A 144,179-nucleotide genomic window follows, 5' to 3' on the forward strand; every position below is an offset into this window, starting at 1 on the left:
GAATAGTTTTTGAGATACGGACCAAAATCGATCCAAATATTGCGATATCTCAAAAACTCTGCATACCAATCATTAAATTAACCTGATTTTTATACTTTTTGGATCAAAATTACCCCATCCACCGAGTTTCATCAAATTCCGAAACAAAATTTTTTTTGCGTTTTTCTCAAAGGGGTGCCAAAAAATTTCATCCGCTTTTTCAACACCTTGACCTAATTTTCAAAAATCCTGAAAGGCGCTATATAAATTTTAATCAATTAATATAATTTGATGTACCTAAAAATACATGATATAGTAAAAATATATGCTAAATTAACTTACCTGTGACTCTACGGCTTATAGGTATTAAACGTATTTAAGATTTTTCCCGAGATAAAAAGCAAGCTGTTATGAGATTCTCTTGTAATTGTCCCTGTGCCAAAAATGACAATTAATTTCTTTGCTTCTTGCCATGGGTCACATTTCTGAGACACCTTGTATAAATACGCACTTTGTGTTGTGTTTTATACATGTCAATTCTAGGAAAATTCTACACACACACATAATATATTTTTCGTGAATAAATATTACAACAACGAAAAACTATTTAATTATTTATTTATTTTACTGAAAATTTTTGTAAAATGTTTTTCCTAATTTATAACACACAAAAATATATATATATATTTAAAAAAAATAACATAATGATTTTATGAAAATGTCTTGTAATTATAGGGTTGTTTAATATTGTCTTTTTTAGTTTGGTTTTATTTTAATTTACTATTTTTAGTTGGTAATACGAGGAAGATGGAAAATATATTTATGAAAAAACGATTTTTTTCTACAATATTGAAATTGTAAAGCTATTAATTATACTTAATTTTTAATATAGCACAAAAAAAAGAAGTTGTTATTTCTTTATTACCACAGAACCTACAATACTACCCTTGTGGAAATAGCACCCTCAAATGCGAATTTTCAGAAAATGTTGATGGAATTCGTTTATCTATCATTAGTCCATCCAAAATTTTATTTTCATCCTAACTTTATATTAACGGGTAGACAAACAAAAACATTGGTGGACAAAATTTAAAATTTATGGATAGTTGAACAAAAATTTTGAGTAGCAAACGTGGACAAATAATTTTCAAACGAATGACATCTGTAATTTATGAAAATTTGCATGTGGAGTTTCACGGGACTTACAATACTGGTCGTATTCTGATAGGCAATTGGGTAGATTTCTGATTTTGAATTTGCCATATTGCGGATCAAATTTTAAAACTAGACTTATTACTATTAACTTGAAAAAAATTGATTAAAAAAATGAAAAATTTATAAGCATTCAAAAATTGCTGTCGGATTTTCTTGCAAAACGGAGTTGAATATGAAAATGCTATGGCAATTCATAGGCAAAGCGAAATTTTATAAGAAAGATATTATTGTATGTATTGAAGAATACTGAACTATTTTTCAGAAACCACAAGATGTATTTATTTGGCAGTCATACAGCTACCACTGAGCAAAGTTACAAACACTTACAAGGTCCAAACATGCATATAATAGTATCTTTCTTATACATATTGCTTAATGTATATGTACTATCTCATATAGATATAGCATGCGAAATAATTTATCCGACGAATTGTATATGTATTTAAAACTGGCTTAAAACATTCAATATTTTTTTCATCCACTTATAATCTTTCAATTGAACTGTTGTATCTAATTTTTAACATGCTTTAATTCTTAAAAACATCCACCATACTTATATAAAGTTAATTGCTTGTGGCTTTTCTGTTGTGAAAAAATAAATAAATAAACGTTAAAGCAAATCCTAATCATTTTATAAAAAAAACAATGAGAAAAGATATCGTTCGAAGCTTTTTGTTTACTTTAAAAATGAATGCTCACGCGTACAACGGAAATAAGCATTCAATACAAATAATATCCATTTATGATGGTGCTCATAAAACCAGAAATATATGTTTATAAAAAAAAGTCCATTCAAATTTCAATAAATTTAAATTTATATAAAATTGGTGTATTATATAAAATACATATACATATAAATATAATAAATATAAATAAAACACGCAAATTAGAATGTATTTTTTGGGTGGTTTTCAAATGCTACTGTTTTTGTTATTGTTTTGTTGTTTTTTGTGCGTGTTGTTGCTGTTATATGGCTACTACTTACGAAAACAAGGAAAAATATCACATGACTTCCTTGTATACATATAAATAAATCATAAACGATTCAAGAAAATAAATAAGTCTATTAAATTCGAAAATCAAAAATTGTCAAAATCCCTTCAGAGTTTTACAACAAGATATTTAAGTTCTAAATGCAATAGCCTTGCAATACGAAATGCAATACGAAGAGGGAAGTCCACAACTAAATTTTATAATAGTCCTAAATTTCAACATTCCACAACTGAAGTTTGTAACTAGATGCAAAATATCGAAAATTTTCAAATACAAAGAACGAGAGGGTCACAAATTCATGTTTTAATAACTGTTTGAAATCCAAACATTACGTAAGTTCAGAATTAGACCGAATAAGAGTAATTTTTCACAACTTACAATATTACGCATGCGTTTCCACGAAAATATAGTATATTATACTACAAGGGTGGAAAGTTTAAGTTTCCTGTACCACGCGATACAATGGTGCACAGTTAATCGATATAGTCAACTATTAATCGATAGATGAACACTTTAAATTAGAAAGTTGTTATTGATTAATAGAGTAACATTTTTGTTCGAAACATTGTTCCGCAAACCATACAGATTAGGAAAAACGGACAAAAAGATGTTTGCTATCAATTACTGTCTAAACTATTCGGTTTACAAAAAAATGATTGCGTATTTATAAAGAACAACTTCCTTAATTAAAGCGTTCATCTAATGTGTATCAGTTATGAATCAGAGTGAGGCTTTAATTGAACTTGGAAACTTAGATCGAATTCGATGCCGGTGCAAGGTGTGTGCCTTTGAAACTAACATTTTTTGTTTGAAGCACTAAGTATTCAATTTTTGAGCTGAAAAAAAAGTAGATATATTTCCATTATAAACAGAATATCGAATTTTTCACACTGACAATACTTCCTTAGTTTTTGGTACAAGGAAGTAAAAAGGAGTGATTGTATGATGGGGAAAAATATAATATGTGTTATAAGATTTTCAAATATAATACGTAAAGATAGTAAAATAGCACTGCTATAATATGTTTGTATATTATTGGAATTGACTTTTTTTTGGACACGGTAATGTGTTATTTTTTTAACCCTAAAAAATATATACATTAAATTGCACAAATACAAGTTGATCTATTTAAAATTTTATACATTCACAATAATAAACAAGTGAAATTTACAAAATTTAAAAAAACCCCCGACAAATGCGATTTATTCTTAGGATATCAGAAGCTTAAGGTGGAAGCGCAAATAAATGCATAGTATATAGTAAGCTATAATATAACGCATAATTTATATGCGTTTCCACCATTTATTTTAGTGGACCGAATTGTGAATCCGATACCACTGAGAAACACACAGACGCACAAATAAACACTTTAAACTTATAACCCTCTTTCTGAAATCAATATCAAAGTGATGGTTAAGGGCATCAGATGAGATGAAAAGGATACTTAGAGAGCTATCATTTTTTGGGACAAAGTTTTGGAAATATTTTAATTGAAATTGAAATATTTGAGTTGACTTTGTTCTTTTGAATTATTATTTTGAATTACTTAATTATTTTACCATTTCATTTTTCGAAATGAATGGAGCCAGGTTTATTTTACCATTTATTTCCAGAGTAATTATTTATATGTTAAAATTGTATGTCATGCCTTTTCCAAACTGAATCGATTTTGAAGATCATCGCCAATTTTTTAGTTTTTGCGAGTATGGAAACCTAAGCTCGTAATTGAACCATAGCTAAGAACACTCTTCGTTAAATTACGTTTAAAATTAAAATCGGTTCATCCGTTTAGAACTACGATGCCACAGACAGACACACACACACATAGCGGTCAACTTTTTAACACCCTTTTTTTTTTTTTAGTTCGGCGGTTAAAGACGTATATTTTTCATATAGACGCTCAAAATTTTAACATACTATTTTTCAAAGAAATATAGATATATCTCTGTTTATATTTCTTCTTATTTCTCATTTCTTCTGTGTCTATTTTAATCAAAATTATGATTTAATAAAATCACCCGGTACTTATAAAAATGCGTGTGTGCATAATAGATGAATATTGATGGTTTATTACACTCTCTGCGTGTGCGTTTTCTTTCCTGATATTATTATGCAAAGAATATAAGCATACTTGTATTTATTATTATTATGGTCAAATTGTATTTCCATTCACTTGAATTAAGGGTAGTTCATACTTTTTGAGTGAACGTGTGGACTTAAATGGTTACTATTATATCATAATCAAAAAATATCTGTATTAGATTGTAATGCCAAATAAATGCATCTTTGTAGATATTAAATTACAAAATTACCTTATATACTGAGTTTTATCGAAATTGGAGATTAAAAAATGTATCGATTTTTTGCAATTTTTTTAAGGGGTGTACCCCTTTGAAAAAATCGAGAAAAATGCAAAAAAATAATTTTTTGTGATTTGATGTTTGCTTTTGAAAATGGTCTGTATAATGTTTCACTTTATAGGGAACTTTTTCAGGACTTTCTATGGCGATCAATGATTTGCATCAATTTAACCGAGACTATTTTCCCATATAAAGTGTGCGAAGACTAAAATGTAATTTTCCATTGGAAGATATTGGAAAAAATAATAAAATATTCAGACAGTTCATTGAAAATACAATTAAATAAAAAACCACTTTGGAAACATATAATAAAAATCATTATTTGTATATTAATAAAATATAAATTGAGTATGGCGTTTTGTTGTTGTTGTTGTTGTTTGTGGGTAAAGAAGTTTGTTGTTTATTCGTTAATAATAATAAAAATACACCAAAACAAGTTTGACTGACTGAACGAAACTCAATTGACTTTGAACGAACGAAAAAAATAAAAAAAATTTTTAGAAGTTATTTTTATATAAGAGTGTATCTGATATAGAAGTACTTCAAAAATATAAAATATAATTCGAATGCAGCTTGCTTATTATTTTGTCTAATGTTTTTTTTTTCTTTTCTAAGTATACTTTTTAATAATGCAAGTGAACACGCAGCTGCAATAATTATATATTAAATTGTGTTCAAGAATTATATACAATTTTGATATGCGTAGATTGTAGTGTGTAGTTTTTAAACTTTTTAACAATATATCTAATTAAAAGTTTTTTTTTATGTTTTAGTATTATTATTATTATTTTAAGTATTTTTAAGAAACATTGTTCAAGTATAAATAATTATTTTCCAATATATAGAGGCCTTGTCTTTAAACGTGTTCCAAAAAATATCCATCCATTTAATGTTAAAAAACAGTTCTTTGATTGTAACCAAATCAAACTTACTACTACTATTAAGTTTGCGTTATAATCAGATAATCACACAGGACAACAATAAAAATTGTATTCCCTATATTACACAATAATGTTAAAGTAATATTATTGTTTCAGGGATACTGAGTGAATAATTATTTGTAATATTGCATACATGAAATTTTATAATATAACTAGCAGATACCCACCCACTTGGTTATCAAGTGATTGTAGTGTCCGACAAATTCCCGGTTCCGTTTTTTCAGACCGATAGCTTAAATATTACGTCTCAATTGAGAACGAAGCGCTTTCGAAAAAAGTCGTAGACATTTCAAGTATGTATTAATTATTTTACGAAGCACTCTTGCTGTCCCACGATCTAATACATTTAAGAAGCTCATGATGCGTGTATCAATGAAGAATCAGGCCTTTGAAAATCAATTCTTTTTTTCATTTTCTTTTTTGACTCTAGCAGACTATTTCTTTAATCTGTTAAAAAGTGTATACAATTTAAACGTTGAGTATATTTTAATTTTGAGACTACATTGAATAATATCATCATAATTATCAAACCTAATTACATTCATTTTTAAAAATGTATAAAAAAAAGAAAATATTAATCCCCAAAAAATGAATTAGACAGATTATCACAAATATTATATTTAATTTATAGAAAAAAACATGATTTTATTAAGAGGTAAAAAAACATATCAATGATTACTTTTATTATAAAATGTAGTACTATCAACAGAGTGATTGGAAATAGTTCATAAATACTATTGAACAATTAAATTTAAACTACTTTTAAAAAATTAAAACTCGACCCAAATCGACAAATTTTAACAAAATAAGCAACAATAATGGTTACAAACTCAATAAGCCTATAAACCTATATAAACCATTCTTTGCAAATATGTCCATTTTATGATTAGACACCGCTTCAGATTGGCCGACATCATTCCGGAAGCAAACCACAATTTTCTACTTATCCATCCATTATAATATATAATACAAATTAGGGCACTGGAATTTACAAGTCTGTTACCCTTAGATTACGTTGGGACGTTGTACGATCCAGGATATTTTCATTTTGTTTAATTTTCGGAAAAAAGACAGCAAACTAATAAAAAATCATGTAAAAATCACTTTCCATCTCTAATCGTTGCCAAATATAATGAATAATATTAATAATCATTATAAATGAATATATCAGAAATATGAAACATAACATCTGTGTTCATCATTTTTAAATCCTATCTTGGAAAAGGAACCATAGAGAATGAACCCAGAATTACTATTTATTATCTAATATAATTCAGTCTCTTTATTAAATCACACAGTATTTTATTAAATTCAGGACAATGTACTAATAATAAACGACATAATAATATTTTTATACACAAATAAAAATTCATCGACATCGTCGTAATAATGTTTTTGTGGTTTCGTTATATTCTATCGTTTGGTCAAGGCTAACAACTTTAGATTAAACACTAACTAACTAACAAAAAAAAAACTAACTCTAAAACATCAGCATCCAACGCAACGAAAAAAAAAAAAAAACATTCTAAAGAACGCAACATTCAACTTGATCGCGTCATCTTAAATAATCATGTATTAAAACGCATACAAAACTTATACGTATTATTTTATACACAACACATGCATTCATGCATTCGTATAAAAAAAACTTTGTTCTTTTTAATGGGAAATTCTTCCGCATTTAGACATATCACGTAAATACCATTCTTAAAACCTATTGGGATTAATTTTTATACCATGTATATGAAATATACGAAGGTATACTTTAGTCCCAAGTTTGTAACGCTTAAAAATATTAATGAACAAAATTTTGGTATAGGTGTTCATAAAATCACCTAATTAGTCCATTTCCGGTTGTTTGTCCGTCCGTCGTCTGTCCGTCTGTCATCACGATTACTCAAAAACGAAAAGAGATATCAAGCTAAAATTTTTATAGCGTGCTTAGGACGTAAAAAGTGAGGTCGAGTTCGTAAATGAGCAACATAGGTCAATTGAGTCTTGAGTCCGTAGGACTCATCTTGTAAACCGTTAGAGATAAAACAAAAGTTAAAATGTAAAAACTGTTCCTTATAAAAAAATAAACAACGTTTGTTTAGAACATTTTTTCGTAATCACTACTGTTTACCCGTGAGAGCGCAACTTATGCGCAAATTGTAGTATTATATGGGTTTATCAGTTACATGTGTGTGACATGTATGTATGAGTAATGTGACAACTCAATTAATTCAACAATTAACTCATTCAATTGTTTGTTTTCCCTTGTTTTTTGTTGGGTTTTTCCAATTTTGTATTATGACGTTTTATGACGCAAGTAAAATTTGAAAATGATTTCCTCTGTTTTATCTTGAACAAAATTCCGTACCAAAGTGTTTATTCTTCAAAACGTTTCAAATCTTCCTCTTCTCTAAAACTAATTTACTTCACCCAAAGAGTATGAATTTGTCCTTCTTTATATGTGAGCGGCAAACCCCTGAAAAAGTGCGTAAAAATGAAAATGACTGATCAATCACTGAAAATGTGAATAGGTACGACTAAACATGTTTGTACTTTTCGTAAACCTTACACCAAAAATGAGTCAATTGGTAAAAAAAACAAATTTTTGCGAATGGGCTATTAATTGTTTTAAACAAATTAAATTTTTAACTAATATACAGTTGTTTTTTTTATTATAAGTGTGTGTCTGCCTGTCTGTCTTTCTGTCTGTGGCATCATAGCGCCTAAACGGATGAACCAATTTTGATCTTTTTTGTTTCGTTTGAAAGGTAATCTAATGAATAGTGTTCTTAGCTATGTTTCAAGTGCAAGTTTAGGGTTTTGTACTCAGAAAAACTAAAAAATAGCCCATGATTCTCAAAATTGGTTCAGTTTGGAGAAGACTCTAAGGAAAAATGTAATTTAATGGAGAGTGTTCTTAGATATGTTTCAAGTGCGAGTTTATGGTTCCGTACCAGAAAAAAAATGTCGGGGGTTTTTTAAATTTTATAAATTTCACTTGTTTATATGGAACTTATATCTGAATACAACTGATATATAGATTATCACATTAATCTAACTTAAAACACGAAAAGAACGTTCTTAATTTTAACATGGAAATAAAAAATAGTCCTAAATTTAAATGTTAAAAAAAAAAATTCGAATATAAAAATCTAGAAACGCATTTTTTAACACAACGCATTATACTAAAATATATATTTTGTTTTTATTTTTATTTTTTTGGGTAAAATTATTATAAATTCATTTGAAAGTTTTTGTAGTTGTTGTGATGCACAAAACTTAAATACGTTACTTTACACACAACAGGTATTTGGAGACTTCATTTTATTAATTTTTTTAATGCATTTTTTCATGGCACCTAAATATAATAAAAATTTACATAAAACGAGTTTTATTTTTATTTATTTAAAAATCTAAAATTATTTTGATATAGTTTTTATGTTTACGAAGCAAAATATATTAAGATACTCACCTTACGACATATAATTAAAAAAATTTTTATAATTTTTGTTATCGATTAATGGACTAACTAAGAGAAAAGATATTTTTTTAGAAAATGTCTGGCATTAGAAAATCGACGTTTTAAAAATATAGAATAACGTTTTGTAAATTTGGTATAAGATATTCAGTGTACAGATTTCGCAAACCCCGTTATTCTCAGCTAGTGCGACCCGGAATGAACCAACGAAAAAGCATATGTAACTCTATAGCCATTCGAAGTTATTTCGCTAGCAATTTATCAAGACTTTGCTGTCGATCAGGTCATCATGCACCCTTCAAAGAAACACAAGACATCGAACACAATGGAATACCTCTAGCACATCGAGCTTCCCGACATGGAATGCAACATATGTCGATAATTTTTACCCCTTTTCTAAATTCATCAAACTAACAAACCAGGAAAAAGTGTAGGTTATTACGCTAGACATATCTCATCATGTTTAACACTCAAGAAACTTTAATGGTAATATCGGTCCTATTTTGTTTAATTGAAACCTTTACGCTGCTGTTTTGACCGTGACAATTTACATTAATGAGAGATTGAATATGAGATTAGCAAAAAATTGTATTAAACTAAACATTATCGTGCGACAATCCCTGTGTGTGTAAATTTGAAATATATCGTGACACATTTTTACTTTTCTAATCGCAAAATTGAAATAATTTTTCATTCGAATTCCTCTGGTAAATAGTTCAATAATTGATAATGTACACAGAAAATTATAAATTTCACAACTTTTTATGTATATGTGAAATATATCAAAGTATGCTAAGGTTAGAACCAAGTTTGTTAACGCTTAAAAATATTGATACTATGAACAAAATTTTGGGATAAGTGTTCATGAAATCACCTAATTAGCCCATTTCTGGACTAGAAGCCTAGAATCTCAAAATCTTATCGTTAAAAGTTATCTTTATAGTTTGGAAGAGACAGAAAAAATTGATTTCGAAAAATAATGAGCTTTGCTAAAGCCATGGAAATACTTCAAAAAGAAGGTTTAAGAGTGGAGTTCAATGAGTCTTTGATTATGGGCGGCAACCCAATATTGTTTTTTAATTTGGGAAATGAAAACTTCCATCCAATCTCTGTGCAAGTTCCTTCACTAGCTTCTTTTGGCATTAAATAACATAAATCATCACTAAAAGTCTACTAGACAGAAAGCATTGGATACATAACGGTAGTAAAATGGAATATTTTACACATATTAAATTGTTTTTAGAATTTTTTATTAATTTAGAGACATAATAAAATAGAGTGATTTAAAATATAGATAAAGAAAAAAATGTCCAACACAGACATTAATTGTGGTAAATGGGTTCCGTTCATTTGCTACCATCTATAATTGTTGAAACAATAATGTTCGATTTAACTGCTTTTCAATTTGGCAAATGTTCTCTGTACGGTCCTGTACTATTTATCAAACGTAGCTTTTATTTACAAGTTTCTTATTTTACAAAGTGGTAAGATTGTTATTTTACTTTTAGGTATCTGAACACGCTGAAGTTTTCTTTACTCAACCATGGTTTTGATCACTGTCACATTCTACATACATATACATGTCGCACATACAAAACTGATATTCTCATATAATACATACTATCATGGGTAAAAAGTGATGTTTACGAAAAAATGTTTCAAACAAAAGTTGTTTATTTTTTTATAAGGAACATTTTTTACATTTAACTTTTGTTATATCTCTAACGTCTAACAAGGTGGGTCCTACAGACCCAAGACCTTAACCTATGTTGCTTATTTACGAGCTTGACCTCACTTTTTACATCCTTAGCACGCTGTAAAAAGCTTGATATCATTTTCGTTTTTGTCATCGTTTTGTCAGACGGACAGGCAGACTACCGAAAATTGGACTAATTTGGTGATTTTAGGACCAATAAGTTTTTTCGTAGCATCAATATTTTTAAGCGTTACAAACTTGGAACTAAACTTAGTATACCTTGATATATATTTCATATATACATGGTATAAACATGCTTTTGATTCATGATCTCTCATTAAAAATATTAATTAATAACCAATATTAGAACATTCTATGAGTTTTTCGACTTTCTAATAGTAATTATTGGACGGAATCCTAAAAATTTGCTTACACTAAAATAATAGTTTTGCTGAATAACAATAACAATAGCACCTACATATTTAAATAATATATATTAGGTATAGATATCGTACATAAAACATAATAATTTATTATTCATAAAATCATCAGTTGTTGTACTAGTAATGGTTAAAATATAAGATAATAGCGTGCAAAAGTTTTGCTAGTATCATTATTTTCACTATATAAAATTTTATATACTAACAACAATAATACGTTTTTGTAAACGATATACATTATATAGTTCATACCATTTAAAATATTAATATTTGTAAACTTTTAGAAACTGATATGAAGTATGCCTTGGTTTGCCAGCCCTGCCTGGCAAAGGGTAATACATAAAGTTTCGATTTGCCAGTATTTGTCCAAGCCCTTGCCAAGGGTAATAAATCTAGAATAGGTTTGAGAATATTTACCCAACCCTCTACCAAGGTTAAAAAATCAAGTCATGATATTTCAGCCGTTATCTAAGCCTTGGTCAAGGACAAAAAATCGAGCACACTCCTTTTTCTATACCTTAGCTGAGGTAATACATTAAGGCTCGATTTTTCAGTATTTGACCTTGCCAAGTTTAATAAATCTAGACTAGGTTTGAGAATGTTTGCCCAATCCTCTACCAAGGTTAAAAAATCAAGTCATGATGTTTCAGTCGTTATCTAAGACTTTTTCAAGGGCAATAAATCGAGCACGCTCCTTTTCCTATACTTGGTTTAATATAATAAACCAAGTTTTAGTTTGCCAATGTTTGCCTATGCCCTGACTATCACTACTAATATGCTGGGTTAATTTCCCAGCCTTGAGAAAACGGTGTTAAACGAAAGCTGGATTTCATATTTTGATCAAGTCAATAATAAACAAAGTCTATTGTATAGAAGCTAGAGAACAAAAAACATAACATGCTTGGCATGAATCGAAGAGGTTCGGGTTCGAGCCCTGGTGCGAGTGTATTATTTTAAATTCTCTTTAAAAACCCTTTAATTAAGTCTTGGCCAATAAAAGTCCTTGACCATGGCTAATAAAAGGATGGTTTGATTTCCCAGACTTCAGCAAAAGGAGCTTAACGAAGACTGTATTTCATATTTTTGACCAAATCTTGAACAAGCGCTGACAAATCATGGCTTAGTAACGTAATACTCGGCTTTGTTCAAAGCTTTGTTCAAAGCTATTAATCCAAGTTTGTTGTAAATAATTCATATTTTTTTGATATTATGATAGTAAAGAAAGTGGCCGAGCATGTATACGAGTAATTTACTCGTATACATGTAAATTACTAGTAAAAATGTATACGAGTTCAGACCCAAGTTGAGGCAAACCCATTTTTTTTGAATAAGGATATTATCTAATAGATACATAAACAAAAACAGTTTATCAAAAGGTTAAATCAAAGTAAAATACTTGCTTCGGGTTTGTAGCTATATCTGACGCCGAAGGTTGAACTATAATTGAAAGCTTTGCCAGGCACGTTTATGAAAACGTCATTATATTCCGCTCATAGGAATATCAGTTCGGCAATTGGCTCATCCCCATTCAGATTGAAGTATAATGCTGTCATTGTATCTATGGTTCCATATCCCTTTAAGGAATGCTGGAGGTTAGTTTAGCCCGTATTTTTCGCGGCACTCTGCATATTTATTATAATAACATTCCAATCCAAACTTTCAAATTATTCATTCATCTAATTTTTTTCCTTCCAACTGCTCTTTTCTGGAAATTTACCAAATAAAGCTACTTTAAATTTTTTTAGCCAGCTTGTCTCTGAGCTTTTATTCCGTTACCAATTTCGAGAGTTTTGGTTATCGCACATTTGAATAAAAATTGATTTTCTTGTTTTGTTTAAATTTAAATCGGTTACGATAAACCAAAAACGTCAAACATTTTAAGCGGGTATAAACTGTAAAAAATAAGGGTATCCATATAAAAAATGGTTTATTTGTATATTGATCTTTATTAGTTGTTTTAATCATAGATATAACAAACACATATTTTATGGTCATTTTATATAGTGCCAACTACCATTAAATATTGTATGATTTCAAACGATTATAATTATTGATAATAATAATATGTACGGCAAATTTATTAAAAAGTAATACTTATATTTTGTGTACAAATAAAGTAAATAAAATATAAATTTTAAAGTTATTAACTATTATTTTATATTTCTTTATTTGTAAAATTTAAGGTCTGTAATCTAGCATTTAATAAATAATATTTTAAAAAAACTAACTAATAGGCTTTTTTAAGTAGCTGAACTAAAAGGTGGGGAACTCTTTTGAAAATGAAGTTTCGCTCATGATACTCGCTGACATTGTAACTTTCTATATAGGTCCAAACATTAAATTAACCTGATTTTTATACTTTTTGGATCAAAAATACCCCATCCACTGAGTTTCATCAAATTCCAAAGCAAATTTTTTTTCCGATTTTCTCTATTTTTTTCAAAGGGGCACCCCTTAAAAAAAATTGCAAAAATAAGGTAGTATATAAGGTATATATAAAATAAGGTAGTGCATTTGATTACTGGTCGAATAGTTTTTGAGATACGGACTAAAATCGATCCAAATATTGCGATATCTCAGAAACTCTGCATCCAATCATCAAATTAACCCGATTTTTATACTTTTTGGACCAAAATAAGCCCCTCTACTGATTTTCATCAAATTCCAAAACAAAATTTTTTTTCCGATTTTCTCGATTTTTTCAAAGGAGTACCCCTTAAAAAAAATTGCAAAAAATCGAAAAATTTTTTTTGTCTTCAATTTCGATAAAACTTAGTATATAAGGTAATTTTGACCCAAAAAGTTCAAAAATCGGGTGCATTTGATTACTGGTCGAATAGTTTTTGAGATACGGATTAAAATCGATCCAAATATTGCGATATCTCAGAAACTCTGCATCCAATCATCAAATTAACCCGATTTTTATACTTTTTGGACCAAAATAAGCCCCTCTACTGATTTTCATCAAATTCCAAAACAAAATTTTTTTTCCGATTTTCTCGATTTTTTCAAAGGGGTACCCTTAAAAAAATTCCAAAAAATCGAAAATTTCTTTTATCTGCAATTTCGATAAAACTCAGTATATAAGGTAATTTTGATCCAAAAATTACAAAAATTGGGTGCATTTGATGACTGGTCGAATAGTTTTTGAGATATGGACTAAAATCGATCTAAATATTGCGATATCTCTGAAACTCTGCATTGTAACGTATTATAGGTGAAAAAAATCAAGCTTCCTCAATGCGTGAATCATTGCTCTGAAAGGAATATATCCAATCATTTTTTTGCTACTTTTTTGTCATTTGATTGTGAAACATCCTGTATTTTTGTGAATCAAATCCCATTAAATACATTAACTGCAATAAAAAAAGGTTAGACCAAAAGCTAAAGTACATTTTCCATTTTAAGTTTTGACTGACTGGCGGAAAACCGGTAATGGAATAATTAGGTGGAATAATTTTATGAACACCAAAATTTTGTTCGGTTCATCAATATTTTTAAGCGTTAAAAACTTGGGACTAAAATTAGTATACTTTGATGTAGGTATCTCATATATAGAAAAATAGGTACATGTATACAAATATTTCTCGAATTTTCATGGTTTTTATAAAATCCCCTCCATATAATTAAACGGATCTGAATTTTTAAGCCCATTCGAACCATAGAAGTATTTTTATACCATGTATATCAAATATACCAAGGTATACTAAGTTTAGTCCCAAGTTTGTAACGCTTAAAAATATTGATACTATCAACAAAATTTTGGTATAGGTGTTCATAAAATCACCTAATTAGTTCATTTTCGGTTGTCTGTCTGTCTGCCTGTCGTCTGTCTGTCCGTCTGTCATCACGATTACTCAAAAACTAAAAGATATATCAAGCTGAAATAAAATCTTCTTGTAAACCGTTAGAGATAGAACAAAAGTTTAAATATAAAAAATGTGACAGAGTAATCCACACAGTCTATACATGGTATTACAATAATTAACTCAGTCAATTGTTTGTCTTCATTTGTTATTGATATATATAAAAATTATAGCTCTTGGTCTATTTTCCTTCAGTATTTATTTACGTGACATTTTCATTGCAAAATCCTTGCAATATATACATTTGTACACATGCATTATACATACAGGATAATGATTACTTGTCTATATGTATAACATATTCTGCCAAATGAAATAAATTTTATATTGACAATGTTATTAGACTTTATTTCACAAATATATCAATTTAATTCACATTAGCCATTTTATTTTTGCTAAATACAGTAGAATCTCGATAAGTTAAAGTCCAAGGGAAACACAAAATATTTTAAGTTAAAGAGGTTTTAAGTTATCAAGTGTCTATGTTAGGTAAAGGTTAATATAGAGGTATGTACATGTTTCTATGTACGCTAGTTAATATAGAGGTATGTACATGTTTCTATGTAGTTACTGAGGGCCTATACAGAGATTATTTATTTAAGTTATAGAGGTTGCGTATTTTAAGTTATAGAGGTTTTGGGCTCTGATGGGAAGGGAACATAGTATTTTTTGAAGTAACAGAGGTTTTTATGTTACCGAGGTTTAAGTTATCGAGATTCTACTGTAATATATTACCTATCCAAATTATTTGTTGTATTTAGTATACAACTAGTATTTATGTTGAACATATTGCTGTTCCATCGTAAAATTGTTCCTTCAGGTAAGTGATATTGATTCATTTTATTCCAAATATTTTACACCGAATTTGTGTAGTTTAAGCGACTTAATAGATATGAACCGTTCACAAAATCCTTCTCAATCTGATATTATATTATCATCGTGAAAATTTGGATGGATGGATGGATGTTTGTTACTCAACCACGTCAGAATGGCTAAACGGTCTGGATGAAATTTGGCACAGAGATAGATTATAGTCTGGAATAGCAAAGAGGCCACTTTTAGACATGATTTTTTGCACAGGTAGTGGTAGTTAAGGGTAAGCGGGTGGTTATCTGGATTAATACATGGCATATTTTTTATCCCGATTATATTTTTCCATGGGACTTTATAATAGAAGCTAAAAATTATTTCACCTATAGAAAATTACATTATCAGGGAGTACCATGGCCTAAATTTTATTTTCAAAAAATTAGAATTCAATAACACGATAGTCTTTGTTAGAGTTGAAATTGTCCAGCAAAGTGGACAGGTATCTTCTAGTTCTACATAAAGTCCACCATGAAAGCTTATCTACAAGGTAGCAAAATAACCTTTTTAATGTAAATTCACAAATATGTTTCACCCTAACAGGCTTTATCTTTAATTTTTATATTGTGAACGAAATTGAATTGGGGCCTATCAGTTTTAATTGTTTAACAGGCAGAACTTTATATGTAAGTTTTACTGCGAATAATGTTAGGATAGATTTTCTTAGGTTTAACATCTCGATCCGTTAACCGCTGTCTTTTCAATCGGAGATCAATTTTGCATTTTGCTAACCTGACTTTAAAAAATCCATAACCTGTATCAAAATCCCTGGTCATAACAAAGCAGCACATGTTCAATTGTCTGCTCTTCCTTGCTGCATTTCTTGCAATTATCTTCGTCTGTAATTTTCCATTTTTGAAATCTCAATTGCACATATTTCTAAAAATACCTAATCCAATGGGAATGCTTTTTTACAATGTCTGAATAATTCTGTAGTTTTGTCAGTAATTATCGTGGGTAACTATGCTCCGATTTCATGCCGCAATTCTTACGTTTCTGTGTACCACCACCATAGTTCGCAATTTTTTTTTAAAAGCCAATTAAATCAAGTCGATTCGTTGACCTGCTACATATAGTCTGTACAAAAATACTACTTTGATAGCACTAATAATAAATTCTTATTAATTTAAAATCAATATATAAATATTATGCGTAGAGTAATTACATTTTAATTTTTTCCGGAAGTAACGTGATTTCTATATCATAAACTTCGAATTAAATAAAGAAATTTGCATGGTTTTATGTACTACTGAACCTGGTATAGAAACAGTAATGCCAAATTATTTAAAAAAAATATAATTTTTTCCTATAAATAAACCAATAATTATGGGTGTGTCACGAAGAATTAAATTAATCTAAAAAGGCATTTTGAAATAATTAATCAGTGCTGAATTTTATATTGTGGTGGTAATTTTACAGGAAGTTTAATTTCGCAATATAAAAATGCTATTATCGCATCGGATTTTCTTTGCGGTTTTTATTTTTATGGAAAATATATGTAGGAGTTTTTAACTTTTCTAAAATTTATTAAAAGTAATGCAAATACTGTGACTGCGGCTATCTAAGAGTGACAATCTTTTTTTTTACTTGACGTAAAAAAACAAAAGATTCCGTTATCACCACTGTCTATACATGGTATTTCAACAATAAACTCAGTCAATTGTTTGTTTTCATTTCAAACATTTTAAACTTTATTATAAATCATGTATATGAAATATACGAAGGTATACTAAGTTTAGTCCCAAGTTTGTAACGCTTAAAAATATTGATACTATGAACAAAATTTTGGTATAAGTGTTCATCAAATCACTTAATTAGTCGATTTCCGGTTGTCTGTCTGTCTGTCTGTCTGTCTGTCGTCTATCTGTCGTGTGTCTATCGCCTGTCTTTCGTCTGTCTGTCGTCTGTCGTCTGTCGTCTGTCATCACGATATCTCAAAAATCAAAAGAGATATCAAGCTGAAATTTTTATAAGGCGCTTAAGTATAAAATGAGGTCAAGTTCGTAAATGAGCAACATAGGTAGGTCAATTGGGACCGTAGGACCCATCTTGTAAATCATTAGAGATAGAACAAAATTTTAAATGTAAAAAATATAAATAATTCCTTATAAAAAAATAAACAACTTCTGTTTGGAACATTCTTTGTAAACATCACTGTTAACCCACCAGGGAGCAAATTAGGTGCAAATTTTAGAGTATGTATAATTTGGAAATATCAGTTATGAATGTGAGGCTGTCAACGAGTGGATATAATTTCTTTACTTACGTGACTTTACTTATGTATATTTCTATGCAACCACAATGTCCCCCAGCGAAGCGTGGTAAGGTACAGCTAAGGCCTTTGCCCTAAAATTAATAATAAAATCGACGAAATTGTGAAAAAAGTAGGATAAGTGAAGGCATATGAAGTGAAGGTTATAACCCAATAATCTTTCTGTTTAAAATTGAGGTTGGCCAGCGAAGCGGGTAGTTCACAGCTAGTTCGAATATAGATTTAAATAAACAAAAAATTGGTTGTTAAGATATGGTCCAATATGTAACACTGATAGTCCAATATTACATTGATGGTCTAATGTTACGCAGAATGACTGCACTTTTGAAATAAACTACCCACTCTTTAACTCGAAAGCTCTAATTCTGATGGGCTAATTAAATAGTCGAAATTACAAGCAAACAATTTCACCTCTCGACATTTTCAAACAACATTTTTTTAGCAAATCATGAAATAAATAAAAATACCGATAAAAAAATTTTAAAAACTCATAAAATATTTTATTTCCTCCCCAATTCAAACCAATCCATTAGCACCCTTTTTTCAAACCAATTAATTCTAAATTCCATAAATACTATTATCCTTCAATAAAACAAAAAAAAAATATTTACAATATTTGCAATTTCTTTAAAAAAATAAATTCCATGACCGCAATAAAATATTCACCAACCCTTTTACCTTCGTAATAAAAAAAAAATCAATTTCTCAAAAAAAATTTAAAAAAACATAATACATATATATATTTCGCGCGGTACTTCTAATAAAAAACTTACCCCCTTCTTTAATAAAAAAAATAAGGAACCAAAGGGTGAAAAAAGGTATTTTTTTTATAATAGCAAAAAAAAAACTATAATTAACAAAGCTAGAGAATCTAAGACCAACTAACCAGAGTGAGATGTGTGATAAAAAAGTTGACATTTAAAAAAACTACCCTTTCCTATAATTCACTCCCCCACTACCATTAGTTTGGTTTTTTCTGATAATAACTTGTTCCCTAAAAAAAAACATTATACATGTGCGTTTTTATAGACAAAGTGAAGTTAGCGGGTCGGTCGAAACAGTTTTTTTTGGTATATTTGTGCCATCACATTACAACCATACTAACTTAAAAACACTATTTTTTTTTTGATAGTTTTGTTGTGCGTGCGTGAAAAAAGTGCGCATAGTGCGTCGCCCGCGTATTAAAATGCGTATATGCAAGAATCTACCAAAATCTAATATATACAACAATCAAATCAGTTTAAATGCAACAGCCATCAAATACTAATCGTACACGATAATTTTTAGGAAATTTTTTTAATTCAAAATTTTTTTTCGTTTTTAATTTCCTTTTTGGCATATTATAATTTCCAGTGGTGTTTTTTTTTTTAAATAAAAGTTTATTTTTGGATGGGAAAACATTTATTATAAATTTCGTGAAAATTTAAAATTAAACTGTGCAAAATTTATTTTAATTTTATTTAGTACCGTTTTGGAAAAATTTTCGCTAATGAACAAAAAATTGTGTTTTTATTTTATATTCTGGACTTTTATATTTTAGTGTTTATTTTTTTATAATTTTTTTGGCTTAAATTTTTTTTCGACAGGTGAGTTGTCTTATATTTTAAAATTAATATAATTTGATTTGATTTGATTTTCATAAAGAATTGATGAAAACTAAATTTGTGCAACAATGTTATGTAAACTTTCGTGGGTAGTTAAAGAGAAATTTAAAAAAATTTTCATGTATGCCACCCACTTATTCAATGATTTTCCCCTAAGACAAGAATGACTCATTCTTAAACATGCCAATAAATATGAAATTTTGTGTCTCACAAAAAAATTAAGCTGTAGTCTACAACACAGGTTGTAGACTGAAGCTTATAAATTAAATAAACAGGTTTTTTACATATAGACTTTCTTTCAATTAAAAACAACTTTTATTAGAAACTTTTTAATAACAATCAAAATAGTTTTATCAATACCAATGAAAATTAAACTATAATTTCAATCAATTATTTTGCTTTTTCACGTAGTAACATTTTATTATATTGTATAATGTATATACAATATATGACATGTTTCGGATAGTAAATCCATTATCAAACGTCAGGACGTTAATAATATCATTTAAAACACAAAGTTCCGTGGAAGATGATGCGTTGGTTTGAGGATATCTTTTGGTCTCCTATACTGCATATCGCCTAACTTTAATTACTCATTAGGAAGTGCAGTTTTTCATAACTAAAAATAATTGAGCGTAAATATCGACGGTTTTTATCGATGTATCGCAAACATCGATGAATGATTTTTTTTTATAATTTACATAAAACACTAAAAAAATTTTTTTATTCTGCCAACATACGATTAATAGCAGACCGAAGAAATATATTAAAACTTTCCAAAAACGTTACCTCGCAAGTGGTAGACATTTTCTGCTTCGTAAAATCAACAGCAAACTTGAAGACCAATTGAAAAGTAATTGAGAACTTTATAATATGTGCTATGGTACCAAAAAGGTTTCCAACAGTTCTTTAATTTCGAAAATTTGAAACTCGATAAGAGTCCAATACACAAATTTAATAATCGACAGTAAACAGCATTAGTATTTCGCCAACCTGTATATTTTCAATATTTCGTATAATCATATTTATTGTCTCAACGTGTTGCGAACTGGGAACTGTCCAAGTTCTTGAACTCCTGATTTTTTAACTACTTGTATTCAGCACTAAAACTTATTATATACGAGTAAATTTGCTATTTTTTTATCCGGATAAACTAAATTTCGAAATATTGGTCGTACTTTACATGAACACAATATTTAACTGTATATGGATACAATTTTTTCAGGATAAAATATTTTTCACGCATACAATTTAAGGAGATCTTGTTGGATCTTGGTCTATAGAACGAGAATCCTTCCTTATCCCACCTAACAAATGTTTTGCTAGATATAAACTTTTGAAGGCATCTATTTTTGCAGCTCCAGATACACTTATGGATATTTAACCCAGTAATCAAAATTTATTAAAATGCAATTCCGAACATTTTATAAGTATAGGCGTAGTATTTGGCAGTCATGTTTTGGTAGGGCTGTTGTCATGTCAAGAACTTCCCTTTCAAGACAAACAAATGCTGCACTTGACGCTAGACCGACAGGAATTCTATCAAGTCTACGTGACTTCTTTCTACATATATCATTAAATGTGACATTTTCGTTTAAGAATAAATCAAACATTTTTTTATTTACGATTAAAAATATTATTTTGATTTCCTTAATTTTTTTATTTCAATAACAATAAAGTTTTAAATAATATTTTTTTTTATATATATTTCTATAGCAGGTGCATTTTTATTGTTATTAAAATATTTTTAATATCAAAAAAAAAAAAATTTTGTCCCTTCATAAAAAAAAAGTGTGACATTATTATAAATCCCAACCCACCACTGTGTATACTTGTATAGTTATGATGTACTTCACAATAAAAGATTCACCCTATATCACTGTGTCATTGTATAACAAGGTGTAAGTTGCATTGTTACACACTGTCTATTTAGTCAAACTGTGTATACCTGAACTTTTTTGAATTTTTAATATTCCATCCTTTCTTTACACATATTTGTGAAAAAGATTATTTGTTTGATTTTATTTTTTATTAAATTAATAATTTATTAATTAACAAGTGAAAAAACTAACATAGTTATTTGTTTAAAAACTCTGTATATAATGAATATATGAGCAGTGCTGCAAAGTAGCGTATACGACGTATCCCTGTGGTTATTAATTTGAAAAGGAATAAATGATTTGAAAGCGTCTTTGCTGATATGTCAAAGACTAATTGTAAAGTTTCAACAACAAAATTTTAATGAAAAAATATTTTGGGACAAGCTTTTATTGTACTTAAAAGTAGGAAATAATTTCATATACGACTAATTGTATAAGCTGGAGGCGCTCAATTTTCACGGTCTTATTTTTTACAAATTGATCACTCTATTTCGGTCGCCAAAGGAGTTCCTCACTTAGGTTCAATGGCTTTCCAAGATTTGTTTTACTTGTTCATGTCCTGATTTTGAAATCCATTGCCTAAAAGTTGGCTACAAATTCTTGAAATAAACAATCGATTAGATACTTCGACGCAAGTCGTTTAGATACTTCGTCCCGTTCGGAATTCTGTAGCGCGAAACCCGTAGATAAAAAATAATAAAAGGGCTAGAGAAATAATATATAAGTGATACAAAATATAAGCAGTAATTACCTTTCTTTTTATTGTGTATGCAATTTTATTACAGATATGATATACAAATTACATACTATCAAAATTATATCTGGAAAATGGCTCTTCTTTCTTCTGCAGATATCTGCATGATTCTTGATTGGCAAATTAAAACCAACTCAATTTTCACATTCTTAGTAAATATTTATTAAATAATGATTAATTATTTCTAAATTCAAATGACAAAATCCTTTGTTTTTACGGAAATCTAAAATTATTTCCAGCAATAATATCAATATAGAAAAACCATCTGTCGGCAAAAATTTCATAAATTATAATTGAAAAAAAACGTGCATTTTATGAGGGTGGAGTAATAAAATAGAGACTCATATATATTTTTACCATCAGCAAAAAGTTTTTTTTTTGGATATTTTGTTGCGGGTATTACACAAAATAAAGATAGTTATTGCATATTAAAATATCATTTTTTAAGTTCCGGATGCGTAGCTTTTAACATAATTTTTTTTTATTCCGATAGAATTAAAGGGGGATATTGTTATATACAACACTTTTATGAATAATAATGTTTAGATTAGAGTCTTTTGGGTTATGAGAAACAGGATGATTGTTCGTTTATTTTATGTTTGATGGGTTTCTATTTTTTTAAATATAGTTCTGTTTCATTAAAGGAACGTTTAAGGGGTAGTAGGATAGGGGTTTTTGTATGTGTGTTTACATAATTTGAAATAAATTAGCAATATTTTTGGTTAAAAAACTAATGTTGTTTTAAGTGGAAATAATTAGTTTTTTTACATTTTTAATACTTTTTGAAAAATAACTGTAACAGATAGAGTTTTTTTAGGGAATTGGGGTCCAACATAACAGTATCGATACCCGGATACCTGTACTTTAGTTTTAACTTCCCATAACATTCATTTAGAAATTCAAACTTAAACATTTAATCTTTTAGTCGCTCTTATAATGTAGTAAGGGGCTCTCATTAATTACGTAAGGTTGATTTTGGCGATTTTTTACCCTTCTCCTACCCCTTCTCCTATCCTATGTAAGGGTACATAGGATTTCTCGACCCCTCCCCCCTCTACTTAAGCTTCTATCTTGTTTTTCAGAATAATAAAGTTTTGTTCGAAGAGGATCAGTTAGACTAAAACTCACAGTTTGACGTAAATCAAAGATAATTAAGTTAAAATTTAATTCGAAATGTGCATTGTAGAATGAAGATTCTGTAATATATACTTCGAAGCTTTCTATTATTAAATTTCGAGTCACAAAACATTACGTAAGAATATTTTGGTCTATCAACGTTTCTAGCAAAAGTTTGGTTTTCTATTGATTTATATCAATAAGTTTTCAAATTGGAAAATCCATAATACCAAGTGACGTAAAGTTATGGTTTCAATTCTTGATAACTATTATATTCCCCACATATTTAATGCATATGATAAGGGTATATTAAATTTAGTCTTATGTTTGTGACGCTGTCTGGCAACACGATAACGATAAATTATAAGAATTTTTGTGTTTGTGATCGAACAATGATTGGATAGGAGAAAACTCATCTTTTAAACCGTAAGAGATAGAACAAAATTTTAACTGCAAATTAAAACTTTGACTCGCCACGAATTGGGTTCAAAATTAGTAAAAACTTAGACACTATATAGGTATATCATGCTTTGTATAATTTAACAACCTTAATAATTATAAACAATTCAAACATTGATAACAAAGAATATACAGAATATATAAATAATTAAATCTGTTCGTTGTTAACTTTACTTGTTCATAATAAATTTGAGAATTTTTTGTTTAATTATGGATGAAATAAAATTTTGAGGGTCATTTTCTTTTACGCAAAGGTTAACGTGTTTGTGTACCTGTGTGCCTGTCTGTGTCATCGTAGCTTGTAAACAGATGAACCGATTTTGATTATTTTTTAGTTTGAAAGATAATTCTAACGACTGACTGAGCCGTTTACTAAGCCGGTTGAGTAGATTTTCTTGAAATATAGCTTAGAACACTCTCGATCTATTTAAGAGATATGAATTTAATAGATATTATTAGTTGTATTATAGTTCTAGTATTTTATGCTGTTTCTATACAGGGTGTCCCGTGACTCGATGTCTGATTCTCCATGGTATAGTTTAAGAGCGTATTCTTTTGACAATTTTAAATCAATAGTGCTATATATACTTTTGTTCTGCTATATATACTTTTGTTCAAGCTCAATAGCTAAGGGGTTATGTATATCATTAAATTTACGAGACAACCCAGATACCTTTCAGAAAGCTACGCCTTGAATTATTAGAAGAGCAATAATTAGTATAGTTAAAAATGTTACAAATAAAGAAAAATGAAAGAAACCGCTCGAATTTTACCAAAACCTCATGTAATGTGTTTTTTAAACGTCAAATATCATTAGTAACGCATGAGTTAGTTTCGCAAACGTCTCTATTTGTTAATAAACAATAAATTGTTAATTCAAAGGAACGGCTACTGTTAACATTGACTTACAAAATTAATAAATAGGCAACTTAAATTACGTATACGGTATACATGTGTAATAGTTTTCGATTATTTGACAAACACTTAACATTTACGTCATACAAGTTGCCTAATTACTAATTTTTAAGTGAGCTTTAACATTGATCGTTTCATTTAATTAAAAATCTATTATTTATTAATAAATAGAAACAGTTGCGTCACTAACTCATTCGTTTTTATGATATTTGACACCTAAGAAACACATTCCATGAGGTTTTAGCAAAATTCGAACGGTTTCTTTCATTGTCTTTTATTAGCCGATTTTTGTAACATGATTTACTGTACTGTTATGAGGCAGTATGGAGATATTTTGAATCAAAACTTTAATTTAATTTCCGTTAGCAATGCAAAAATTAGTTAATCAAACAATAAACTACTGAACAATGTTCTTCCTCTATTGGTTTTATTAGTACACATAACTCCCTATTAACTATTGGGATTTGGACAAGGTACTTTCGACTTAAAATTGCCAAAAGAAAACGCTCTTAAATTATGACCATCGAGTCACGGCACACCATGTGTATCTAGTGCGCAATGCGAGTGTAATGTATACATCATACACATATCTTATACTTAAAAAAAAAAAATTAATTTGAATAATTTGATAGTATATTCTCGAATGGGGTATATGTATTTTACTACGCATACAATTTCAAAAAGATGACTACTCTTCTTCTAAATCTTTTCAGTAATAATTTACATATTATATATGACAATAAATCCGGTCCCGGGACCCTATAATTTGGTTTTTTTTTTTTTTATAAAAACCGTTTGAATTTTTAGTCATTTAATAAAAGAAACCTGTTCGAATTAATAAAAATAATGTTGATATTGTGTATAATGTATTTTTTTTTTTTAAATCCTTAAAATTGTATGACAACAAGAAATTTTTGTTTCAAATCAATGCAACTCAAAGAAGAAGTACACAATATTTAACGGTTACAGAATCAATTGCGCAATTGAAAGCAGATTTTTATTCTTTTATCCGTTTTAAATACTGTTTTTCTATGTTTTTTGTAATATAAAGGTAAATATCCTGATTTAGTAAAAAAACATATTCAAATACCATCGCATAAAATATTAATGGTCTAACAAGATTTGAATTTTTAAAAATAAATGTTGAATTGACAATACAACTTTAGCCATTTCACATTATATACATTTTCCCACCGCTTCCACCAATTTTTAAATTTTTGATTCTTAGTGTATTTCCGAGTTCTTCTAAATGGAATAGTGGTACAATCGATCCTTAAATTCAAAATATACTACAAAAAAGTAAGGAGCAGAACTTTTCAATCTCTAAAGTCTAGATTACAAAAAAAAACATGAAACATCAAAGAACAATTGCAGTGTAATGGAACTTAAAGTTAAAATCTAAACTTCTAACATATTTAATATTTGATATGATAAAAGTTACATAAATCTCATATTGGCGATAATCGTAACCTTTAGCTTAAAGCTGATCTGATAAAAGTGTTTATCAAAAGACAGGTTTTAAAAGTATATTGCATCCCAAAGTATATTTGGGATGAGCCCTGAACCGTTAAGCAACCCTAACATGCATTATCGCTGTTTAAAGTACCGTTTTAGGTCTCTAAAAAGTGTCAAGTATATTCTTGTGCAAAATTTTATGACAACTATTTTGAAAATGGATTAAAATTCCAAATCCTGAAATGGAAAAAGATGTGAAGATATATAATATGAAGCGGCTTTCAGGGATGTCAGACTGTTAAAATTGGCAGGCGAGATAATACAATCTTGAAGCCTACACGGGAAGAAATGCATGGCGTTAATTACACTGTTGATATGGTAGACAGACAGATACATATAGTATACCTACATGAATATTACAGTATTGAGTAGGGCTATCCACCAAAAGTATTGTAGGTATCTCCAACCAGTATGGGCCTGACTCCCATACTGCATTGACTCGTCCGCCATATCTATTGCTAATGTTACTATTCGCTCAATACAGCACACAGTATGGCATTCACACCTATACTAACATAGTGATTTCCACTAAAAAATTTCTTACCGTGTACCACATTCTTCGTCGGATCGCAACAAGTCAAAGTTTTTGTATCTATTTCATTTAACATAAATAAATAAGTAGTCAAAATCTTGTCTAAAATTATCAATTTCGTGAAATATGTGCGTAATGCGTATAGAAAGTAATCATAATAGCCCCGCATCAGTCAGTCAGTCATATTGTTTACTTAAAAGTTAGTCAATTTAAGTATACTTAACTGCAACAGTCGAGTCAACGAGCATGCTATGAGTAATGAGTAGTATATCAAATCGTGAAGTCTCGCAAATATTCGTCGTTTTCTATACTATAAAAATATACTTAAAATATACACTGTATAGAGTATGTTAATTAATAAACCGCGTATATGTAAAAAAATAAAGTCTACACGCATATATGCACGCATAAAATATGCGTACGCATTCATAATGCATTAAAATTTGTATATCCAAGAGAATGTAAGTAGTATGTATATCATAAATTCGTGTGTGATAAAAATTTTATAAATATAAATAATATTTTTATTTATTCATAGTTCGCCTATTCATTTCTAAATGATAAAATAGTTTACTACTAGCTGACTGGGCCACGCGTTGCTTTGACTCAATAGAGAAGTTACATGTTTTTTTATTTAATTTTTTTTTAAATTGATTTTTCATGTAATTTCACAATTGAAAATGGTTTTTCTAAATAATAAATTCAAACGAAAGTGACGTCAACACCTCCCTTTCGTAACGCCTTCGCATTCAGAAATGATAATATAACATGAATATTGAATAATGATAAATGGTTTGTTTCTCAGCTAGCTTTTATTATATTATAACGCAAATTTCCATAGAAACCGATTGGCTCACAGTCTCAACGAAGGTTCGTAATACGTCACTATCGTTTTCGAAAAAAATAGAAACACTTGGAACTTTTGGATTTATAAATTTTAAGTAAATCGGTTAAACCGTTCTTGAGCTATGATGGAGGAAAGTTTAATATGCATAGTTTTGAGAAATAGGCGCTTAAAGTTTCAAGCAATTATCTTACTGTAAAAAATTATATTTTTTAATTAAACTGTTTTAATAAGCGCTGTTCTATGTACAAATGTATAAAATTATATACAAAATTTCGTGGAAGTGAAATCTTTCTCTTTGAAAACGTGAAATTCGCAATAAAAAAAAATTGACGTTCTTTAATCGAGATAAAAACTATCCTATCTTTTAAGTTGGACCAAAAAATACCCATCTATAAAATTTCATTGAAATCGCTTGAGTGGTTTCAAAGCTTAAACGAACATCTCGACACGGAATTTTTATATATTAAGATTTTTACATAAAACTGCATATTTGAAAATATATATTACACATAAAATGATTAGAAAGTTTATTTGCTTTACTTTATTATTTTTATTTGGCGACAAGAAAATCGCCGATGGTGATAAATAATCAAATTAAATACTTTTGACAATACAGCAAACGATAAGGTGATTAATAACGTGGAATATTTTATTAATACAATTTGTGGTACCATTTTTCAATATTTAATTTTCACATTCCCTCCACCATAAGTTAAAGTATTTTTTTCTATTTGAAATCAATTATTTTAGCCGATAAACGTTACAAATTCTATACATACCTAATCCAGAATTATTGATTAAATATAAAATTTTTACATTATACAAATGTAAAAAAATATACCCAAAAAATTTCTCACAATTATCATCCAAAAATATTTCTCCCAAAAAAAAACAAACACCCCAAACCCTACATACAACAGTAGATACCTTTATGCAAAATACTAAATAATTATGCAAAATTTGACCCAAAAATAAATACAAATAATTTAAATATCCCATACTCTAACCCTTTTCAACAATATCAACCCTTTTAGCAAAGCATTTTAAAGTTTATGACAAAATTGTAAACAAAAAATAATAATTAGAATATTAATAAATATATTTTGGTTGCGAAAAAACGAAACTGTAAAATATATTTTTTAAAATTCCACGGAATTTGAACTACTTTTACAAATTGTGGCCCATTTTTAGAACGAATAAAATTCTATCTATTGCTACGTTAAACACTATACAATACTTTAACTTGAAAGTGGGACTTTAGTATTAGAAAACTTATAAGCAAATGATTTTCCAAAATATTTTTAAAATCTAATTTATATAAAAGTCCTCGTTTTTTTTAGAAAAATACCTAGACTGATTCAAATCAAATAATTTGAACGATACATTCAAATCATTCATTTTATCAGAGAAACGTTACACAACCGTTTTATCCGAACCAACCAGAAATTATTGATTAAAAATAATATTTTTATATTACAGCTTTAAAATAAGTACCCAAAAAATTTCTCACAATATTTATCCATAAATATTTCTACAAACAAAAATCCCTCTATACAACAGTAAATATATTTATGCAAAATACTTAAATAAAATAATTATGCAAAATTTGACCCAAAAAATGCATAAAACTAATTTAAATATCCAATACAACAATATCAACCCTTTTAGCAAAGCATAAATTATGCATATGATTTAAAAAAAAAAGTGTTTCTTATAAACTTTAAAATCATCTTTTTTTTAAACGTGAGAATTTGTTAAAATGTCCCGGGACAACCGGGTCTATTACATAAACATTTGTTATAGATAGATACGACTATGTATGTATGTGTGTATACTCACCAACAGACAGATAAGGGTTGGGGGTAAATTTAAACTTTGAAGACATTAGTGAGTGTTTTAGGGGTGGAACTTTGCGAACTAATACCAAACTAAATACGCGAATGTTGGTGTAGATATATCATCGATAGTGTTTTCTATTTTTAACAATGCATTATCGTATACTATTGTTGCGAATATTTTAATTCATTTATTTGTGATTTTTTTGCTTATTATTGAAAAGTTTTTATTGTTGAATTTGAAAAAATTTATTTATTTTTTAAAAGTGTTTAAAAAAAAGAAAATTTAGTGAAGTTTTCATTCCATAAATACATTAAATGGTGTGGAAAAATTTCTACTCAAAGGAATAATTCAATTTTGGTATGATTTTCTACTAAAATTTTTCATTTTAAAACTACACTTAATTAATTACAGTTAATTTTTGAATATTTTAAATTTTCCAACCAAAATAATTTTTTAATTATTCGTTGGAAAACAAATTTTTACTAGTTATTGAAATAAAAGCCACGATACTCGAAATAAAATTGTGTATTCAGAAATTTTATTTAAAGAATGTAATTAAAAAAACATACAATAGACTTTCATTTCGTTAAATATCAATATTTCGATTGCAACGCAACCATCGTCAGTAGCTAAATTTATTCATAAAACACATTTCAAACATTCTTTACAAACTTAAACGTAAATATGTAAAACATTACCAACAAATTACAGTAACACTTAAAGAATGTTTGTACTTTAAAATTTAGCTACTGACGATGGTTGCGTTGCAATCTACATATCGATATATTATCTTAATTATATTTTTCAAATAAAATTTCTGAAAATACAATTTTATTTCGAGTATCGTGGTATTTATTTCAATAACTATGCCTCAACTCGAAGTCAAAAATAAATTAACCCTCATATAAATTGTTACTAGTTTTTAGAAAATTTTCCAGCGACTAATTAATGTTCTTATCATCAAATCTATCAAATTGATTAAATAATATTCAAAACTTTAAGAATTTAAAACATTTTTTTCTCAAGTTAAAAAAAAAAAAAAATTGCAATATTTTTTTACTAAAATCAAATTAATTTCAATTCAGAAGTGCCTTTTTAGATTTTAAAGAAGAAAAGACATTATTTTTGTGCATGATAACGATAACTATACGCCAGATATTGTCCTATATAACATGATTTTGTCAAACTTTTAAGTGATAAAAATACACTATACTATTTTTGAACTTTGTACAGGATATTGTTATGTACATTGTTAATATATTAGTAGCATTTTATGCCCTGTATATTTACAAATAATACTAACTGATTCCATACCCACAATAATCGCATTACTGTACCCGCAATATTCGCCATTTCCATACCCATCCATACCCATACCCATTTGAAAATAAAAAATCTTCCTTTTTCTAAACACAAAAAAAATATTCTTTGAAATTTTTTTTCGAAATTTCAATAATTTTCAATTTTTACGAGGTAATTAAACGAGAATTCAAATCTGGTTTTATGTTTAGCTATCGAAAAATACACTATCACCATTACAATTCGTGAAAATTACTAAAAATACGAGAACTAGCCAAATGAAATAAATTTTAGATTTTTTATTTCAAAATTGTAGATTTAAAGTTACCCTTGCTATCAATTTTCTTAAATTTGTGAGACTTTAAAAGACTTTTAACAATTACAATTATTTTATAAGCTTTTATTTTCCGATTTTGGCTACTGATTTCGAAAGCAAATAACAATTAACCAAAATTCAAAAAATTATTTGCATTTCGAAATGCTAAACACAAATTGTCGATTAACAAATTATTTTCACTATAGTATGAGATTTATAGGGAATCGATACTATGCGAACTTAATATAAAGTAAACATCTCTGATTTAAGCTCGGGTACACAGAAAAAAATTTATTTTCTTGTCTTGGTTTTCAAAAGAAATTTTTCTTACTACAAGTAAATTTCTTTTCGCTCCAAGAATATTTTTGTCTTACTTTAAATACTTAATTCCAGACAAATAGTTCTTGCTTAGAAAAAAATGTCTTTTAATTGAAAGCCCAAGTTGAATTTTTATTAATTATTTTTCTTTTCTTTTGTTGCAGTGAAATAGCAACGTTTCAAAACGTCACCTTCATCCCTGTATTTATTCAGCGAGACGAAGTCGTAAATGTATTCAGAAACAATGAATATCGGTGGGCAGCAACCTCAACAATATTGTTTACGATGGAACAACCATCGTTCCAATTTATTAACAGTATTTGATGAACTCTTACAAAATGAAGCATTCACGGATGTGACACTCGCATGTGAGGGCGGTTCAGCTAAATGCCATAAAATGGTTTTGGCTGCATGCTCATCATATTTCCAAAATTTATTCACTGGATTACCACACCCATGCACACATCCAGTGGTTGTACTAAAAGATGTTAAATACACAGAAATTAAAGCAATATTAGAGTATATGTATCGAGGTGAAGTCAATGTAGCACAAGATCAATTAGCTGCATTATTAAAAGTTGCAGAAGCATTAAAAGTAAAAGGTTTAATTGAAGAAAATGGCAATTCAAGTGTATCACAAAGTAGTAAATCAACAATTAAAAGGGAGGAACAACAAATTGAACAGAATTCACCGCCAACAATTACAACATCAACAAATAATGTTCAATCTGTTGCGCATAGTAGTAGCAGTAATGGATCACCTCCACATTCTACAGGTTTGTAATACACATTTTATGTTTAGAAAGCTTCATGTGTGGAACTCATTTATTCTTTTAAATGTCGCAAAATTTTATTTGTAATTTTCAATCATATGCGAATGCGACACATCAGAGTTGGGAAATTAATTATACATACAGTTGGTTAAATGGGACCTAAATAAATGAGAAACCTATATAACTGGAACTCATGCTGATGTCCCAACACTTTAGCACTAAATTACCTCTGTTAGTGGGGCGAAGAAAACCTCTATATTGAATGTACTACTTTTAATTTCAAAGTAAAAAATAATTTAAAATTATGTTTCTTTTAATTGACTTATTCTCACGTTTTTAATCAGAAAAAGAATAAACTCCATTAAAAAATTTATAACAGCTTAGTAAAAAAGTTATTTTTAAATTATTAGCATTTTGTGTCGCAAGACAAAACCACGCCTCTCTGGTAGAAAAATTCCCGATTAGTTTAACCACAATATCGTTGGTTTATGTTTGCAATATATAAAATTTTCAGTTTTTGGTTATCAATTAGATTAGTTTTATTTTGGTTAATCATGTAGCTTTACAACACAGCATACATATCAAAATATAAAATAGGAAGCGATAAGGACTTTCTATTCAAAATATATATGTATGAGAAAGTTATTTATCTAGGAAATGTATTAAAACCATTACTCAATTTTTCCAAAATTTTATTTTTTCAAACAAATCCACTATCACAAAATAGTTTTCTCGGCAATACCTTACATCTTAGAAAAAGGTACATTCTCGGCAAAACTAACTTGAAGATTTATGCTCTTTCATTTAAGTAAACCAAAGTGATAATATTGTATTCTTTTTGATTACTAGGTATAAATGGACCACATTCCTTTTCAAAAAGTCCATACAATATGTATGGAAAATCACCAATTGAACGTGGCTCACGTATGGGATTACCAATGTGGGCAGTACCTGGAATGTCAGTTCCACATCATGCATCCACTGTAACACCACCATCCGCAGTAGCCGCAGCCATGTTAACTAGTTGTTACGAAGCCGCCAGTCCAGACATGTCACCATTAAAACGTAAGAAAATGTCTAGCATGATGATGAGCCGTGACACACCTATTTTACGTACAGTACTTGGACAAGGGCAAGCCGATTCATCCCAACCTGTATCATTAGTATGTCATCCGGATAGTCATGAAAATTTACACTCAAATGGATCTGCATATGATAACGATAAGGTATGTATTATTTTTATCTAAGCCTCGCCCCCTTTTAAGTGGCTTAAATCCTTCAATGTCTTCGTCCTCTTCAGGGCTATAAATTTTCAATATGATGGCCAATCACATAATTAATGTACTGATTGCTTATTTCAGGCACATAAAAGCGAACCGTCTGACGAAGCTCAATCCCCGTATACCGATATTACCGATGACGATGATAAAGCAAAATTACAACATTTAGCAGCGACATCACCATACTCAAACGACATGCGATTATCAACTGGAATAGCGACTTATGTACCAACACAAAAACCAGAATGGAAACGATATAAACAATATACACGAAATGATATTATGTCAGCAATCGAGGCGGTGCGTACCGGTATGAGTGCATTACAAGCAGCAAGAAAGTACGGTGTCCCATCTCGAACCTTATACGACAAAGTAAAAAAATTGGGTATAACAACTTCGAGGCCTTTTAAACGTGGTTCAAATGGAAGTAGCATAATGTTTCCTTATGGTATAAGTGGTACAAGTTCTCCTTACGGTGGTCATATTCATGAAGGTGAAGAAGCCGCCATATCTGGACACCATCCGAATATGACATTAGAAGGTAGTTTCTTTCAACATTCAATAAGTGGTACACCAAATGGTCCAGGTGGTCGGTCGCCAAGTCCCAGTCCTAGTTTAGTACAATATATGCGTCAAAATAGTCTAACACCGTCACCACCTGATGATCATCATCGTAGCGAAACAAACGGCAGCTCAGAGCGCGAACGTGATGAAGAGAATGATGACGATCAAGTTGAAGATTTATCAATACAGCGTAAAGATGATCCTTCACCGCAACAATCACGTGTAATTGTACCTCCAATGAATCAAGTGTCTACAATAATAAAAAAAGAAATGGAACCTATAAAAGAGACACAAAATCTATGTGAAGATTTACGAAGAGAAGTTCAGGTAGACGATGCAAATTAATATTATTCTTTGAAATAATCTCCTTTCATTTTAAAGGATAAAATGAACCAGTGTTATTTTTTTGTTACATAAATCATTTATCAATGTAAAAAACCATAATTCTTTTGATACTTAATATGCAAATTTATGTTAATTCTGATCGAAACTGTACTTGAAGATCGTAACAGCACCGTGGCCATAAACAACTAAAAAAAGTCGCCTTATTTATAGATGTTCTGTGTCGGGTGACTTTTTATATTTTGATTAAGTCAATTCGACATTGTGGGATAAAATAATTTAAGAGATTAATAATGATCCGATCCAACCCGGCATGTACAGTCTGCTATGATAAGGTAGCTTAGGTATTTAAACCAATTAGCTGATACATTTATGTGCCGGTTCATTTCAGGCAAATAAAGTACAAGACGCAGACGGCTTTGTTTAGTTTGGCTATGTTGGCCAAACACAAGTGTAAATCACTAAATATTCGAATTTTTGTAACCTTTTTGTATATTTTTCGATACAAGGTGTTTTACATAGTAATTAATGCCTAATTGCCCTTAAAAAGAAAGCAAGTATCATTAGGTGTTGATTTCACAAAATTGATCAAATATCTTATTAATTAAGTATTAAAAATTATGAGTTTTTAACTGACAACTCAGTGCAATATTTTATTTTACATAAATTTTTTTTTGTATAAGGAAACAAAATCGTACTCGTTTGAAAAGCTTTAGATATCGATTAATTTGTTAAAATTTGATTTTATTTCATAGTTTTTTTTTTGTTAACTATTAAAGTATTCAAAATACATAAATAACCGCGATAATTCAAATATGAAAAATAATTCATATTGTTACAGAACATAGGTTTTTCAAATTCTTAAAAGAAAAGAAAACTTATCGTTATACGAAATGGATTTCTTACAGATAAATCTGTCTGTTTAAAATTCCAAAAAAAAATGTATATAATTATTTGTTTGTGTGTTGCAAATTAAATTTGCTTATGTTTTTGCCACACGAGTGCCTAAAAAACTACTTTGAAACTACACATTAGTATTTTGAAAAATGTTTGTTTACATTACATATTATTAATAATAATTGGGACCAGATAAAAAAAAATTGTCTGTCAACTATACATTTAATGAATATAATTAAATTAATTAATAAGACTGATTAAATAATGTTAGAAAACAAATTCATATAAGTTATGTTAATTTGTATTCAATTGAAGAGACTGATTAGTGCGATATCTATAAATGTGTGAATTAATCAATTTATTCTTCTTTTATTTTGTTTTTGTTTTTTTAATTTACGAAAAAAATCCATTATTCGTTTTTAAATTTGTATAAATATGGCTAAAACACGTTAAGAAAATCTTTTTAGTTATATATAACTTTGTACATAGTAGCTTTAAGTAATATTTTTTAATTTAAAAAGAAATGACTTTTAAAGTCGTCATATTTTTAGTTATATCAAAGAAATTGAATGAATTTTCCTTATTTTTCGTTTCTTTAAACAAAGATGCATTTATTTATTGTTCATTGTGATTTTTGAAAAACAATTTATCGATTTAAAAGAAAATTAACCCAATATTCGCATTTCGTTTTCTGGGAATATTCTTCATAATCGTGCATACTTATTTGTTGGGGTAAAATTCGCGCCAAGCAAAAGAATTGTATAATAATATTTTTCCTTAACTTTCAAGAGAATTTAAAAGATTATAGTATAATAGTATTACGACCCTCAGTCTGAGCACCTCTTTCGCTATCTCCCTTCTGCTTTGCTTTACTCTTGATTTCCAAGTGTTCTTCGGTCATATTCTATGTTAGGGGCTCTACGAGGTCCAATCTAGCGCCTATCCATTAACGTGCATTCGCCTAGATAGCATAGAAAACTAAAAATCGGGTTCATATTCTAAGAATGCTCTCCAAAAATCTGTAGATCTTGCAATTATTTTCAAATACTTGCGAATTCCAAGCATTGCCATGATATTGAACTAAGTGGACTTATAATTTTCATTGCAATTGCAGAATAAACGAAAAAGGCTTGATTTATAAATGGCTTAATATTTGTGAAAATCAATCATTTTGGGACCGTTCTCATCTAAATAACCTAAACACTTTAAACTTCGAGACTACAGCTTAAGCCTAAATCCGCCACAGAGAAGCTATTAACGGTTTAACACGGGATTTACTATTTAAGGGAATTATAAAACAAAGCGGATTACATTATTACAAGTAAATCACAGATCACAATGAAGAATATGGATGCCACATATGTGATTTTAAAAAGTTTGTTTAATTTCGTTAAAAAAAAAAGAATTAATTATTAACCACTTAAAAAATTTTTAATCAAGTTTTAATATATAAGTTCAATATTTAATAATTCGGTCCTTAATTATTACAAATTTAAAGGTTATGGGATTTCTAAAATATAGTACTGCGGAGGTAACTAAAAAAATATACCTAAAAAACTGTACAATAGTAAATTAAGAGATTTGGCAAAATAACACACGTATTATTAATTTGGAATTCATTTTCCAAAAAAAAAATAAATTGAGATGTTAAAATAATGAATTTTGTAATGTTTATAAAAATTTAATGGACAATTTTTATAAACAATTGTGAGCGATTGTTTTTACCTAGTTTGGGTTTCATTTATCACTGGATTTGGAATTTTGAAAATGTTTTGGTATTTACCAGTTTACACTCCACTTTCCTGGTTTGGTCACAATGTATATTTGAATATACATTGCAATAATTAATTAAGAGAATGTGTTTGTTTAGAGCACTAAGTTTTGTTTCCACAGCTGTGATTTTTTTTAGACTGATTGTCCACAATTTCGCACGCACCTATTTTAGTAAAACATACAAATATTATTGGAATAATATTTAATATGATGCGTAGCGACTTTATTAAAAGTATTTTACATTTTTTTCAAAAATGTAATTTTATTATATTTTGAAACAATTATTAATTTTTTGTTGTTGTAAACTTGTACGAACTTGTATATCAAAATGTAAAACATTTCATTTGGCTTATAATTAATAATGGGTGGCTTTTACTTTTACAGCCTGTTTTGCAGGACACATCACTATATAGATATTGAATTACTACTTTTCAGTTTTCAAAAATGAGGACAATCTTAGTTTCTGAGTGTGAAACTAACTAATGATCAGGGCGGTAACAAGGGTACACAGCGCTTGTGGTAAATATTTAGATTTTGCCTCTTTTTAATGAAATAAAGTTTTTGTTCCCTAATCGTTTTGAACTGTGAACTGTGTATACTTCGAATTATTTTGTGCCTGTGGCGCGTGCAGCCTTCATTACCGCGCCCTAACTATTGCCCTGCTGATTTTGTAACCACTGTGTGATGTTCTCTTGGATGAAGATTCACTAAGCGACTCCCGGTGATCTAGCCTTAGTCCTCAAAATATTAAGTGATGATGTAAATTAGTACTAGTCACCTATTTTTTTTAATATAACGCAAATGATAAGTTCAAAATAATAGTTACTCAATTAATTATGCTGAAAACTACCACAATAATACAGCAATATATATTTTCTGCTCAGGTAATATGTTTGTGATCAGTTTGTTACAATATGTGAGATTCGTTCCTGATGAAGCCTTTAAAAGACTGACAAACCGAATACAAACATTTCTATTTTAATGCAATATATACCATATTATGATTACGATACACAATTTAAATGATAGAGTTCAAATCGAGACTGATCTCTAGTCAAAAACTATTTTACATAATGTACCTACCCTTAATAAAATTCATACATACATTGTGTCATTTAAGTCATTACAGAAACATGCAAAACACAGTAAATCTTAAAAAATATTCACAGGGACTTATCTGACGTTTGTATATCAATTTATTAAAAGTAGTCTTTTTTTAAAACAGAGTACCTATCTGTTTTATTTTCCAAATAGATAAATTAAGTGGAAAATATCAATAAAATTGTATTATTTCACCAAGATTGATAAATCTATTGTAAATGAGTCTGTCCAAAAAATTTAATTTTTGATATTCATAATTTTATATGATAAAATAGTAAAAATGATGTTTTTTTATGCAATTACTTTCTCCTTAAACAGGAAAAACAATATTCGTTTGTAAAGCCCATTGCAATCACAAGTAAAAAATTTTTGTAGTATACGTTAACCTAACCTAACCTAACCTATACGTTAAAGGCGCAGGAAAACATTATTTTTTATTTTGTAATATTTTAAAAATTATTCGATGTTTTATAAGAGAAAAATATTTTTACACCTTTTATTTACTTATTTCTAATGAATAATTTGCTCATTGGGTGGACAGACTCATTAAAACTTTGATATTTTTCCTTAAGAAATTTCATTTAAATTGCCATACTCTACAGAGAATATGAATAATAAACACTTATTTAAATAAATATTAATATTTATAATATTTTAGAATTATTTTGTTGTATCTTATTTGTTTGATAATTCAACAAAAAATATTATATAAAGACTGAAACTTAAAACTGTTGCAATTAAAAATATAAAATAAAAATAGAAATTATTTATTTACATAACTATTACGATAAAGTTAATTCTGTTTTATTTCTTTCTTAATTCTATAAAACTAACATTAATATATTGCTCAGAAAAAATACATAATCAACGAATTAATATATAAGAAATTCGTGCCTTAATTTCTAATCATTTGGGTTATGAATTAATCATCCTGATGAAATTACTCAAAAATTCATAGCCCTTGTAAAAAACAAGGTTATGTATACCTACATAAAATTTTTAATTACTAACATTCCAATTTTCGTTAATTAATTTTTTCTTTTAATTAATTTTTGCTGCTTAAGTTGCAATAATTTTCTTATTTGAATGCCATAATTTAAGACTGATTTAAATATTTTGTATTTTTATTATGTTATAGTCATAAAAAAAAATTAGATTACCAAAGTTTAACGTCACAAACGGCAAACAAAAGTTTCGGCGAATAATTTCCAAACAAAATTAAATATTTAGGAAAATTAGGTCGTAGGTCTTTTAAATTCTTTGTATGAGAGTCGAAATTGTGAAATTTCAGCCTCGTTATATAGTTATGTAATAACAAGTGACGTTAAGACTTTAGTATTCTAAATTTTTGTATTTATTTTAATTTAAAGACATTTTACGATCTCAGAAACAGCACAAAACTAAAATCAACAAAACAGCCTCAGAAAACAAAACGTACAAATTGTTTAATAAAAAATGTCTTATATTTTTTAAAATTGTTACAAAATTATATTATTTTCGAATATTCTCAAATACAAAAAAAAAACACAAAACCTAATAATATGCTGTTAACTTATAATCTACCTCAATTTTACTAATTAATTCAATATATAATTCCAATATTAAAAACAAATTTGTACATATTTATATATTAATTATTAATTATTTTAAAATTATTATTATCAGTGTGTTGTTATTTGAATATAAAACATATTGCTAATTATTCACGAAATTCTATTATATATTATTATAAATAGTAAAATATATTATTATATATATTATATATATTATTGTCATGTTTGTTATAGCAAAAAAAAATGTAATGATTTTACGATTATTAATGTAGTACGAAATTATTAATATACCCCAACAACGATAATAAATGTAATACCTAAAATCTATTTATGAATTTTATTTTTATCATTCACCAGAGACATATTATCCATAAGGATTTACTTACAGGCGAGATTATAAAGCGGAGCGCGCATGGAAGTTTTTAAACAAACATAAAATTAATTTTGTAATTATAGGTACGTATTCGAAAAAATCAACGATTTTTCGCAGGTTTTTGCAATTTATACAAAAACTACGCCTTGTGGAGAATTATAGATCTGTCCAAAGATGTAGAGCATAAAATTTTAAATTGGTTTACCTTGATTTATTCTAATTTTCCGTAATTGCGGTAAAATTTACGTTTATAAATGATTCGTTAAAAGATGTTAAACGTAAAAATTTCCTAACGATTTTTCAATATAGGGGTTTCTTTTTCAATATAGTATTGTTGAACAGATCGGTGCTTTAATTGTTAAAAAACCAACAATTAAATTAACGAAGATATTCCTATAAAATCTGAAAATTGAAAATAAGATCGTTGTAAAACCTAATACCTAAATATTGATAGTTTTTTCCAGAATTCCTCTAAAACCGTAATAACAGAACACTTTTGTTTAAATCGGACAATGAATTTATCTTTTTAATAATAAAACAATAACAATAAAATTACAAACAATAATTAAATGTAATTGTTGTATAATTGATTACAATATTGTAAAATAATAATAAATCACATAATATTACATTATACTTGAATTATAACAATATATGTTGTAATGTTTAGTAATGCATAGCGTGGCGTGGCGCGTAGTGACGCCTGTATTAATTATATTGCACCTTTTCATCTGTTATCAATACTTTTCACTTGTGGATTTTGACGGACATCAAATGCTGGATCATTATCATCAATTGAATATCGTCCAATCATTCCCAATATAAATAATGCTATCAACAATGCTATTGTAATTGCTAAAAATGGACGCCAATGTCTACGACCACGTCCTGGAGACCATATACTCCTAAAATAAATACCAATTTATATATAAACAAATATTCTGCTTTTCGATTTTTTAGCTAAGTAAGGCTTAAAAGACGGCTTCACCGATTCGAATAATTATTTTTTGATATGTCTCTAAGAGTTACAAGATTATTTATGCTTTATGTAAACTTTCTGATACTTTAGGAATTTTTTTAATTTAAGGGAATTTAAAATACATACTTCCATTTTCGAAGAAGCCATTCTCCAGGTGGTCGCCGTTTATATTTGTTTTCATCATGATCGAATAACATATCTCTTGAAAGAATTGGTGTATCTGATAAATGTGTTCGACGTGGTGCCGAAGTAGCATTTGACGTGTCAGTTCTACTAAATGCTACCGTTTTCTCAACATCTGGTACATGAACAATTGAGTGTGGTGATGCAGGTGCAGTAGACGATGAAGTTGTTAAATTACTTGTTTGTATCGAAATTGGAGCATACAATCTTGATTTAGACTCATTTCCATGTTCAGTTAACTGGAATAAACAAGATATACATATTTACAAACCGGTTATAAGTTATTTTGAATCGTTGATACACATATATATAAGAAGAAGCATCTAAAAAGAACACCCTTCTAACTTTGAATACCCATACATTTTGCAAATTCACTTTTAATTTCGGAGAATATTTTAAAGACTAAAATTTAAAAAAAATTATTATTTACCAATGGTAATCCAAGTCCAGTTCTGGCCCAATTAACTCCTGCTAACTTTTCTTTTAAAACATCCGCAACGGGACTAATTAAATTAGGTGGAGGAAATAATGGGCTGTAGCACGATGGACATTTGTATCCTGCAGGTGCTGTATCAGATGGGAGATTACGAGCCCATGAATCCAAACAACTCCAATGAAAAACATCTAGAAAATTAAACACAAATTCAAATAATTTTTCTTCTTTACTTCTGCATAAACAGAAATTTAAAAAAATAAAAAAGAAAAACTCAGTTATAAACTAGAATAAAAATTTACTCTGTAAAAATATGTGTCTGTCTTTCTCAGACATTAGGTAAAGGTAAATCTATGTACACTTTGTGAATTAATCTACTTGCTTCTTGCCTATCGGGTTTAAATTTCTTTGCAATATCCAGACTTTTAATGACCACTTTAATTCAGTATAGATTGGGCGATTTTAATAAAAATAATGGAATGGCAGAATCCGCAGAATACAGTCTGGCCTTTTTAATACTCAAAATAGAGATAGTTGTTGGTGCAGAATTTTGAACTGATCTATTACTGATAAGAAAAAGAGGCAAATTTATATTCAAACGATATTTTTTAATCGCTTACTCAAAGGGCAGTCTGTATTTTGCAAATACATTATTTATGTTAGTCTATCTATTTATGGCAAGGCTATCCGGACACTATCGCGTATATAACGGCTATCTAACATTAACGCTGATTAGATTACGAGTCCGTTGTTTGAGCTGGTGAAAAATGTATAGTTTTTTCCTGTAATTGGGTTCATTCATTGATCCTCAGAAAGTCTGAGAAAATCTCCAAAAACACAACCTTCAGCTTCTAATATACGATAATGAATTAATACTTACGATAACATGTAAGTCGAATACAATCTTCAGCTTCTAATTCTTTAGTTTTACAAAGTTGACAAATTGGATCATAATCACTGTCTTGAAGCCATTGCAGATATGATTGAACAATACACTAAAAATTTAATTACATTAAATATTTAAATAATCGTTTTTCCTCGAATAAAATTACATTCAGTATGTGTTATACGAGAATACCTCCATAACGACTACGGTTTTCGTTTCATAACAAACTACATCTGTAGAAAATATAAAATTCAAATTTCCATATTATGGATTCATGGGACATTTGATATAATTTTGATAAAGTAAAATACATTACAAAAAAGTAAGAAAATTAAAGAATACGTACTTTTGGATGATAATGTATCATACAATATTCGCAAACATTAGATTTATGTTGAAAACAAAATTGATTTGTCATACGACGTTGAGGGCACTTACATAAGCCCATTTTGATATATTACTTCTATTTGAATGGAAATATAAATTTAGTATTACATTCCTCGACTGCAAATTATTCAAAACAATTCTTGCATATTTTAAAATTATATGTCAAAATTTAATAACACATACCGACACGTCACTCTCTACGACCCACTTGTAAATTTATTTGAAGTTGGCATAATTGTAACTTAATTTTAGAGTTTGTTCCATGGTACTTTTTCCTATGAAACAAAATTTTCCCTTTTCCTTAAAATGGCATCATGAGTGCAATAATTTTTTTTAATCAAACCCCTTTTTTGTCTTAGTCATAAGTGTCTGTGGCTTATGAATCGGTATGCATAATAGGGAATATTCATGAAATTTAAATTTGGTTCAAATATTTTTCTTCCGTAACTTAAATGACTAGACATTTCAACTAAACCATTATTTTAGTAATTAATATCTTTTTAATAACTTAAAATTAATTAAAAAAAGTATAAATTCAGTGAGGGCATTTAAAAATTTCTAAAACGGAAATTCAAAAACGGACGTGACATCATAGTACGGGCTTGTCATAGTATTTCATTAAATTATACTATTCTACGGCTTTTTATTAGAAAACTTAATAATAATGAGTGTAAATTCTGTGTTGTAAATTCATTTTTTTAAATGTAAATTATACATTGAACTGTCAAAAATTGACAGATCACGTACTTATACGTCATCAACAAAGAGCGCCAAAAAAACTGCGTTTAAATATCTCAAAATTATAATGTATTTTAAATATTTTTTTACACTTAAATACGGCTTTTTTAAACAGTATTTATATTTTTTACTTTGTTATAACATAACGGTGTAAACAATGAATCATCACTACATAGTATAAAACAAAGTCGCTTTCTCTGTCCCTGTGTCCCTTTGTATGCTTAAATCTTTGAAACTACTCAACGGATTTTGATGCGGTTTTTTTTAATAGATAAAGTGATTCAAGAGGAAGGTTTATATGTATAATAACATCCATTAAATAGTGGAGAAGTACTGCTATTTTTGAGGTTTCTAATGTGATGTTGTAAATAATTACATTTTTTCCGCATACATTGCAAACGCAGGCTGAACCCTACGAGTTTTATCAAAATAATGTACTAAGTATTGTACACATTGAAAAGGTCTACAGAAAAGTCCGTGATGGTATATGTCTATCTCTTATGGATAACCCACAATAACTTTTTTTTGTCATTGTATGATAGTAGTTTTAAAATATAAATTATATTCTATTCTAAGGTTAATTTTTAATAGTTTATACCCGTGCGAAGCCAGAGCGGGCCGCTATGTTTTTATATAGAACGTTCACAGTTTTTCTGTAGTGTATTTATTATCAGCATTGCACCCGTGCGAAGCCGGGGCGGGTCGCTAGTTAAAAATATAAAAAAAATACATGAATATTCCCTATTTTCCATCTTCACAATCAACTGTCCCTCGCATTGCATCTCTGTGTTATACAAAGAGTATATAAACTCTTTGGTTTTATACATATTGGCTATGAAAGAGAACGAAGGCATGGTTTTTCTTGCTTTTCACCAAATTTGACGAACTATGGTTTCTAGATAAATTATTTTTTCAATAATTTTTTAATACCTGAAATTAAATTAAATAAAACCGTTCAAAATTACTGACCAAATGGAATGTTTTATTAAAAAATATAATACAAATATGTTTAAATTTTATGGTATTGAATTTTATTATCTGGTCCAAGACTGATTTCTCCTGACGATATAAGTTTTAAAGCTTTAGGATATGCTTTTTGTTCCGCTTCAGCTTTTATTCTTTCAGTTAAATCTGATTCTGTATCGTTTGGTAAGATAGGAACAGATTCTTGACAAATAATTGCACCTGCATCTATGTCAACCTGTAAAAAAAATAAAGTTTAGTATAGAATACAAATATTTCCATAGAGAATCCTTAATAGTACAATTTAGTTAGTTGAATATTTAGTGAATGGCTTAGTCAATGAATTAAGGATTAGTATTATAGTAGTCTGTAGCTAAGTTAGTCCAATAAATCGTTATGCGTCGATTGTAATATTTACATTAAAACAAACTTAAAAATAAAACTATTTATGCTAAGCTAGTTCGCCTTTTTAGGCATTTTAATTATTTATGGAACACTAAAACGGAACAATATGCAAGTATAAATTGTGCTTGTACTAATTTCGTTTCAATTATGCCATAAAATGAACATAAACTTAATTAGTAATGTACACGTCGTTCTACATTAAATACGACCCCTATATCAAATGAGGCTTTCAAATTTTCTTATAAAGGAAAATAGATCCGGTGTAGCCGACAATAATTGGTTTTCGCAACATTCAATCTTAAAAAACTTCTTTGCGTATAAAATTTCAAAATAGATTTATTACTCAATAGTATGGTTGTACCAAGTAATTTTACTAAGATTTCATAATCAGAATTACTTTCGCAAAGAAATTCTAAAATTACATGAATAAACAATACTTTGATACTTACATCAACATAATGGACAGTACAACCGGATAATTTAACGCCTGCCTCTAGTGCTTCTTTTTGAGCATGAATTCCTTTAAAAAGTGGTAACAATGATGGATGAATATTTATTAAATTTCCATGCCATTTACGTACAAATTTTGCACTTAAAATTCGCATAAAACCAGCTAGACAGATTAATTCGACACCATGCGATTCTAAATGTTTATCCATTTCATCATCAAATGCTTCGCGTGTCGAAAATTCTGTATGTTTAACAATGACCACAGGTATATTAGCTCTTTCAGCTCGTTTTACACCTGTAATGAAATACAATGGGAAAATTTAGTTTTAGTTCAGTCTATAGAGTTAAAAATGAATTTAATACCTTCAACGTCTGATTTATTCGATATTACAAGAACAATTTCAGCATTTATTCGTTGTGTGGGATCTTTAGTTGCATTAATCAATGTTTGTAAATTAGTTCCACTTCCAGAAATTAATACAGCAACTTTTTTCTTTGAAATATTACAATGTGTATTTACAAAATTATATATATGTGGTTTCATTATATTTGATATTGCACTTGAGAAATTTGAGACTAATACTTGAGCTTCTTTTTCCTTCCTTTGTTTCACACTACCAATCACAAAAGCGTCTTCTTTTTTGAGCATATTAAATATGGATTCAACATTTTCTTGTTTTACGACTATAACACCGCCAATACCACAATTAAATGTACGTAACATTTCATATTCATTCACACCACCGACAGCTGCCAACCATCCGAAAACAGGTTGTATTGTCCATTTTTCATTATCTAATATTACTTTCAAATTGTCGGGTAAAATTCTAGGAATATTTTCTACTAACCCACCCCCAGTGATATGAGCAAATGCTTTTACGTATCCAGCCTTTATTAATGGTAGTATTGTTCGAATGTATATTTTGGTGGGGGTTAATAATTCTTGTCCTAAAAAATCAAATAATTTAATAAAAAATTGAACGAAACATGCAAGCGGAGATTTAGAGATGGACAAGCAATCCCGGCAATTGCTCACTCAAAAAGTAAGGAAATCAACTTTTTTTTAGTAATTCCTGAATTTCGTCTACAATCTTCAAACGGAATTTTCAGAAACCTGCCGTTCAATCGCAAAATTGAATTGCAACTTTTTGTATTTGTTGGGTCAGTTTAATTCTGTTAAGAGGAGAAAGACTTAACTAAAATGTTCCCGAAGCATTGTCTAGCGACCTTTTTTACTTAAAATAGATACATCTGATCTTATAAAATATAGGTTAAACAAGTTTTTTAAATTATTCTTACCTAAAGTTTTTCCTGTATTACTAAAAGGCGCTTTAGAATCATATGTAAGTCCAGATATTTCCATAACTTTTCGAACTAAACTAAAACCATTACTATGAATTCCAGAAGAAGGAAAACCAATCACAACATCATCTTCTTGAATATCCGACCATCGAGGTATTATTTGATTTCGTTCAACGGCTCCTACTGCAAAACCTGCTAAATCATATTCCCCAACAGGATACATACCAGGCATTTCAGCTGTTTCGCCACCTTAATAAAACAATAATATTTGTTCAACTAAAAATTTATATTCAACTAAAACATTTATGTGTTCAACTAAAAATTTTTTTTAAATAATTGCTATAGACAAAATAGCGTATAAAAGTGGCTTCTGACTTTTTTTTGTAGTCTGAAATGAGAAAATTGATATTTCCAAGCGCGAATAACTAAAAAAACATGAACTTTTCGATAAAATTATACAGTACATTTTTTCACCTCCAAGAAAGAAGCAGCATGCGCCTCCAGAAAGTTTCTGTATATTACGATTTAAAGGAGATAAGGATTTCGTACTGTACTAAAATACCTACCAACTAATGCGCAATTTGCTTGCCGACAACCTTCTGCAATACCGCTGACAACATCCGTGGCTACATTAATATCCAAAGCGCCACAAGAAAAATAATCCAAAAAGAAGAGTGGTTCTGCACCATGGGCTAAAACATCATTAACACACATAGCTACTAAATCAATGCCAATTGTTGAATGGATTCCACATGTTTGTGCAATCTAAAATTAAAAGCATGGAATATTAGTTTTCTATTTTATTAAACTCTAGTATTATCTTGCAAAATTCAGTTTTAGCTCGTGAGAAGCGATCTCTATCACTAAAGTTATATTTTCCTTTCATTATATATTTCTTATTAAAAGATGTATTATATTGAAATGAGTTCTTTGTTTTTTCCCGTGTTGCGCTGGAAAGTTGACGCCTCCAAAAGGCACATCCTTGACACATCCCCCTAGCTAATAGCAAATAAAAAACCAAAGCAATAAAAAAAAAAAACATAATATATAGACATAAAAAAGAGGCCCAGCCTCGACATAAACTCAACCTAACTACCGATTTTCAATTCTTAAGGTCGATTTGGGTAGGCTATACCGATGTTCCTCTTGGTAATCCTCCTGCTTTTATAACAACAAGATATCAGTCATCTTCAAAATCCATAAAATGTGATCTAGGAGTATTCAAACAGATTTATAAGAGACACCCGCGCCTCCCACTTTACCTTTGATACAGTTCATAAGTTACCGTTTATATTATCGAGGAAAATATGACAAAAACGATTTTGTTTTGATTACACTCACTTTTAATTTAGTTCCGACACCGTCTGTACCAGATACTAAAATTGGATCTTGAAATTTAGCGGCTTTAATATCAAATAAACCACCAAAACCACCTAAGCCTCCCATTAAACCCAAACGTGCTGTACTTTTAGCTAAAGGTTTTATTTTTGAAACCAAGTTATCTCCAGCAACAATATCAACTCCACTCTTTTTATACGACATATCACCGAATTGGATTATGGACCTGAAAGCATACAAAACCATGGCATTCTAACAATCCTCTCAAATATGGGATGTCAAATATACGTTACGAATTTCAGAGCTTGAATGATAAGAAAATTGTAGTACCTGACAATTCCTTTATGGCTTATATCTCTTCGAAATTGTCTTCCATCAAAATCAATTAATGAACAAGCTTTTGTAGCTTTGGCTGCAGCTAGTGTTAAACTGGGAGCTATTGCAACTGCAATTAAAACTCTACCACCGTTTGTAACCAAATCATTTTTTTCATTAAGAGCGGTTCCACTATGAAATACAATATGATCGGGTAATTTTGTAATTTTTTCAATTCCTAAAAAGTTACATTTAGTCATGTTTAATTTTTCAAATCAAAACATTAAGATCCTTTTATCGGATCAGGTCGCATCGTGAAAACTATTATGGAGAAGTGAAAAAACAGGGATACTCGTATTTGTCAAACTTAAAACAACCTGGTATAAAAATGATGTAAAAACATTTTATGCGCTTCGAATCTTAATCATTTTCTAAAATCTTCTATTTTCGGGGTACATAAAGTAAAAAAGAACTTTGGGTGTTAATTTTTAAAGTTGTATTAGATATATAAAATAAGATTCACTTCAAATTTTTCAAATTACCTGTAATTACTTGACCTTTCGAAGAAGTTTCTGGATAGCCTCGACTTGCCATCACAACACCTACAGCATTTGATTGGGAATTCCATTCAATTTTTAATGATGACAACGATTTTGTACAACAAGCATTCATGATTTCATACAAATCAGATTTGAGTAGAGGTAATAATACTTGAGTTTCTGGGTCTCCGAATCGACAATTAAATTCTAATACTTTAGGGCCATCTTTGGTAAGCATTAAACCAGCATATAGAACACCAACATAAGATAATTTTTCTTTTTGGAATCCATTGACTGCCTTATTTAAAACGTATTCCTCGACATATTTAAGGGTATCTTCACTTAAAGGATATGGACAATACGCTCCCATTCCACCTGTATTCAAACCTTCGTCATTTTCTCCTATTCGTTTATGATCTTGAGCTGGTAACATAGGTTTGATGGTCTGTCCATCTGTGAAGGCTAATAACTGAAATTTTAAATAAAATTATTACTGTTTTTCGATGTTATGAAATAGTTAAAATCGCTATCAACCAGTGTCTGCGAACGTTTTAAGATATTAGATTCAGGATAGATACTAATGCGACTTTTTAATGTTTGAATCTGAATACATACTATGCTCATAACTCTAATTGAATACAAACGAAAAATAAAAAAAATATTATTTCATTAAAAAAATTTAATCTCAATTTTCCGGGATATTCAATAAAACTAGGCTGAAAATAGCCAAATGAAAATAATACATTTTAAAAAAATACAACAGTTCAATACTTACTGATACTTCTTCGCCCTCTAATAATTCTTCGATGACGATTACTGAACCAGCATTTCCAAATTTTTTATTTGAAAGAATTTCGTCCACAGCATCACATGCTTCTTGGACATCATTTGCAACTACCACTCCTTTACCAGCAGCCAAACCACTTGCTTTTACGACTAAAGCTTTATGTTTTGCACTATAATTTAAAAAAATTATAATTTTAAAGCCTAAATCTTACACAATAATATTATTTAGGGCGAGAGCAGTGCATTTTTCCTCGGTTGCTTAAATGAAGATTTTAAACTACTACTCGTATTATTGGAGGCGCTCAGATTGGGTCCAAAATAAAAATTGTGCATTTCAATAGACAAGATGTTGAAGGCAGGATCCCACGCGGGTGCTCGTAAGGGGGAATTTCCACGCAAAACGAACTGTATATGGGGCCGAAGGTCAACAAAAGTTAACCCATTTCGCAAGTGTATACGCCTTCCCCACTTCGCAACAGACATTGTAACAGATAATCAATTATTATACCAATATCAATCTCTTTTGGGAAAAGTTATTTATTTTGTATTTTTGAAGATAAATCTCAGGAAATCGATTCATTTTTGCACAATTTTGTTTGCTGAATGTAATAAGAAAAATATGTCCAATATATCAGGCTAAATTATAATAACTTAATAAGCCTTAATCAAAACTAAATAATTATGTTTATCGTATGACATATTGATCTATTTATTATCAATAACAATTTTTTATACGAATTTACTAATCAATACCGATATTTTATATCATATTGTAACAAAAATAGTGATTTATATTTTTTAAAAAAATGATTTTAAAGAAGAAAGATTCCAATATTTTCCGTCCTAAAGGTCAGTGAGCCGATTGAAATACCTTATTTCAACTTATTTTTTACCCTTTTTACCTTTTAATATATTTTTTTGCTTCTTCACAATCTGTAAAACTTTTCCATTTTGCTGTTGGAATATCATATTTATCCATAAATGATTTAGCCCATGATTTGTCTGATTCAATTTGTGCAGCTAATATTTCTGGGCCAAAACAATGTACACCAATTTTATTTAAAACATTTGCAATTCCTTTCGATAATGGATCTTCGGGTCCAACAACAACTAAATCAATTTTTTTCTTTTGGCAAAAATCAACAACTTCCTAAAAAAAACAGTATTATTACATTTTATAAATAAGTAATATGAATACAAGAGAAATAATAACTAACAGAGTTAATTGTTTACAGCTCTGTATGAAGTGAAATTTCCGAATAGTTCAAAGAAAGTACTTAAAAGTATACTAAGAAAATCTTTAAGATTTTTTTATTCTTAGGTATAATGTAATTTTTTAGTTTGTTTGTACGATAGGCCCAAAACTAAACTTGAACCCACTTCTATACCCCTTTGATTTTTTACTTATGAATATTAATTAAAAACGCATACATACTTGAAAATCTTTGCCTAGATTTAAATTCACATTTTCTGCTTTTTCGACGTGACTGATACTGTAACTACCTGGTGCGACATATATAACTTTCACATGTTTTGATTGTGATAATTTCCAACAAATAGCATGTTCGCGGCCTCCATTTCCAATTACAAGAACTTTTTTATCCATATTTCTTAATTAAATCTCTATAAAATGGTTGCTTATATGATAAAGTATTTCAAACGTATGATATATATAAATTTATTGAAAGTTTAAAGAACCCCCACAGAATAAGAAAGGTCGAGGTTAAATTGATAAATTCAAACAAATAACAAATTAATTAAAAACAGATCAATAGTTTACGTATATTTCATCATAATAATTGAGAAAACAAAAATAAAAAATTATCAAAATTATTTATTTGTTAATACAAAATTTTAATAAGTATGCAAAATTTTAGTAGGTGTGTTTTAATTAAATTAAAATAAGATCACAACAACCGAACAACCTGTTGATCATAGAAAAACTTGTTTTTGTCGGCGGAATCATCTCAGCTGATTTGTTAATTTCGAAGCACATGTTGTGACGTTTAGTTAAACAAGAAAGATTGACGTATGCTTTCCGAAAACACCTATAAGCTTCGAATAAAGGATATAAAATTATGTAAAACACCTAAAGAGATCATTAATTAAAAGAGGACTGTAAGAATAATAGGGAAATGTTCAGTGAAGCGTAGGTAACATAAAATGGCTGGTTGAATAATATATAAACAAATTTTCTCGTCGATTTTCAGATAATTTTCAGTAAGTATTAATGAGATTGATCATCATCAGTGCAAAAGTAATAGCTCCATTTCCTTCGGCAATTCCCTAATAATAGATACGGATATTTTCTGAGATATCGACTAAAATCGAACTTATATGAAGACCCGAAGAGTGATTGATATTCTCAACTCCTAGAGCAACTCCTCATTCATACCAGAGACTATATCAGTAAACCGATATATTCTCTGGTTTTAAGGATATATTCTCTGTTCATACAGATTAATGACTCTATTGATTAAAAAATATAGCCACAATTTATTTGTGCTTTTACAGAGAGTAACTTTTTAATCCATCCTGTATAACGTTTGTTTTTTAACTACTCTATACTTAAAAAACACATTTTTTTTCAATAATTATAAATATTATGACTTGAATAAAGGTTATCACAGTTACACAATATTTTTATTATAAAATTACAATTATGATATTTCCTCCGAAACAAACAAATATTCCGGAAATTTGAGTTATACTCTCTAAGCTTGTGATGAGGGTCTAGGCCCCACAATTATTTTCATTCAGAATTAAAAACCTTCAAAAGTACACTTGACTAGCGATAATGTACCTATTTATTTTGAAAGAAAATTTTTGATTATTTAACGGCGTTATCTAATCGTTAAATATTCCCCAAAAACAATGAATATAATTTGAGTATAATATTATACTTAATCAGAAAAATAATTGACACAGAACATTTATATTTGGTTTGACGTCAGCATCAACTGGCATCAATGATAAAATTGAATCAGATTATTATTATTGTTTGTTATCACTTATCACAGCTCAATGCATAAAGACATTACACAAATTGTCACGCAGGAGTCGTAATTCCTTCGTAAACTTAAATAAATGAATTCTCTGTTAATATTAACAGGTAAATATAAAAAATCTTCAATGTAGGAGCAGCTAAAAATTGAAATTTATAACTATAAAAATGATTATCTCACGTAATAACCCGTCCGATCGAATAGGTAGAATTAGACATTCTACCATGCAAGTGACTTTCTTTGTATTATGCTCCAATTTTACCAATACACGAGTTTTCAAAAGTTTTGTCGTTACCGTTACTAAGTTCAAAAACTACAACATTTCATTTCATGTCTAAATCTTTTGTATATTTTTGTAAAGTTTACCACCAAAAAGTTACATTTTAACCTAGTAGAGGCTCACTTCGCTCGCCTAATTAATACATAATTTTGGATTTGATAGACACTTTTTTTTCTTAAAAACATCTAATTTAACTTGTTAGAAACACCACATTAATTTTCATAATGTAAATTTTTTTTAGTCCCTCACATATTAGTTATTTCGTCCAATAGATGGCAGTGATACTTTATTAATGTATATAGGTCTATGGTTTGTTTTTTACATGTCTATGATATAACATGCAAACTTCGTTTAAATTCGGAAGTGATTCGAATTTTAAAGTCAGTTTGTTTATTGGTGGTTGGTTCCTCGATTCAAAACTTTTGAAAAGAAAATACTTGTTTTCAAACAGCATGTGAAAGGAGATACCAGCTGAAACTGAAAAGTTTTATTTATAACAAAATAAGTGGCCACAAATTGAAATGGCAATTTTGTTGTCATATAATTTTTGTATAAGTGATTTTGTTAAGCCAAAGCCCTAAATTAGATTTATCAGTATTCACTGATAGCGATGTAATTTAAAATAATATAAAATACTATTCAAAATAATACGTATTAAAAATGGTTGAAGTAATTCCATGTTCTCTTCCTGATACTCAAAGCCAAAAAGAATTCGATTGGAATGAAGAAAATGATATAAATGTTCCTAAGGTTTGGGGATGGCTTTATCCTACTCGTTTACATTTAAAACCCTTAGGTAAGTCAATTTTTGTTAGTTTTTGTTTTAAGTTTATGATGTTTCTTAAAAATTATGATGTACAAAATGTTTTACAAGGTTAATTACAAGATGCTGTTCAAATCACTTTTTGATAAATACGGTTTAATATAAAGTTATTAAAATTTAAAATTTACGTAAAGTATAAGATATCTAATATTATTTCTTTAACGAAAAGCTTCGATGAAATTTAAAAATCTATGAATTATGTATGATATAATAGTTTTCTGTTGAAGCAGAAAACCTAGTCTTGTTTGTCACGATTATTTGATTATAAGACTTGTCGATTATCGATTTGGATTATAGATGACGATTATAAAACGTTACAATTAACGAGATAATAAAGTGCATTTTAGACTTTAAAGTTGTGGACAAAAATATGTTTATTCAAGATATATAAATTATGTTAATTTCAAATTTAAGACTTTTATGATTTCTCACGGATACCGTTATCAGAACTCGACCAAAATGAAATGAGACAACACGGAAACCACTAGCTTTCAAATAGATAAAGAATTATCAAAATCGGTTCACCCAGTCAAAAGTTCTGAGGTAACAAACATTAAAAAAAAAAATACAGTCGAATTGATAACCTCCTCCTTTTTTGTTTGAAGTCGGTTAAAAATTCGAATATCAAATGAAACTTTTCGACAAACAAATATTAACTAATATACTGTTTTTTAGCATTTGTTGATTATTTGGAATTTTTTTAAATATTTAGATCTGGTAAATTCGACATTCACTTTGGGAAGATCTATTGATTGTGATATAGTTTTAAATGGCCAAAATATAACACCAAATATTTTAAAAATAGTTAGTAAACGACATTTTAAAATTTATCGAGAAGATGTTGACCAAAGTACCATTATGTACTTAGAAGATTGCAGTTATAATGGAACATTTATTAATGGCCAAAGAGTTGGCAAAGGTATGTCAATATATAGAGATTATATACAGTGTGTCGCATTTAAGATGAAGACACCCTCATATTTTCGTTATTTATGGGAATATTGACTTAAAATTTTGCAGTTATACAGAGTCATGAGTAGTCACATTTTCTAAGATGCTTAGCCGAAATCAGAACTTTAAACTGTAAGGGACACATCAATGAGGAAGACTGTGCCGTTGCATTTACTATAACAACATAATTTGTATAAACATTCATTCGATTTTGGGGATAAGAGGTCCTTATTTTTGGGACACCCGCCCCCAGAATCCGCGTTTGGCCTCGAATTTATGCGAATAATTATGAGGCACTTTGCGCTTAATTAAAAATCAAATTTAATTTACAGGGAAAAAAGTTATATTACAAAATGGAGATGAAATATCAATTGGACATCCTTCTGTTAGAGTTTACGTATTCAAATGTATATGCGATAGCGTTCATTTACCTAAAGAAATTAGTTCGAAATATGTTGTTACGAGGCTATTAGGTACCGGAGCATGTGGAGAAGTAAAACTTGTATGGAATAAAAAAACATGTGAAAAATATGCAATGAAAAAAATTGTAAAAAATAAATTTATGACCATCCTAAAAAAACCACAAGCTAATGATCCGGCTCGTATTATGAACGAAGTTAAAATATTGAAATCGTTAAATCATCCTTGCGTCATTCATATGGAAGATATTGTTGATACCGAAGATGCTGTCTACATAATATTAGAATTAATGGAAGGGGGCGAACTATTTGATCGAATTGTATCATTTAACCTTGGCATTCCAGAACCTGATGCCAAGATAATATTCTACCAAATTATCTTAGCCGTGTATTATTTACATCAACAAGGAATAACACATCGCGATTTGAAACCCGAAAATATATTATTATCAGAAAACCGTCCTGACACTATTGTCAAAGTATCTGATTTTGGTCTTAGTAAATTTGTGAATGAGGAAACAGTTTTAACAACAGTTTGCGGTACTCCAATGTATGTTGCTCCTGAAATATTATTAACAAAAGGACGTGGAAGCTATACAAAACAGATTGATGTATGGAGTTTGGGCGTTATACTTTATGTAACGTTAAGTGGCCATTTACCATTTAGCCAAGATGATCCAAAATTAACATTAGCTGAACAAATAACAAAAGGAATCTATACGTTTCCATATTCTTGCTTTAAGAATGTTTCGAATACTGCCATTGATTTAATTAAAAAGATTTTAGTTGTTGATCCTACTAAACGATTAACAGTCGAAGAAATTCTAAAACATCCGTGGTTTAATGATGAAATATTGCTCTCTAAAGTGAGCCGATTAATCGGCAGTGAACATATAGTTTGTGATTTTGGATTTAATTTAGATGAGGAACAAGTATTTGAACCTAATTCAAAAAGGCTTCGAATATGTAATTAATTAAAAAAAAACAAACAATTAATTTTATATTTAAATTTTAAGAATAACCGTTAATAGCATAGAATTTTTATCAACATGCTAACTCTCCACCTTGAATAATATACAAGCCCGTAAATATAAAGTGTGTGAGAGACCAAACAAAATCCTGCCCAATCTATCTTACGTCGGCAGTAATTTCGAAAACTTTGGTTGCTTGTATCTTACGCCACCGTAATTTGCTATGGCAGTAAAAATCGACCACTTTAGATCATTTTAAATCCAAAGTAACAAAACTCAGTGGTCAGTAAAAATAAATTGCGGTAATTCGTGGTCATGAAATTTGAATGAAGAGATTGAAAAATAAATAAAATTGACACATTAAATTTAAAATCGCAAGCAAAATGAACTTTTTTCATACAGTCATCTTATTCAACAGTTAATCGACATAAAAACATTTTTAAAGAAAAATTACATTACATTTCGAAAATTCGGGCTCTTTATTTTATTATTGCCACACAAAAAAGGTTGAAAACGTTGTTATTCTAGAATGATTTTTGAATAGAAAAAATGTTATCAAGCTTAAATGAAAAATAAATAATTTAGTATGCTTTTTCGTTTTTGAAAGAAAATTTTGTTTCCGTGTACGAGATTAATCGATAATGCTTTGAAAGGGGGTACCACTTTGATAGCAAAAGATATGCATTTTTAGTTATTTAGATTTATTAAAACCAGTGAATTTTGAACCCGTCTCAGTGGCACCTCTTATTAATGGATATAATTTATACTTTTCTGAAATTCTACTTTTGTATGTTTCTGCTATAGGTTTGATTTAATTTATATAGATCAAGAGCTAACGATGGCCAGGATATATCATACACAGACACTTTTTCAATCGACGCCAAAAGGAGTTTTCTCGTTATTTAATATAGTAAAGATCTGGCTAGCATAGTCTCTTGCATTATTAATAGTTGTAAGGAATTCAAGAAAATATTTTTTCGTTACTACGAAAATTAGAATCTAACTCCGGAATTATTGATTTATTAGATCAGATTTTCGAGAAATTTCATATTAAAAAGTGGAAAAAAAGCTTTATTTTTTTTATCATCGAATCATTATATTTTATTCATCGCAATATATTATAATTTTTTATCATCGAATTATTTTTATTTATGCTTATTAACGATTACATTTTCACTATAATAAAAAGATATCATTGTCTGATTCGAATTAAGTACGTTTGAATATATCTCTGTGTCACAAAAAACGCACATTATAGTATAGTTTTTGGCCATTTTTTTGGAAGTCAAATTTATTATTTTACTAGTTAATGTATCTCAATGTCACAAAAAATGGTCGGATTACATATAATAACTAAATGTAATCCGTGAATTTTTTGTGACACTGAATACAATCTGACAGAAATTAAAATATTACGGTGACTTATATACTTCATGTAAAGCCATTTTTTTTACACAGAGTGTACAAACAAATCCAATTTTTAATATTATTTTCATACAAAAGAAAACTCAGGTTTTAAACATTAAGAAAAGTTAGAATAGTTATTAGGTAACACCTGCGTAGACCAATGTTGCATTTTTTTGCTTTTTTCAAAACAACACGATTTCATACAAATTAAAACTGCACGAGTTATTTATTCAGCTAGTTTGAAAATGCTATAAAAACCTGTATCTTAAAAAAACGTTGACTTTGGAAATATCATTTTTGAGATTTATCAAAATTTATTTTTTATTCATAATTCTACATTGGTGTTACCCTCTAAATGCGTTGTTCCAGTTATGTTATTATTTTTATTATTTAATTTCGCTATTCCAGAATGAAGATTTAAAATGAAAAATGGGCTGAATACAATAAGTATTAGAAGAAATTGACTTGGTTCACCATATTAATTTCTGCATTTAAAAAAAATGGGAAATAAGAGCAGTAACTTATTACAGGCGTTAATTTACATTATAGCAGTAATTTACAACAGGCGTTAATTGTTTGGTTTTCGTAATTAGCCCAATTTTCATTATGAAAATCATAGAATGCTTATAATTCATTCAACGTGGTCAGAATATTGTGATACGATAGAATATTGTAACAAGGGATTTCCCATCAAACAAATTTAAATGAGATTTCAGTGAAATTGATTGTTTTGTAACAAGCTATGGAATATGGCCATTTTAAACAGTCACCTTCGTTAACAGAACCTTTAAAATAAAGATTTTATTATTATAATTCTTTTTTGTTGTACAATACTTGTGAATGCACCCAATAAAATAAAGTAGTGAGCTACATCCTCATAAGCTCAGAGTGGAAGCTAATACATTTTGACACCCTGTATCTTGTGTTGTAACCCCTAAACTTCTAAAGTGTATACCAATATTTTAAACCTTCAATGCATTTATCATATGAAGGGGGAATATTGACAAACTTCTCCTCTATCGTAACATAAAATTTTATACAAACCTCTCGCTAAAGATGTATTAAAATAAAAAATCGGTTAACGAAGATATTTACTCTTAATTTTATTTCTACTAAATTAAAAAAATTTCATACTGTGTACTTCAACTACTAAATTTGACTGAAACCTCTCTTTTGAAGGATCCTTTTAACGTTTTTTAAATTCAGTTGTTCGAAGAATTTGATTTACAATTTGTAAACAATAATTATTTTTATTTTCTTTTATTATAATTGACGTGAGTGTACAAACGAATAATCGAATTGATTACTACTTAATTTTGTTTTTGTTTGTTTTTATAGGAGTTGAATCTCCGTTTACAATATTTTTTACTGTTTTTTTTTATTTTTTAAAAGCATCACAAGTGCCATGTTAAAAATATACAATTTTTGGAAGTATTATTTTGTTAATGTTGCATAATAAAAGTTACATTATTATTAAAAAAAAGTTACCCAACTAATTTTATTTAACATCCTTAATATATATATCTGCCAATAAATGTAACGAAGTCAAATAAATGGTAAAAATTATTTTTATTTTATTATTTTCAATAAAAAAATACAAACATGCTCGCTCATCAACATACATTGATGCATCGCGAAATCAAATCAAAATAATGTATCAAATTTAGGATTCTGATTGGTTAACTTGGATGAGAGATCCACACAAAGGAATTATTATATTATTCTACGGAAATAAATATATCAGATATTCACTCATTAATACAATAATTTAAAAAATATCTCTTTGTCCGGCAAAATGAAAAAGAATAAAAAATTAACATAAAAGTCCTTATAAGTATCTCGCTGAGTGAATTGTATTTGTATACCATGCATATATGTAATATGCAAGGTATACTAAATTAAGTCCCAAGTTTGTAACTCTTAAAAATATTGATGCTACGAAAAAAATTTTGGTATAGCTGTTCATAAAATCACCTAATTAGTCCATTTCCGATTGACTGTCTGTCGTCTGTCATCACGATTACTCAAAAACGAAAAGAGATATCAAGCTGAAATTTTTATAGCGTGCTAAGAACGTATAAAGTGAGGGCAAGTTCGTAAATGAGCGAAATAGGTCAATTGGGTCTTGGGTCCGTAGGTCTTGTAAACCGTTAGAGATGAACAAAAGTTTAAATTTAAAAAATGTTTCTTATAAAAAATTAGCAACTTTTGTTTGAAACCCCATCCATAAAATTATATTAATAAAGCAGTGTGTCGTTATATGGTAACTCCCTGAAATAAAACTCGGATGTACGGAGCGAATAGAAACTAGTTATATCTAAATAGAAATATTTATTTAACAATCGGATATCGTAACAAATCTATATATACAATAATTATTTTTTAATTAGGAATATTTAAACTTATTTACTAATTATTTTCATACAAAAATAAATACATAAAAATATGTTTTTATTATTATTTCTGCATCTGAATCTTATTCATATTTTTTGTACGGTTTGTATTGTTATTTCCTTAGTAAACAAAATTCATTTTCTAACATTTTAATAGTCTGAAAAAATTCAAAAACAAAATATGATAAGAAATTTTAGTTTTAATTTGACTTATACAATATGAAACCAGAAGATATCCATAAGAATTTTGAAATAAGAATAGCAAACATATAATATACAGATTTTAGGTTTCAACTGTCTCAATGACTCAAGTCGGATCACTCAAATCACTCTCTAATAATGAAATGTATATACACACCTGATTTGAAATTACAATACCCACTGAAATTAATTCTTGTATATTTTTAAATAAATCAGTCTTCTTATATTTTACATACAGTTGTTTAATTAATTGCTTATATAATGTAATTGATATTGATTGATTATTGATTATATAATGATGTACCAATGATAATATCGATGAAATAATAGCTGCCATGTATACATCATTCTTGTTATCTTCATTGATTGTTGATAAACAATATTTTATTATATTATTTATATTTAATTCTGATTGTATTGGACAATTCTGAAACATTATTAAAAATCATTAAATTTAGGCAAGGTATTTATTTATTCGTTGGGTGCAAATTCATGGTAAGGACAATCAAACCGACACCAGTGTTTCCAGTGGATAACTTTCATCCGTTTAGGAACTACGGAATATATCTTAGAACTTTATCAATGTGAAGGTTGTATAATTTTTTTGTAAATTGAAATTGAAGGATTCTGAATACTTACAAACAATAACAACAAACTCTGGATATACTCTTCATACTTGTTTTTTGTATTGTACTTAAATGGATATTCGATCAGATATTGCCAACCATTGATGTATGATGACAAACAAATTATATGAATACTGATATTATTATTTAATGATGTTAAATATTTTATTATATATCGTAATTCATTCACCTAAAAATCAATTAAAAAATGTACAATAATTCAAAATATATGAATTTACAACACAGAATTTACACTCGTTATTATTAAGTTTTCTAATAAAAAGCCGTAGAATAGTATAATTTAATGAAATACCATATAAAATGTAAGTAATTAATACCATACAGTATGTCAACAAATTTGACAAGCCCGTATTATGATGTCACGTCCGTACAAAAATATAAATTTCCGTTTAGAAATTTTTAAATGCCCTCAATTTTAAGTAATTAAAAAGATATTAATTACTAAAATAATGATTTAGTTAAAATGCTCAGTCATTAAAGTTACGGAAGAAAAATATTTGAACCAAATTTAAATTTCATGAATATTCCCTATTGTTTAAATACACTGCATATACCGCGCTATAATTTTAAATGGACCAGGTTTTTGTTATAATAATAAAATTAATTTACCATATTGAATTGTATCATCATGTTGAACATATTATTCCATAATGTTTCATCAATAATATTATATTCAATCATAATTGATATGATTAATAAAATACAATGATGTCGAGTTATTGAATTTGTTGTGGTTTGTTTTAAATATTTTGCATACAAATCGTTGATTAAACGTAATTTATCACATGTTAATAATCTTTGAATGGTATATGATGTTATCCCAAACGATTCTATTTGTATTATATACCATAATGTACGAATATATTTACTAAAAAAAGAAGAAATTATTTACAGTTATCTTCAACTTTGATCAAAGAGATTATTTGCAAAGTAACTTCAATCGTTTAACATAGATTTAGCGTTATCCCATCCTGATTAACCCATATCGGTGACCTTAGGCAATGTTATTATCTCGGGGCGCCTAGCAATGTGAAAATCAATGAAACGTTTTTTCTTCCTTTTCCCTATTTTCTAGTCTTTGAAAATCTCTTCTCATAAAAATTGGTTTTTTCACTTTAGTCTTCGTAAATCAGCTTGGCGCCCTTCTTGTACAAATTTTTTTCTTTCGACCTTTATGTAACGCCAAAAACAAATAAACATGGTAGATGTACGATTCCATTTTTTAATTTATTCCTTCAAATATTGAATCTTACAGCCGTACGTATGGAAGCATGCATGTTATAATTTCATTGCAATCGGAATCAAACAATAATAATTAAAAGTACTTACTAAATAAACTCCATTGGCGTTGAATCATCGCCATTGTCTGATTTCATATACTGAAGAATTTCCTCGTCACTTGCAATAGACATTAAACATTTTAATGCTTTATATCGTAACGGATTATTAATATGAATATTTGTATTACTAAAACAATCTGTACGATCGAACACTTCACTTTGTTCGCCAGAATCACAATTACCATTAAATGTAAATGTTATATTTGCAAATGTTTGATCATCATAATTATTGTCATTACTTGGCGACGACTGTCTAGTGGTAGGATTCAAATCGAATAATATACGATCCTCATACTTAATTCCTACAACATCAAGAAGCAAAATAAATTGTATATTTTTATACCATGTATATAAGAAATATATATCAAGGTATACTAAGTTTAGCCTTGGCTACGAAACAAAATTTTGGTATAGGTGTTCATAAAATCACCTAAAGAGTTCATTTCCGGTTGTCTGTCTATTTGTCTGTAAACACGATAATATAAAAACGTAAAGGATGTCAAGTTGAAATTTTTATATAATACTGGGGTTTAACCTCCGTTTTTCTGACATAAGCCTATAACAGAGGGCCTGTGTACCTTCGTTAGTTTAATATAAGTCGTACTCAGTAAATTAAAAAAAAACTTGTGATGGAAATATGGTGAAATTAGTTAAAATGAATTTAATTATTCGATACGAAAGATTGATATTTAGAATTATTCTCTGCTCTAATATTTTCAATTTTTCGCGTGGGCAAATCATACATCACGCGACTTCATATTACCGAACGATTGAAGCGAGTGCTGACGGGTTAAAAAAGAATGAAAAACATATAATATCGTATATAATAATAAATGCCTAACTTACCCAAATTAATTAAATATTGAATGGCATCTTGAATTGGTATCGATTGTAAAATATAACATATTTTAGTAATATCAGCATCAGTAGTATTCGAATTAAATGTTGATTCAATAATCATATGGAAATCATCAATTGTATGGTTGTAGGACATGTTTGTGTTATTATGTTGTAACAATTGTTCGATTAAATCAAAACGATATTTACTGATATTAAATTGGTAGAGTTGAGCGATTTCCTCAGTAGCTGCATTTATATTTGGTTTATTACAATCAATATTGCTGCTATCGTTATTAATAATACTTTCATGTTCGTATAACGTTTTCATTAATAATTCAATATTATTCATTTTATCACTATATACATGAATATTATTTATAATGCCTAAAACGATTAAATAAAAATTTAAGTGAAAAGAAAACATTACACTTAACATTCTACACATTCAGAAACCTTGTTCCGGATGCATGCATTACGGCCTTCTTTGAAGTACTTTTTCAAAAATAGTAGAATACCCTATTAACTGTCAAATTTAACTAATAATTATATTTTTGTTTGCGGTCATATTGCTGCGTTGAAAATCAAGGGCTACTTGAATTACACCCGAAAAAGTTCTGCATGGGTTTGTAGATTATTACACTTTTCAATATATTTTCGATACCACGGAGAAAATTTGTTCTCAGCCTACGAATTTTGCTGTCCGCCCCCCCCCCCTCTTTTAATAGTATAAATCAAGCGCTATACATACCATTATTATATAAGATGTATAAACATTTAGTATTTTCATATAATTTCTTAATATTCTCAATACATGGTGTATCATTGCTATCTTGATATGCTTCAAATTCATTGCTCTGATTGTGATCCAATATTACCTCTTTAGCATAGTCATAACTATGTTCTGCAGCATACAATCGATCACCCAACATATGAATCGGTATTTCGTTTGTCACATGATACAAAACACCCATTGATAATTGTATGTTTTCAATATTTTTTGCCAGATTTAATATTTGATCCAATATATTTAAATGTAGTACATTAATATTACAATTTGTGGATTTTGTATTGTTTAAGTGTAATGTTGTTTGTTTAATACTATAAACGTAGAGTTGGTCTTTATTGAATTTAAGTATACGTCCAATATGTATCCATTGTTCACATGTGTAGATGTTTAATTCTGGTCGTATGATTTTTAATAGTAGGTCTTGGTTAGTGATGAATGGTAAACGCGTTTTTGATATTTCAGGTAAATTAATTGAATCCTGATATTTTTTTTTCCTGTTAAAAAAATTAATGGATTGTAAAATAAAATTACAATTAGTTTGAAAACTATCTATCTTATGTTTTTTGAGATTCTCAATCTGAATTGTAAGTTTGATGCCTTAAAAATCCTTATACAAAGAAATCTCGATAGCTTGAACGTCAAGGGAAATGCAAAAAATTTCAAGTTAATGAGTTTTCGATTTAGCAAGTAGTTCTAGATACATAGGATTTAATTGCTAAAATTTCGACTTAGACAGGCGGGCTTATATTTTATTCACTACGACTTACGAAGTCTGCTTTTTGAAATTCAAGTTACAGGGTATAAATATGTACTATCAATACCAGGAAATAATATTTTGTTCGAGTTACAAAGTCTAAATAATTCGAGATAACGCGTGTTTAGGGATTTTTAACTTACTGAGAATTACAACTTAATGAGATTCGACTGTACCAGGGCTTAAAAAGAGACATTTACAATATATGCGGTCTTCTATTGGATCGGTTGTATCATTAATGACACGATTTCGTTAAATATACTTAGTAGTTTTGAGAATATCCCGATTACTAATAATTTTTAATTGTTTCTCCAAGTTTAATATTTATGGAAATATTTAGGAAATATTAAACTTACAAAGTTCTAAAATTCAATAGCTATATGACACTTCTGTATAAATATACTTACCATAGAGAAATTTCATCTTGTTGCACTTCCGCTTTACGTTTATATGTTATTAAATAATTTAATAATTGCATATCACGTTCATATTTATTGATACATTCTTCATTATTAATAATATTAAATTGTTTATATATTTCAATAACGCATAAATATATTTCATAATAATAAAAGTTGGATTGTTCTTCATAAATTTTATCTAAAAGATGAAATTAATACTTTAATATAATCTATTTATCATAGGTTCATCACATCTGAAGAAATTCATTAATATAATCACTCAAAGATTTAGAAGAGATCTATTTCAAATATCTGGTTTAAAACTTACCTAGATGTTGTTTAATTTCCAATTTGTTATCTAGTTTTGAAACAATTAACTGACATTGCTGTAATAATATATTATTCATTGTTGGTTTCCATTCTGACAATAGAATTTTTAATATTCTTACTAATAAGAAATGAATATCAACATTAAAATCATTAACAAAGTCTAAAATTATTGTTAATTGTTTTTTAAATTCATTTAACTGATGTTCAGCATCAAATCCAATAGATTCTTCTTGTAGTTTTTGTAAATTGTTTATAATAAATGGTAATAGCTTAAGCATTGGTAAATTTAAAACATCTGTTGTTGATAAGATGATTAATCGATTGTCATGTAATTTAAGTGCCCATTTTGCACGCAATAAACGTGTCTTTACGCTATCAAATATTGGATCGATATTAATTGTTGAATCCACAATCTTATGTTCATTGTTGTAAACAATGCTTAATTGACATATTGATGTTAATTTTAGTAAATCATTATTGTTACTAAATCTGTAACAAAATTACAATTTCATTTATTCAACAACTTTTTACGTAATTTTATAAATTTAGGATAGGATTGGATTATGATAAACGGATTATTCAGGATAGGACTCTCCCTAAAAAAGTTTTTATCGTAAAAAATAAAATATACTTACTTCATTATATAATGTTTAAGCCATTTAAGAGCTTCCTCGTATCCCCATGCATTTAATAACGATAATGCTAAATGTATATCAAACTTTTGATCATTACGTGTATTAACAATAATCTTTTTCAATAATGTTTGCCTACAGATCGTTTCCCATTTATATGATTTCTGTAGAATAAAATCTTGTATAGTTTTTGGTAATTGTTGCATATTAATGAACTTAAAGAATGCACAGAATTGATGAACAATTCGATATGCAATGAAATCATATTGATATTTTTGTAAACTACTTAATAATTTTGATAATAATATAAAATGCTGATTAATATTAGCATCATTTAATGAATCAAAATTATGATAATTTTTCATAACTTTATTATGGACGTTGTCATTATTATTTAAATAGAATATTGAAATTTTTAATAAGAATTTAAAGAATTGCTGTACATCTTTGTATACTTGATGTAAATTACAACCAATCGGTATATCTTTATACATGTAACCTGTAACAAATAATAACGCCAGTTAGCAAACAAGAAAATGAAACAAAGTTTGTTAAGGTTGTTGTCTCGCTATGGGCATAATGTCAAATTATTCTAATTTTTTTCATACAAAATCCATAAATTTGACGATAAAGTGTGTATTCTTGAGATATCTTTAAAATAGTTTCAAAATAAAACGTTTGCGTGCAGGATTTTAGGCAACATTTAACAAGCTACTCACCCAAACAAAAATTTAAACTTTTGGATTTCAAATTTATTGTGATTCTATAAATTTTTTAAACTTTCAACACAAACTTACCAACATTTAATTGATTCTCATCACTGCTTGTCGATGTTTTCACTAATTCGTGCAATATTTGTGCCCATCCGTAAACTTCATAATATCCATCTATATCATACGATATTCTATTTTCCATTTGTTCTGTCAAAATAATAGCAGTTTTAGCAAATTTCAATGATAATTCCGTTATTTGTGATAAATCCTCTTCATCATCAATCATTAAACACATTAATTTTATTGAAATCAAACAATAAAAATCACTTTTATTGATTTTATTTTCATAACAGGTTTCCACATCTTTTTCTTCATGATCATCATTTATTTCATCATTAATTGATAAACATTTTATTAATTTATATATTAATATATTGTTCACATCATTATTAATTAATTGATTTAAAATTGTTATTATTGCATATTCTTTATTAATATTTAATAATTTTATTAAATTAATTAAATTTAGAAAAAATAAATTTATATTATTCTCATTTAATTGATTCTCACGAATATAATTATTAAAATATTGTATACGAATTAATTCATTCGTTGTAAAATTAACAATATTTATTAATATATTATAATTTTTATATAATTTATAAATATTTGATACTATATTAATATTTGTTGATAATATTGATAATATTTCATATGCATTATCTATAAATATTGAATCGTTTTTAGATTTATTTTTAGTTGTAATAGTCGATATCATATAATTCGATAATTGTTGAAATATTAAATCGTATTGTTTTTTATCGATAAAATTATTAATGTAATTTAGTAATTCATTCATATAATTATGTTCAATTAATTTAATAATTAATATAAATTCATAATATTGATGTTTTATTTTATCATTACTATCAATAACAATTTGTATATCTTTTAATAATTTGTCCATATTAAAATTATTACTTTTTTTACAATTCATATAAATTATACGATTTATTAATTGTTCTAATTGATGTATTTGTAAATTGAAATTCACATTCGTTATATTAAATTTATATTCCATACAAATTAATTTAATATTAACAATATTTTGTTGTTTTTTAATATGATTAATTATTGCGTTATTATCGAATTGTTTAAGCTCATAATCAATGTATTCATTTACAAATCGTGACCATGGTATGGGAGCCATGTTTAATATTTGTGTTAAACATTCTAATTTAACATTTTCGGCATGAATATATTTCATAAGATACAAAGAACGTTGTTCCCAGGGTGCTGTTGTACCATATGTAATCGATGTAATACTTTTTATATAATTACAAATAATTTTATCCAAATTTAAATGATGTATCATTAAATAATCATTCAAATATTCATTAAACAATTGATCAAAATCATTAATATTTATTATTGCATCGAATAAATTAATTATAATCTGTTCAATTTTATTATTTTGTGTATTCATAAGATATTGTTTAAAATTAATCGTATTTATTTGAAAAATTTCTTTTAATTTTTGTAATTCATTTAAACATTTTAATAAAATTTGTAACTTTTTATGATCTAAATTAATATTTAATATTTTCAGAATATTTTTTATATATTTTAAACCATTTTCTGGTAATTCAATATTATAATTTTCCATTAATAATACATGTTCGATACATGTTTCAATAATTGTGTTAATTAAATAATTTTTATTCTGTTTATTACTAATTTTAATTAAAGATGGTAAAAAACATTCGAACCATGGTATTAACAATAATGGTGATTGATTAACATTTTTTATCAATAATAATTGTTCAATTTCTTCGAATTTATAATGATTTAATATATAATTATGTAGTTTCATCCATACGAAACACGCAATATTAATATGTTTCTCTAAATTTTTCTGTATAAACGCTAATAAATCAATATTTACAAATTTTTTCCATTTTATATTATAATTTTCGTTTTTTAAAAATAGAAACGTTTCATATCGTACACATAAATGTGATATATGATTATACTTTTTAGATAAATCAGCGGAAACCGTTGTATTTAAATGCAATTGTAATTGTTGTCTTGTGAAAAATAATATATTGGAATAATTTTCAAATTCAATTAATTTCATACAACAATCAATAATAAATTGTAAATCATCCGTTTTTTTTAGTAAATCCATCACGTTAATCGATGATAAATTAATTGTTTCGATATTATTAATTATGTGATTCAAGTGTGCTTTATACACATCAGTTAAATTCAAATCATATTTTATTGCAAATTGTTCAGCTTCATTAAATTGTAATTGTTTAATTAATTTACTTAATTTATATTTACATGTATTTTCATTAATAATTTTTATAATAAATTTATTATTTATTAATTGTATGTACATTGATTTATTATTTATCAAAATATTAAAACTGTTATTGTTACATAAATTAATTGTTTTAATAATATTTAATTTTGGATATTCAACAAATAATATTTCATTATTATTAGTTAATAGTATTAATTGATTTGTATTAATTATAACAAAATCATTTATTTTTATTTTCGACCATATTATGGTAAAATTTATTAAACTATGGCCAGCTAATAATAAACCATTTGATGTTAGCGCAATTAATACATTTTTTATATTTATTATTTTTGTAATTAGTAATAAATTATTATAGGCATATGTTATTGTTTTATTAATATTTGTTAATTTTAGCGTATTTAATGAATTTTTTGATAAAATATATAGATTATTGTTGGAAGTAGTAATATTTATAATATTTTTATTAATATTTGTGATTAAATCCATTGTTATATTTAAAACACAATTGTTAAAGAATGTTAATGATGGATCAGAATCATTTATATCTATATTCTTAGCATTTTCTGCATACATGTAAGAAAATTCATTTAAATTTGCACATGTTATTCTGAAAATGAATATTTTTTTAATTAAAAATCTTGATCGCGAATGCAGCCGCTGAAATTTTATAAAATGTACTTACCGATAAAGAGATCCAGATGCACAAACGATTATAAAAGAATGTGATTTAGTGTCTTCATTGTGAGTTTCATCATGAAATATAGATACAAAACAACGTTTATTTAAGTCATTATTCTTTTCGATTACTCTACGAAAAACGGAGAAAGAATTATTTATTAATGTTGTAGGTATTTAGAACAAAACTCTGATTTTAATCTACAGGGTATCCCAGGAGTTATGATCGCCTTTTTTGAATCATGTAGAGAATAAAATTCTAAGACGAAAAATCTTTTTCCATTTTTTGATCCGATGCACGCTAGTTAGCTAGTAATTAAAATACGCATCCAACTAGAAGCGCGCTACAGCGACTAGACAGTGTGGAGGGAAAATACTAACAAACTACGAGTGAGAGCTTCAACGTTACGCTGGCGTGTACATATGCATACGTGTGTGAATTTGTAGGAAGAATAGTCAAGGGACAATCAAATATCGCCAGTTATAACTAATTTTCAAATGTTTACATATAAATCAAATTAAAATTATTAAAAAAACAACGATTAATCAAACATTTTGCATTAGAAATTGTGAAAATAAAAGATAAAATTACATAAATAATATTTTTAAATGGAAAGTAAACAAAATTATTTATTTAAATTTGTTACAAAATAGTATTAAATTTTCAATATTAAACATAAATACAATCCATAGACTTATATGCCCATCCATATAATTATATTAATAAAGAAGTATGTAGACGCTTTATGGGGATGTGTGAGAAATAAAAATCATGCACGGAGCGAATAAAAAACTTAAATTTAAAACTTACTGACTGGATATATGTGCATTTGTTGGTAAATGCATGATATGTAAATTGCCATCATTTACACATATAAATAAATATTCATTATTAAATATGCAATAAGATTCAATGATTGATTCAAACACCGTATACAATATCTGATTATTTATATTTATATCACCATCACTTAATTCTAATATATTGATTGTTTTATCAATCGATATACATAAGTACGCATTGAATATTTTCACATCTACATTGTAAGCAGATGATAAATTATTTTCCACCTAAAAATAAAAACAATAGTCGGTCGTGTTAGTACAGGTCTGCGAGTTTTTAGCCCTTGCGTTTACCCTGTGATTGCGTTCATTCACTGATCTGCAGGTTGGCCATGCCTTTAATGGGGTCGTGTTAGCACAGTTCTGCGGGTTTTAGCCCTTGCGTTTATCCTGTGATTGCGTTCATTCACTGATCTACAGGTTGGTCATGCCTTTAATGGGGTCGAGTTAGCACAATGATTATGATTGAAATTACAAAAATGGCGAATTTAATGACATAAAAATTTCATTTTTTAGATTTCATTATCTCGAAAACTAAGCCAAAACTCGAAAATTGGTATTCTTCATTTTCGCTTTATTTATATGTGTTTGACAATATTCTACTGTCAAATCGTGGCGCCACAGTTATCTTACTCGAGCCTAGATCGTTTTAAGATGACGTAAACTTGAAGAGGCGTTAATTCGTCGTTGTTATCACAGCCAAAACTGTCAGAACGCGAAGCATTTGGTTGACAATTGGAAACGCATTTTTATTACAAATATCGAGTGCTTTGACAGAATTGTTGACGCCATGAACGGCAATGCGTTTTTGCCAAAGAAACTTCATCGATCCAGATGTCACAGGAATCATCGTGTATTCATGTGCAAGGACAGAATGAGAATTTGGAGGGATTAATAAAATACTATAAAATTATCTTACCACATCGTTTTCGGCCAAATTACTTGAAGAGATGCTACATAATTTTTTAATTTCATAAACTGTTGAAGTATTATTTGTATTTGAAATAATAGTATCCTCGTTCAACGTATCCCCGACATCAAATATCGTTTTTACAGTATCCCAGAGAGCCATTTTTAATATGCAAACGACAAACTTTTACATGAATATCATAAACACGTTAAATATTATTATTAACTTTATTTTTTACCAATTCAATCGATAAAAATTATACTTTTATCGATTTACTCTAGCACTGAAAGACACAATAAATGAGCATTGAGTATAAGTTACAAATGGTTGACCGTTTATTTTTGAATTTGTTTACTACGTAAGTTTATTCATTGCTACCAACTGTACAAAGTATTAAGCTAAATAAATAAGAACTGTCATTTTTTTAAATATATACCGGGTGTCAAAGTAAACTTCAAATTAATATTTTTTATTATGAACAAGGCTTTTAACAAATGATTTTTAGATTATAGGAGTCCCAATGTTACTGCAATTTCCTACATCCACTCTAAGCAAAAAAATATTTAGTTTCAACCCTTTTTGAAGAACCATCAATTGTGGGAAGTTTACCATCCGGTATAAAATAAAGTATATTATTTGTTTTAAGGCTGGATGAATAGACCTTTTCATTTTAAAAAATGATTACCTTTTGTTTCAAACAGTTTGAAAAACAATTTATGTGATAAAATGAATAACATATATCTTGTAACTTTGTCTAACTTATTACTGTCTGTATGAAACAATAATGAATCTTAATTGAAATGAAAAGGTCTATTTCCTGGCCTTATCTTGCGACAAAATTTTTTAAGTAGCATTATATACTGATGATTAGCTATGACTGATGTAGTTGAAATACAAAATTGATGGTTGATTCTAGATGACAAGAGGGTATTTTTAAAATGTTCACTGTTAATCGAGGAAATAAAATCGAAAAAATAATCCTACCGAATCGATTCTACGCCAATAGATTTATATGGGAGGCGATGGAAAATATTTGTCTGGTGATTTGTAAATTAGACTCTAGAAAAGGACCCCTGCCTAAAATTCGCAATTGTGGTCATATAAACAATTTGTTTATTTACACTTTATATCTACGTTTAGAATGATCTTGAGTATTCGAGAATCTCAGACCTCCTCACTAGCAAACCAAATAGGCTAATACTATGTTGTTAGACGTGAAATCAGAACTTCATAATACTAATCCGAAGCAAAGTAAATCAAACTTCGTTATATTTTGGAAATCAGGTTAAAAATATAGATAGAAGTATCCTAAAATATAACTAAAATGTTTGTATAAATGATAAAAACAACTACTACTTTTGTTATAAAATTTTATTTTTAAAATTAGCAAGCATTCTTAAACATGACACAAAACTGAAGCGTGATTACACTCGATTTTAAAATGGTCTGCACGTACAGACCGTTACCAAATTAGCAACGAATAACATACACAATAAATTAATTACAATTAGTTAATTCATACTAATGGTGACTACTTGGTAGTCGAAATACGTATTTATATAATACAAAATCTATGAAATTTTGGCAAAAATCGAAATTTATTTTGAAATATCCACAATAGGGAATATTCATGAAATTTAAATTTGGTTCAAATATTTTTCTTCCGTAACTTAAATGACTAGACATTTCAACTAAATCATTATTTTACTAATTAATATATTTTTAATTACTTAAAATTAATTAATAAAAGTACAAATTCAGTGAGGGCATTTAAAAATTTCTAAAACGGAAATTCAAATTTTTATACGGATGTGACATCAAAGTACGGGCTTGTCAAATTTATTGACATACTGTATGATATTAATTACTTACATTTAGAAAACTTAATAATAACGAGTGTAAATTCTATGTTGTAAATTCATTTTTTTTAAATGTAAATTAAACATTGAAATGTCAAAAATTGACAGATCACGTACTTATACGTCATCAACAGAGAGCGCCAAAAAATTGCGTTTAAATATCTCAAAATTATAATGTATTTTAAACATTTTTTTACACTTAAATACAGCATTTTTAAGCAGTATTTATATTTTTTACTTTGTTATAACGGTGTAAACAATGAATTAAAAATATAAAAAAAAAATACATGAATATTCCCTATTTTACTTTCTGTTATACCTATCCGGTATGAATACGTTTATGTTTAATTAAAGGACTTTGTTGAGCAAAACATTTATCACACATATCACACGAATAAGGTTTTTCTCCAGTATGAATACGTTTATGTATAGTAACTTCAATTTTCCGTAGAAATGTTTTATCACAAATATCACAGGAAAATGGCTTTTCTCCAGTATGTATTTTTGTATGCAATAGTAAACTGTTTTGCTGAGTAAATGTTTTACCACAAATTTCACATGGAAAAGGTTTTTCTCCGCTGTGAATACGTCTATGTAACGTTACGTCAGATTTACGAGTAAATGCTTTGAAACATATATCACAAGAAAATGGTTTTTCTCCAGCATGTCTCCTTTTATGTATAGTTAAACTATTTTGTTGAGTAAATGTTTTATAACAAATTTCACATGAAAAAGGTTTTTCACCGGTGTGCATAGATTTATGAAGATTTAATTCAGTTTTACGCATAAATGTTTCGTTACATACATCACAGGCAAATGGCTTTTCTCCAGTGTGTAATCTTTTATGTAAGATTAAACTACTTTGCTGAGTAAATGATCTGTCGCAGAATTCACATGAATAAGGTCTTTCCCCAGTGTGAATACGTTTATGTTGATTTATGTGGCTTTTCTGAAAGAATTTTTTTTCACAGAATTCACAAGTATAAGATTTTTCTTCCGCATGAATGGTACGTTTATGTTTAACTAATTCGTAATGCAGAGTAAATTTTGTATCACAGACGTCACATACAAAAGGCTTTTCTCCAGTGTGAGCTCGTGTATGTATTGTTAAGTAACTTTGCCGTCTAAATGATTCTTCACAATATTTACACTTATATGGTTTTTCTCCAGTGTGAATTCGTCTATGTACAATTAAATAACTTTTATGAGCAAATATTTTACTACAAATATCACAAATTAGCCGATGTTTTGAAACATTTCCATTTGATATTTCATCTTTTGCGATTGACGATTGTTCATTTTCATTCATTGGATCCTGATTGATTGTATCATTTTCGTCTAATATTTCTTCTTTAATTAATACTTGTTCTATATCTGATTTTTCGTTACTTAAAACATTCTTCATTTTATCGGTATGTTCAAATATTTCCCGTCCCGTTTCAAGAGTTTCTTCCAATTGTTCATCTTTGATCATTAATTCTACATTTAAATATTTTTCAATATTAATATTTTCTTCATCGACAAATAAAGGGTCCATTTTATCGGAATTTTTAAATTAATCACTTTCAATTTTGTTAATTTTTAATTTACAATTTCATTTTGTAACTTTTGACAACTATTATTAGGTATATTCCTTTTGTACACTAATGGACACAGACATATACCATGTAACTTTTTAACCGACTTCAAACAAAAAAGGAGGAGGTTATCAGTTATCGACTGTATTTTTTTTATGTTTGTTACCTCAGAACTTTCGACTGGGTGCACCGATTTTAATAATTCTTTATCTATTTGAAAACTAATGCTTTCCGTGTGGTCTCATTTTATTTTGATCGAGTTCTGATAACGGCATATCCATGAGAAAATCATTTTAGTCTTTAATTTGCATTAAGTATGCACGACAAGAGGACGAATAACTCAATATCACGCCAACCGATTTCGATGATTCTTTTTTAGTAATAAATTAGTTAGTACACTTCAAATTCACTAAAAGTCACAAAATAAATAAAAAAAACTTTTAACCAAAACAAAACCGACTTCAAAAGAAAAAAAAAATTAAAATGCACTAAATAGTAAAAAAATAACTATAATATAATGTAGTTAAAATTATTGTTAATTTTGGAGTCGGTGTCAGCCAAGCTTATGTAGCAAACTGTTCTGTCAGAGTTGTTTCCTTGGCTGACACTGACTCCAAAAATAACAATAATTTTAACTACATTATATTACAGTTATTTTTTACTTTTTAGTGCATTTTAACTTGTTTTGGAAATTTTTTTCTTTTGAAGTCGGTTTTCTTTTGGTTAGTTCCAAGTTTGTAACGCTTAAATATATTGATGCTATGAACAAAATTTTGATATAGATGTTCGAAAAATCGCCTAATTAGTCCCATTAGTCCATTTCCGGTTGTCTGTCTGTCCGTCTGCCCGTATGTTCGGGACATAAAAAGTGAGGTCGAGTTCGCAAGTGAGCAATATAGGTTGGGCCTTGGGTCCGTAGGAGCCATCTTGTAAACCGTTAGAGATACAACAAAAGTTTAAATGCAAAAAATGTTTCTTATAAAAAAATAAACAACTTTTGTTTGAAACATTTTTTTGTCAACATCACTGTTTACCCACGAGGGCGCAAATGAGGTGCAAGGTGCAAATTGTATAGTATGTATTATATGGGAATATCAGTTATGAATGTGTGGCTATCTAAGAGTGGATATCTTTACGGATATCTTTGCTTACGTGACGTCAAAAAACAAACGATTGCGTTATCAACACTGTCTGTACAACAATTAACTCGGCAAATTGTTTGTTTTCACATGTTTTCTATTCAATTTTAACGCTAAGATGTCGGCTTCGCGAGGGTGATAACTGGGAGTCAGAGCAACTTGCCAACTGGCGATAATAATTCGTACTATTAAACAAGAAGTGGATCACTTTTTCAGTAGAAGAAGAAACCTGTTGCATAGTTATCGCTTTCACTATTCGCTCTGGTAAAGACCTTTCCATTTTAAAAAGTTATTACCTTTTGTTTGGACATTTTGTCAAAAAAATAATGTGATAAAATGAATAATAAATATCTTTTACCTTTGTCTAACTTATTATTGACTGTACGCAACAATAATGAATCGTAATTGAAATGAAAAAGCATTGAAAAAGTCTCTTGATGTGAATTCGTCAGTACAGTAATATCGGATGTATAAAGTTTCGTCACTTGGCTAACATTAAGAACGCACATTTTCTATCAGCATGCTTTTACCATGCTTATCTGACATTTCTGAATTCTGACAGTTAATGATTGTCAATTTTTTTATCATTTTTAAAATTGACAATTCACAAAATAAAAAATGGAAAACATGGTTTATGCCCATTATTTTCCATTAACTTCACAAGGAAATATTTATTCAATGACCAAACTAGCTGTTTTGAATAGTTTTAAGTTATTAATTGCTTCTTTAAAACGTGAAATTATTTGTTTTGAATACGTTGAAAATGCTACATTACTAACTCCGTCTTCAAAAGAAGTGCTTTTTACATATATACCAAGTAAAATCACATAAAAATTTAAGATAAAATTCATTCGTTTTATAATTATTTCTTGTTTTAGATGGAGCTGAAATTATAGCTGTAGATGCTTTTAATAAATCTAATAAAGGAAACGATATCGTTATTGGTATTACTATTATAAAAGTAAAGCATAATTTCTTATATAACTAACTTTAAATTGTTTTACCCTTTGAATGTCATATATTTTTTTCATGGTAACGGTGCCTATGATTCTCATCTTCTTTTTATCAAATATTTTATTGGTCTTATTAGGTCTTCCCTAAGGAATTCAGGGAACAGAACTCCACATTCTTGAAACCAATTAGAGTTAGGTTAATTTGGATCACAAATTTGAAAAGTATGACCCAAATTTAGTAGGATTACATACTTTATTTATCAAAATTGGATAAAATTTAGATGTGATAGAGCAAAATTAAATTTTTTTGATTCTGATGACGTCATTAAGTTAAAAATTCGATTTTTTTGATAACACAGGCAAATTTGATCCGATCTTATTGGAATTTTTTTTGAAACCCACTAATTTTGGGTTATTCTTTTCAGCTGCGATGTTAATTTTTCGCTAGCTATCACTTATGTGCTTAATTCCGGGACCAGGACTCCACATTCTTGAAATCTATTAGAGCTAGGTTAATTTTAATCACAAATTTGAAAAGTATGACCCAAATTTAGTAGGATTACATACTTAATTTACCAAAATTGGATAAAATTTAGATGTGATAGAGCAAAATTAATTTTTTTGGATTCTGATGACGTCATTAAGTTAAAAAATTCGATTTTTTTTATAACACAGGCAAATTTGATCCGATATTATTGGAATTTTTTTTGAAACCCACTAATTTTGAGTCGTTCTTTTCAGCTGCGATGTTAATTTTTCGCTAGCTATCACTTATGTGCTTAATTCCGGGACCAGGATTCCACATTCTTGAAATCTATTAGAGCTAGGTTAATTTTAATCACAAATTTGAAAAGTATGACCCAAATTAAGTAGGATTACATACTTTATTTATCAAAATTGGATAAAATTTAGATGTGATAGAGCAAAATTAAATTTTTTTGATTCTGATGACGTCATTAAGTTAAAAATTCGATTTTTTTGATAACACAGGCAAATTTGATCCGATCTTATTGGAATTTTTTTTGAAACCCACTAATTTTGGGTCATTCTTTTCAGCTGCGATGTTAATTTTTCGCTAGCTATCACTTATGTGCTTAATTCCGGGACCAGGACTCCACATTCTTGGAATCTATTAGAGCTAGGTTAATTTTAATCACAAATTTGAAAAGTATGACCCAAATTTAGTAGGATTACATACTTAATTTACCAAAATTGGATAAAATTTAGATGTGATAGAGCAAAATTAAATTTTTTGGATTCTGATGACGTCATTAAGTTAAAAAATTCGATTTTTTTGATAACACAGGCAAATTTGATCCGATCTTATTGGAATTTTTTTTGAAACCCACTAATTTTGGGTCATTCTTTTCAGCTGTGATGTCAATTTTTCCCTAGCTATCACTTATGTGCTTAATTCCGGGACCAGGATTCCACATTCTTGAAATCTATTAGAGCTAGGTTAATTTTGATCATAAATATGAAAAGTATGACCCAAATTTAGTAGGATTACATACTTAATTTATCAAAAATGGACAAAATTTAGATGTGATAGAACAAAATTAGTAGGATTACATACCTGGTTTATTAAAATTGTCAATATGGTACTCTTTTATATCTTTTAATGAACAGCGAATATATTAATAATAATTACAATTTTAATCCAATTTTGTTTGTATTACTCTGTATTATTTACTTTATTTATTCTCAACGAAATTTTTATACAATACGCAATATTCAATAAAGAAAATCTAAAAAGATTTTGACATATTCAAATGTCCATTTAGTAATTTTTTTTAAAATTTGAATTAATACGTGTCGGCGACAATTTAATAATTTAATATTTAAATTTGAAGACAGATGTACCAAAAGAGAGTTATTTCAACATCTACACCGGTGAGGATAACGCAGATTTTAATATTGATAATATATCGCAAAATTGTTTAATGATTGATTTGAATTATACACCTTATCAATTATATCATACAATTATTCCATTATTTGAAGAAGAGAGCAATAAAAGTGAGGTGAGTAAGAATCTTTTCTTGCTAGTTTTATATTCTACCCATATTCTAATCGAAATTGAACCTTAAAGCTGTGAGAAACTACTCGAAAACCACTCTTTAAAAAGTTTTGTGGCCAAGAGATTTTTTGATCAGAACCATCTGAAGCACATTTCGGAGGCGGTTTGAAAAAGTCAGATAGCCATTTTCTAGTCATATACTAAAACTATAATATTTTCGTAGAATCATCCAAAGAACATTTTAGGATGGGTTAGAAAAGTTTAACAGAAAGCCATTTTCCTATCTAATATTGTGCGATCCTTTATTATTATTGTATAATATAGTTGAATGATACTGAATTTGCAATTTGTCCAGCAAAACTGAAAAATAAAATAAAATAAATTAAAAAAGTAAACATCAAGATTAATTAGGAATATTAAACATTCATATTTTGCATATTTCTGATATTCTTTTTAAAAACAAACTTCACTTTTCTGTAAGCAAAATAAAAATTCATCACATGTAATGTTAAAAGAATGTGATCATGAGGTTCAAACATTCATTCAAGTAGATGATCTTTTCCTAATCCAATTTTTTTTCTATATAGATTGTATGGTTGTTATCTGGCAGTGATTCAAAAATTCATTTATACAGGGACACCGATGGAAATCACTCGTACAAAGAGACTGATATTACTAAATCATTCGTTGAATTAGCTAATGTTCCAAGTATTGTATTATGGATGGATGTCATGTATTACGGTTCAAAAAAAAGGTTGTGTTTTCTTTCAAATCATAATTCATTATTCGGTAGTCTTAATATAATGATTGTCGTTACCCAATAGCAGGGGGGTGAAACTCAATTGCATATAATTTCATTTAATTACATAAAAATTTTCTTTGAAATTGTATACAGATATAATTTTTTATAAGTCTATGTTAAGTTTGTGTTGCGTTTTTTATAATTAACTCAAGTTTCTTATGGTTTCCAATCAATTTTATGTTTACATATTCCGAGTTTCTAAGTAAATATTAGTAGTATATATAATAGTTTTAATTAATTATCTTTTTAATTAGTTAAAGATTTCGATTGTAGAAAATTAAAAATACTTAATCTCATTATGGCGACAGAGAATACTGTGAAAAAGCATTGCTTTTCACAGACGTGATAGCCAAATTCGATAACTTTATTTGTTAAATAATTCCAAAAATAAAATAATTTATTATTTATATAACATTTCAAACAGCATTTATGAAAAAAAGAAACTCAATATCATATTAAATTGCAATGAAAATTTTATTATCATTTCAATGAACACGATGAATTATATAAAACATTAATATTATCAATTAATCTGTTATTTTACATAAAGAAATTTCATGAAATAGAATCAAAACAAATTTAAAAATATCGTATCTGCCATGGCAGCCACTACAATTCATTAATCTCATTATTTTAGTCAGTTGGTTTTGAATTTAGACGCTGGCATTTAAGAGACCCATTGACTATTTGAGTTTCACTCCCCTGAATATAATGATTGTGGCTACCCAACATACACTTCTCATAAAAGCGCTTTTTTTAAAGGAAACTATATTTTTCTCACTCTCTTTCTTGGCTAGTTTATCAATGTATAAGGGTGCTAAATTCACAAAGACAACGCCCGCTTCAAAAAAGTGCGTATTTTTGGATATCTACGGCTAGTATTCTGTATTCTTTGCTACGATAAATGATGGAGGGTCTCTAGGACGCTTTAAAATGTATGCCTAATCTTAATTTTTTTAAATTATAAAAACAATATTTTACAATTTGACCCAAGTACCGAAAAATTATATACATTTTCCCTGTTTGTGAATGATTAAATAATTTTTATAATTTTATTTTTGCAGACGAATAACAGTTTTTGGATGTGAATCTGGATATGTACAAGTGTCGACCGTTGATACAAAAAATAATTGTGTATTGAATACATGGAATATTCAATTTGTGAATATGATCGCTTGTGTGAAACTTTTTACATTGAACTCAAACTCCATAAATATTCAAAACATAGAAACCGAAATGCCTCAAATTAATTTAGTTGTTACAAATACTATTTTACCATCTGTTGTGTTCATGTAAGATCTATTAAGCTTATCCTCACAGTTAGTGAGATAAGACTTGTATAATCGTAATTATTTTTGGTTTGTTTAGGGATTTATTAAAAAACGGTTTGTCAAAGAAAAAATTATTATTAAAAAGTAATTTTTATAACACACAATCAACTTGTTGTATAGCGGATATTGATTATGATGGAGAAAATGAAATATTAATTGGAACATATGGTCAAGTGTGTACAGAGAGAAGCTTAAGTAGATATGCAGTTTTATTATGCGTAAAAATGTAACACAAAACAAATAATAATTTATCTTTATTTAAATAATAATTTAAAACAATCTCTTGTAGATATAAAATTTTGTAAAATTTCTTAATATGAATAAAATATTATTATTATTGGTTTATGATAGTGAATTAATTAGGAATACAACTGCTAATCTACTTATGTACAACTCTTTATATTTTATATTTGAAATCATGGCATGTACTTAAAATTTTTATTTATTATTTTGTTATAGGAAATTCTTGCCTATAAATATAAGAAAGAAAATGATTGGAGTTTATCAGAACATCGAAGCTTTGGAAATCCTATATATTCAATTCAATTTCTAGATATAACAAGCGATGGAATGCGAGAATTAATTGTTTTAACATTGAAAGGAGTTCACATAATTCAGGTACATTTTGTACTTATTTTCTAACTAATTAATGTTTCTAATAGTAATTATTTGTTTTATAGAATAAACCTGAAGACATTGAAAAGAAGCTGTTAAGTAGATTAAAACGGATCTCTTTGAATGCGTAATTTCTATGTATCGTTGTTTTGGATGATGTTTGATGTCAATATTGCTGTAAAGTATAAAAAAATCGTCCCCTAATGACCGTAATCGGGCAATATATTAGAAAACAATATAAAAAAGCAAGTTTTTTGATTCGATATCATCTCAATAACTAAAATAATTATACATCATGACTTAAATAATTATAAGAATGTATTTCAATAATTTGCTAAATAAGTAAAACTAATCATACCATGTGTGTTTGTACCATCTAGGCATATACATATCTGTAGTATGACAGAATACATCCGTTTAGTAATGCATCTAAGCGAGAGGTATTATATACATGTATTGAACATTAGTTGGAAGACGCTTGGAGAGTGGGAATTTTTTAGTTACAGATAACTAGTAAGTTCATCAATCATCACTGCTTCTGACTTTAAACTCCCACTCTCTGCATGCATACAACAGAAGATCTGTCGTATCGTATCTGTAGTCTTACAACATATGTATATAATACCTCTCGCTTAGATGCATTACTAAACGGATGTATTCTGTCATACTACAGATATGTATATGCCTAGATGGTACAAACACACATGGCTTATTCTGTCAAGAAACTCATTTATTATCTTTGGTAATATTTGTAATAAATTGATAGTCAAACAGAATACTCTAGAAAGTTTTGAAAGTTTCTAGACAACCAACACCAAGCATTATGGCTAGCTAAAAATAGTTTATATCTGATGAATGATATATCGAATTTAAAAACTTTTCTGCTAAAAATTTTTTTATGTCACTGTGTTACTCTATGTAATCATTATGGGACCCTATATATTGTTAAAAATATAATATATTTATAATGTGGTGCTCAGAAAATCATTGCCTGATGTACAATAACGGATTCTACATTCCTTTATGTTTAATCAATATCTTAAAAAACAAAATATTCTAAACATTTTTGAGTCACCCTCCTTATTGTTAAAATGTTTTTAATAAAAATTTATTTTATTATAATAGTGTAGTTTTATTATTGTATCGACTGATTAAGGGTATGTTCCGATATACACTGGAAGCACTGCCCAGTACTATTACTGTAGAAAAATCCGTTCCGTTATAAACGTCAGTATACTGCCACAGTACCCTAGGGGAATATATGACAGTATAAATAACCAAATATTTTTACTGAGAGCACTGGCGTTTTTGAGGTAAGGTACTCGCCAGTACTTCGATCACGTGATCAGTCAAAGCCAATTGAATTCTAAACCGTTGACTCTTAAACATTGAAAATATATATATTTTGTAAATGGCTTAATGGCCTTTGCCAAAATATTTTAAATAAAAAAAAAAAAAGGTATAAATTTTTTTTTATTCTCAAAGATTTATTTTAAGAATTACAGTAGATATTTGTAGAAGATTTATCAAAATAAATTCTCAGTAAAAATAAAACTACATAAACATGTTCAAAAATTACAATAATTTCATTACTTCTCATTAGTTTTTTCAATAAATTAGCTTTATACGCTTTTTCATAAAGTTATTTTACATGAAGACAGATTGACAATAAAATTTACAATTTTTTCGTACATTTTTTAATATTCGATATTTTGAAGTTTATTGATGATTAAACAGATTATTTTTAATATGAAAACTACTTACTTGTATTATTAAGTTCAATTAACAATTGATATTAATATAAATGTTTTCAATTTGACAATACTCCAACAATAGATTTTGTTATTTAATTAGGAAACTTTAATACGCTCATTTGAAAAGCGCGTCAAAAAACGATGCTGACAGTATACTGGAGTGCGTTCCGTTTTAAATAGTAACCAGTATAACTGGCTATAAAGGAACGGCTTCACAGTATACTGAATTGACGTCTACTGTACAGTAGTCCCAGTACATATCGGAACACGGCCTAACTGTAAACAGTATTTATATTTTTTACTTTATTATAACGGTGTAAATTATGAATTAAAAATATAAAAAAAATACATGAATATTCCCTATTATTATTAGTCCATTGGCGTTCTATTTTTTAATGCGTCTGTAGAATTTAAACATTTATGTTTAGATATTATTTATTAGTGACTTTAAAATAGAAAAGAATTATCGCTACACATGCTAATATCATACCAAAACTATAAATGTTAAGATGGCGTCTAGTGCTGATGAAAGTGTTGTTGAAGAATTAGCAGGTATTATTTGTTATTTAATTATTACTTTATTATAATTATATGATTTTTAGGATGATCTAATATTCTACTTCATAAAAATATTAAAAATTTTATGTTTTATGGTGTTTCTTTCATGTTGTTTTAGCTTATTCCAAATGTAGCGGGTGGGCATCTGGCTTTTATTATTGAATATATTTACATATACAATTATATTAAATTATGCATTTTTTTTAACAAAATATCATATTGTATTTATTTGCTTACTATAATAAAGTTCATAATTAAGTTGAAACTTGATATTAAATAACATACCAGACGATGATAAGCTTGATTTTTTTACGAGCAATTGGCGCGTGTTTCAAATGTATTGATTTTTGCACAAGATAAATAAGTTGCGATTTGTCAATTTATCCACTCTCTATTACTGTTATAAAGTAAAGTGTTTAAAGGTATAGGTAAATTTCGAGATAACCATGAAATAACTCCGTGTAAGATCTCATCAAAAAGTCTTTTACAAAACCATTCCCCCAAAATTAGACCAAAAGTAAGAATCTATCGTTTTTCGATATCTAGCTTAGTTTTTAAGATACTGTAGCTTGAGATTTCATATTTACTTTAGCGTCTTCAAAAACAACGTACTAGAATCCAATCGTCTATCAAAAATCTTATATATCCGAGTAACGTAGGCCAACAAACCAAACTTGACTCCGGCATAATCATTAATTCACCAGAGTTCAGTAAATAGATTCTAAGCAGCTTTTATTTTAAATTATTTGAAGGATATTTATTTCAATTTTTGATTATGGAACAACTGGATATACCAATCATCACCGAATGGAATTACAATTAGATTAATTTCACTATCTCCCGATTTTCTGGTTTATCGCCCCGGTTTTCCGAATTTTGAAGTGGCAACCCTATTTGAAAGACCAAGGTCCAAGACATTTTAGAGAATTCATTAAAAATCGAATTCATTAAAATGTTTTAAGAAACAGGTTCAGAAATAAAATTCAGAAATAATTGAAACTGAAAACTAAACTTCTTTCTTTTATATTTTTATTTTATGCAATAAAAATCCACATTCGAGGTACTTTCGACATTTAATAAATTGAATGTGGAAAATATCGAGTTTTAAGATATGCTTTGAATCCTTTCTAAAAATATCGTAGATTTTCCACAAGATATGCTTCGAATCCTTTCTAAAAATCTACGGTGTGTAGATTTATTATTGATTTTGAAAGCTCGACCACATACTTACGGCCTTTTACCTGCCGTTACTTAAAAAATCTGCGTAAATTTTTATTGAGCTGTTTAAAATATCTTCATAGAAAAAAAAAAAACGCCTGTAATATATTTAAAGATGTAAGCTATTTATTTCTTGATTGCCTGACAGCTGATTAACGAGTATAAAATTTACGATTTTCTTATATCTGCCCTGATCTGTAATCTTTGTTCCAGATATTATTTTTCCCAAAATATATTATTAAAAATTATTTTTTAGTCCGACGAACACGCTCTGGTCGTGCTGTTAAAGCCCCACCAACTCCAACTGCGAAGCCTACTACTAGAAAAACAAAAAAGAAAACTATTCTAGTGGAAGTTGAAGTATCTGAAGATGATGAAGATCAACAAATTGCCGAAAAAGACCAAAATGATGATGAAAAACCCACAGAAGAGTTGGAAGATTCGGAGAAGCCAACAGAGGAAGATGAAACTAATAATAAAAACGAGCAAGAAATCATATGTAAAGAAAATTTGAAAGAAGAAAACCATGTGCATACTATTGAAGATACAGAAGTCGTTGAAAACAAAGATGAAATTGTAGACAAGGATGAAGTCATTAAAAAGGAGGATAATACAGGAATCAACGAAAATAAAAATGAAATCGTTAATAACGAGATTAAAATGGAAACTATTGAAAATATAGAAAATGGAGATATTTTAGAAACAAATGAAAATGATAAAATTCAAGATATCAAAGAAAATGATACAGAAACTAAAGAAAGTTTACCGATCAAAGAAAAAGAAATAGAGAGTATAAAATTAGAAGAAAATCACGAAAAAGAAACTGAAAGTATAAAATCGGAAGAAATTCAAGAAAAGGAAACTGAAAGTATAAAATCGGAAGAAATTCAAGAAAAAGAAACTGAAAGTATAAAATCAGAGGAAATTACCGATGAAATTGAAGCAAAAAATGAAGTTAGAGCAGAGGAAGAACCCATGGAGACAGACTCAGATGCGAAAGTGGAAAATAGTGAATCATTAAATAAAGAGGTCAGTAATTATTTTCTATAACTATTCATTTTTAAAATAGATTTAAAAAAAAAATTAAAATGTAGGTTCTATGTTAAGAGGTGCTTTGGTCGGTCAAAGCGGAAAATTTTAACTTTGTTAAAAAATTATTCCTTTGCGTCTAATTGATATTGTGAACTAACATAAAATTTTAATCACCTTAGCAAAAGCTCTAATTATTTTTGTTTTCATACTAATTCCATGATGTCCCCCATCAAACTTTTTAACTTTTGTTAAAGTTATTTTTTGCTATTAGCCATAATTGATTAAAATGGATACTTCACAGCAATTCCCTAGGTGCTTTTACTTTAATATACGCGTATAAATAAGTCTAAAATTAATTATCCAAATGTTATGAAAATTGGCATGCACAATCTGACTAAAAATAGATTTTAAATAGAAACCCCTATTTTTTAGCACACAAGCTTGGAGAAGAAATTAAAAACATTTTAAATAATGTAGAATCAGCCTTATAAACTCTTAACGTAGAATCTATTGTAAACATAAATAAGAAAGGTTAAGGCTACGTTTAGATGACGTGTGAGTGTTGACCAAACGCATTTCGAATCATTTGATGTGGTGGAACCTGCAAGCTTTAAATATTACTCCTACAGATCTTGAGAAAAGTGCCACAATGGTTAGGTATTTTAAAAGACCGATTTTAAAAAACATCATAATATTATATTTAGATATAAACTTTCTAATTCAGTCAGATTTAACTTTGATCACTGCATCAAATTAGGTTTTTTTTTTCTTTATAATTAGGTTATTTGTAATAAAAAAGCAATGTTAAAAGTTTTCGTCCTCGACGACCGACCGAATCACTTTCTATGAAAAACAAGCTCTTCCGGGTCAAAATCGACAAAAACTGAAATAAGGCCAAACTGGTCCAGTCAACTGCCCAGGTCGAAAACTTCGATTTAACAAATTGGCTTTACATTATAAACAACATATCAAATAAACAAAAATATCTGATTTGATGACGCGTTCACGCTCTTTTCATGTTTTAATTGACTTTTAATTATTGAATATAGTTCATAAACTATAAAATTAAGATTAAAACAATATACTTTCGGAAAAGGTTTACAATTTATACATTGTCTAAATGTCCACCATTGATCCGTCATCTGATCTATGCCTCTATACTTTACTTACCAAATCAGGTTATTGATAAGTTTTTTTTTTTTTTTTTTTTTTTTTTTTTTTATACAATAATTAAACTTAATAATTACTAACAATAAAAATTTTCTTTTCACTATGTGAAAGAGCTCCATTCTAAATATTCTTCCAATTTTGTTAAATATGAATTCATTTTATGTTCCAATGATGATAAAAATGCTTCTGATTATTCTTTGCGTTGCCAAAGAGTAATCCTGAAATACATAGCGTATTAAAGAAGAATTGGCAAGGGCCATCTGAGGAACTGGTGTGATAATTTTTATTTCCCTCCTTGCATGTTGAATCTAACTACTAATATCAGTATTTGTCATTAAAATAATACACTTTTTAAAAAGGGCATTTGGTTGGTTTTCATTTTTGACGAATTTTAAAAATGTAATTTAAAATACGTTGTTTTAGTTCAATTGTTTTATGGCGAAAAAATTTGATAAAAAAAAGGAACGTGTAGAAAATTCATTTCAGATACCAAAAAAAGTCAGCTTTGTCCAAATAATTCGGTTTAATTACTGCACATCCACTTATGCACATCCTGTACAATAAACACTGAACTAATGTTTACAGCTGTAGAAGGATGCATTTTATAAACAACAATTTTTGTTGTAATTATTATTTTGAAAATCGATTCCATAGAAATTTATACACATAATTATAAAACGATAGTTTATGCACTTTATTTTTAACACCATTACTTTAATTTACATTAATATTTTTTAGTATTATTAGGCATACACTATCGAACTTGGTTACCTGGGGTATTTACGGTTACATAGGGTATACTAAAAGAAACAATTTAAGTTATTTTGATCGTTTTGTCTTTTTATATTATTGGTTTTATCTATACTATATTGTGAGCTTTGAGGCCAATTACCTGCTTGTTCACTTGGTGAGTGGGGTTATATTGGGACAAAAAAGCTAACAAAGTTTGATTGGAAAAGGAGGAAGGAGTCAATGATGTTGGGCGATGGTATTTGTTTATAAAGTAACAGCTAGTCGCATGTAAAAACATGTACAGGGAAGATTTTGCATTTGGTAAAAAAAATTTATGTCTGAAAATGTTTCAGATAACTTTTAAACTTTTTTTTCAGATAAGCAATAACTTTTTAATTTAAAATATTCCTCTATCTCTTCATGATTCTGAAAATCAAATTCATTAGATACCCCTGTAAATCTAGTAACTTTTATCGAATTATTTTTGTTTGGAACCTCTCTGGAGGTAATTAGTAAATTATACGCCTTGTTCCAAAAGTGTAGATTAATTATACTTTGCTTCAAAAGCGTACAATAGGAAAACTACAAGTCGTTTGTAAATATTCGCAAAAAGTAATTTTTCCATCTAAAGTTTTCATAATAATATTAACAAATTTTGAAAGGGACTTTCTGCACGTGACTAGTCATAACAAATACAGTGGTGTTTGTTATAGTTTTATGTGTAAATGAATAGTCTAAACACCTAATTATATTACATTCTTAAAATAAGGTATAATGAAACCAATTTTTTTTTATAAAATCAAATATCTTTGAGTGTCTTGTGGGGTTTAGAATTATAATGTCACTCAAAAAACAGTGCATACAGGAATGGGGCCTTTCATTAAGTGTTACGGGCCAGATGCTTACCACGTTAAAAATTATTCGACTTATATTGTATTTTAATTTTGTAGTCTATGATAATTTTTATCAATAATATATTATTCATTTTCCAAATTATAGGATGCAAACCCTGAAACTGAGGTGATTTCGGAAGATGAATTACCGACAGTACAGGCGGTGAAAGTCCCTGAAACCGAGGAAGTTTCAGATGATGAATTACCTGGCCCTAAACTTGCTGAACTGCCCGCTGATACTGAGGTCTGTTCTAAACTTCTTTTTCACACTCATATACTTTATTTTATAATCTCGCTGTCTTCGTTTCCTAGTAGACAAATTTATTTTTAAAGTATTAAAATAATGTTAATTAATTATAACGCAATTGAAAATAAACAATATTCTCTCTGGTAAAAAATTTTGCCTCCAGTCCATACCTTATTCAGTTCAAGTTTTAGATTGAACTCGGTATTAAATACAATTAAGAATGAAAGACATAATTAATTCTCTGTGCTTTAAAAATAAACTGACATTTACTGCTACAGAAACATTTTAAAAACCTTCATTTTGGTGTTGCAATATTATTTTCAATTGCGAAGATGTACGCACATTATTTTAAATATAAATTTGTTTATCATTTTAATCTGCTTATCATTAACAATTTGTATTCATCTTTTACCAGTCATATTAAAATAAAGCAAACGTTTCAAAAGAATTTCGTAAACGTTGCACTTGTAATTTCAAAGATTTACCGTAGCTAGAATATTGATTGATTAGGTTTAACCTATCAGATTATTTGAGATTGTATTTTAAACAAATCTTATTAGCAAAATAATGATCATTTATTAATCGGTCAGTTTTCTAGAATCAAAATAATAAAAGTTAAAATTATACGTTTAAATAAATTTTCCGAAAATAATTTGTTGTTTGAAAAAGGATAAGAGTAAAGTTCAAAATGAAAAATTTCGAAATATTTCACACAAGGATATTTTATAAGACAATTATATTACATATTTACTAACCCCAAATATAATTAGCTTAAAAAAGACAATTAGAGGAATTAAATATTTGTCTGGAGAAAGGGACGGCCAAGATAGTTTCGCAGAATCAAGTACTCCATACAAACAATATGCAACAATATATTATGTCGAATAATTATTTTTCAATTTTTTGGCAGTTTGTAATGTTGTTTGCTTTATTTTTGAAACATTTCTTTATAGTTGAACATACAAAGACTTTGATGGCGACCATGCAACCACCTTACTATAGCTACCATAATCGCCCTATCTTAAATTTATATCATAATCAGTTAAACTAAAAAATATTTATTTGTATAAGGTCGTCTCAGAGGATGAGCTTCCAACTGTAAAAAAAGATGCTGGTGTTAAAAGAAAAATAGAATCAGCAGAATATGATCCTGGCAGTCCAACATCAGAGAACGACGTGTCTGCAGCCAAACGGCAAGCTGTAGAACATGTCGAGGCAGAAGTTGAAAAAGCACCTGTTGAAAATACAACTGAAAAGGAAAAAGAGAAAGAGAAGGAAAAAAATGTTGAAAAAGATTCCAAATCGGCGGTAAAAGATTCTAAATCTAAATTACCCGAACTTGATAAATATTGGAAAGCTGTTAATGATGATCCATCAGATTTTACGGGTTGGACATATTTATTACAATATGTTGATCAAGTGGTAAGTTTTTTGTTTCTTGGTGAAATTTTTAAACAATTAAATTATTGAGAAAAGTGAAAAAGTGTAAAATTTCAAATTTTCCTCAAGAGTGAAACAGTCAACAAATTTACACCGAAAAACATCACTCAGGAGTATAATTACGATTAGTTAATTCATACTAACGATGAATACATTGCATTCGAAATATGTATTTATAATACAAAAATATCTAGGCATAGGGGCTAATTTGAAATTTTATTTCAAATACCTATCTTTGATAACTTAACATTTTTGTTTGTGAACATTTCAAATTAGCTCAGCTATGAAAACTTAAAATTTTTTTAAATCAGGAGATATTCTATATACTAAAAAGATTCGAGTACCGATAACTGTAATCGATTTTCTAGTAATTGAATTTATTTTAACAAAGCATGAATATATTTTGCAGAACGATATTGAAGCAGCTCGAGAAGCATACGACGCATTTTTATCACACTATCCGTATTGTTACGGATATTGGCGTAAATATGCAGATTATGAAAAGCGAAAAGGCAACAAAAAGAAATGTGAAGAGGTATGCTTTGATTATAATATTTTATTTCTTATCAATAAATCAATAATTTCTTTTACTAATATTTTATTACTACAATCATTTATATTAGGTTTTCGTATTTTTGTAATATTTAGTTTTTCTAAATAGTTACACACATTTCATATTATTTCTATACCCTGCATATATAATTACCTGTATTATCACCGCGTTTAATTATTGAATTTTGAAGAAAAATTTTTTTCGATAAAATTATGTATGTTGAAAAATTCTCTGCCCTAATGCACTTAAATATGCAATTATTTGGGCTAAATACCATATTAGAATTAATTTTTGGTTCTGTTCTTTGAAATCTCACGATTTAAAATACGGATTGCTACGGTTTCAGGAAAAAGGCTGATAAAAGTCATTATCGCCTGCTGAATTAATTTTTAATAAATAAGATAATAGATTGAAATTTTGTCAATATTTTATAGGAGTGATTACTTAATAAAAAATTCTTTTTTAAATATTTATCTTGCATAATAAAATTTAGTATGACTATTCGTGCTAAATCCCTGACGAAGAAAAAAGCATTGATTGAGTTGGCAACTTTAATAAATGGATAAACTTGACGTCGAAAAAGTCAAGATCAAGATTGTGAAACGTTAGATATAGCCTTATTTGGCGGTTGAGAGTTAGAACACTTGCCTGATACAAGAAGTTGTGGGCTCGATTCCTACCAAGACGTGTATATTTATTTGTAATAGGTATTGATGTCAGGATTATTGCAATTATGTAGTTGTTACTTAAATGTCAAACTTTAGTAATCTATATCCGTCAACAATATCTACATAAATGTGACAATTTTTTTATGATCAATAAATTTGCTATCATCAATAAAACTGCTCCAAAAAGTTTTTATAGACAATGAACTTCCATGTATTCAAGTAATTTCATGAAACTATTTCAATCGAAATTGGAAAATTAAAAATCGTTAGAAATTATGCAGGGTATATAAATAGTTGAAACTTATTTGTATCGACAAGAAGAAAAAAACAACAAACCTAATATAAATCATTTTATAAATATCGCGTCGAAGTGAACAGATTAGATGAAATATTTTCAACAAAAAAAATCAAACTGAAACCTATCTTTTCCTACAGCTGTTGCTGCATTTCAATTGCTTCAGCCATCTTCAGTGTAGGCAAATGAAATATATTAGTGATATAAGTTTATATATAGATATAAAATACATATTTAGATAATAGTGATAGGGCTATAATATATATTTATGTGTGAATAATGAATATATTTATAATATATAATAACATGTTATAATATATAAAATAATGTCAAATGTAAATGTCATATACACTCTGTTATATTTGTTATAATATAACGTCAAAAATAACCGTGACGGGGGAATTATTTCTCTGTCAAAAATGTCAGACAGATCCATATGGTAACAGAATGATGAGAAGAGTATTGGCGAATTTTGGATGTATTATCTACGTTGGAGTCATGCCATCAGTAAAGAGTAAACACGAATATCTCATTACATTGAGAGAGTAGGTTTTATTCCTTTTTATATAAATATATATATAATAAAACATAATATACATAAATTACAATATAATAATCAACAATGAATTCTGTTTTGTATATTGAATTTTGAATTTGTGAAACAGAATTCATTTGGTGTCGCATTCTTTTTTGTATTGCGACACAATATGTGACAAATAATGATTGGATTTTTTTTTGTTTTGTTTTTCCTATCCGAATCAAAATCGAATTGCTCTACTTGAAAAGGTATTCGAACGTGGTTTAAAAGCAATACCTTTATCTGTTGACTTATGGTTGCATTTTCTCAATTATACGAAAACGGCTTATGCTGACAGTGAAGATCATATACGAGAACAATTTGAACGAGCATTGACGGCGTGTGGATTAGAATTTCGATCGGATCGTTTATGGGATACGTATATTAAGTGGGAGACTGAAGGAAAACGTTTACAAAATGTTACAGCTATTTATGACAGATTATTGGTGACACCGACACAAGGCTATACTACACATTTTGACAAGTAAGTTTATTTATAAAATATGTTGTTTAATTTAATCTCTTCCATTGATAGGTATACTTTAACTAATTTGTGAAAAACTTACTTTTTTCTAACAGCTAATGCAGTGCCTCCTTTAAAATATTTATAATATTCGCTTCAAATCATCATATAGCTAGATATGTTTGTTTTTGATATTTTCTTATCTGCCTGAAATTGTTAACTAAGAAATTAAGTACCTGATTTCTGATTTTGGTGTATATTTCTGAATTTGAAACATTTGGAAGTTTTTGTCAAATCGAAAAATTTTTGCGTTACTTTGGTTATAATTTATTTTGATAATTGCATAGTATTCCAACAAAAAGTATTTAACCAATTAATAAATGTTTATTCTAGTTTCCAAGAACATGTATCATCCCATGCGCCAAATAAAATATTGAGTGTAGATGAATTTTTACAAATTAGAAAAGAGGTACGACAGTTACTGAAGCATGAAGGTGAAACGCCGAGTACTGAAGATTCAGATATTCCTCCAGGAGAAGACGATACCAATGATGAAACAATTGTAAGTTTAAGCCTTTAGAAATTTACAAAACATATATCTATTATTTAAAAAATTGATGTATTTTAGAAATCTGACGAAGAAACAAAAGCTCTTAAAGAAAAAATAGTGTCAATAAGAAGAAAGTTACATAAAGTGACAGTTGCTGCAGTTACAGCAAGATGGAATTTTGAAGAGGGTGTAAGTTTATTTTATATTTTAGTTTATAGTAAAAATTTGAAACTTCTATAATTCTGGACGTAAAATTTGAATTAAAAAAGTTCCCTATCTGCCTTTAATAAATAAAAACGGTGGGATTCACGTTCGAGTTCCCAAACTTCGAGTCTCGAGTTCTAATGGAGACAAGTGTAGATCAGAATTTCATAAAGATTACCGACGATGTAAAATTTACCCGCTGGGACTTACTATATGATGAATGGGGTAAAATTTTCCAAACCCAAATATAATGTAACTTCTACTTAATATCCATGCATGCTTTATGGCAGACACGGTATAAAATAAACTATGCAAATTATATAATTTTATTTTAATCGTAGATAAAACGGCCTTATTTCCATGTGAAACCTTTGGAAAGGTGTCAACTAAAAAATTGGAAAGAATATTTAGATTATGAAATTGAACAAGGAGACAGGCAACGAATAATGGTATTATTTGAAAGATGTCTGATTGCATGTGCACTTTATGAAGAATTTTGGTTACGAGTAAGTTTTTTTTTTTTGAAATTACTGATACACTTTTCATATTCTTTGAATGCTATTTCCATTTTTTTAGTATGTTCGATATTTAGAAGAACAAAAAGATGAAAGTTTACATGCAAAAATACGAGAAATTTATGAAAGAGCCTGCACCGTACATCATGTTGGAAAACCAGCACTTCATTTAGCATGGGCAATTTATGAAGAAGCTATGGCAAATTTAACTAAAGCTTCTGAAATATTGATTAATTTAGAAAAATCAGTTCCTAATTTATTACAGGTAATTTTTTATAATATAATCTGAGAAGTACTCGTTTATTTTTTCTAAGGTTGTTTCATATTTGTACAACATGTAGTTCTACACTGGAAAAAATTTAGCACTTTTTTTAAATCAAGATAGAACAAATCAAGTTAAGATTTAGAGATGACGTTTGAGTATTGGATTTCATTAATCATTTTAAATCTCCAACTTGATTTAAAATTTGTTCAATACTTTGTCTGAAAATAATCTTATATTATTATAGGTATTTGTTAGTTCAGCAGATAAGTTTTTAATACTTTCCAAATCCAACAAATAAACAAAATATTCTAAATTCGTCTACTCTACCTGCAACATTTTTTTAATGTCTTATTTAGTCGGCTACAAACTATCTTATCCATCAATTTCTATTTTAGGTAGCGTATCGAAGGATTAATTTAGAAAGGAGGCGAGGTGATTTTGAAAAATGTTCACAATTATATGAATATTATATAAATAATTCGAAAAACAAATCGATTTCATCAAATATGGCCATCAAATATGCTCGATTTTCTTTTAAAATATGCCATGATTCCAAAAAGGCTGTAGAAATATTAAATACTGCAATAACAAAAGATCCAAGTAATCCACGATTACATTTACAATTAATCGATCTTTGCTTACAAAAGGAAGAAATCAATGAAAAGGAAATTTTAGATATAATTAATCAATATTTAGAAAAAGATGCTAATGATTCTGACCAAAAAGTGTTGTTTGCTCAAAGGAAATTAGAATTTTTGGAAGATTTCGGCTCTGATATACAAGCTGTTCAACAAGCCTATGAAGAATATCAAAAGTATTGTAAAATAAATAAAGAGAAAAAGAAAAAAGAAGAAGCCAAATTGTAAGTCATGTTTTTATTTATTAAGTTACTTACTTTTTTGTCAAAATGTTTTAAATGTGCAAGGTATTCTCTATACAAGAAAGTGTGACAGCCACTTAAAATTGTAACGTGTACTATCTTCATGTTATGTAACGTGTACTATCTTCCTGTTTAGCCTTGGGTTAAAATTATTTTTTTGTCTGCTTTCAGAGATCCAAATGCTGCGAAAAAATTAAAACCAGATTCACAAGCAGCCGTACCAAGTACAGCATCTGGAACTTATGGTGGGTATGGTAATTATGGAAGCGGTGCTAGTCAAAATCCAAATAATTATTCACAATATAGTGGCCAACAATCAGGTTATGGCGGACAATATGGTGGACAATATCCTCAAGGAGGTGGTGATCAATATCAATATCAAAATTGGCAATATTCACAAACAGGTTACGGTGGTTACAATCAGTGGGGTAGTTATGGTAACTATTACCAATAAAATAGATGAAAATTTATTGGAATCAGTGAGAGTAAAAAAAATAATTGCAAATCAAAATAAAGTTGTAAATAAATCGTTGTAATTTAAAAAGTACAATTCAATTAAAATACGATTAAAATTTTTAAGAAAAAAAGATGTAGTACCATAAAAGTAAATTTCCATTTAGCGATTGTGTCGACGCAGCGTTTTACATTTACTATTGTGTTTTAGCTAAAATAATTCTAACTAAAACCATTGTAACTGCTCGCTTTTGTAAGAGGTTGCACTATATATCTATAAATTACTTTTTTAATTTGTTTTCATATTTGTGAAAAGTTTAGCTTCTTGCAAAGGTAAGCTCACAGCAACATGAACTTGGAAATTATTAAAAAATATCTAAGAAAAAACGGTGCCGATTTTGAAGAAAAGTCATACTTTTACTAAAAGCAAAAATGATGTTTTTAATCTCTATTTTCGAGAAAGATATCGTCAATGCAATTATAGGGCTCAGGATAATACCAAATGCCAAGGGAAGATTTTTAAAATTTGGGACTTACTTTTGTATTTCAATCGTCAATAAATTCATTATGTAATATAATTCACTTAATTATTAAATTGAAATATTTTTTGTTTCCATATATTTATTAATGATATTTCTAGATTTTTAGTAAAAAGTAACATGGAAATAGATTCTATATAATCATTGACCTTTCGATATTTTTTATTACATAAATTTACTAAATTACGTCAAACATGTATGATTCTTTTGCAAACAAATTGATCACTAACTACGAATAAATATAACTCTTTGTGAATAAGTGACGTGAATCTGCAATCACCTCAGGCCACGTAGTTTTACATCGGATTTCAGAATTAATCGATTTACAGAAAACAAACTAATATCAAAAGGACAATTCTTTTGTAATTCTTAAAATTTGTTCATGTTTTATTGAAAACTTGATATAACTATCTCAACATCACTTAATTTATTAATTTTACCGAAAAAAACATAGAAAAAAATGAATTATCATTTTAAAATTTTGACCATAAAAATCAAATTGGGTACACGCACAATTTAAAAATGATTAACTTAAAAGACTATAAACCATAAAGAAATTTTTTATTACTATTTGATTTCGATGACGAAATAATTGCAATATTATTTCATGAAAAGCTTCCAATAAACGAATATTGAAAGAAAAGATCCACCGAGAATTTTTTCCTTAAAATTACCTCGGTGCAGGTTCTTTGATTGCTAATTTCATCTATAAAATTTGACTCTGAGCAGTTTGTAGTCACTACCATCGTACTGATGCGCTGAGTAACTTCACTATTTCATAGAAATGATTAGTCATGTTATCCCATCTCATCAAATTGTTTCATAACTTAGCCTTTTATCAAATACCGATTTGGTAAACGCAATTTTTTAGAATTTTAATAAGAAGCAAGTCAAATTTTGGTCCGTTAGAACAGTCCACATACCGGGCGTTACAAAAATACGTAGTGAACTATACTGTACACAGACTTAATATTAAAAGCTCCAATAACTTCTTTTAAATTTCGATCTAGTTTAGCCGTAATACGTCATTTTTTTTTTTTTTTTTTTTTTTTTTTAGAAAAAGTGTTTAATTTCATTACGCTTTCAGATTATCCTTCTAAGGTCCAAATTTTTAAGAGCAAGATAGTAATATAAGCCTAATGTTCAATTTTTTGCACAAAATAAATATTTACTTTAAGGTCCATGGTAAAAACCGGTATCTAAAAAATAATACTTACTGAAAATTATTGATTATTTTCTTATTTTTATGTGTAGAATTTCCTACCGAAACCTTACTACGTATTTTTGAAACATCTCTTTTTGGTTTATTTACTTTTTTTTTTATTCATAGAAATTATTTAATTTACAAAGTATTTTTGTGATTTTTTTAAATCATAAATTTGAATGATTAATGATTTTATTTAATTTTGTTAATGGATAAATGAAAATGGTGTATTAATAATTATTATAAATTTTGCCAAGGTATTTCTCAAACGCGTGTACTCAATTAGTATATTTTTAAATTTTAATGTGGATTTTATACAAAACTTTTGTAAATATATAGAATTTATTTGTACTTCAGTTTTTTTTTTAATCAATGTGTGATGCAAACATTTGGAATAAATTTGTATAAAGAGTTCAAGTTCGAAATTTTTGTTAACTAAATTATTATGAATTTTTTTTATTAAAAAATTTGTAATAGACTTAAAATTTTTGTTGAAATAAACTTAATAAAATTTTAAAAAAATTATGTAAATTTTGTTATTTCTTTTTATACCATGTATATATGAAATATACATAGTATTATAAGTCCCAAGTTTGTAACGCCTAAAAATATTGATGCTACAAAAAAAAAATTGGTATAGGTGTTCATAAAATCACCTAATTAATCCATTTCCGGTTGTCCGTCCGTCCGTCTGTGGTCACGATTACTCAAAAACGAAAAGAGATATCAAGCTGAAATTTTTACAGCGTGCTTAGGACGTAAAAAGTGAGGTCAAGTTCGTAAATGAGCAACATGGGTCAATTGGGTCATGGGTCCGTAGTACCCATCTTGTAAACCGTTAGAGATAGAATAAAAGTTTAAATGTAAAAAATGTTCCTTACAAAAAAATAAATAACTTTTGTTTGAAACATTTTTTTGTAAACATCACTGTTTACCCACGAGGGCGTTAATTAGGTACAAATTTTATAGTATGTAATTAATATAGGAATATCAAAGTGAATATCTTTTGTTATTTACATGACGTCAAAAAAAACAAACGACTGCGCATCAACACTTGCGCATTATATGAGAATATCAGTTAAATATGTCAGATATGTATGTATGTGAAATGTGACAGAGTTATCAACACTGCCTATACATGGTATTTCAACAATTAACTCAGTCAATTGTTTGTTTTCACTTGTTTACTTAGTAGTTTCAGCAGTTTTTTAAAAACTTGGGCATAAAATAAACATATGTATTAAAAAATCCATCAGGCAATTATCATCGGCTACCATATTAATTTCAAGTGAATTCTCTTGTAAAAATTATATCAAAATATTATCATGTAAGGACTCTTCTGGCAAATAAATTATGCCATAATTAATATGCTAATTGATCATTTAGTTTTTATATTAAAAGAAATTTTATTATGTATGTACTGTTAATAATAATATTTACAATCTTTCTACAAATTTTAACAACGAAATTAAGCAAAATTTATTGAATCCAGCTACAAAAATATTTTGTACAACCTTTTGATAAAACATTATTTTATTGCAATCTTTTTACATTATGAATATTTAAACATTTTATCGTTCAACACTCTCCAGTGGTAAAATATTACATCCTAAAAGTCCACGTCCTACCCATGTACGTGGAGTTAAGCTGACTTCAACAAGTTTGTTGTTTCTCATAATTTTTACTTGCATTGGTATACCTTCTGAATGTTTGGCAACTTTTGCAAAATCCATCAATTCTTCGAAATTATTTATATTCAATGATCCAAATTCAACAATTAAATCATCCACGCGAATACCCTAAAATTATGCAAAGATTTTTTGTTAAATTCAAGTTTAGATTAAGCTTGTGCATCATATTTTGTAACAGTGCTATGCCTCCAGCCACGGATATCTGTGTTTTTAATATCACCCAGTGTGCACGTATGGGTAAAAAAATTAGCAGACTAGTGCCAACTCGATTCCATTAAAGGCATGGCTAGCTCGTGGTTCACAGTTTGAGACTATGTGAGAGAAAATTCTCAATGCGTGACTATTTGTATATCCACGGATATCTTTGTCTGAAATTATAGGGGATATTCGTGGGTGGTGGCAATAGACACTCCGATTTTATAAACCCAGCTTAATATCCATAAATAAAACAATTACATCAATATCAGCTGGAGATCCTTCTCGAACCATGTTAACTCTAGCAATTGGATTTAACGGGGCCGAAGTTGTTGTACTTGCCGGAATTATTGTTGTTTCACCAATAGTCTGTAACGAACCACCGGTTGCATTTGGTTCTCCATTACCTTGTCCATAGATTTCATACAACCCTTTTTCAATTTGTTTCATAATTGCTTTGTGATCATTTTGAAGACCTAAAATGGGAATTTTTAATTTTTTTAAAGTGTACCTAGATTGCATGAAGGCACATTTCTAAATTATTATATATTGCATTTGGTTTCTTGTAAGAATCTAAAGGACAAAAGTTGTGTAAACGGAAAGGAATTTTCATCTTGTGCAGATTTATTTTAGTAGGGAAGCCCAAGAGGAGATTTGTGTAGTAACTCGAGCTCGTCGATAGATGAATTAACTCGAGACCGTCCCATTAATATATGGTGGGTTAATTACATGCTAAAAAATGTAAATTTCAATAATGTGAAAAAATTTTGATCACGCTCGAGTTACCACGGGAAACAAACTTTGCAAGCCTTCCATTTCTTTGCGTCTTGCTTAAATCGTCAGATTATTGGAATGTACATTTTTTAGCATGTAACTAACCCACCATATCTTAATCTGACGCGCTCGAGTTAATTCAAATATCGAAATTTCGTTTTTACTAATCTGATCGTCTGCTCTACGCGTGTCCACCCTTATTTAGGGCTGATATTTGGTAGAGGTACTAAGGCAGGTTCAAGGAACCTCTCATATCTTAATCTGACGCGCTCGAGTTACTACAAAAATCCCCTCTTGGGCTCCCCTACTATTTCTCAAAGATTTATAAAAATAGATTAAAACTTATTTTTCATATAAAGCTCAAGAAATCTCAAGAAAAAAATCAAGTTTGTCAGCTAGTGTAAAAACTGTGGATGTTGTACTTCATAAATATTTGTAAAGGATGCAAGTCATATAATTTAAGTTCCACTATACTTGGTTTTTTATTTCGAAGCATTTCAATATAATATAAATATTGAACGAAAATCATTCTCCAGTTAAAAAAAGTTTATTAAATTCGACGATTCGACTTACATATAATTTTGTGTCTTGCATGGCGAACTTGATAAACATCCACATGACTCAAGGGAAAACCTTCATCATCGACCAATGGATCACGAAGTCCAACATTATTCTAAAAAAAGGGAATATTTTAATTTGCTTGCTTAATATATTAGTATACAAAATTGAACGTAATACATACAGTTGTTAAAATAAGATTGAGTTCCTTTATTTGAGCTTCAATTTTATCCTTTTCATTTATTAATTTTAAAACTTTTTCACGTTCTGGATGAGTTGCCATACTTGGAACAACCATAATTTTTAAAACAAATTATCAAAAAATAATTTATGGATAATTTGTTTTCAAAATAATTTTAAGTTGACAAGTTAACAAAGTGAGTTGCAAAATATACAATATATTTATGATCACGCTAGCGTACTTTTTATTGTATAAAGAACTTTAATTATTATTTACACGTTACAACTTTTATCATTACCAATGGGATATTTATGACCCGCTAAATCATGCACGACCAGAAATTTTTGCATGCTCATACTAATTTATTTCACTGCAAATTAACACTAGATCTGTTATTAACCTGCTTAAACTAACAAGTTTTTGAAATCTATACTAACATTGCTCCAAAATATATCGCCTTTTCGTATATGATTTTGAACAAAATTTCAGGAATTACATTCCAATAATCAAAAAGACCTGATTATTTGATCCAAAAATAGAAAATCGGGCTCAATAAACGATTGGAGGAGTAGTTTTTGAGACATTGCCTAAAATATTGTATAAAAACTTTTTATTTCGAAGCGATTCTGGAGTAAAAAAATTCAATTATCAAGATAGCCTAGCCACCTAAAATACCGATAAACGTCCCGTTTATATACAATAAACGAAAAAAAGAACTACGACGTATTAGTGCAGCCTGCACTGCCATAAATATTGCGTATTTCTAGCAAAGATATATTTTTATACAGATTTAACGTGAAACTAATTAGCGGGTCGGTAGCGTGTAAAGTACACTCTTCGAAATATAAGTATATGACAGTTTAGTTCAACTTTACACTGTTAGGAGGCATGTATGAACTCTGATTCAGGTGGCCCCTGAAAATTGATTGGAAAATTTTAATAGGGCCACAGTTTTGTGGTACAATATTAATTTATTATGGCTGGTTTATTATCGTTAACATCGCGTAGTTTACAGCGAAGTGTATTAGTTTATTTTCAATATGGTTTAGAGTCACAAATTTCTAAGGTGTGTAACTTTTACCTGAAAATTTTTATGTAACTATTACTTTTACTTTCGAATGGAAATACTTACTTATTTAAAGTGAAATAAAATTGTTTTATGCATTAATTTTAAACATATATACAGTACTATTCGAATATTTTATTATTAATAATTAAGTAAATGATTTTTGTTTATTTCCATTTTTTGCCGATAAATGACGTAACTTTGAGGTTAAAATAGCAAATCCTCTTAAGATTAAAATAGCAATTTTCTAATTTTATCATACATAAAACTGTTAGGAATGAGGTTTAATTTCAGGTATTTTTTACGGATTTTTACCATTCGGAAATAATTAGAAACAGAAAAAATTGAGAATTTTTCCCCTTAGATTCGAATCAACGGGGAATTACAGAAATACCCGAGAAAATCATTTATTCAGAATTTTTAATTGTAATTTTTTGCTGCAAAAATTTTTTGGTAATGTAAAAATTATGTGGGTAGTAAATTTAGTAATCAAATATACAGAGTGTCCGAAAACAATTTTTGGTAATGTTAGTAGTTAGTTATTTAACAGCACTCTGATAATATGATGAAGTGATGACATGATAAAAGTAAAGAACACAGGCTTTAAGGCTGTTCTATACATATTTTTGGCGTGATACTTTGTAATTCTTTAAAGACTCCTCTTAAAAATCCATTGATGGAAAAAAAATGTATGAAGAAAAGCGGTTTTTCCAGAATGGTTAAAGTTACAATTGAATTTCAAGCACTGCGATTATACCCTTTACTTAATCGATTTAAAATTTGGATATGTTATAGGTACTCATATTCTACCTGCCCCGGTTACTTTTATTTTCGAAAAAACTGTTAATTTTCTCAATTTTCAAAGTTCACATCCACAGGTATAGTGGAATAAGATTAAATGCCTGGGAAATTGTAAAAATTAACAGGATTATCAAAAAATAAATACTTATAACATATACAAATTTCAAATCGATGAAGTAAAGGGCTTAATCGCAGTGCTTGAAATTAAATTGTAACTTTAACCATCTTATCCGGAAAACCGCTTTTCTTTATAAAAATATTTTTCCGCCAATGAATATTTAAGAGGATTTAAAAAAAATTATAAAGTTTCACGCCAAGCAAAGGCTGATTTCACGTGAATCAAAAATGTGTATAGAACCATCGTTAAATTATATTTGTGGTACCATCCTGTACTTTTAAAATTTATAATAACAAATTGTTAAAAGAGAACGTACACTCACTGTCAAAAAAAGTGCCACAGTTAAAACATTCTAAGCGTACTCATCATATGTTATGTTATAATAGTAACACTTAGAATGTTTTAAAACGAGCATTTTTTGTGACATTGAGTATACTTATATGATAAATATTCTTTATCACTGTTTATTTAATTTCGCAAATATATGTTAATTTATTATTTATAAAATTCAAAGGTCAGATAATATTTTAATGTTCGCTGTTGTTTTAGGTAACACCAAGATGTAGATCGTTGCACCAAGTAGTTCGAGTTATTAGAAAAGTTCAAAAAATTCATCCAACTGTATTTTCAAAGTAAGTATTTTTCAGAATGTGTGTGACATCACCAGTAATTCTTAAATAATTTAGTTGATAAGTTTCTGTGTCAATTAACGAATATTTGAAACGTTTTCTGTATAAATTTCAAGTCGAATCGCCCATCAATCTGGTCACAAGTACAACGAGGCAGACTAAAATTCAAAGATATTGTGTGCACTTGTCCAAGATGAAGCGTAAATATTTATATACTGCTTTAAGATCTACAATATTCTTCCAAAATCAATTTTGTATTATTCAACCCACGACTGTAAAGATCGTCCCTTTCTTTTCCTTTTCGCATCTTAGCTGTGATGAAGTGTACTCTGTTAATTCTTGTTGATTGATGCGAAGTTGCCTTCACTCTCTGATTGGATTGGGAAGTTTGATAATATAATGATATAAAATTAATTACATTTTTGTTTTAGAGTATTATCGCAACCGTTTCAACCGTTAACATACGCAAATCGAGAATTTCGAACATCTTTTGCTCTTTTGGAATCACAAACTGTAAATGTACCAGCATTTGCTGATTCTGTTTCAGAAGGAGACGTTAGGTAAATGAATTGCGTTGTTTTGAATTTATAAACGTTTTATATTAAAATAAAATAAAACTCTGATTATTCAGGTGGCAGAAAAAGGTGGGAGACGCTGTCGCCGAAGATGATGTTGTTGCTGAAATTGAAACAGATAAAACATCAGTGCCAGTTCCATCACCTGGAAATGGTGTGATTGAAGAATTATTGGTGGCTGATGGTACAACAGTTAAAGCTGGCCAGCCTATTTTCAAAATTAATATTACTGGTTTGTATTTATTATTTATTAAATAAAATCCAATAAGAAATCACCTATATTATCTTTCTAATCAAAATTTTTTGTATTTTTAATTTAAATATATCTTTTCTCGTTTACTAGCTTAAGTAATTGTTAAAGCTCTGTCTTCTCGTAAAATTTTTTTAATTGTTTAGATACATTTGGTTGAACAAAGAAAAATATCCTTAAATACATTTTTCAATTTCAGGTGTGAAACCTGCAGGGGCTCCTGCTCCCAAGAAAGAAGCTGCAGCTGCACCCGCACCACCACCGGCAGCTCCGGCACCAGCAGCTGCAGCACCTCCAGCTCAGGCACCACCATCTCCACCTAAACCATCATCTCCGCCTCCTCCGCCCCCGAAACCAACTGCCCCTCAAGCTTCAATGCCTGTTGCGGCAATAAAACATGCACAAGCTATCGATGGAGCAGTCGTAAAAGTAAGAAATCGAAATCATCTTAGTAAAAATACTTTAATCAATAATTTTTGTTCTTATTGTAGCTACCTCCAGCTGATTACACGAAAACAATCACTGGAACACGAACAGAACAAAGGGTGAAAATGAATCGAATGAGAATAAAGATTGCTGAAAGATTGAAGGACGCCCAGAATACAAATGCTATGCTAACAACGTTTAATGAAATTGACATGAAGTAAGGATTTCGTCAACTATTGACAATATTGATGATATTCGTATATGTCCACGAATATTGGGGATATTCGTATTTATGCTCGTTTTACTTGCTTGCATCAACCTGACAAAATTTATAAGAAGTAATTGTTAAAGAAAGTTCAAAATCAACATCTGTGGAAATGCGATAGTATTTGTCCTGAGCAGATAAAGTCTGCAAGATCAAATGTAGAAGTTTCATTAACATTTTTAGAGTTATTGAACTCCTTTATCAAAAATTATTTGGCATTTTTTTGTAATGATTGACTTAGTCCAGATTGTATAGGGTAGCACTGAATGTTTAGATCCCAGTACAAGTTCTGTATGACTCCTTCGAAGCTTTTTTGTCAATGAGTGTGCTGTTAATACAAAATGCAACATTTTGAAATGCCTTTGTAATAACTCAAGTAAAACCCGTCTTGTGTAATCAAAAAGAAGTTTGCATTATCTAATTTTTGAATTTTATTTATATGTTAAACTAGCTGTAATGTTCGGCGTTATTCGATAATAATTTATTGTCATTTGTTACTAGGAGTATTATGGAATTCCGAAAACAAAATCTTGACGCATTTGTGAAAAAATATGGTATTAAACTTGGTTTCATGTCTGTATTTGCAAAAGCATGTGCTTACGCTTTACAAAGCCAACCAATTGTAAATGCTGTTATCGAGGGCGATCAAATTATTTATCGAGATTATGTTGATATTTCGGTGGCTGTTGCAACTCCAAAAGGTTTGGTTGTTCCTGTATTGCGTAATGTTGAACAAATGAGTTACGCTGACATTGAATTAGCTTTGGCTGCTTTGGCTGAAAAAGCCAAACAAGGTATAGCACTATTTATTATTATTATTATCATTTTTTCGAAATTAAAGAAATGATCTGAAAGTTTATTCCAGGTAGAAATTTTATTTTTAATATTTTATTACAAAATTTTTGAGGGTTAAATTTTATTTAGGATTCAAACTCAGGAAGTTCGAATGTAATATTTACATAACTATTTACATATTCTAGGTAAATTAGCAATTGAGGACATGGATGGCGGTACCTTTACCATTAGTAATGGAGGTGTTTTCGGTTCTTTAATGGGTACACCAATTATTAATCCACCACAGTCTTCAATTTTGGGTATGCATGGCATTTTCGACCGACCTATTGCTGTTAAAGGAGAGGTAAGAAATTTTTTTTGGCTATTATTGCTTTGGAAGTTCCTTGCCGTAGTTTTTCTTTGTTAAGAATGAGCTATTTAAAAATTTTATAAGCCTAACAAAAATAAATTAATTTGGTCAGATTTCATAGTCAAACAATTTTTTTGTGTTGCCTTTTGTTGGTGATGTCCTAGACAACAGGATATCACCTAGGCCATGAGAACATATGTTTATTATTCAAATTTGTTTTATTATTTTTAGGTTAAAATTCGTCCAATGATGTACGTAGCATTAACTTATGATCATAGATTAATTGATGGACGTGAAGCCGTTACATTCTTACGAAAAATCAAATCAGCTGTTGAAGATCCACGAACAATGTTGGCTGGTTTGTAATTGTTTTAAATTATTCGACAAAAATAACAAAAGTAACAAAAAATATTAATCACATGTGTATTGTATTGTGTCGTTGGATGAATCACATCAATTTTGTATCTTTATTGTGGATTACGGGATAAATTATCAACTATGCATTATTTTTGTGATGTATATTCGTTAATAGTGTTCATCAAGAAACAAAACAACAAAAAATTCAAACAAAAGTCGTTTAAAATTTAAAAAAATATATACATACATAATGTACTATTATTTTCGATATTGAAAATATAAAAATTTTATCTAAAAAAATAAATAAATTAGTCTAATTCATTGTAATTTTATTATATTGCAAGTTATATGCATCATATAATAAACAATATATTGAAGAAAATTTATAACTACTGATTTTGAATCCTTTTTCAGTTCCTTATCAGGCTAATCCTACTCCTACTATTGACAGTCTAGAGTCCAGTATTATCAAAGTAAGAGTATTTGAACATTATTGCCAGAATGGGAAGTAGTATTATATTGCAAAAAGCCATTGGTCAAAAAAATCATTTATTTAGTAATAAAATTATTAGATAAGGCAAGAGTTTTGGAGAAAAGTAAATTTTTTTTTGGTTGGGGTTTCACAACAACAGACTGTAAAATGAAACGGTAAATGTAAAAGTTATCTTAAAAAATAATAAATAGGCAACTTGTATCACGTATAAGTTATACATGTATAACAGTTTTTCGAAACCGCTCGCATTTTGCTACAACCATGAAGTGTGTTCCTTAGATGTCAAACATTATTAATAAAGCATGAGTTAGTTGCGCAAATATTTCTATTTGTTATTAGCAATTTTTTAATTAAATGAAACGGTAAATGGAAAAGTTTTCTTAAAAAATAACATATAGGCAACTCTTATCACAAATAAGTTATACATGTATATAACAGTTTTTTGATTATTTGACAAAACAAGCATTTATGTATTACAAGTTGCCTATTTATTAATTTTTAAGTCAACTTTTGCATTGATCGTTGTTTATTTATTATTTATTAAACAATTATTTTTCATTAAGTTAGCCCCCCATACTATTGATTTCCTCTTTTTACTTCCTCAATCAATGTATTTTAGTGAATTATTGATTGTTCGTTTATTATTAGTTTTATGAAAATATACAACATGATTTTTCATGAAAATTTAAAACATTTTTGTTTGTATGTTGTAAATAAATAAAAATCGTTATATATTTTAAATTTTGTTTTATTTTTTAAATTTTCTATCCTATTTTTTCTTTCAGAACAAAATTATCAATTAATTAATTATTTAGTAAAGGTAAGTATTAAGATAATTATATCATTATACGAAATCCAGGTAGATGTGTGGATATAGCACTTGCCTATGAAACAAAGATATGCTAGTTCGTATCCTGTAATAGATAATATTTTTAAATAAATGAATTAGTTGCGCAAATATTTCTATTTGCTATTAACAATTTTTTAATTAAATGAAACGGTAAATGCAAAAGTTTTCTTAAAAAATAACATGTAGGCAACTCGTATCACATATAAGTTATACATGTATAACAGTTTTTTGATTATTTGACAAAACAAGCATTTATGTATTACAAGTTGCCTATTTATTAATTTTTAAGTCAACTTTTGCATTGATCGTTGTTTATTTATTATTTATTAAACAATTATTTTTCATTAAGTTAGCCCCCCATACTATTGATTTCCTCTTTTTACTTCCTCAATCAATGTATTTTAGTGAATTATTGATTGTTCGTTTATTATTAGTTTTATGAAAATATACAATATGATTTTTCATGAAAATTTAAAACATTTTTGTTTGTATGTTGTAAATAAATAAAAATCGTTATATATTTAAAATTTTGTTTTATTTTTTAAATTTTCTATCCTATTTTTTCTTTCAGAACAAAATTATCAATTAATTAATTATTTAGTAAAGGAACTATTAAGATAATTTTATATCATAATACGTAAGCCAGGTAGATGTGTGGATATATCACTAGCCTATGAAACCAAGATATGGTGGTTCGTATCCTGTAATGGATAAAAGTTTTAAAAAAATGAATTATTCCTGTTGTTTAAATTTTGCAATATTTTTATAGTTAAAATTATTTATATAACCCCGCCTCTTGCCATAAATAATTTCAATCATAAATCACTATTTTGTTAGGGGGTGGGAACTTAAATAATCATAAAAATATCTCACTCTTTAAAATCATATTCTCTTGTTACAAAATATTAAAAATGTGTACAAAAATGGCTGGATTATGCTAAAATAAGAAACTTTTTAATAGGAGAACATGTCATATAGTTTATCTCACTCATATTCTCCTATTACAAAATATTAAAATTTGTATTTTATAAAATTAAAAAATCGCTCGTTAAGACTAAAATTTGAAATTTTAGTATTTTGTAATAGGAGAATATGAGTGAGATAAACTATATAACATGTTCTCCTATTAAAAAGTTTCTTACTTTAGCATAATCAAGCCATTTTTGTACATATTTATGATTATTTAAGCTCCCACCCCCTGACAGAATAGTGATTTATGACATATGTATAATTGATATTATTTATGGCAAGAGGCGGGGTTATATAAATAATTTAAACTATAAAAATATTGGAAAATTTAAACAACAGGAAAAATTCATTTATTTAAAAATATTATCCATTACAGGATACGAACCAGCATATCTTTGTTTCAAGGCAAGTGCTATATCCACACCTCTACCTGTATTACGTATAATCATATAATCATCTTAATACTTACCTTTACTAAATGATTAATTAATTGATAATTTTGTTCTGAAAGAAAAAATAGGATAGAAAATTTAAAAAATAAAACAAAATTTAAAATATGTAACGATTTATATTAATTATTTACAACATACAAACAAAAATGATTTAAATTTTCATGAAAAATCATATTGTATTTTTTCATAAAACAATAGCCAATAATAAACGAACAATCGATAATTCCTTAAAATACATTGATTAAGGAAGTAAAAAGTGGAAATCAATAGTATGGGGGGCTAACTTAATGATAAACAATTGTTTAAAAAATAATAAACAACGATCAATGCAAAAGTTGATGTAAAAATTAATAAATAGGCAACTTGTAATACATAAATGCTTGTTTTGTCAAATAATCAAAAAACTGTTATATACATGTATAACTTATTTGTGATACGAGTTGCCTATATGTTATTTTTTAAGAAAACTTTTGCATTTACCGTTTCATTTAATTAAAAAATTGTTAATAACAAATAGAAATATTTGCGCAACTAACTCATGCCTTATTAAAAATATTTGACACCTTAGGAACAGACTCCATGGTTTTAGCAAAATGCGAGCGGTTTCTTTCATTTTCCTTTATTACCTGGTTTTTGTAATATCTTTTATTGCACTGTATTTTTAAGGCATGATATAAATCTATAGAAAAATTTTAAAATTTGCAGCTAGTTTTATAATTTGATTTACCCAACGATAACAGCTTCATCAAAATTTAATTACGGGCGAAAAAATTTCAAAGGTTACGAAAAAATGTTTTAAACAAAACATTACGAAAAAATGTTTATTTTTTTATAAGGAACATTTTTTACATTTAAACTTTTGTTCTATCTCTAACGGTTTACAAGATGGGTCCTACGCACCAAAGATCCACTTTGCCCATGTTGCTCATTTACAAACTCGACCTCACTTTTTACGTCCTGAACTTGCTATAAAAATTTCAGCTTGACATCTCTTTTAGTTTTTGAGTTATCGTGCTTACGGAAAAACGGGCGGACAAACAGACAGGCGGACAGATGGACAGACAACCGAAAATTGTCTAATTAGGTGACTTTATGAACAGGTGATTCAGGGAGATAATAGGGAGATGCAGAATTTTGATTACATTTTATTTCACATTTCATCAAAGCGTGGTTTTCTAATTTTTTAAAAATTACTTATTTTTGTTAGGATTCCCGTTAAAATGTTGTGGTATTTCTTAATAATTTTTGACTTTTTATAGTTGAAATGAAAACTTTACTTTCATTCTTGTCAATAATTTGTTGTATTCTAGAATACTATTTGGTACAAAAAATAATGTATATATACCTACATAATGTATTCATCGGTTACTAGAATATATATAGATGCAGCATCTTCTAAGGACTATTTATGAGTAGTTATATATTATGAATACTTAATTCAAGATTTACTTAAATGGCGTTGGCATAACTTGTAACCACAATGTATATAAATGAGGGTTTTCTTCTTCTTCTTGTTACATTTTGAACTGTGGAAAGTAATCTGAGCACTTTTTTCGTAGAGGTATATTAAAATTTATTAGTTCGCATGGCAATTGGGAACTTGGAAGAACGAATCTTTAACATTTTGTATTAATAATCTCCTCTTTTTTCAGTAATTATTCTTTTTGATACATTTAATATTATAAAAAATTCAATTAAAAAAATATGAATTTAGTACAAAAAAAAAGAAGAATTAGAGTCAAGATCTGAGGCTGAAGGCTTCCATGAGACGATAAAGAGGGATAATAAATAATAATAATTCATGAACAATCAATAATTCCCTAAAATACATTGATTAAGGAAGTAAAAAGTGGAAATCAATAGTATGGGGGGCTAACTTAATGATAAATAATTGTTTAATAAATAATAAATAATCAACGATCAATGCAAAAGTTGACTTATAAATTAATAAATAGGCAACTTGTAATACATAAATGCTTGTTTTGTCAAATAATCGAAAAACTGTTATACATGTATAACTTATACGTGATAAAAGTTGCCTATTTATTATTTTTAAGAAAACTTTATATAAAGAGGGATAAGGAGGGTTAAAGAAAATATAAGGTAATTTTCTATCAAATCGGGTGACTAGTTTCAGGTGTTAGAGACGTAACTCGAGAAAACGTATTAAAATTAGCAAACAAATGTAAAAAAATGTTTGTAAAATTTAAACCCCTTACGAAATAATTTTTGTTTTTTATTTAAATTTTGTTTTTTATTACAATCGCGGGGACCATTTTTCTAAGATTGACATAATTTGATGCATACACCTAATGTATAGAAAAATGTTCAATACTTCTTCTAAGCGTGCCTAAGGGAAGTAAGCACCCAAAATGAATTCAGCCTTTAATTGTACAATGTATGTTAGCCCTCAATCTATGATCTCAAGTTAAAATATGCCCAGTTGATCTGTAACAAAATTAAACATAGTTAATATTTGTGTCCTATGTTGAACATTAGTAGAAGATCATATTGCGGTTTTATGAGAAATATCTAAAGGAGTTGTTAGTTGAGTACTCGGTTTATTATTCGAAATCATTTCTCAAAGGAGTTGTGAATGTTTGAACCAAACGTGTTCGTCATCATATTGCTATGAATCAATAATGAGCTCCTTTTGACATTCACACAGTTATCATTGCAATCATCTTTACTTATATCGTCAATTTATTCAAGTTTATTAATATCAAAATTTATAACAAGAAAAGATCTACTCATAAATCAGAGAGGTAGCAATTGGAGGGATAGATGGTACATTTATTTCCTGATTTTCAGTAGCGACCATAATCCTAAGGATCTTTTGGGGAAAAATATTATCGTGATGGAATGGATATATTCTTAATATTTTGCGAAATTTGTAGTTTTTTGACTGTTTCTTATTCTCTTGACAGTGTAACAACCTGATAATTTTTATTACTTATCGATCCTATAAAAGATCAATTAGATCCATGGTTACTCAGCTCGCATATATTACTTTTGTAGCATCAATGACTCTCAGAAAGTGAACTACAAAACATCAATCAAGTTTTTCTTATTTTCTATCCACGATTCGTTATAATATCTAGGATTAAGATGTTACAAAAGTATTGATAAGCCTGATTTCCGCTTTTACAAGTTCAAATTTCAGAAATCTACTGCTACAAGTTCATAGTTCTCAAATGTCTCCCGAAAAAATTTCTCAAAATAAAACGATAATATAGGATACAATTAGGATACAACTTCAAAATTATTACAAAAACTGACTTCAAATATTTCAAATATAATGAAAAGCATAAGATCATGTACTTACCTACTAGAAGAAGGCGTCGTGCCGACTTTCTCAGCAGACCCAAGCTTCAATTGTTCTTTTGTTGCTAACCAAAATTCGTTTTGTTGCGAGAATACTGTTAAAAACCTATTCAACTTTAACAATAAAAAAAGACTACTTTTTCGGGGAATCCAAGTGGGTTATGTGCCTGTGTCACTAACTTAAATTTGCTCCTAGGCTGTAAAGTTACTATTATTACTTGCGAAAAACTGCAGCCAAGGCTATCGAACTTTAGCAATGAAAATTCTGTGAATTCCTTGTTGATTAATTTTTGAATTTCTAATTTTTCAGTATTTCAAAGCCATAATCAGTTTTCTTCCTTTTCATTAATCTTTTTTAAACTGGAAAACGTTAGATAAAAAAGGTTAAAAACATTTCAGAAGTTCCGAAACCGTTATTTTATACAGTTCAGAATCAGTAATTTCTTAATTTAGAAACTTCATCTTCTGATAATATCTTTAGTTTACTTCTTTATAATTTTTTTATTCCCGTTAAATCCCGCTCTGGATTGTTCGAAAAACCGTTGAATGAAATTTTATTTCTCATTTCTGCTCAGATTTAAGTTACCAAAAAAGTGTCTTATTCTAAATCTTTTATACTTGCCTACGAGATCCTTCTTGCTCGGTTGCCTTTACATCATTGAAAATTTAATTTTCAGGTATTTGTTCGTATAGCAGTGACATGTCTCATAATGTCATCAAGCCTTAATACCTTGCGTTTTCACATTGCTCATAATTTGATTTCGTAACATCGCATCGATTTTAGTTACATAAAACAATCAGTTTCTTTGAATCCTTCTGTATGCTTGCTTCTTTTTTAAACTGGAAAACGTTAGATAAAAAAGGTTAAAAACATTTCAGAAGTTCCGAAACCGTTATTTTATACAGTTCAGAATCAGTAATTTCTTAATTTAGAAACTTCATCTTCTGATAATCTCTTTAGTTTACCTCTTCATTCTTTTTTTAGTTACATCCCGCTCTGGATTGTTCGAAAAACCGTCGAATGAAATTTTATTTCTCATTTCTGCTCAGATTTAAGTTACCAAAAAAGTGTCTTATTCTAAATCTTTTTTACTTGCCTACGAGATCCTTCTTGCTCGGTTGCCTTTATATCATTGAAAATTTAATTTTCAGGTATTTGTTCGTATAGCAGTGACATGTCTCATAATGTCATCAAGCCTTAATACCTTGCGTTTTCACATTGCTCATAATTTGATTTCGTAACATCGCATCGATTTTAGTTACATAAAACAATCAATTTCTTCGAATCCTTCTGTATGCTTGCTTCTACATAGAGATTTAAATACATGGTAGGTTAGTACTTACCATATTGTTTGTAAGTATATTTAAACATTAAAAAGACTACTTTATTATCTCGTACTCGTAGCATAAAGTTATAGAAACTGTACACAAGTCAATTCACTATAATAGTTTTATACTTACTATTTCTAACTGTTACAATGTTGTTAGAGTTTATATAATACACGTGCAATATCTATACTATACTATACTATATACTATACAACTTACCTCTACAATCTACCTCGAAGAGGTTCGATAAAAACTTTCACCGGTAAACTAACTCACCAACTCAACTATACTAAAACAGTATTATACAGTAGAAACTGTTTACATCTGTAACGTTCCTGGTTTATACGACCTGGAAAATTAGACTCGCAAATTTGATTTTCACAATTAAAGAAAAGAAGCTCCTACTGATACTTGAACCAAACTCCGTCCTTTACTTTTGACTGGGTATATTTGGAGGCGTGAAGAATGATAGCAGCCTATCGTTAAAGGAAACCGATTTGGATATTTTTGGGATCAAAATTAATATCTTTTACACTTAAGTTTCAGTAAATTTATAAAAAAGAAGAAAATTTTTGATTTTCGGGAAAAAAAAATTGGGGTCATTTGGCGATTGGGCATTGGAGTTCTGAGATACCTAAACACATATATGAAGAGAGCTAGTCTGGTACAATGAAAATCTATATCTTAAAAACCAAAGGTCACTAGGCAACGAGACAAATTTAAAAATAAGAGCATGATATAAAAAGACAAGTGAAAACAAACATTCCTGTTGAAATACCATGTGTAGACAGTGTTGATTATGCAATCGTTTTCATGTAAGTAGGAAAAGATAGCCACTCTTAGATAGCCACACATTTCACACACGTATACCTTACTGATATTCTATGAAAACAAATACTATAGAATTTAGGCCTTATTAAGGAACCTTTTTGTTCTATCTCTAACGGTTTACAAGATGGGTTCTACGGACCCAAGACCCAATTGGCTTATGATGCTCATTTACGAAATCAACCTCACTTTTTACACCCTAAACACGCTATATAAATTTCAGCTCAATATCTCTTTTTGTTTTTGAGTTATCGTGTTGATAGACGGAGAGACAGACAAATAGACAGGCAAGCAAAAATGGACTAATTCGATTATTTTATGAAAACCTATACCAATATTTTGTTCATAGCATCAGTGTTTTATGCCTTACAAACTTGGGACTAAACTTAGTATACCTTGATATATTTCATATATATATGGTTTAACCAGCCGTGGGGCTTGTGCAACCCTTGAGTTTACCGCCTCCAAAAACTTGTCAAAATCACCCGGGCTTACAGAACTAAGACTTTTTACTCTTATACTTGAGAACTGACCGAATGTTGGACCACTCTTATATCTCCATAAAGCATAAGCTGCCCTTTGTGGTATTCTTCGTCCCAGTATAGAGATTGGTGTCTGTTTGCGCATGCGTTCGGGGACATTTTTTTGTTCACAATTTCTCGTGAATGAAAAGTGATAGAGATTTCGGCTTTGTTCCAATCGTTGCATAATAACATCTGGAAATTGTTTTAGGTAGTTATTTTTAAGATCTGAGAAGCTAATTTATATTTATTTAAATAATTACATATTTTTTGCGGATAGTATAAGTAATAATTGTGCTTTGACTGTGATGGAAGCCCCTCACACTATCAAGAACAGTTTGAACTGTAGTTTGGATTACTTTTATACATATAATAGTTTAGTTTGACTATATGTAAAATAGACAGAATCTCATCTACTTACTATTATTGCTAGAAGCAGTAGTTACTTTAGTATATTATTGGGATTGTAGAATTCTCCAGGCATCAAGTTCATTGGTAAACTTTGAGGGTATAGTATAGTATAGTATAGTAGATTTTATTTAGTACAACAAGAGAGACTTTGTAACACTTAGAACGACCGTCATAATCATCTTACTAACTTTAAGACCACTTTTGCATGTAAATTTAAGTTTTTGATGTAGTTGTATTAGTTGAATTCATTTATATATATTTTGTTGGAAATATTTACCATCTACAACTATAAGGTAACCTAGGCTATGGTATCTACCTACTATCGTCTTTCTTATGTAGATTATAGTTTGTGTAGGTTTTAAATATTACTGTAACATTTCTTATGACCTATTTATCACTTTATTTTTTGATACCATTTATATAATTCAAGGTTTTTAACTGATTTAACAGACTTTAAAATGATCTCAAGAAAATAACGATTACTAACGATCAATGACTATCTTTCAAACTACAATAATAATTATGTAAGTTCAAAAAAAATTATATCCTAAAAAAAAACAAAAATCTTTCATCAGAAAAATTTTGATTCAAACATTTGGTAACGGAATCATTTTTTTATTACGTTCAATTTAAAATATCAAGAACGTATCGGAGCTCCTCTTACACTTCACATACCTACTTATTTTCGATTCATTCTTGATATTGCGCGTCTCAAGTTTTTACAAATAGTCGTGTATGAGTGACTAAAATAAAAAATTATTTTCTACTTTTAGTAAAATAAAAGCTTGTCCCTTAAAAAGTATTTTTTATTAAAATTTTTAATTTAAGACTAAACAAAATAAAATATATATCAAATATGGTGGAAGCGATGGGAAAATCAGGACGCCACTTACCTTACCATGCATTATCATCACCATGTTTAATTGCTTGGAGGCATATCAAATACAATATTCATAAGCTTAAAAAAACCGGGGCCCGGACTTTCTTAGGAAATCACATATTTTGGCATGAAAAAGTACTGCGTATAACTAAATAACGGTTGTCTGTCTGTGCGTTTGTCTGTCGACACGATAACTCAAAAACGAAAAGAGATATCAAGCTGAAAATTCTTATAGCGTGTTCAGGACGTAAAAAGTGAGATCGAGTTCGTAAATGAGCAATCAGTTGGGTCTTGGGTCTGTACGACCTATCTTGTAAACCGTTAGAGATAGAAAAAGATTGAAATTCAACAAACTTTTATAGGTATAAAATAAAATATCAATACTAATGTAGGTCTAGGTGTATTTAAAGAAAATTAAGACCAACAAAATATTAAAAAACTTTTTAAGTATATTATTTGATCAATAATAATATCTACATATTTACAGAAAGAAAGACTAATTACCGGTATAATTTTAGTACCTATATAGTAGTTACAGAAAGTGTGTAAGTTTTCTACCACCTACACTTAAAATTACAAAAGTAGTAGGTTTCACTCCCAGCTTGTAGTAAAATGTCAAAATTTGCATTTGAATTAATATTATTTTGTGTTAGTAATTAGTTTAATTGCGATAACTTTTAAAACATTATTATAATAATTTCTAAAACTTTTTCTCACTCTCTTACAGTGAAACAGAAAATTATCTATTCATGTTTTCTATTCTTTTTTAAAATTTATGAAAAAAATTCGTTTCACGATAAGTAAAAATTTTATTTATTACAGTTTCTTGAAGTTTTTCCTTTTAAAGGGAAACAGGCTAAAATCTTGGTAATGGTAAATTATACATAATAAAATAAAACTGAAATGATCATAACATTTATTTTAATATGATCAATCTTCCAAACTTGAAAAAAAGGGTAGTTTTAAAAGTTTTGTTTTACCATAGAATTACGTTGACAGAAAGGCTTTAAAACTGGCTTTATAACTAACATACATACCGTAGGATGTTTTCGTTCTGAGCGTTTATCTAAGCTAAAATTTAAAAGAAAGTGAGGTTGAACCTACCAAAAGGAACGCATTAATGATGGACGTGTAGGATATATTTTTCCGTTTGCATGAATCTTATTTGGCTGCGTTTGTAGACTATTAAAAACATTGTCCAATCGAAACTTTTAGAAATCTAAACTAATTATTAATATTCATTATGTAATTACAGGTAAATAGAATATCTTTTTACAATATTATACCGAATTCATTCGGATTTCGGTACAATAACTGTATTTAATTGTAAGTAGAAATCTTCAACATAATAATATGTTTATATTGTTATTCCAAAATTTAATAAAACTATAGATTTTATGCTATAATTATAAACAAAGTAATAATATTAACAGATATAATAAACATTTCTATAGCCAAGTAATTGGTGGACAACGTTGTTATTGGCTTCAAACATTTATGATGCTAGAATTGAAACATAAGTTTATATAACAAACTATACATATACATATAGGGGAAATTCTTGTAATTTGGGACAAATTGATTTCAATTACTTTTCTAAAACCAAAAATTAAGGAACAAGTGAAAAATACCAAATTCAAAAAACCCCGACAAACGCGATTTATTCCTTGTAAACCGATTTTTGGAAACTTAGCTATAAAATGTTTTCAATCAAGTCTGAGAAACACACAGACGCACAGATAAACACTTTAAACTCATAACACTCCTTCTTAAATCAATATCAAAGTGATGGTCAAGGACATCAGATGAGATGAAAAGGATACTTAGAGAGCTATCATTTTTTGTGGCATATTTTTGGAAATATTTTAATTGAAATTGAAATATTTGAGTTAATAATTGTTTTGAATTACTTAATTATTTTACCATTTCACTTTTCAAAATTAATTGAGCCAGGTTTATTTCACCATTCAATATATATGTTAAAATTATACGTCATGACATGACATGTCCAAACTGAATCGATTATGAAGATCATCGCAAATTTTTTGGTTTTTTCGAGTACGGAACTTTAAGCTCGGACTTGAAACATAGCTATGAATACTCTTCGTTAAATTACCTTTCCAATAAAACCAAAAAAATTAAAATCGGTTCATCCGTTTAGGCGCTACGATGCCACAGACAGACACACACACATAGCGGTCAAACTTATAACACCCCTTTTTTTGTTTGGGAGTTAAAAACAAATATCTAATTTTAACCAGCCAAAAAATCAAAGCAAATCTGATTAAAAAAGTAAGCTACATTTATGATAAACGAGGATACGATAGGTACATAGTTCCGATACTTCTCGTTTTTTGGGCTGTTTTTGTAAAAAATAAGTTGGGTTTTTTTGCGTTTGTAGTGAAAAATTATTTAGTTCCATACTACTAAACTCTCCCCTACATCTCTATAAACATACCCAACTGATTCATAGATAGGTGCTGTACTATGTATGCGTGTCTTAGGCAAGTGTTCCCTTGAGATGCTGTATATATTAATCTATATGAAACCGCTACTATCTTCTACAATGTTGTAAGATATAAATGGGGTGTGAGTACACAGTACAGTGTAGTAAATATAGTTATAGATAGATAGTACCTTCATACTCCATACGCTACTCTATACTGGGTGTAGGTAATATCTATCTACTACGCTTTATATTTGACTAAAAAGGGAATGAGATATTTCACTGAGTAGATATTTCTTCTCTCATAAGACACTGTACACGGTCTGATATATAAAGTTTATGTATAAAAGAACAAGTATCCCCTTCGTAAATTTGTAAAGCGTGCTTGAATATGTGTATTTGTGCGTGTGTGTGTGTGTGTTTCTGTAAAACAGAAGCTTTCCTTTACTTACAATTTTAAGAGACTTATTTTAGATTTAATAAATACCAAAATGCTGTTCTTGTTTGTGAATGATTGACTTATAAAAGCTTACATTATAAATTATTATTAAAATTTTGTGTGTAAATATTAATTGAATAATTTTGTATTACATATTCAATGGGAATGGTGAACAAATTACCACATCATAAACATCTGTGGGTGAAAAATAAAGCAGTTGATGAAATGTTCGTCTTCAGAGATCTTCGTTGATCGAATTCTGGAATATATGTTTTAAACTTTATGAAAATATTTTTCATTCTGAAAAATGATAACTTAATCCGACCGATTTGACACTTATGTTGGGGTTTTGTGAGAAATCGATCCGTTTAATCGATTTCTTAGATCGGCAATCAGAGTGTACCAAAGGAGGTGATCAATTTATTCTTAGGTTGTAAGTTAAAGCGAAACGAAATAAAGGGAAGTTGGGGAATGACAAGAAACACAAAATTTGCAATTTCTCAGATAATGTTTAAAATTGAAAGTTGAACAGATATGGTTTTCTTGGCTCAAGAATATTAAAAGGGAAATGAAAAAATTTTTGAACCAAGAAATTTTTCTTGCCACAATTCTTTTTGCTCCAAGTTCTTATTACAAGAAAAAATATTCTTGGTTCAAGGATAAATTTCTTGCATCAATAAATTTTTTAAATGTCGAAAATTTTTCTATAATTTTTCACTATACAATTTATTAGGGGAAAACACAAAGTTTTTATAATAATATATACCGTGGGACCGTGGTAAAATGATTTATAATACTTTTTTAGAAATTTCGTGAGTGGCTTTCTTCTGGCGAATCTACTAAACTATTCTCTACGACTTTTTTCCAAGGCACTTTTTCAAATTTAAGCTATCGATCTGAAAAAACGCAGCAAGGAATTTGTCGGACAATATGACCACTTGATAAAATTAATAATGAATTATTAAACTATAAAATATTCTGTCCGACAAAAATACTGCATTGATCAGCTTGTCTACGACCTCGAACATGCCGTACTTATATTTTTGTCTTAAAATACATACGTAGTTCATTTTTGCTACATTGTTAAATAATAATTATTAATGTTATCAAGTGGTCATATGGTTCGACAAATTTCCTACTAAGTTTTTTTAGACCGATAGCTTAAATATGACGCCACCGCACTCATTTGAGACCGTAGCGCTTTCGAAAAATGTCGTAGAGAAAAGCTTGGTAGACCCGCTAAAAGGAAGCCACTCTTGAAATTTCAAGTATGTATTAATCATTTTACAAAGCACCCTTTCTGTCCCACGGTCTAGTATATTTTCGATTGAATATTTAATTAAGATAGTACTATCGGTAATAGACTTTGCATTCAAAATTTAATGAAACTTTGCATAGTTGTCCATTATTATATCATAATTAACCAGTTAAACTTTTAAGGGCCTTCAGAGAACTGAAAATCTGAACGTCCAGTTTTGTGAAATAAAATAAAATCTGTGATTTCCCATAAGGATCAATGTTAAAATATCTTTTTTTCAGTTCTCTGAAGGCCCCTAAAAATTTAACTGGTTAATTATGATATAATAATGGACAACTATGCCAAGTTTCATTAAATTCTAAATGCAAAGTCTTTTACCGATAGTAATACCTTAAATGTTTAATTATAAATTTACTTTTATGCCTCCAGTTTTTAATTTTGGAATTTGTTCCTTCACAAATTTTGAATTTCACCTCTTACTAATAATATAATAAAACTATTTATCATCAGTTAACAATTTTCTATAATTTTATCTTCTGGCCATGGTTTCTGCAAGTCGAATATTTACCCAAAAAAATCGGAATTCTATATGTTCAACTTATTTTGTTCGTTTATGAGAAACAAATTTAAAATACTATTTTAACATATAACATTCTCACCCTTTTTTTACTTAAAGGGTTAATATAAATCTTTCCTTGACCAAATGACCTTACCAGGTGTTTATTTTAAACTGACCAACGTTTATTTTTAAAATTTATTATTATTAATATTTATCCCCAATTTTAAGTAAATAAATGCATGTAAATGCATCTATATAGGATGCTGTATTGCAGGATAGTTAATGATGAATAGATCGATCTTTCTGGACCAAAACTGGTTTATGTTATTATTTTTTTTTTTTTAAATAAAATTTGATGCACATCTGCTTGATAAATGTAGACAAAAATTTTAATTGAAAAAATAAATATTCATGTATTTTTTATAATTTTCTGTAAAAATAAATTTTGATCATTATTTAAGGTTGTCTGCACATTAAAAATACAGTTCTAGAATAAATTGTGATAAATATTTATTATATCTTGTTCTGTATTATATAAAAAGGTATTGTAAGTTGAGTACAAATGCTATATAAATACTAAAAAATTAATTGCAGAAATAAAACAAGTAAAAACAAACAATTGATTGAGTTACATTACATATACCTACATACATTTCACACATACATAACTGATATTCCCATATAATACATACTATACAATTTGCGCCCTCATGGGTAAACAGTGATGTTTACGAAAAAAAGTTTCAAACAAAAGTTGTTACTTTTTTTATAAGGAACATTTTTTACTTAAACTTTTGTTCTATCTCTAACGGTTTACAAAAAGGGTCCTACGGACCCAAGACTTTGGCCTTAGAAGTTTTCCGCGAATATATTGCTTTTCCTACTAAATACACAAACTACTATATTTTAAATAAAATTTGGTGGAAGTAATGAGATGATACTTGTTTTCAACTATATTTTATCGCGATGAAAAATGGAATACTTGATTCTTTGAGAAGGTAGATTCATCGAGAAAACGTCTCAATTTTGACAAAAAATTCTTTGTAAAAAGTAGCGGTGGTAGATCGTACAGGTTTCAGTTTGGAAATGAGTGTTTTTTAATTCGATGAGTGCAGAATAAGGCTTGTTACTACGTATTAGCAGGGAGCATAGTCGTTGGAGGGGACAGCTAAATCGATATGAAGTTACTAAACTTGCTATCAATGTTTTCATTGGAAATCTTTCTGTTTCCGTACTATATTTTATATATTGTAGATATATAAAATTTACGATACAATGTCATTTCCTAAGGTGACAAGTTTAATTTTGCATTGTGTATCTTATACATAAAAATATCGTATTATAGTTTCTTATGAAGCTAATAATATGCAAGCTATAGTTAACTAGCTAGAATGATTTACAGAATGACGTTATATAATACACCTAAGTCATTGTTTTGTTTTAGTTTCATATTTACTATATATAATATGTGGGTATTTTACTAAACTCGTTGTTACGAAGTCTTATAACTTGTGTCTTTACTTTATAAATTGTCGTTTTTACCCCTTAAAAAGTTAAGTTACACTACTTAAAGTCGTATGATAAATGTGGACGTAATGCATACAAGTACCAAATATTTAACAAGTACTTGATTTTCTATTTTCAGAGGAAACAACTCATCTGTAAGGATTTATAGTATTCCACGGGGCAGCACCGTTTTTGTTAAATGAATGATAAACATTCTTGAAACTTCGTGAGTTATTGTCTTTTGGCAATTTTCCCAAGAGCTGCGTTTTGAAATGAGTATGATAACATCATATTTAAGCTATCGGTCTGAAAAAAAATGCAGCTGGGAATTTGTCGGACTCTATGACCACTAGATAACATTATTAATTAATAATTATACTTATATTAACTCAGCTCAACGTAATAAGTTGGTTTTTATTAATGGAGCTTGAGCTAGCGCGAATTGGGGTGTGCATTGGTATAAGGTTTACAACCTAAAAAAGTAAACTGAAAGTACATTCTTATTGTGACATGTACATACAAATATATAGAAAGTTTGAGAAAATTTCATTTCCGATCATTTTTAACGAGTTTTTCATATCGTCGTAGTATAATAACTTTAAAATATTATTTTCTATGGAAAAATAAAACTTATTATTATATTAATTAAAAATTATTTGTATTTTAAAAGCATTCATATCTTAAAATCAACCATTCTCTATTCGAATATAAAGTGAATATAATTAGAGTGTATTGGCGTAGAAGATTTGATGTAGCATCACAAGATTTATAGAAGAATAGAGGAATGGAAGGAATAGTGCCGCCCGCGTATTACATATAGCGTGTACTCGAAAAAGTATTCGTCAATCTTTAGAACGAAAGCCATGGTATAAAAATATTTTTGAAATTTCTAAATTGTATAAAATTTTCTCGAATTGTGTTTAATTTCCGACACACGAAAACATGTTAAATACCTAAAGCTGAGAAATTGAAAGTTTTAAAAGCAGATTTTATTTAAAATTTAAGCTTTTATATAGGAATAGTTCCTTTTATTAATAAATTTTTTTAACCGACTTCAAACAAAAAAGGGAGGTTCTCAATTCGATTGTATTCTTTTTTTTATGTTTGTTACCTCAGAACTTTCGACTGGGTGAACCGATTTTGATGATTCTTTATCTATTTGAAAACCAAAAAAGTCTTGAATTTGCATTAAGTATGCACGACAAGAGGACGAATAACTCAATCACGCCAACCGATTTCGATGATTCTTTTTTTAGTGACAAATTAGTTAGTGTACTCAGATTCATTTTTAACAAAAAGAAAATCGACTTCAAAAGAAAAACTTTTACAAAACAAATTAATATGCACTAAAAAGAAAAAAATTACGATAATATAATGTAGTTAAAATTATTGTTATTTTTGGAGTCAGTGTCAGCCAAACTAATGTAGCAAACTGTTCTGTCAGAGTTGTTTCCTTGGCTGACATCGACTCCAAAAATAACAATAATTTTAACTACATAATATATTATCGTTATTTTTTTACTTCTAAGTGCATTATAGATCTCCTGAAAAATTGCTTATGATAATAACAGCACGAAACGTTGCGGATAAAATCCTTAATGATTATAAATTAGATTTTATATATAATTTCGATTTTTAATTGGCATACTGTAAAAGTTTGTGTATATATAATAATAATATAGAAATTTGAGTCTTATGAAACTGTTCGACGAATTAGGAAGAAGAATTTTTTTTTTTGTATTCAACTACAATCGATGCGATGGACGGAGAAATGGTTCATAGTTTATTTAATAAGTTTAGCTTACTATACGATATTCACTGTGTTTGTATATGTATGTATATGTTTAATATCTCTTATACAATGGACTTAACAGAGAACTTTGTATCATGAAGCTTCAGTAGTATAAAGCTTACTTACATCGCATCTCTTCTCTATCGTTTCGTATCGCCTTTAAATAACATTTTGCTCGCAACATAATAACTTTTACCCAAACTATATTTATATGTATACATACAATGTAATACTCTGTCAGTAGTTTATTGAAGCAGCAAACCAATTTGTTATTGTCAGCGATATTTTGCAAATAATTATTAAAGATTTTAGTTTACATCAACAAAATTATTTTGGTATAAGAGAAAGTAAAAAATAGTTGAGGTAAAACTTACTTTTAAAGGTAACAATCTATTGAAGAGAAAGAATTCCAATGAGCGTAATAACCGCTTCAAGTGCTTAGGTATAAAATTCTTCTGAAAAATTTAAATATCGTTTTATAGCTTAGAAGAAATCAATGTAGTAAGCCCTTTCTGATAGAAATTGAAAATTTTTATTATAAAGCTTTTAGATAACCTAGGAAAGATTTAAAACTCGAAAAAGGTATCAATTTTGTCGAAAATTGTATAACGTATAATGTATTTTAATTTATTTTTCGATACCGATGTATTCGATACCGATATATATGAATTTGAAAATTTTAGGGATCATCGAAATAATAAAAAATTCTTTATACTATTTGATAATCCTTAACTTATGTATTAATAAATTTTGTACAGGGGGGTCTCCAAGGGGGCAGGTGGGGGCAGTTGTCCCTCAAAAGATTCCCAAAAATGAAAGAAGTGGCCCGGTCTTTTATTGACTCATTATATGAAAGAAATTACATCACCCTTATGTACACAATTGCTAGTTTTTAGTGTTTTGCATTAAAAAAAAGTCGGTTTGGCCGTCACAGTAATCGGAATACGCGGATATTGAAGGTCGTTTTGCATAAGCTAATGAAGAAATAAGTGTAAATAAATTTTCCTAAAAAAATTACTAGGATTGCTTTAAGTAAATTCCAATTCCGTTTGGGACTATTCATTAATTTCGTAAGCATAATTTTGATGATTTTTGACCACCTCCCTCCCCCCACATAAGCATATATAAGATTTATCGATTCAATCTCGTTTTGCCGAATAATAAAACATTGCTAGAAAATCAGTTAAAATAAAACTGACATTTTGACGTAAATTAAAGATTTTTATTCTATAGCACAGAAATTTTAAATTTCAACTCATAAAATCTTATGTAAGAATGGGGAACGGTGGCATTTGGCACAAAAAAGAGCTCTATTACGTTAAAAATCGATTCATGTTAAGAAACAGTAGTTATTAACAAGTCAAGTTGACTGTATTTTGTAGATTTTTACGTTGCTAATATATCAAAAAGCTCGAATAATCATCAACTTTCGCAACTAAAAGCGTTCGTTTCAATCCCGCAATATAGAAATAGTGGAACAAACACGAATAAATATATTATAATCATTTAAATTTATGTTATGTAATAAAAAAAAAACATCCATAGTTGCGGTTGTGTAATGGCTTGGCAAGCAATACGGGCGGCGAAAGCTTTGTGTATGTTTTATAATATAAACAGTAGTGACTTCAGGAGACGCTCGTTCAGGAACTAGAACAGTTTTTGTTAAGACGCGTGGTTTTTGTAAACAACTTATTCACTTGTTAATTTATATCCCACATATTTTGATTTGTATATTTATGATTTATAAATAAACAAACATTCAATGTTATAACAAAATTAAATGAAACCCATTGAAAAATCGACCATGAAATTGTCAATTCAAAATATTTAAAAATCGATATCCAAAATTCATAAAATTTTTTATTAAAATGTTGGAAAACTTAGGGCACAAGGCAACATTCAAGAATTAATGAGATGCTCGATTGTAATTTGGGGTATAAACAAACCTATATCCATTAATTTAAAGGCCAAGATAAAGAAAAGAAGACATTTTCAAGAATTTTCACATGAAACGTTTCCGAAATCACTAATTTGATACCAACTAATAATAAAGGCACTACCCTCAGACAAAAATGAGTAATAGTTTCAAAATTTTCGCCCTAATTGTTTAAAGTACGTAATTTATCCAGACATTAATTTTATGTGATTACGATATCGAAGCTGCATTTAGTTAAAATTCATTTTTACTGGAAAGCAAAATGAGTTTAATATCACTGCTATCACTTCGAATAGCTAGGAAAAGCGAAATCCACCTCTAAAATAAATATAACTAAACTAATCATCTTCTGAAAAATAACAAGTAACGTGAAATCTGGAACCTTTTTGCATGAATGAATAATTAAACATATATTAGTCTTAGATCCGAATTGGGATCGACCTTCACCCATCTGCTTATCGAATGAATGTTATTTTTTATGAAGTATAAAATGTTAACAAATACTCCTGTAATGGGTTGCCTAAAGAAATGCGGTCAAGACTACTTTTTGTGAAAATACCAAGAGTAAAATCTTTTGAAATTTTTCTCTGACTTGCTTACCTAACGAATTTTGGTCTACTAGAAAGTAAAAGCCATAAGAAATATGCAGCAGCTGAATGTCTACATCTTTTCGTTCACTATTATCGCATATATACGAGTTGAAAATAGTAATGACGTGCATCTGTTAATTCATTGACTCGCATATCTAGATAAAGATAATTTTGTTATAAATACGGTGGCATATGATTGGCCACGAAATATTGGTCAAAAATAAAGTTTACAAGCTTTCCAAGTTTTGATATTTATATTAAAAATAGTATTGACCATATTTTTTTAGGCAACCCATTACAAGAATATTTGTTAGTATTATACATTTCATAAAAAATAACTTTCATTCGGTAAACAGATAAGTGAAAGTCAACCCTAATTCGGATCTTGTACTATATGTATTTCAGAACACTCTATACATCTTAATTAAAAATAAATAAAATATATCTAGATTGATTTAAATTGACAATATAATAATTGATATCTTTCTAAATAACTGCGTAGTTGTGTTACAAATAAATTATTTTTCTATTAATTTGCTTAGGGTTTTAAAGAAATTGATTCTTACCCTTATTTATAAGCGTTTGTGTAATTAAATTGTAATAAGACTGACCTTGAAACTAACTTGCAAATAATATTCCAATATAATTAAGGAAGAATATTTCTGGCAAAATCGTTGAAAATGATCGTTGAAAATTACCTTATATATTGAGTTTTATCAAAATTGTAGATACAAAAATTTTCTCGTTTTTTTGGGGGTCCCCCTTTGATAAAATCGAGAAAATCGCAACAAAATTTTTGTTTGGAATTTGATGAAACTTGGTGGGTGGGGTAATTTTGATCCAAAAAGTATAAAAATCAGTTTAATTTAATGATTGGATGCAGAGTTTCTGAGATATCGCAATATTTGGATGGATTTTAGCCCGTATCTCAAAAACTATTCGACCAGTCGTTAAATACACCCGATTTTTGCACTTTTTGGGTCAAAATTACCTTATTGACTGAGTTTTATCAAAATTGGAGATACAAAAAATTTCTCGATTTTTTGCAATTTTTTTAAGGGGTACCCCTTTGAAAAAATCGAGAAAATCGTAAAAAAAATTTTTGTTTTGGAATTTGATGAAACTCAGTGGATGGGGTAATTTTGATCCAAAAAGTCCAAAAATCAGGTTAATTTAATGATTGGATGCAGAGTTTCTGAGATATCGCAATATTTGTATGCATTTTAGTCCATATATCAAAAACTATTCGACCAGTCGTTAAATGCACCCGATTTTTGCACTTTTTGGGTCAAAATTACCTTATATACTGAGTTTTATCAAAATTGGAGATACCAAAAATTTCTCGATTTTTTGCAATTTTTTTAAGGGGTACCCCTTTGATAAAATCGAGAAAATCGCAAAAAAAATTTTTGTTTGGAATTTGATGAAACTTGGTGGGTGGGGCAATTTTGATGCAAAAAGTTTAAAAATCAGGTTAATTTAATGATTGGATGCAGAGTTTCTGAGATATCGCAATATTTGGATGCATTTTAGTCCGTATCTCAGAAACTATTCGACCAGTCGTTAAATGCACCCGATTTTTGCACTTTTTGGGTCAAAATTACCTTATATACAAGCCTATTTGAGAATTTCACGTTCAGTTTTATTCTTTAAAATTAAAATATATTGCTCTCTGGATTGAATAATATTTTGTAATTTTTGTAATAAATAAAAAACTTTACAGACTTTAGTATAAGAATAAAATAAATATCTATATTTTGAATGACAAATAACAAAATTTTTACTGTCATCTTTATTGTCAGCCAAATTCAATAATAATTTTATTGAACAAAATACGTATATTGTAATTTTATTAACGTCTATGTACATGATTTAGACATGAAGTAGCTATAATTATAGTAGATATACCTACAATGACAAATCAAAATTATTAAAATAACAAATAAATTATATTCGATTCAATTCCCAAATTCAGTAGTTTTTTCATAACTAAGAGAAAACCAATTTAAGAAAAACAAGTTCGCTAGAAAAGTTTTTTTGTATATAACCATCAATTTTAAAGTTTCAACAAGTGAAACTTACAAAATTTAAAAAACCCCCGACAAATTTTTCGGGTATGGAACCTTAAATATTCTTCATTAAATTGACTTTTTCTTTAAAGACTTTTCCAAACTACTCTACACTCTTCATCAAATTACCTTTCAAACAAACAAAAAAAAATCGAAATCGGTTCATCTGTTTAGGAGCCACAATGTCCTAGACAGACAGACAGACAAACATATCGGCCAAACTTATAACACCCCTTTTTTTAGTTCAGGGGTTAAAAATGAACTTTTCAGTTTTTCATCAATTTTCATGGTATTGGAAAACCACTTTTTTTTAAGTTTCTCCTTTTTAAAGCTGATTACAATGCGTGTCCTAAATTTTTTAATTCGACAGTTCGGAGTTGGATGCGACGAAGTCCGCAACACTCTTACTGAATTTTCTGATACCCAGTTGGCATATTAATATCGTCAATTTTGTAAGCATTTATATAGAGGTTGTGTGGCGTTTACAAAAGATTTTTCAACAATAATATTATTTTCTGATATATTTTTTCCTTATATTTTTACATTATTATAACAAAATAATCTTTTTTCATAATAAAGAAAATGTAATACTTTAGTTGAGAAAACTTTTTTATGTTTGTGTAAATAAAAACTGTAAATATCTAATAGGATAGGAAAACATCACAATTTTATTTCCTATATAAATTTTAATAAAAAACCAATTTAATATTATTTTTATTATGATCGTTTGGAAAGCTTAACGTTGATATTATATAATAAAATACATTTCTATATTTTGTAAGAAAATAGGGAAACTACACGGAGAAAAATTAAATAATATTTTTAAACTTTTGTACGTAGGTATTTTTGAATATTTACTATGAAAAAAAGTATTTTTGACAAGATATGGTGGAAGCAATGGTAAAAAAAAAAGCAAGCCTGGTCCTACATCTAAAATTGATTTCGTGAATGCGAAACATTAGATTGCTAAATCTAAAAATTATCTATTTCTTTCTATCACGTCATAAGTGGTTGAAGTGGTGACGAAATGAAAGAGAGAACTAATGTCGAAAAATTCTGATAAAACTCATTTAAAAAAGACAAAAAAGATTGGAAGATACTAACCTCTAGACCGTCAATTTTTGTCTTTGAAACAAGTTTATCTTTTTTGTCTTGGAAAAGTCTTTTCTTCTTCTTGATGCCACTCCAAACACCTTTTTCTTTTTTATCTTCTGTTTCCCACATGAGTTATTACAAACTAATCAGGTATCATTAATTTGATGCGATATATTCAATTGTCAATTTCCTAGACTGCGGAATTTCTTCTTGAGTAAGTATCCTCCATATTAACTCCCTGAAATCCTCGAATTCTCTATTTAAAAAAATTGAGTTTCTAAAGAAAACCAGATATCATTGAAGCCCTATAATTTATCACCAAGTTTCAGAGGGTAGAAATCTATACGAATCAATTAAAAAATTGTGTGCAGTTTTTTAGCTGCAGACCTGTGATCTTTAAAATTGCTATTTAAAATCTTGGGATGTAGTAGATTTACTTTATTTTGCCAAGTTGTACATTTTGGCGAGATTATTAGTAAAGATTTCGCAGCTGCTGAATGCATGGCGAAGTTTTAGAAGTAGTCAATAATGTATTTCTTATTATTATACTGTTCCTGTATTGCGTTAAGTTTTGGAAAAACTTTATTCTTGTATTGCGTTAAGTAGGAAAATACATATTTATTATCATCGGAACTAAGCTTTTTTACGACCGCTACTTTTGCCCTATAAAATAAAAGACAATCAAGCAGGACTTCTAGTATCATAAAGATATTCTCTGCTATATCTATACGATCTATACGTGGCGAATTCACGAGTAAAGGCTAGTTGTTAACATAGGCAATTAAATAATTTGAGAAAGATTTATATATTTTCTTGAAATGCTATATTTAATGAGTCGAATATTACAATTCGTTGCAAAATAAAAAGTTAACAAAAAAAAAAAAGAAATAAAATTCGAATTCCCCTTTTTGAAATAAGAAAGCAAGAAAAAAACTCATTCATAAATAATTATATTACACAAAAATAAACCAATCCCCCCGAAAAAAAACTTATATTTTTTTATATCTTTTCAAACTACAATGTATAAAATATATGTTGTAAACATACAGTAAGCGCGCACCCCATTTCCAATTGGGGGTAGTTTTACCTCATACTACAATATAAGCCCCTCGTCGTCCGCCGGTTGCTTTGCTGTTCAACTAACTCCATATTATAAACATGTACAGTCATTTTCTTTGTATCTGAATTGAATGTATGTTATGTTTCTTTGGTTTGAAGGCTTCTACCCCTTGTTTGAAATTCTAGTAAAGCACTCAGCACTAAGTTATTACATCATCTTAGATATACGCCATTGCTTATTCTATTGTATTGTGTGCTTCTGGTGGTTACGATAATGTTGTATTCGTCGTAAAGAGACGACCTTATACACACTATTATGCCTTTATATGTATTGCTGCTATAGATGAACCCAACTAGCTCGAACTTAGAATGGGTGGGACATACAAAAAAATTTGTTTCATAAAATAATTCAATATTTTTCTGACAATATACTTTCTTAATAACATAATAAATTGGTTATTTAGCCTGAAAATCACGTTTATTTTATTTTGCTTAATTAGCTGAAATTTTTGTAACATCTTTCATCTACGGCCGTGAGTAAAGAAGTACTTTTCTCACCCAGTATGCATGGGAAAATTACTTCATTACCGACCTAGTGTAAAATGAAGACATTCCCGCACTAGGGCGGTAATAAACTCAGTTACTATAGTAACTTTTTTAATTTTCTATTTTTTTCAATAAGCCTTGACAAATTTTAAATAATAATTATCGTTTATTTTCACATTTTAGAGGAGTAGATAAAGTTTTAAAGTCTAACTCGTGCTACGCACTCGTTTTGCAAATTTCACAGACCTACGTTAATAATGCTGTTATCGCACTAGTATAAAAAATAACTATTACTGTACAACAAATCCCGTGTTTTAAGACTTTAATTTGAAAAGTTTCAACCCGATATCATCTTACTCAAAAAAGTGGTCAATCTCGGAATCTAACGAAATAAGGTGAATTTTTGTACAAACCTTTATTTTGATAATACAAATGATAATGTAAAAAGCCACATATGGTCACGTGTCCCGTTTTCTTTGCCTTCGTAACCGTATTTACATTTATTATAAAAGTTGCAGAGGATAAATTTTGCTTTTCAATCTACAAAGTTTGCCTGAAACAGATGATAATCGTTGATGGTGGAAGCGCAAAAACACAATCCATAATATTAATAAATAATCGTTTCAAAAACTAAAAAATACGCTTTGTAGCTTCTTGTGAGTTTTTAAGTTGAGTGGTTATGAAAAGAATCATTTTATTGCAAAAAAAAAAAAAACAAAAAAAAAACGTGGGGTGCTTTTATAATACTTTTACCAATATCTGTCAATAAATTATTTACAATAACTGAAATTTAGCACCATACGCTTTTTAACGATGAAATGATATTTTTTTTCATCACTCTACCTTTTTTTTAACTTATAGAAATTATTTTTTACTTTTTAGTTCAACTAGTTACAAGAGTGTGTTTTTTTAAAAACTATTCGTTATTTTTTTTATTTGATGATTAAATTCTTTGCATAATATGTGATTTTTTGAGTAATACCTGTGATTTTTTCCATAACTATATTATATTTTTATGACATATGTTAGTAGCTGAATTATCGTGCAGGTATCTTCAGTTGTTTGATGAAAATATTATCTTAAAAACTGATCATAAAGTTGGAATGTTGTAAACAGTTAAACATTTTGCATATATTTATTTGTAATATTTCTCTGTTTTATTTTATTAGATTATATTCCATTTCTGGTGATCCACTCTGTACTTTTAACTGTATATATTCCATACATATATACATAGAGTATTCTTTATCTATGTAATAAGTGAATGTAGTATGTCTTCTTCTGTTACCGCTACTTATTCATACACACTAGAAAGGAAATAATACTCATGAAACACTACTATTTATGAGATTTGGTTTATTTGTGTTAATAATAATAATATTAGTACTATTATGATTATCATTGTTATTATCATTATTATTATTATTATACTCACACTGATTATATTGCTCAACTTGAACTTTTTGAAAACATTTGTTTTATATCAATCATCAATCTATATACGAAAAAGTGAGACACTTAGAAACTGTTGGGAAAACAACTGTTTGAAATAAATTATTATTATAAAAATTATAACACAACAAAATAAAGCTTACTTAGTGGGACGTTCCCAAAAAATCACATTTTCTTAGTATCATCTTTAAATCGTATAAATGCATTCTCATTAATGCCCTTAAAATACAGGTAAATTTTTTAATACCTAATACGGTATTTAATTTTTAGATTTGAGTTGTTAAAGTTTGCGTTTTTAACATGTAAATCTTATATTGAAGCTAATTTTCTTAAGATTAATTTGGAAAACTAATATTAATTACTTAGAAGCGTGACAAATATTTTTTTTGGCAAAAAAATCATAACAAACGATCCTGTTTTTCCATAAAATACATTTAAAGTGATGAAATGAATGGCATTTGTGTGTTATTCAAGTAATCTTCTCTCAATCTTTAGACATCGATATTTGAAATACCGTGGTATATATCAAAAAATTTTACTCTTAATTTTCGTCTTTATTTCCCAAGTTTTCCAAACGTAAGTATCAAATATTTTCATAAACTCATTTTTTTGGGAACATCCTTAATAGAAATTAAATCGTGATATAAAAATTTTCTTCTAAATAAGGTCTGTTTGCGTAGGTTTAAACGAATGTAAAGTAAGGCAGGAATAAATCAAAATTGTTTTTTTAAGTAAGGTTGGCGGTTATGAGCTTCATCAGATCTTTAATTAGTACTAAAATAATTCCTTTTCATAAGACAGGAATAATTTGCCATATCTCACATTGGACGTAATAAATTGAACACCGGAAGAGGGTACTTTTAAAGAATGTATCAGATTTTGGCAGAGCAGCCAAACTGTAAAAATTCGTAACTAATTTTCCATTTATTCCAGCTTTTAATAAATTACATTTGGAGGTGGATGGGAATATGATCTATTTCGTCAAAGCTAAAATTGTAAGAGTTCCATTGGGATATACATTTATTTCGCCAAAGCTAAAATAAATCAAATTGTAAGAGTTCTATTGGGATAAACCTAATGTAGAAATAAAGTAAACAAAAATGATTCTATTTGAAAATGATTTATTTAATTTGTAAATCGAAAAATATCAATCAGTACATTTTAAAATTGTATTTTAAAAGAAATTTTAAAATTTACATCTTTTCTTGTACATTTTGAAACCGTTCAAAGGAAATAAATACATTCACGTAACGAGGAATTTTTGAGAAAATTATTTTTTTTACTAATTGTAAATAATAAGGCTGTGAATTCTGTTTTTACAAAATAATTTCATAAAATTTATAAGTAGCCAAATATTAAAGATATTTTTACATTTAAACACAAGTATTCAAAATGTTGGTCTATAAATTTAACATAATTAGGAGAAACTTCAGTTAAGAAAATTTTAAGTCGATTAATATAATATTTTTTATTTTTTAACAATAAATTAATTTTTTAACTGTCTTAACTATCTCAAAATTAAAAACGTTTAATTTTTAAATTATTTCAAACTTAAAACATAAAATTTTGAATTAATCTCTCAAACTACATAATTTTAAATTCTACCTGAGTTTTCCAGTGTTTTGAAAACGTTTGGGCCGAGTTTTATTTTCAACTGTCAAGATTTATAATTTAATACGTAAAGAAAGTTAAACAAAATTTCAATAGTCTCTTTGTTTTTTTGTATATGTTTAAGATATGATAAGGTACGCATTTGGTGAAAATTATTAAATCTTATAAACAGCAATTATGTTTTTTAATTTGTTTTCCTATGAAAAAATATAGAAAACCCAATTATTCGATATTCGAGAACGGAATACCTACTCCTATTAACAAATTGGTTTTTTTTTTGCGTTTCAAATTAGAACGATGTTTAAATATAAAAATCGTATAATTTTAATAAATAAAAAATTAATATTAAAAAAATTGTATATCACCTTTACAATTCCGCTATTTTGATAACAAACAGTCCATGCGCATAATTTTTTCATTAGACATCTTAATAAATTAAGCTATTTGGGAATTAAACTGCTTTCCCAATCAACAAATAGTTGTTTTTAAATGCAAAATAAATGTATTTTCAATTGTGCCCATTTGGTAAGTCGTTTTTTTCTTCATGAAAATCGCCAAAATAGCTTAATGATTTCGTTAATCTAAAGTTCTAAGAATCTAAAATATTCCTGTAGATTTTGTTAATTTTATCTTTATGTTCCTTAAAATGTTTAAAAACAAAATATTAAAATAATACAATATCAAAATAATATACGTAAAAACGTAGTTTAATAGCTAAAAAAATATTGTGTTTTTGTTAGTTTTTTTCGTGAATTTTAAATTTAACTCTTTACAATGTCAAAATCTGGACATTTACTTAAAATTACTTTAAAATAAGAACAGCAAATTAGTCATATTTCGACTGCCTTATATCTTTGAAAATACTTTTCTACTGGTTTTGAGTTTGAGTTTGACATAATTTTATTAAATTTCTTATTTATTTATAACTTTCAATTTAATTTCAAAAATATATAACATTTTGTATCATCATTTTTGTGTCAATTTGCGACAGGTTGGCAAATACCCTATTAAAGTCAATACAACTAAAGAATTAGAAAATAATTTTATGAAACAACATTCTATTATTAATTTTATTAACAAAAATTTTCTGGCCGAGCTCATTACATAATATAAAAACGTATTAAAAAACATTATAATGAATTAATTGATCCAGTAAAACAGGAATATCATAAAATGTAATTAATTATAATCTAATTCCTTTTACAATAAAAATAAATGCTGGTTGCTTTATAGAAATTTTAATACCATAATAAGACTTAAGTAATTTTGTTTAAAAATGATTATTAATAAAAAAATTAATCCTATTTTTTTCTGTTATAAAAATCCTTATAAAGTAAGTAACTAAAAGGAATAGCAAACAAATCTATTAAAGAGGAAAATTACAGAGGAAAAACATGTATAAATATAATAATACAAACGTTTTTTAGATAAAGAGTAATAACTGACTTTTATGGTTGAATATTTTTAATTATATAAAAAGAACTGATTTAAAGTATAATTAGTATGGTACTTTTAAAATTATATATTTTTAGAATTTTCAATGAATTCAATTTTGTGTCTTCAAATAAAGTTTGGGAAAATAGAGAAAATGGTCTAAGGTCTTGGAAATGAATGGATTGATGGAAGCGAAAACATAATTAGAAAAAAATTTTTTTTATATAATTTTAAGATTCCCAACATTTCATTTTTCCTTCATTTTCGTTCGCTATAATTTTTCAGATAACCTTTGTGAAATAATGAAATCCGTCATAAATAATGGATAATTTAAGTATGCTATGCAGTCATTCAAAAGTTTTAGGGATTTTATCACATAGGGATTAATACTCTTCCTACACGATTGTAATTTAGGTTTCAACCAGATTGGCAAATAGTATTCAACCACGCCGAAGGCTTTCGGCATTATATGTTTGCCGAATTTTATTTGGACTAGCGAATTGATGATAAGAAACTGATTTGCAACTAAAAGCAATCACAACGAGGACTTTAATAGCACTTATTAGTGATTGTTTTTATTGATTACTGTACGTAATTTTGAAACATGGTATATGGTAAGTTTGAAGCATTTTGAATTTAGTTTTTTGGAATAATTTTCGAAAATGTTACGTTCATTAATAGGAGTCGAAAAATTTTCATAGCATTTAAACAAACGCAAAATTATTTTTATTATTTTTAATGCAAAACAGGATGTTTGGTGTCCGATACCCTGAAAATTGTAATATTTTAGTTGTCACAACATGTTTCATTCAGGTTATGAAGTCATAAGAAAAGTTTTAAACGAATATTAATGTAATAAAAAACTACCCCTTTAAATTTTGTGAAGTGTTTCCATTCTTAAGTTTGGTTCTAATTCGTTTTTGCAGGATCAGTGTATGATCGCATTTCCAGGACCAGTGTAAGACGTTTTGGATTGGCGTGATAGATAAGTATTTTTGGATAAGTACAATGCAATTTTTTTTTATATAAATAAAATTTCCACTTATCATTTTGGAGAATGAATTTTTTTAAAGAAGTTCTATAGTAAACATTTGTTTTGAAACATGAGCACATATATCTGTTTTTACATTTCTAGCATCAAAAAAGACAAAGTTTGATATAAACTTCCTATTTGAAAAACTTGATGAATGAATTTTTGAAAATAGTTTACTTCTGAACCATGTGCTCATATTTCGTTTATTAGATTTCTAACGTCAAAATTGGCCAAATTTCATACAAATTTTTAACTCTCATTTTTTAAAACCTTAGGGAGTGAATTTCTTGATTATATGGGGGTTGGGTGATTTTCATTGGGTGCCACTGATTTGGTATAAAATATAATGACGCAACGAAATATATTTTGCCAATGATAATAATCATAATATTGTAGTAAATTATATTAAGACGTAGTAACAGTAAGAGACATGGAAGTGTGTAGAACCTAATAGATAGAATAATGTAAGACGACAAAACTATGAAAATAGAGTAGGGTGTACGTACACAAATACATACATACAAGATACATTTATAACTTCAATTGAAAGGAAAGATATACTCTAAAACCTTTCCGTTATATTATATCAAATAAGATATGAATAGTCAAGTATAATATAATATGAGTATACTTATATGATTCAATGAAACCTGTTCAAAAATAATATGATTAAAAGTAAACAAAAACAAAAAGTAATGATAAGTTAAATTTTTAGAATGTGATTTTAGGTATTAACACTTAACTTTTCGTTAATTTGCGATTACTGTCAAAACAATTATTACATTTTGAGATTTTGAGTGTTAAAATTTAATAATTTTGCTTTAGAGAATTTATTGTATTGATTTTAAGCTCGTATCTTTTTACCTCCTCCAACAAACCCCGAAAATTTCAAAATTATTAATATATTTTTATAATTCAAAATTTATGCAGCACAAAGTTCTAAGACTATTTTAACTGCAAATATTCCAAGAGCGTTAATATTAAGCGAAATATGACAAGTCAAGTTAAGTTAAAATATTTTTGTGGTTTTTGGCAGATATTCTGTATATACTCTTCATCAAAATTAAAGATTATTCAGATTAATTGTTTTTCAATTTTTTTTCATGTTTTAGTTTGTAATTTATTTTCTGGAGAGTTTTTCAGCATTCATATTAGACTAGGAGATACGAGGGTTTGAATATACAAAAAAAATATTCCATATATAAAATAACTTTTTATGTGTTTTATTTCGTTGCTGTATTATAATGTCGACCTCGTATCTCATAGTCTATGGGTATTTTTCATTAAAAAAAAATCGTCGCTAAATGAAGTTTTCAGCTTTGACACTTTAATTGTTTGAGAATAGTATACATAGTATCTAAGGAGCAAATTACCAATCTATTTTATGCTAGCAGAATGTGTTGGTTTGGATTATGTTTTCCTTTAACATTTCAGAAGTACCTCTTTGCCGTTTATAAGTGAATTTATATAATCTAAAACCATATAATATTTTTTGATACCTCCACTGATTGAAACTGTAAGTTAACCAGGAATAGGATACTTACAATCACAACGAATGGAGAAGCTGCACCATCAGAATTCCCAAACACACTTTTGTGCAAGTGTGCGAAAGAACTTCTTGCATACAGTTGAGGAAAAACATCCACAAAAAGATATGTGGATATGGACGAGAAGGGAGGTCTAATATGAAGACGGGGAGGTGGAAAAAGAAAGGAAAAGTAAAATGAAACAAAAATCGAAAATCTCTTAATTTCAACTTCCTATTAATTTCTATAAAATTGATTTTCTTAATTTTATTATTATTATGGTTTTTTAAGAAAAATAATTACACTATAGTGCATCTTTATTTTTCTTGGACTTGGATTATTATATTCATTTATTAATAAGCACCATTTGGTAGGGTTGGATCCAGCTTTCAAATCAGTTTGAGGTCACATTTGATTTCGGGTACGTATAACTAGAATAACCTCCCAGGTGAAACGAGTTTAATTTTAACTTGTAAAATAAAAAGTATAATGCAAATTTATCCAAGGTAATCTAATATGACAAGGTCAGATGAAGGAGCTAATCTTGCCAGTGGTTATTTTTAAAACACTCGAAACGACTAAACATTAATATTCTTGAGGTCTCAAGAGTTTGAAGTCACATTACAGAAGCCTCGTTTATTTTTTGTACCAATGCAAAAATTATAACCTAATACCGTTTTGATTCTCTTATAGTTTTTTGATTCTCATTTAAGTTATTATCTTCTCTTAATAAAAGTTGCTAAAAAGTTTCTCCAACCATATTTTTACGAACATTTGATTGACTTTAATATCTATAGAATTCTTGAAATATTTAGCAATTGTACAACTTAAAATTTCTTCATTTCAGCAATTTAAAAATTAATTTTGGGCTGTGTTGTTATTAAAGTTGCTGGGGTATTTTTTAAATGTAAACTTTTACAATTTTAAGGCCTTGTTCACGTTCTCGGTCCAGATTCATGACCATACTGATGCCTGGATTCGACACTTTGTGAACATACTGACCATACGGGTGTATCCAACTCTGCCAATTGGCTGGTTAAACTTCTTTCTGCTAGGTATGCTTTGTAAGAGTTGTATAAAATGCAAAATTATTATAAAATCACCTTTTTTTGATCATATTTCGCTTATTATTAAGATTATTTTATGTTATAAGATTATAATTATCTGACTATACATGTCTTAGGTACTGTATACACGATTTGAAGCTAAGCATTGTTACACTTAATTCGATACGTAAGTTTAAATGGATTTCTTTATAGCAAAGTAATTTTTCTCCACTTTTAAGAATAAAGTTTAAGTTTAATTTATTCTATTTCTAGTAATATGGGTAGGTACAATTTTTAAATAGTCCTTGTTTAAACAATTTTCTCTTAATTCTATATTATTAAACTGTTACAGTCATATACAGAATGGTTTGATGAGTGTGTTCAATTTTTTTAAATAAATAATCCGATCATTAATAAATATTAATTTGGAGTGTCAGCATTCAATGTTTATTCTATGATTTGAAGCGAAACATTCTCATTTTGTACGATAAACTATCTTATATATAAAAAAAAGTAATTATGGATATGACCGAAAAAAGTAAAAACTTTTAAATAAGTTTTAGAGTAAGAAAAAAAATATAAAGAGGTGTAGAAATTGATTCAATTTTTTTATAATCAACGGGGGCCGTTTTTACATCCTACATATATAAAAAATAATAATAAAAAAAAAGTCGAATTGAGAACCTCCTCCTGTTTTGAAGTCGGTAAAAAAACAATAGGTTTATTGTAAATTATAAACCAAACCCATCTAAAAAAATATTATGGGAGTCAAAGGAATTGATTTTTAGGGAGAAAATTTTTTGATTAAAATTCATTTGAAAGATGTAACTTCCAAAAACGAAAAAAAAAATTTTCTAGCAGATATTTTTCAAAATTCTCGAAAACCTGAGTACTCAAAACTGTCTATACTGAATATTTCAACAAGTAATTCAGTCAATCGTTATTTTTACTCTGTTACGTCCTCTATTAGGCCGTAATAGAGTAGTAATTGTACCATGCATATATGTAATATGCAAGGTATACTAAGTTTAGTCCCAAGATTGTAACACTTAAAAATATTGATGCTACGCACAAAATTTTGCTATAGATGTTCATAGAATCACCTAATTAGTCCATTTCCGGTTGTCAGTCCATCCGTACGTCCGTCCGTCTGTGGGCACGATAACTCAAAAACGAAAAAAGATCGAGCTTGTAAACCGTTAGAGATAGAACAAAAGTTTAAATGTAAAAATGTTCCTCATGAAAAAAATAAACAACTTTTGTCTTAAACATTTTTTTGTAAACATCACTGTTTACCCACGAGGGCGCTAATAAGGTGCAAATTTTATAATATGTACTATACTTGAATATCAGTTATGTATGTGTCACATGTATGTATGTGTAATGTGATAAAGAAATCAACACTGATTATGCATGGTATTTCAACAATTAACTCAGTCAATTGTTTGTTTTCACTTGTTTTAGTTTAAATTTTGATTTATAAATTACTTGAATCTTGATTTTGAAGTAATAAATGGAGTTTTCTTAGCTCAGATTTATCTCCTGAATAAATATTTTGAATATTTTATAAGAAATAAAATGGAAGTAAGTTGCTTGGACTCAATATAAGTTTCGTTAGTTTTTGGATTTTGCCCATCGAATGTTTAATTTTGAATTTATACACGTGTTTCGAGAGTTAGAAATTTCAACTCGGAATTTTCGAACTTATATTTAAAATGTGGTGCATTTATTAGACCGATTTTGAGTTTTTTTTTGTTTTTGTTTGAAATGTAATTTAATAAAGATTGTTCTTAGTTATGTTTCAAGTGCGAGTTTAGGATTCTGAACCCGAAACAACTAAAAAAGAGGTAATGATCTTCAAAATAGATTAAGTTTGTAGAAGAGTATAAGCCAAAATGTATTTAAATAGAAGTTTTTTTTAGCTATGTTTCAAGTGCGATTTTAGGGTGCAGTAACCAAAACATGGATCCCCGGACACTCTGGTTGGACCGGTAATGAGAGAGCAGACAATCTGACCAAACTGGGAACCACCATGGCTCCCACTCAGGAAAAGCTTGCGGGGATGCCATACCAAGAAGGTCTTAACAGATTAGGAGATAATCTGAAAAACCAACAATTAAAGGCATGGACCAGCTACGAGGGAGGGCGAATCGCCAAAAGCCTGTTGGGTGAAGGAAACTCGTTCGGTAACAGAGCCGAGGAGATCTTGAAACTAAACAGAGCTGATATTAGAGTCATCTTGGAGTTACTCACAGGGCATGACAACCTGAACAAGTTCCAACATCAGATTGGAAAAAGACAATCTCCCGCGTGTGACAGATGCGGAAAAAATTCAGAAGAAACATCGATCCACTTTCTCTGTTACTGCCCGGCGCTCATACAGCAGCGAAGGAAATGGTTTGGTCCGGCCATAGTCGAACCAGAAGAAATTGGGAAACTCAGCGCTAGGCAAATCCTGGGTTTCAGTACATCAGTTGGTTATAATAGTCACTGAAAAGTGTAGTGGGGATAGAGTACAAGGGTCTATTTGGCTAGGTGCTCTGAACCATTGTTTCGAGGCGCGATGCTCGAGCATGGCCCGCTAACCTCCATACCATATCATACCATACCATACCAACTAAAACATTTGTTGGGGGTTTTTATAAATTTTGTAAATTTCACTTGTTAAAATTTGTTATAAAATCTTGCTCAGTCATATTTACAAAGGACATCAGACATTGAAGACTGGACAGAGTATAAGAAATAAATTTGTAATATAAATGATAATATATAATGTATATCACGTTATTTATGGAGTTGATCGTCACTCAACATGTGTCCGAGTGTAATTAAATTCACTCATACCAATTGATATTTATGTATGTATATATATGTTATCACTGTTCACCTATCTTCAAAATTTCCTTCAAGTCAATTATGTACGAAGAACTTTCGTATGTCGTACGTCGTTGAGGAACATGGGCCCTCTTATATAGATAACGTCTTGTTATATATGTGATATATCTTTATATTATAACTATTGGTATTTGTATATATAGGGCCTTTTGTTAAATTCTAATATAATGGGGTTTACATTCTGGGGTCAAGTTGTGTCGATAGAATATCAAGTTTATTATAATTTATCATAAATGTTAATATAATAGATCAAGATGGAAAAAGTAAATATGTTGAATCGAAAATAATTTAAAAAAAAAAATCGAAAATAATCGAAAATAATTTAAAATTTAAAAAGTCATGTAAAATGAAATTATGAAATAGAGGATAAAATTATATATCAAAGTAAAGGGCTCGAAAAACACAAATTTATTATCATTTTTTCTTAAATTTTAAAATGCATGTTTTAAGTTAATCATTCTGTAGTAACTTACTGACTCTAAAATTTCGATAAATGAGACCTCACTTACAGGTTACTAGAAAACATGAACGAAAATCATTACGATTTTGAGGATTATTTAAGGACGGTGTAAATTACTAAATATTGATGATTAAATGGCGCAATATATGAAACGAAAACAAATTTAAAAAATGATTTTAAAAAGAATAGTTAAGAATTTATTAAAAAAAATATACGAACAAAGAAAAACAGTTCAACAAATGAATTTTGGGTTTCTTTTGGATTTTATTTCTTCGAAAAAAAAGTTCATCCACATTTGGATATCGAAAAGATAAACCTAATCGTC

The 144,179-nt window shown here is 28.3% G+C and overlaps 11 protein-coding genes across 12 annotated transcripts; 5 read left to right on the forward strand and 6 right to left on the reverse strand.

Annotated features, from left to right (window-relative positions):
• Positions 1 to 31,739: 31,739 nt before the first annotated feature.
• On the forward strand, positions 31,740 to 34,457 carry LOC123292597 (protein abrupt). Its single transcript, XM_044873311.1, has 3 exons — positions 31,740 to 32,271; positions 33,118 to 33,494; positions 33,630 to 34,457. The coding sequence occupies exons 1-3, from the start codon at positions 31,740 to 31,742 to the stop codon at positions 34,455 to 34,457; spliced, it is 1,737 nt and encodes a 578-aa protein (XP_044729246.1).
• Positions 34,458 to 40,758: 6,301 nt separating this feature from the next.
• LOC123292279 (zinc finger protein-like 1) lies at positions 40,759 to 43,210 on the reverse strand. Its single transcript, XM_044872869.1, has 5 exons — positions 42,979 to 43,210; positions 42,627 to 42,741; positions 41,744 to 41,937; positions 41,257 to 41,552; positions 40,759 to 41,056 (listed from the first exon to the last, which is right to left on the reverse strand). The coding sequence occupies exons 1-5, from the start codon at positions 43,078 to 43,080 to the stop codon at positions 40,879 to 40,881; spliced, it is 885 nt and encodes a 294-aa protein (XP_044728804.1). The 5' UTR covers positions 43,081 to 43,210; the 3' UTR covers positions 40,759 to 40,878.
• Positions 43,211 to 44,744: 1,534 nt separating this feature from the next.
• LOC123292417 (trifunctional purine biosynthetic protein adenosine-3) lies at positions 44,745 to 51,599 on the reverse strand. The gene is made up of 11 exons (XM_044873067.1): positions 51,291 to 51,599; positions 50,758 to 51,005; positions 49,845 to 50,025; positions 49,073 to 49,538; positions 48,546 to 48,768; positions 48,219 to 48,441; positions 47,444 to 47,642; positions 46,875 to 47,126; positions 45,939 to 46,523; positions 45,575 to 45,870; positions 44,745 to 44,958 (listed from the first exon to the last, which is right to left on the reverse strand). Exons 1-11 carry the CDS (start codon positions 51,459 to 51,461, stop codon positions 44,767 to 44,769), a joined length of 3,036 nt encoding a protein of 1,011 aa, XP_044729002.1. The 5' UTR covers positions 51,462 to 51,599; the 3' UTR covers positions 44,745 to 44,766.
• Positions 51,600 to 53,633: 2,034 nt separating this feature from the next.
• Positions 53,634 to 57,346, forward strand: LOC123291965 (ovarian-specific serine/threonine-protein kinase Lok). The gene is made up of 3 exons (XM_044872448.1): positions 53,634 to 53,936; positions 54,676 to 54,882; positions 55,247 to 57,346. The coding sequence occupies exons 1-3, from the start codon at positions 53,801 to 53,803 to the stop codon at positions 56,305 to 56,307; spliced, it is 1,404 nt and encodes a 467-aa protein (XP_044728383.1). The 5' UTR covers positions 53,634 to 53,800; the 3' UTR covers positions 56,308 to 57,346.
• Positions 57,347 to 61,113: 3,767 nt separating this feature from the next.
• Positions 61,114 to 65,227, reverse strand: LOC123292598 (kinetochore-associated protein 1-like). Its single transcript, XM_044873312.1, has 6 exons — positions 65,081 to 65,227; positions 63,881 to 64,413; positions 63,139 to 63,516; positions 62,282 to 62,594; positions 61,657 to 61,820; positions 61,114 to 61,121 (listed from the first exon to the last, which is right to left on the reverse strand). Exons 1-6 carry the CDS (start codon positions 65,149 to 65,151, stop codon positions 61,114 to 61,116), a joined length of 1,467 nt encoding a protein of 488 aa, XP_044729247.1. The 5' UTR covers positions 65,152 to 65,227.
• Positions 65,228 to 65,311: 84 nt separating this feature from the next.
• On the reverse strand, positions 65,312 to 67,133 carry LOC123292599. The gene is made up of 5 exons (XM_044873313.1): positions 66,834 to 67,133; positions 66,417 to 66,535; positions 66,040 to 66,251; positions 65,403 to 65,893; positions 65,312 to 65,328 (listed from the first exon to the last, which is right to left on the reverse strand). Exons 1-5 carry the CDS (start codon positions 67,042 to 67,044, stop codon positions 65,312 to 65,314), a joined length of 1,050 nt encoding a protein of 349 aa, XP_044729248.1. The 5' UTR covers positions 67,045 to 67,133.
• Positions 67,134 to 73,672: 6,539 nt separating this feature from the next.
• LOC123292600 (zinc finger protein 2 homolog) lies at positions 73,673 to 74,905 on the reverse strand. Its single transcript, XM_044873314.1, has one exon. The coding sequence runs from the start codon at positions 74,903 to 74,905 to the stop codon at positions 73,688 to 73,690; it is 1,218 nt and encodes a 405-aa protein (XP_044729249.1). The 3' UTR covers positions 73,673 to 73,687.
• Positions 74,906 to 76,702: 1,797 nt separating this feature from the next.
• Positions 76,703 to 82,398, forward strand: LOC123293457 (KICSTOR complex protein kaptin-like). The gene is made up of 8 exons (XM_044874285.1): positions 76,703 to 76,901; positions 76,963 to 77,045; positions 78,891 to 79,061; positions 79,645 to 79,811; positions 80,924 to 81,151; positions 81,228 to 81,363; positions 81,650 to 81,808; positions 81,871 to 82,398. Exons 1-8 carry the CDS (start codon positions 76,703 to 76,705, stop codon positions 81,934 to 81,936), a joined length of 1,209 nt encoding a protein of 402 aa, XP_044730220.1. The 3' UTR covers positions 81,937 to 82,398.
• Positions 82,399 to 84,005: 1,607 nt separating this feature from the next.
• Positions 84,006 to 98,129, forward strand: LOC123291660 (pre-mRNA-processing factor 39). 2 transcript variants are annotated; one of them, XM_044872021.1, is made up of 12 exons: positions 84,006 to 84,111; positions 85,592 to 86,364; positions 89,269 to 89,406; positions 90,481 to 90,831; positions 91,259 to 91,384; positions 93,152 to 93,426; positions 93,799 to 93,967; positions 94,034 to 94,144; positions 94,501 to 94,665; positions 94,736 to 94,939; positions 95,335 to 95,801; positions 95,991 to 98,128. In XM_044872021.1, the coding sequence occupies exons 1-12, from the start codon at positions 84,069 to 84,071 to the stop codon at positions 96,271 to 96,273; spliced, it is 3,105 nt and encodes a 1,034-aa protein (XP_044727956.1). In that variant the 5' UTR covers positions 84,006 to 84,068; the 3' UTR covers positions 96,274 to 98,128. The 2 variants fall into 2 exon arrangements, with proteins under 2 accessions (XP_044727956.1, XP_044727957.1); XM_044872022.1 differs by lacking the exon at positions 89,269 to 89,406 and having other exon boundaries at positions 95,991 to 98,129.
• A 1,407-nt stretch (positions 98,130 to 99,536) lies between these two features.
• LOC123293342 (26S proteasome non-ATPase regulatory subunit 9) lies at positions 99,537 to 101,595 on the reverse strand. Its single transcript, XM_044874127.1, has 4 exons — positions 101,418 to 101,595; positions 101,249 to 101,348; positions 100,163 to 100,377; positions 99,537 to 99,814 (listed from the first exon to the last, which is right to left on the reverse strand). The coding sequence occupies exons 1-4, from the start codon at positions 101,529 to 101,531 to the stop codon at positions 99,587 to 99,589; spliced, it is 657 nt and encodes a 218-aa protein (XP_044730062.1). The 5' UTR covers positions 101,532 to 101,595; the 3' UTR covers positions 99,537 to 99,586.
• A 689-nt stretch (positions 101,596 to 102,284) lies between these two features.
• Positions 102,285 to 107,276, forward strand: LOC123291476 (dihydrolipoyllysine-residue succinyltransferase component of 2-oxoglutarate dehydrogenase complex, mitochondrial). The gene is made up of 9 exons (XM_044871779.1): positions 102,285 to 102,480; positions 103,949 to 104,031; positions 104,460 to 104,588; positions 104,660 to 104,835; positions 105,053 to 105,282; positions 105,345 to 105,496; positions 106,046 to 106,338; positions 106,525 to 106,682; positions 106,920 to 107,276. Exons 1-9 carry the CDS (start codon positions 102,391 to 102,393, stop codon positions 107,052 to 107,054), a joined length of 1,446 nt encoding a protein of 481 aa, XP_044727714.1. The 5' UTR covers positions 102,285 to 102,390; the 3' UTR covers positions 107,055 to 107,276.
• Positions 107,277 to 144,179: the final 36,903 nt, after the last annotated feature.

Source organism: Chrysoperla carnea, chromosome 2 (genome assembly GCF_905475395.1).
Source record: "Chrysoperla carnea chromosome 2, inChrCarn1.1, whole genome shotgun sequence".
NCBI lineage: Eukaryota > Metazoa > Arthropoda > Insecta > Neuroptera > Chrysopidae > Chrysoperla > Chrysoperla carnea.

Coding starts and splice junctions, on each gene's coding strand:
- LOC123292597 (XM_044873311.1), top strand. CDS start 31,740: ATGAATATCGGTGGGCAGCAACCTCAACAATATTGTTTACGATGGAAC. Junction 32,272..33,117: donor ATCACCTCCACATTCTACAG/GTTTGTAATACA, acceptor TTTGATTACTAG/GTATAAATGGACCACATTCC. Junction 33,495..33,629: donor CTGCATATGATAACGATAAG/GTATGTATTATT, acceptor TGCTTATTTCAG/GCACATAAAAGCGAACCGTC.
- LOC123292279 (XM_044872869.1), bottom strand. CDS start 43,080: ATGGGCTTATGTAAGTGCCCTCAACGTCGTATGACAAATCAATTTTGT. Junction 41,938..42,626: donor TATTCGACTTACATGTTATC/GTAAGTATTAAT, acceptor TTAATTTTCTAG/ATGTTTTTCATTGGAGTTGT. Junction 41,057..41,256: donor TGGCTTCTTCGAAAATGGAA/GTATGTATTTTA, acceptor TATTTATTTTAG/GAGTATATGGTCTCCAGGAC.
- LOC123292417 (XM_044873067.1), bottom strand. CDS start 51,461: ATGGATAAAAAAGTTCTTGTAATTGGAAATGGAGGCCGCGAACATGCT. Junction 46,524..46,874: donor TAATACAGGAAAAACTTTAG/GTAAGAATAATT, acceptor TTGATTTTTTAG/GACAAGAATTATTAACCCCC. Junction 45,871..45,938: donor GAATAAATCAGACGTTGAAG/GTATTAAATTCA, acceptor ATTTCATTACAG/GTGTAAAACGAGCTGAAAGA.
- LOC123291965 (XM_044872448.1), top strand. CDS start 53,801: ATGGTTGAAGTAATTCCATGTTCTCTTCCTGATACTCAAAGCCAAAAA. Junction 53,937..54,675: donor TTTACATTTAAAACCCTTAG/GTAAGTCAATTT, acceptor TTAAATATTTAG/ATCTGGTAAATTCGACATTC. Junction 54,883..55,246: donor TGGCCAAAGAGTTGGCAAAG/GTATGTCAATAT, acceptor TTTAATTTACAG/GGAAAAAAGTTATATTACAA.
- LOC123292598 (XM_044873312.1), bottom strand. CDS start 65,151: ATGCAATTATTAAATTATTTAATAACATATAAACGTAAAGCGGAAGTG. Junction 62,595..63,138: donor TCAATATTTAATTAATTTGG/GTAAGTTAGGCA, acceptor TTGATGTTGTAG/GAATTAAGTATGAGGATCGT. Junction 61,821..62,281: donor ACGCCAATGGAGTTTATTTA/GTAAGTACTTTT, acceptor TTCTTTTTTTAG/TAAATATATTCGTACATTAT.
- LOC123292599 (XM_044873313.1), bottom strand. CDS start 67,044: ATGTGTTTAATGATTGATGATGAAGAGGATTTATCACAAATAACGGAA. Junction 66,252..66,416: donor ATTTAAATAATAATGACAAC/GTCCATAATAAA, acceptor GCATTCTTTAAG/TTCATTAATATGCAACAATT. Junction 65,894..66,039: donor CTTAAACATTATATAATGAA/GTAAGTATATTT, acceptor ATTTTGTTACAG/ATTTAGTAACAATAATGATT.
- LOC123292600 (XM_044873314.1), bottom strand. CDS start 74,905: ATGGACCCTTTATTTGTCGATGAAGAAAATATTAATATTGAAAAATAT.
- LOC123293457 (XM_044874285.1), top strand. CDS start 76,703: ATGGAAAACATGGTTTATGCCCATTATTTTCCATTAACTTCACAAGGA. Junction 76,902..76,962: donor GCTTTTTACATATATACCAA/GTAAAATCACAT, acceptor TTCTTGTTTTAG/ATGGAGCTGAAATTATAGCT. Junction 81,152..81,227: donor TTACCATCTGTTGTGTTCAT/GTAAGATCTATT, acceptor TGGTTTGTTTAG/GGATTTATTAAAAAACGGTT.
- LOC123291660 (XM_044872021.1), top strand. CDS start 84,069: ATGGCGTCTAGTGCTGATGAAAGTGTTGTTGAAGAATTAGCAG. Junction 86,365..89,268: donor GTGAATCATTAAATAAAGAG/GTCAGTAATTAT, acceptor TCCAAATTATAG/GATGCAAACCCTGAAACTGA. Junction 91,385..93,151: donor ACAAAAAGAAATGTGAAGAG/GTATGCTTTGAT, acceptor CTACTTGAAAAG/GTATTCGAACGTGGTTTAAA.
- LOC123293342 (XM_044874127.1), bottom strand. CDS start 101,531: ATGGTTGTTCCAAGTATGGCAACTCATCCAGAACGTGAAAAAGTTTTA. Junction 101,349..101,417: donor TCAATCTTATTTTAACAACT/GTATGTATTACG, acceptor CCCTTTTTTTAG/AATAATGTTGGACTTCGTGA. Junction 100,378..101,248: donor TGCAAGACACAAAATTATAT/GTAAGTCGAATC, acceptor TTCCCATTTTAG/GTCTTCAAAATGATCACAAA.
- LOC123291476 (XM_044871779.1), top strand. CDS start 102,391: ATGGCTGGTTTATTATCGTTAACATCGCGTAGTTTACAGCGAAGTGTA. Junction 102,481..103,948: donor TAGAGTCACAAATTTCTAAG/GTGTGTAACTTT, acceptor CTGTTGTTTTAG/GTAACACCAAGATGTAGATC. Junction 104,836..105,052: donor TTTCAAAATTAATATTACTG/GTTTGTATTTAT, acceptor TTTCAATTTCAG/GTGTGAAACCTGCAGGGGCT.